We start from the raw sequence: 144,179 nt of genomic DNA, 5'->3' as shown, positions 1-144,179 counted from the left end.
AAAATTTTTGCATATTTTTAAAGTTCCCAAAATTCAGTGGTTCAGTGGCATTTTCGTCTCTGAGGACTGTAGTATAAATATATTAATATATTTATAACAGAACTATAGCATATTTGGAATTTAGTAATGCGTTTTTTAGGTGTCTCTATTTACATATATCAAATTAAAAAAAAATTAAAAAAATTGCTTAATTGGAAATTGAGAAAATACATTTTTTTGAGTATACCAATTTTGAACTGTGAAATTCAATTTTCTTCAACTTAATTTTTTTTTGTACTTTTTACCCGCAATACCATTGGTTTTTATTAGTATTTTAATGGTATTAATATCTTGAAAACATTAAAATTTTTATAGAGATGAAGCTTCGAAAGAAAAATGTAAGGGTCACTACAGGAACAAATAAGACGTAGATGTGATCTAGCAAAAAGTCGCTGTAGGAAAGATGGGCAAACTATGGAAGGACTCTCAAATTTCACAAACTCTAAAAATGCGGTTAATCAATTGCTTAATAATTTTAATACTGATATACGGTGAATCTGGGACCCTACGAAAAGCGGAAACAAGAAAGATAGACGCCACTGAAATGTTCTGTTTGAGAAGAATGTTACGAATTCCGTGGACCGACCACAGGACAAATATTTCAATTTTAAATAAGCTAAAAGTCAGCAAACGTCTATCCAACAAAGTTCATCTCCAACAATTAAAATACGTTGGACATGTTGTGAGAGCAGACACAGAAAACATGGAAAGATTTATTATCCAAGGAAAGGTAAAATGCCGAAGATCACGATGAAGATCTTTAATAAGATGGATCGATCAAATTACAAGCAGATGCAAAAGACCTATGCATGAGTTAAATGACAGACCAGAGACAGAGACCATGGCGGGGGATCGGACGATAGTGCTCAAGTGCTCTTGGCTGCGAAACTTAGGCCAATAATTTGACTTCAGGAAGGCCAGCACAATGATTCGATAAGTACAAGATAGAGATAAATTCCACTTGATAGTTGCCAAGCTTTGATGAGGGAAGGGCGCATGATGAAGAATTTAAAAAAATATTGTAGTACTCTGGCCACTTGTTAAGAGTTTTACGGTATTCGATAACGAAGGGACATGTTGTCAGTCGCTAAACCTATACTGAGACTTTTGCCTATTAAACACAAATAAAAAGGACTTACAGAGTTTTTTAATAAAACCGGTGGAATCACGATTTGTACGAAACAGAAAAAGAAATATGGACAATGATTAGAAGACCAAGAAAAAAAAAAGAACTAACTAATAAAAACGAATCACATTCAGAACGAAATATGGGAAGATTATTTTTAATTCCTGTTTGATAAAGATAACGATAATAATAACCACACCAGAGAACCTCAAGGTCAAGGTACAAAATAGAAGAGTAGAAAGGATGGATCATATAAGCCGACTCATAACAAATAGAGTAGCAACGACGCCAGGAGTCAGTTCCCCAATAGTAAGACAATCAGTGTAAAAAGGAAGACAATCAGTGAATCTAAAAAGATTTAGAGCCCCTGCATATGTCTGATGATACCTAATGAGGTTAAAATACGTATAAGCGGCTGGCTGCATTGAAATTAAATCTAAAACCGTCTTTCTGTTTTAGTTCTTTACTCGGTTTCGAGTACGAATAATTTTTGCCGTGATAAACGGCATGTGGAATGCTTATTATTGTTTTCCTTGTCAACTAATTTATCAATTTATCTGCTTCGCAAGTTGTAAAAAGCGCAGTGGTAGAAATTTGAATTTAGTTTCGCCAAGTAGGAAATCTTAGAATTTTTAATGTTGAAGGTATAAAAAGTTATAACCCGTTAAAGTCATCATCCTCTTAACCCTATAGTAGTTCCACCTATTTTTGAGACTGTGATTTGATAATTCTGGATATAAACTATTACTTAAAAAATGCGATTTGAGATAACAAATAACCAATGCTATATTATAAAAAAAACTGTATTTGATATAAAAGCAATATATTTTTAAATATTCATACAAAGATAAAGCCAACAAAAAGTGTAAGTGTAAGAACCAAGCTTGTAAATACAATCATTCCTTTTTTAAATTAAAAGTATGATCTTGTTAAGATAATAACACGATTTTCTTTAGAACAACTTATATAATTAAATATAAATTATAGTAATCACCATAAATTATTGTGAAAATTTCCAAGCATAAAAATGTATTACATCTTTTGAAACTAAAAAAATTTTTTAGTTCTAAAAGATTTTTCTCTGTCGCACCTGCTGCATCTTCCACGGGTTTATTGGTTAACTTTGTTTTACAATTTCCTACGCTTAACACTGTTTTATGGAACTCCAAAAAATAGGAAAGCCTAATATAATGCTTGTTTCGGTTTTATTAAGAATCTTGATAGTTTACACTTGAGCTGCATTATATAAATGAAATCTAAGGACAAGCCTCTTCTTCTTCTTCTTCTTCTTTTTATGTAGACATGACTGTTTGTTTTTCAATGTGCCTCCAGTAAGTTGTCGTTCCATTGTTTTCATGGTATTTCTACTGATCATCTTCCTTTTTGGGAAACCGTCACTTTCCGTCTTTACTACTCTATTTGTTGTCATTCGGCTTATATGATCGTTTTGTTCTACTCTTCCAATTCTTACCCAGTCCTTAATGTTCTCCATCTTGTATCTACGTCGTATATGTGTACTTATAGCTCTGTCCCATAGTGTTTTACTACCAATTTTTCTAAGTGTTTTCATCTCTGCTCTCCTCTCTGTGTCAGGTCGTGTTAATGCGTATGTAGTTATTGGTCTGATGACTGGTTTGTAAATTCTGCTTTTCGTTTTTTTCCTTATATTTTTATGTCTCCTTATTTTTTTATTCAGCTAACCTGCGACTCTGTTTGCTCTATTCACTTAATCTGTCACTTCTGTTTCGAGCTTTAAGTAGCTAGATAATATGATGCCTAGATATTTAAACTCCATTACTTCTTCTATTATCTGACATATCAACTTCAATTTACATCTTAGTAAATTTGCTGGTATGCATTTTGTCTTTGTTTGGGGAAATTAAAATGTTAAATTTTCTGGCAGTTATATTAAGTTGGTGCAGCATACGTTGTAAATCATCTTCACTTTAAAATAGTAGTATTGCGTGGTCTACGTAGCAGAATATCTTAAGTTATTTTTCTCTCATTTGGTATCCTTTTTTAGTTCTTACTTTTTTTATTATTTTATCCATAATCAGGTTATACAATAGAGGACTCAGGAAATCTCCCTGTCTTATTTTATTACAGCTTCAATAAGGTTGTTTTCGTCTTTTCATCTTAGAAAGAGAATATTCCTAAGACCATTAAAAGAGCTTCTGGCTATTTTACTATGAGTTTTTATTTCGTAGTTCTGATCACAAGTCTTTTTATTATTGCAGCCCAAATAGCATAATTTCTAGACTCTTTCCAACAATCGTTTTTGGTAATTTAAGCATTTATGTTGGTGCTCCTTCTAATGAATATTATTTTTGTCTTCTTACAATTTAGTTTTAGTAAAACGTTTCTAAAATATTATTTATTATTCTTTGAAGTCCTCGTGCACTATCTGATAGCAATACGGTATCGCGTGCATATTTAATTTTGTTTATTAGTTAACCAATTACTGCAATACTATCTTCTGATTCGTATAAGACTTCTCTAAAGATGTTTTCAGAGTATATGTTTAATAATGTTGGTGACAATATGCAACTCTTTCAAACTTCTTTTTCGACTGTGATAGTGCATTGTTGAATTACACTGTTGTGTTTTGTTGGAGATATAAGTTTAAGATTAGTATTAAATCGTTACCATCAAGGGCTGATATTTTTAGAATATCGATTAGTTTTCAATCTGGTACTTTGTCAAATGGCCTATCGAAATCAATGAAATATTCATACATATCGCAGTTAACATCCCTGGCTCTTTGTATTTAAACTTGTAAACTAAAAAGTGCTTCAATCGTTTCGAGTCCTGCTCTGAAACCAAATTGAACTTTACTTAGGTGTTCTCCTAATTGGATGTAGATCCGTAAGTAACTGATAGTGAGAAGTACTTTAAATACATGGCTCATTAAACTAATTAATCTATGGTCTTTATACTTCCCAGCGTTGGCTTTTCTAGGAAGTGGAATAAATATTGATACCAGTCAGTCTTTTAGTAAGTGACCAGTCTCATATTTGTTATTGAATAGATTCGTAAGAGCTTTGATTTAGTGTATCTCTAATAGCTTTAAAATTTTACCATGCACTTCATCATGTCATGGTAATTTTCCATCTTTAATTCTTTTAATGGCTATAGTTACTTCTTCGTTTGTTACGTCTGAGCCTATAGATTCTCTATTTAAGTCGGTCTTCTTGCTATATATTCTAATAATTTTTGCATGTACTCCTTCCATCTTCTTAATTTCTCTTAAATTGTAGTCAAAATATGGCCTTCGATGTTATTTTTTGTGTTATATACCTCTTCAATTTTTTTCTGAATATGGAAATCGTCTTGTTTGCATTGTAATGTTTCAATTTCCGTACATTTCTCCATCCGCCATATTTTTTTTGCTCTCTTTATTTCTAATGATGTATTTTTATGCAACTTTTTATATTTATTTTCATTTCTACATTTCTGCGTTCTTTCCTCATCCACAATATTTTATCTGTCATTGATTATTTCTTTTTCTTCTTTTAGTTTAATTTATTATATTGTTCTTATTTTAATTTATTAAAAAACACGATAATTTATATCAATTTATTAAACCACTGTACAATAATTTATTTGACTAATTACATAATTTATCTATCGGACGTTACAATTTAAACGCGGCGCGCGATCTTCAGATATTAACTGTTCTCTTCCCAACAAAATTTATCTTTTTATATAAAACTCCGTTAGTTTCGGAATCCCTTATAGCAGACATGAATTTACTCGAACATTGGGGAAGACCGGTTGTTGGTGGTGTTGACAAGAATAACGGGAACTCCATCGAATAGACTGGTATTTTGGCGAGGGCGGTCTTCGGCTAAAACTAGTTTTTCAACTGCTTAGAAACCTCGAGTCGTGGATGACTCATCATAATACGGGTCTAGAGGTTTCTGGTAAACAAACTAGAACAAAAACAGAATTAGTCATAATATATTTAGTTTTAAACGCCATAATTATCGTAACATTGCCCCCATCTTAAAAAATGGTTCCTCCTGGACTGGGACGCTATGCTGATATCGGCAACTGGACCCTCTTTTACAACTTCCAGTTTTATAAAAATGACAAGACGCGGTTTTCTCTCCGCACCAGTAACTATACGGATTGCAACAGACTAACACCTGGACTTCGGTGTCTCTAAAGATCTCCTCCACCATACTTCGGATGACCCTCCAATCTAATTGGCGGCACTCTAACTTTGGCATAGCTAACTTTTGCACGTCGGACTCTAGTACGTGCTCTCTCAATTGAAGTAAGGCTTCCCATACATCTCGGTAGGTAGGTTGGTCACGGGCAGTGTCTTTTGTTACCAGGTAGAAAAGGTAACGTGATGATTCTTGGAGTTTCAAGGCTTTTCCAGCCGGCATTGGGAAAGCCTTTGAGGCATTGAGCTGGCACTTGGCATTGAAGTTCTGCAACTCGACCGAACTTCCTTCGAAAGACGGATGCCAACCCTGGTGCCTCTTTGATACTGGCCGGGATGGCAAGGGCCAGCGAGTAGTCATCGGGGAGCGCGAGTAGATCTTGCTTTTCTTCAGTGGTAACACCATGTCTTGCTTTACCGGTACCTCCATAGGCACCCATGAATTCCTCAAACGTGAGGTCAGACACATCTTGGACTTGGTTTACTTCCACTTCTTCATCTACGTCGTGGTCACCTTCGAAAGACGCCAGCCGGTTATGGTGTACTATCATCGGCTTTCAGCGTTTCTGTAGCTAACTCCGGCCCGTAGCTCAATCTTGAAATCGTATTCTTGGAGTCGTTCGATCCATCTGGCTATCTGACCCTCTGGATTCTTAAACTGCATCAACCACCTAAGGGCGGCATGGTCGGTTCGGATTAGAAACTTTCTGCCATAGATGTATTGATAGAAGTGCTCTACTGATTTAACTACTGCTAGAAGTTCTCTTCTCGTGACGCAATAATTCCGCTCAGGTTTTGAAAGAACTTTACTAAAATATCCAAGGACTCGTTCCTGTCCTCCTTGGATCTGAGACAGCACTCCTCCAATTCCCACATTACTTGCATCTGTATCTAAGATGAACTCTCCTTCTGGCAGTGGATACCCTAAAATTGGTGCTGTTATTAAATGCTTTTTCAAGGTCTCAAAGGCATTTTGGCATTTTGTATCCCAGCGGTAATCACTTGTTTTTTTTTTTTGAGTCGCGTTATTGGCTTAGCGATATCTGCAAACTTCTTAATAAACCTTCGGTAGTAAGTACATAGTCCAAGAAAACTTCTAACTTGATGTTTGTCCGTTGGTACTGGCCATTCCTTAATGGAATCAATTTTTCCCTTATCCACGGCCACTCCTTCTTTACTGACTATATGACCCAGATAATTGACTTTACCTTGAAATAGCTGGCAATTCTTGGGGTTTAACATCAATTGGGCAGCTTTAAGTCGATTAAAAACGTTTTCTAAATTCTTCAAATGTTCTTCAAATGTCTCCCCCAAGACGATTATGTCATCTAGATAAACCAGGCATGTTTTCCAAGATAACCCTCTCAACACATTTTCCATAAGCCTATCAAATGTCGCAGGAGCATTACAGAGTCCAAATGGCATAACGTTGAATTGCCACAATCCAGATCCTGTGGTGAAGGCTGTCTTCTCTTTATCTACCGAGTCCATTTCTACCTGCCAGTATCCAGACTTCAAATCCAAAGTAGAAAACCATTTACTTCCAGCCAATGTGTCCAATGTATCATATCTTTCTTGGTAACGTTGTTCAGCAAACGGTAATCCACACAGAACCTCGTCGTTCTGTCTTTCTTCTTAACCAGGACCACCGGAGAGACCCATGGGCTCGTAGAAGGTTCTATAACCCCGTCTTTCTTCATTTCCTGAACAATCGTTTCGGCTTCCTCTCTTTTCACCTGTGGTAATCGTCGAGCTGTTTGACGAATTGGCTTAGCAATACCAGTATCAATTTTATGCTTAACAGCGGTAGTTCTTCCCGTCTTTCCTCCTTTCGGTACGAAAATATCACGATACTGCCGAACAAATTCCCTTAATTTCCTTTTCTCAATTTGATTCAGAGACTGTCCAGCAACTGCAACCATTTGGTCGAATTTGGCGTTGGAATTATCAGATGTTGTCGCCTGACGGATTATGGATGTCACAGGTACACAAGTTCCTACTTTTGTCTCTTTCTTGATGGTCACTGGGTAGTCGTTGACATTGATAAGTCTCACAGGAATTTCTTTAGCCGAAGTCACCAATTCCTTTCCAATTATGATTGCTCTGCCAACCTCGTCGTCATGGTTCCAAGGCTCCATCATAACAGGTGCTCCTTCGTCCACAATTCCCTGTAGCCGCGCTACTATGATCGTTTCACTTCTCGCATGCACGACTGTATCTTCTTTAACGGCCGCTTGCATAGTGTTGTCATCATGTGGATGAAGAAATACGTCCTCGTTACCAACTTTGATTACCTTATTCTTAAAATCCCATTGGAATCCATGCGTATTCATTACGTTCATTCCTAATATAACATCCTCTTCGATGTCAGCAACTATAACAGTATGGACGAACTTTTCTGCTCCAATTCCTAATTGTATCTGGATTTCTCCATGAATGGTAGCATTTTCACCCGTAGCGGTCCGAAGTCGCAACCTCGTTGGTAACAGTTTCTTTCGGCTGTTTATAACTGTCGGGCGTATAATGGTTCTGGTCGCTCCGGTATCCACCAACAACGTATGCTCTTTACCATTTATGTCTCCATCTACATATACACTATCTTCACGACATTTCAAAGAAGCTATTAGTATGAGAGGGTCTTTGGAAATGTTCTGGGTCGAAGCTGCCCCCTAAGGCTGACCCGTTCTAGTTTTCCTGATGGTGAGTTTCTTGATTTGCGTCGTACCTAGGATGCTTACAGGAACTTCGTACGTGTCCTATTTCGCCACAATTCCAGCATCTTATGGTCTTCGTTTTCTTGTATGTCATGCTTTTCATCATATTAACGAGCTGGTCAAGTTTATGTTCATCTCCTTCCTCTTTTACAGTCCTAACTTTACTGTACCCGCCAGAGGCCTGCCTAGCTGACTCGTATTCGAGGGCGGCGGATAAGACATCAACCATCGTCTTGTGACGAGCTAATCGTAGTGTTCTCTGCATTTCATGATCACGAAGACCATCAATAAACGTTTGAACGGCCAACTTTTCCATCATGTCTTCGGGAGCTGTTGGATAAGCATATCGTACTAATCTGGCAATATCTACCTCATATTCTTGAAGAGCCTCATCTTTCTTTTGTCTTCGATTTTTAAGCTGCGACTGATATACATGTTCCAAGTGTTCGTGGCCATATCGCATATCTAACCTCTTCTTAAGTTATTCGAAATCATCCGTCTCCTCTACGGCTATGGTCTGGAGCACATCTAAGGCATCTCCTCGAAGAGTGATAGTCAGGTTTACAGCCTTTTCTTTTTCAGACCATCCATTCGCTCTTGCAGCTGATTCGAACTGTTTCATGTAGTTGTTCCATGACGATTTTCCGTCGAAAGTTGGGACTTTGACATGCACAGAACTTCCACTTCCTTCAAATTTCGGCCGTGTTTCCAACTTACATTTCGTCTCGTCTTCTTTTGTCCCTACTCTAATTGGATTGTTCCCTCTCTCTGCTGTCCCTGTTTCCTCCAGCTTCTTTTCCATCTCTTTCCATATCTTTTCTTCGAAGGCCAACATATCGACAGCAACTTGGTTTTTTAACGAAGACACTCTAATCGTCAAGAGCAAACATCTCAGAAGTGACTTTAGAGATGTTAGCAGAAACTTTGCTTTCCAGAGAAGAAATCTCTTTAGAAACTTTGCTTTCTAAAGAAGCGATGTCGAAGGAAACTTTCGAAATGTCGCCAGAAACTTTGTTCTCTAATGATGCGATGTCACCAGAAACTTTGTTCTCTAATGATGCGATGTTACCAGAAACTTTGTTCTCTAATGATGCGATGTTACCAGAAATTTTGTTTTCCAATTTCGAAATCGATGAGATGACAGCATCATGTTTATCTTCAAATATATACGTTTCTGGATTAAACCCATCTTCCTCCAAAGCGTTCTTTAGTCTTTGGACTAACTCAGCCTTTTTTCCGGTAAAAGCTAATTCTCTATCCTCGAGATGTCTTCTTAAATTCGTCACTGTGAGCTTATAAATCGTCGTCATTTTCACAATTTGAAAATATTCACTTCGGAACAACACTTGTTATGATTATTGTAAGTCTGAATTACTTTTATTTCACTTCCGACAACATTTGCTACGATTTTATTAATTCTAATTTATTATATTGTTCTTCTTTTAATTTATTAAAAAACACGATAATTTATATCAATTTATTAAACCACTGTACAACAATTTATTTGACTAATTACATAATTTATCTATCGGACGTTACAATTTAAACACGGCGCGCGATCTTCAGATATTAACTGTTCTCTTCCCAATAAAATTTCTCTTTTTATATAAAACTCCGTTAGTTTCGGAATCCCTTATAGCAGACATGAATTTACTCGAACATTGAGGAAGACCGGTTGTTGGTGGTGTTGACAAGAATAACGGGAACTCCATCGAATAGACTGGTATTTTGGAGAAGGCGGTCTTCGGCTAAAACTAGTTTTTCAACTGCTTAGAAACCTCGAGTCGTGGATGACTCATCATAATACGGGTCTAGAGGTTTCTGGTAAACAAACTAGAACAAAAACAGAATTAGTCATAATATATTTAGTTTTAAACGCCATAATTATCGTAACAATACATTTTGTGTTTCCGCCCATAACTCGGAGTGTTGAGTACGGACAGTATGGCTCGTCTAGCATGCCATAGGACGGAGAACAGTTGTACTAGAGAAAAATAATAATTGTAGACGACTACTTATAAACCTCGAAGAAAGTTTAGTATTATGAACTTAATTTTTATAAAAAATATTTATTAAATCAGCAATAATAATTTTAAAACTGGCAACGACGCATATAAAGTCCCAGTATTTAATCTCATATTTTTATTATTGTACAAGAACTAATTTACAATTTGTAAATATTTATTATTAAACCTTGGAAAACACGCAAGAAAATATAACTACGCAGAAACGTGTTCTTTAGATTAAATAATATGCTTTTCTTTTTTTACGGCTCGTCTGAGTTTACAAGATAAGCGAAATTCCCCAGTTTTGTATAAATCGAGACACTAAACTAATATGGTTAAATTTTGAAGTGTCTAACTAACACTGAATGTTATGTACTATAATAATCAGTATATTTCAGTTTTATTACATACGAGTTGGATATTCTCTCAGGTATTAATAAAATTTCAATGAACAGAGTCGCTTAATACCGCTCTAGTAAATCAGTAAAGTGATATTAAGTATTTTTATTTAGCACAAGAACAGTGTGTACTACCACGTCTTCAATGTGTCTTCACATTTATGTACATCACACGATCAGGTGGTTCTAGAATTTTTCTAGGAGATCCCAAGACGTGCTAGAATACTTCTTCGCATATTGAGTCGTTCAGATTTTCTTTTAAATATACATATGGCTCATTAAAAATAATTTAAACGGTTCATATATTCAGTGATGAGTGTCTTACCACCCGGCAAAATAGCGGAAAGGATAGAAGACAGATTAAGTTGTGAGATAGTACGAGATAAGGCTAGTTATTAGACGTGTCTATTTGACTTCAGTCATAATTATACGGATGACCTCGAAAATATTTTATTTTAATAATTTCTGATGTTAGAATAAATGATTAAATATATTAAGATATATTATAGTAAAAAACATTAATAAGTAGCGATTTTAAATTATAAATCTTTAAGTTTATTTAATAATAAAAATAACTCAACTGAAATATTTGACTAAACTAAATAGGTATGTTCAGTCCGAAAACAATTGTTGTATGTCGAGTTGGCGTAATAGTTAGAGACGTTGTCTATTGATAAGAAGACTGGGGTTCAATTCACACCAAGGGTAAAATTTTTGTTTTACTCAATCAAAAATAATAGAAAATATGATACATATTAGGTAACAAGTTTTCGAAAAACTCATTATTTACAATTTATTCTTATTCCAATTTTATAAAATAGAAATACAAAATATTTCAAATTCAATTCCAGTTTTACAGTCTTCAGTTGTGAATGGAAAATAATCCATTGAAGACTGTTTAATGTCAAATCCATCACTAAATTCTCAGTGTTAATATCAATTCCTCTGTACAGGTAATGATTTTTAAAACAATTGAAGACATTGGAATGGATGCGCGCGAACAGCTACCTGCTTTATAGCTAACCAAATCATCAAGCCTTCAAGTTATCAAATAATAACACATCGAGAAGTGTTTTTTACGGTAAACAGAAACTTTTTATTGAAAAAACAATTCGTGAAAAGGATTTTAACGGTCGAGGAAAAAGTGCAAATTGTTGTCTGGCATGTGAATGGATTATCAGACAACATGATTAGACAACAATTTGTAAATATGTTTCCAAATAGGCCGGCTCCAGCACGATCAACAATTCAGTCTATTATACGTAATTTTTTTACTTATGGATCCGTGTTCGATCCAAGAGGAGTTCGCAGACGAAGGGAGGTAAATCCAGATTTGGAACTAAGGGACACTTTGATTTGTACAAATATTGAGCAAAATCCTACTCAATCAACACCTCGTCTCGAAGAACAATGTGGAATTCCAAGATTTAGAGTAGGTGAAATTTTGTAAAGACATCGATACCGTCCCTATAAACTTCATAAATCCAACGAACAATTCCCTGGGGATCAATATAGACGTTTAGAATTTTGTCAAACTGCAATGGAAATGTCACATCAAGATGAACATTTTTTAGACAACGTTTTGTTCACCGATGGATGTACGTTTTCATTGCATGGCCGTCACAATTCAATCAATGCTAGGTATTGATCTCGAGGAAATCCTCGTCAGATTTATGTTGCTCGTACCTAGCGTCTTCGAAAAGTAAATGTTTGGGGAGGCATAATAGGGAATTATGTCATTGGTCCATTTCTTATAGACGGTATGTTGACTGGTCGGAAATACTTGGAACTTCTGCAAAATGAAATTGTCCCAGTCCTTTGTAATTTACCAATACCTTTCGATTCCATATGGTTTCAACACGATGGTTGTCCTGCACATAATTCTCGCATCGTCAGTGAATATCTCAGTGCGACTTTTCCTAATCGATTGATTAGTGGCCACGGATATTTTTTTATTTTTGTAGAATTTTTACTTATTTAAACATTCTTTAAAAGTTTTTACTTTATTTTCGAAACTACGACGATACTGTTTTGTCAATAAGATTTTTTGTTTTAACTTTAGTTTTTGTTTAGTTTTGTATAGTGATTCAAAGCAAAACGATCTTTGCATAATTTCAAATTATTAAAAAAAAAAAAAGAAAACCACATGTGGGTTTTGAACTTTAATCGTCTGCGATGTCTGTATCGCAATGTCGAATTCTTACCACTAATCCACGAAGGATTTATAATTATTCCGTGACAAGAGTGTATGAAACTCTTCAAATCATAGTAGAAATTATTCTTGGTTAATAATTTAAAACTTTAGATTAAATAATCACTATTAATTAAATTATTTTATTCACATTTTTGCTTTATTGTGGTCAATCAGTTTTTACTCTATGCGAAATTAAAAAATGGAAATACGTCACACATTCGACGTTACTCATAATAATTATGACCGAGGTGATTTAGCTCGAATCTAACGTCTAAAGGTGTGAGACTATCGATAGTGGTAATGTAATGTAATGTAAATTATAGGTTTCTACCGATTATTTCTCACCTCTACGAGTTTCATCTCTTTTTATTTCACAAGGTAACTGTGCTTTCTATCTCTTACGTTAAAAAGCCGGGTGGTAAGACACTCATCACTGTATATATATACCCGGTATTTAGGCGTTCACACGCCCTTCCGGTAGGGATCTATGGAGGAGTATCACCTAGCCGCAAGCCCTTATCTCTTGCCGTACTGCTCCACCATACGCCGATTAGATACCAGCATATTCTAGACTAAGCCGCAGATTCATTTTAGAATTTTAAACTGCTGCGTTAGCCTTTTAGTTTTCTGTACACCGAGCCGGGGATCGAACTGACATCTCTCGCATTGAAGCGAAGGAGAAGCCAGCCGCCCAGTCCGCTTGGCTAATCCGATCGACGGTTCATAACTTTGCATAAATTCGTTTAACATTCGGTTTAATATTGTTGGTTATCACTTTAATTGCTCTATTTATAATCCAGTAAAATTATTTAAAAACTATTAAAATGTTTGAAAATTAAGATACTAGGTTGGTATACCATGTTTTATATGACAAATTTGATTAACTTATAAATCATGTAAACGATAGGTACAGTTGAGTCCATGGTTCTTTAGTGTCATTAATACATGGCTAAATTAAACAAATACTTTTTATATAACATCATTTTTTCTGCTAAGCATGAAACCAAAGACAAACCATCTACCCTTGGTATTAAGTAAACACACATGTTATTTTTATGAACGCTCTAGACTCAGTATACCGAAAAGAAATAGGTACAAAAAAAGACGCTTGAGGACGTTTTTACATTTTAAGTACAATTTGTGACGTTTCTTGTTTTGTTTATATTACACAAACAGTTGCTTTAACAACTAATTTTTTATTGGAGTTTGATATTTTATGGTGAGTGTATGTTATTTTCCATTAATTTATATGCAAAGTTAACCTCATTTATTTATACAATTAAGGAATGGTTTTGTTTAAGTTTCCACAAAAGTTGAAGAAATGACAAAAACAAAATATTTTATTTCATTTTATTAAATTATACCTGGAAAAACTCTTACCTCATCATAAGCACAAGAACTCATTTTAAATTTAATCGAGTACCTACTTCGAATTAGAAAAAAGGAATGGAGGACCGTTGTCATCTGTTTAAGAGGTACAAAAAGTATAACTTTCAAATGTGCACTATTATAAAGCTTTAATGATGATAAGATAATATAATGTATCTAATATTATTTATTTGCCAATTTTATTATATAACAAAATATTTATAATTAGGATCTTTTTATTTTTTTTTTCGATTTTAATTAAAAATATTCATTATATTTTAACTCTGTTTTACTCTGTAACTCTATAAAAGAAAAAAAATACTGTTTTATTTTTTCACAGTAAAAAGCAGACCTTGTTTAAAAACGAAAAATACTTATTTACCTAAGCGCAATAAAATGGAAATTCGAAATACAATATATAATATGTACCAGGATAGTAAGTAAACCAACTTTTTGTTGAGAAGTACGAGCAGGACATTTTATAATAATCTATTAACATAATTAACTTTTTAGAGAAACATGTAACCCGTGAAGCGTTGATCAATGACCTGCATTCTAAAGTAATTGTTGCTACAAGTAAAACATTCTTGAGTAGAGTATTAAAAGATTTGGGTTTTTAAAAATATGATCATCAAAGAGCTTTAATAAACTCATATCGCAGCACAACTAGCGTGTTTCTTACGTAAGTACGTGGAAAACAGAAATAGTACATATCCACGAGAAGTTGTATTCTTCGCTGAAACGTGTATTTCTTTTTAGGGGAAATGTAATAATGTCGTGGCAGGATGACAACAGCAGAAGTGTAAGTAAGCCAGATGGTTATAATGAAAAAATATTTATTTTGGTTCATGCTGGTTCAGCAAAAGGTCTTATTTCAGACGCCAGGTTACTATTTTGTTCCAAATCCTTGACTTGCAGATTATCACGGTGAAATGAATAGTACAATATTTACTAAATTGATAAGTACACAATTACTTCCTAATTTAAAACACGCATTCATCTTTAATTGTCATGGACAACGCACCCTATCATAGTAAAATCGTGAATGAACAACCTTCCTCTAAATGGTTGAAAGCAGACATTATAGATTGGTTGAATAAATACAATGTTAATTATTTTAACCATATTTTAGCATATTCTAAAGAAGCAAATATGTATATACATATATATATATATATATATATATATATATATATATATATATATATATATATATATATATATATATATATCTGTACCGTAGAGGTAAAGGGTAGTAACTCCATTTTTTTCTAATTTGGACTTAATACTTTGGCTAAGCTTAAAATGTTCCAATCTTATTTGTGGCAAAAGATGGTATGTGAAGTATTACTGGTGGCCTAGATATTCTTATAAGAAAAAGTAGTATATCCTTTGGAGAACGAGGTAAAGCATAGTAACTCCATCCGCTGTCGGATTTGTTTATCGAGCAGGCTATTTCGCGCGCGGTAAACAGCAGTATCTTCAGACAAGTGTTAGTCACCTTGATTGACAGAGCGTTTTACTTGATAGATAGTTGACAGTTACAAAAAATAAAAGCAAAAATGAATTCCAAAGACTCTAAAACTTTGGAAAATTTAAAAAACATGGTTGGATCGAGGATATGTGCGATTGTGGAAAAAGCAAAAGCTGAAAATTTGACCGTAGACGGTAAGTGAGGTTAAGTTTTAATTTTTATATAATCTTATAACACTAGGAAATTGTTAACATGTTCTAAAAATGTTGGTTTGTCACGTTTTATATAGTAGGTGTTTACTTGTTCTTGCTCTTTAGAGTCTTTATAGTTTGGGCATTTGAAAATATTGCTGTTGTAAGAGTTCTGACCGGTAGATATTATGTTGTTTTATTCACTGCCCAATTCTCAGATGCATAAGTACATTTATTGCTCCTTTTTTAAAGTAATTGAAATTCTTAATCTTCAACAAATATTTGTAAAATCTAATACTAATACAAAATTAATATAACCAGTAAGGGGAAAGAAACAAAAATGCACAATTTTGACGCCTTTCAAAATTTTCTATGTATTTTAAATGTTATCGTTTATTTCGAATCCTGAGAAAACTAATAAGTATTTTTAACAAATTTAAACGCAAAATGAAAGGGCCGAAAGTCCCTTAGAATGAATAAAAATTTGTTTTGAATGAGATATTTCAAATTCAAAATCACACTACATTTTCTCTTCGTTTTTCACCCCCGTAACTTAATAAAATAAACATTATAGAAGTTTTTAGGGACTGTCGTCCCTCGGTAATAAAGGTAATCTTCCATTCTGAGTTTAAATTTTTCAGAAATACTTATTAGTTTTCTCAGAATTCTAAAAAAAATGAATCCCATTTAAATATCATTGAAGTCGAAAGTTCGTACCCATCCCCTTAAGTAGTATTTTTGTAGTAACTGGTATTGTATTATCTTTCTAAGAAAACATCAACCTGCAAAATAGTGAACTTGCTGCTTTTTTTGAGAATCACACAACAATGCCTCTAATCCATTTTTTGCTTTATTCTGTGTATTGTTCTGAAGTTATTTTCTTGTGGTATCTTATGTAATTTATTATTTTAAATGGAAATAAAGCCACAATTTATTTTTAAATAAATTCATTTAAAAATAAATTGTGGCTTTATTCCCATTTAATATAATAAATTATTCTGTGTACTGTTAACAGTTCGACAGATAGAGAAGATTAAATAAAAATAAATTTTTTTATTTACAGAATCGACGAACGCCTCTGATATTGCTCAAGCTTCAACAAGCCGTGCTCAAAATTGCAATTTTATTTGTCTAATTTAACTGAAGAATGTGTTAGCGATGATGATAGCGTAAAAGACCCCGATTACACAGACGATGATGGAGAAAATATGGACAGCAATAACAATAGCTACAGTAGCAATTATTTGGTAGACAATAATGGTGAATTGGAAGCAGATGATGATGAAGATGTTCAACTTGACAAAAACTTGACTGAAAATGAAACGGAAACTAATAACCAAATCAAAAAGAAAAGACGTCATAAGAAACCAGAAACTTGGAAAGTAACAAAAAGAGTAGAGGCAACATTAGGAGGAAAGGAACACATCAATAAATCAGGTAAAATTGTAAAAGCTAAAGCAATGAAGCCCCCTTGCCCTCCTTGTCGACTAAAATGTTCAGAAAAAATAGCAGAAGCTGTAAGACAGCAAATTTTTGAGAATTATTGGTGTAACACAAAAAATTGGGAGTTAAAGCGTCAATTTGTGCGCTCGCATATCACTCCGAAGAGTGTAATACGTCGTAGACCTAAAAACCATTCTAAAAGGCCGAGAGAAGTCAGCATTTCTTATAATTTTGATATAAAGTTAGATGGAGGTGTAAAACAAATTGACGTATGTAAAAAATTTTTTTTAAACACTCTAAATATTTCAGAAACAGTTGTACGTAACGTTCTAAAAAACGACAATATGGGAGGCTTTGTGGCACAAGACCATAGGGGAAGGCATGAACCAATTAATAAAACACCAGAAGCGGTTTTGGATCGAGTACGAGAGCACATTAAGTCGTTTCCGTGCTACGAAAGTCATTATTCTCGATCCAAAACTGCCAAGAAATATCTAGGACCAGAATTGAGCCGTGAAAAAATGTACAAATTATATACCTTAAAGTGTGAAGAAGACCACATTCCAAATAATGAAATTGTTAAATTATGGCTGTATAAAAAAATTTTCAATAATGATTTTAATTTAGCATTTAAATCGGTTTCCGTGGATACTTGTGATAGTTGCGATCGGTTTATGCTACAATTAAAAAACTGTTCCGAGCAAGAAACAATAACATTACGGCGAAATTATGAACAACATCTTCAAGAAGCAGAAAGTCGATACAAAATGAAAGCAAACGATAAAAATGAAAGCAAAAAATCAGCTGGAAAAACTAAAATTATAATGTGTGATTTGCAGAAATGCTTGCCTACGCCCTGTTTGACAAATAACCAAAGTTTCTAGAAGCTGAAATTATGGACTATAAATTTCACGATATACGACGCCACAGAAAATAAATCGTATTGCCTTATCTGGGACGAATCCGAAGCTGGAAGGGGTGGCCATGAAATTGCCTCGGCATTAACTAAATGGGCTATGACAGTTCTATCACAAACTGATGTGGAAGAATTGGTTATTTGGTCAGATAATTGCCCTAGTCAAAACCTCTAAAACTCTAAACCTCAAAGACTCTAAAACTTTGGAAAATTTAAAAAACATGGTTGGATCGAGGATATGTGCGATTGTGGAAAAAGCAAAAGCTGAAAATTTGACCGTAGACGGTAAGTGAGGTTAAGTTTTAATTTTTATATAATCTTATAACACTAGGAAATTGTTAACATGTTCTAAAAATGTTGGTTTGTCACGTTTTATATAGTAGGTGTTTACTTGTTCTTGCTCTTTAGAGTCTTTATAGTTTGGGCATTTGAAAATATTGCTGTTGTAAGAGTTCTGACCGGTAGATATTATGTTGTTTTATTCACTGCCCAATTCTCAGATGCATAAGTACATTTATTGCTCCTTTTTTAAAGTAATTGAAATTCTTAATCTTCAACAAATATTTGTAAAATCTAATACTAATACAAAATTAATATAACCAGTAAGGGGAAAGGAACAAAAATGCACAATTTTGACGCCTTTCAAAATTTTCTATGTATTTTAAATGTTATCGTTTATTTCGAATCCTGAGAAAACTAATAAGTATTTTTAACAAATTTAAACGCAAAATGAAAGGGCCGAAAGTCCCTTAGAATGAATAAAAATTTGTTTTGAATGAGATATTTCAAATTCAAAATCACACTACATTTTCTCTTCGTTTTTCACCCCCGTAACTTATTAAAATAAACATTATAGAAGTTTTCAGGGACTGTCGTCCCTCGGTAATAAAGGTAATCTTCCATTCTGAGTTTAAATTTTTCAGAAATACTTATTAGTTTTCTCAGAATTCTAAAAAAAATGAATCCCATTTAAATATCATTGAAGTCGAAAGTTCGTACCCATCCCCTTAAGTAGTGTTTTTGTAGTAACTGGTATTGTATTATCTTTCTAAGAAAACATCAACCTGCAAAATAGTGAACTTGCTGCTTTTTTTGAGAATCACACAACAATGCCTCTAATCCATTTTTTGCTTTATTCTGTGTATTGTTCTGAAGTTATTTTCTTGTGGTATCTTATGTAATTTATTATTTTAAATGGAAATAAAGCCACAATTTATTTTTAAATAAATTCATTTAAAAATAAATTGTGGCTTTATTCCCATTTAATATAATAAATTATTCTGTGTACTGTTAACAGTTCGACAGATAGAGAAGATTAAATAAAAATAAATTTTTTTATTTACAGAATCGACGAACGCCTCTGATATTGCTCAAGCTTCAACAAGCCGTGCTCAAAATTGCAATTTTATTTGTCTAATTTAACTGAAGAATGTGTTAGCGATGATGATAGCGTAAAAGACCCCGATTACACAGACGATGATGGAGAAAATATGGACAGCAATAACAATAGCTACAGTAGCAATTATTTGGTAGACAATAATGGTGAATTGGAAGCAGATGATGATGAAGATGTTCAACTTGACAAAAACTTGACTGAAAATGAAACGGAAACTAATAACCAAATCAAAAAGAAAAGACGTCATAAGAAACCAGAAACTTGGAAAGTAACAAAAAGAGTAGAGGCAACATTAGGAGGAAAGGAACACATCAATAAATCAGGTAAAATTGTAAAAGCTAAAGCAATGAAGCCCCCTTGCCCTCCTTGTCGACTAAAATGTTCAGAAAAAATAGCAGAAGCTGTAAGACAGCAAATTTTTGAGAATTATTGGTGTAACACAAAAAATTGGGAGTTAAAGCGTCAATTTGTGCGCTCGCATATCACTCAGAAGAGTGTAATACGTCGTAGACCTAAAAACCATTCTAAAAGGCCGAGAGAAGTCAGCATTTCTTATAATTTTGATATAAAGTTAGATGGAGGTGTAAAAAAAATTGACGTATGTAAAAAATTTTTTTTAAACACTCTAAATATTTCAGAAACAGTTGTACGTAACGTTCTAAAAAACGACAATATGGGAGGCTTTGTGGCACAAGACCATAGGGGAAGGCATGAACCAATTAATAAAACACCAGAAGCGGTTTTGGATCGAGTACGAGAGCACATTAAGTCGTTTCCGTGCTACGAAAGTCATTATTCTCGATCCAAAACTGCCAAGAAATATCTAGGACCAGAATTGAGCCGTGAAAAAATGTACAAATTATATACCTTAAAGTGTGAAGAAGACCACATTCCAAATAATGAAATTGTTAAATTATGGCTGTATAAAAAAATTTTCAATAATGATTTTAATTTAGCATTTAAATCGGTTTCCGTGGATACTTGTGATAGTTGCGATCGGTTTATGCTACAATTAAAAAACTGTTCCGAGCAAGAAACAATAACATTACGGCGAAATTATGAACAACATCTTCAAGAAGCAGAAAGTCGATACAAAATGAAAGCAAACGATAAAAATGAAAGCAAAAAATCAGCTGGAAAAACTAAAATTATAATGTGTGATTTGCAGAAATGCTTGCCTACGCCCTGTTTGACAAATAACCAAAGTTTCTACAAGCTGAAATTATGGACTATAAATTTCACGATATACGACGCCACAGAAAATAAATCGTATTGCCTTATCTGGGACGAATCCGAAGCTGGAAGGGGTGGCCATGAAATTGCCTCGGCATTAACTAAATGGGCTATGACAGTTCTATCACAAACTGATGTGGAAGAATTGGTTATTTGGTCAGATAATTGCCCTAGTCAAAACCGCAATGTTATGGTAATGATGAGCTACTTTTGGCTTTTCAACATCTGCCCTAATTTAAAAGTAGTTAACCATAAATATTTACTGAGAGGACACACTCATTTAGAAGCTGACCAAGTGCACGCTATAATTGAAAGATCTGTAAAAAAACAGCCAACAATGCAGATCGTAACGCCTTGGGATTGGCAGCAATTAATCAGTTCCGTAGGTGCTCAGGTGATTAAAATGGACAAGGATGACTTCAAAAATTTTGAAGTACTTTACTCTCAATCTCAATCCCCATTCATCAGTAAAAAGAAAAATGCCGACAATAATAATTTCCTCATTTCAAACGTAGTCCAATTCCAAGTAAAAAAAGACACACCGACCATAATTTTTTATAAAGAGGCTTTTGAAGAAATTAGACCCAAAGAATTACACGTCGCTAGAAGAACAGCAACTGCGATCAATCTTCCAGAGCAGTTACCACTACGATATCAAAAACCAAAAGGGATCACACAAAAGAAAAAGGATCACTTACTAATCCTTTTACAATGGATCCCCAGTCAGTTTCAGGAGTTCTATAGAAATTTAGTTGTTACTACAAAAAAAGTTGATGATAGCGATGATGAATAAATGTTTTTTTATCATTTTTTGTGTTTTTGTTTGAATTTATGTAGGCACTTACTATTTTTTACAATGTTTTATCTGCCGGTACATGCCGAGGCAAAAGACCTTAAGTCCCAATATTATGTAATATATAAACAAATTTTTTATCACAGTAGGACAATATTGATTAACTAAAATATAACGTTACAATTATATAAATACATAATTTCATATGTCTTCAGATTAAGAATGGTTGCAATAATTATCTGGAACTCATCTTATTTTCCCATTATCTCAAAACTTCACTAAATGGATATACTACCCTTTACCTCTACGGTACAGATATATATATATATATATATATATATATATATATATATATATATATATATATATATTGACCTCTTCAAAATAATATCAGAAACGCATAGTGGATGATATTATAAGGCTCTTTACGCGATATGAACCCGGAATCCAATTGGACCGTTTTTTGATTCGTAAATAAATCGTAGTTCGAGGCAAAAAATAAGCAGCGCCACCATCGATTTGTGTATATTGAGTTGAAGCGATATTCATGTCGTTACAGCTTAGCGGTTCAATTGGCATCTACAGGATGTGATACGATTTTGGAAGCCAGTTAGTCACTTAGATTGTCTTAGATTCCAGGTTTATAAAGGTTCGAGTAACATCTGGTCGATTCGCGTTTGAGTTTAATTCTTAGAATGGATATTTTTTGTTTAGTTTTTGGATTTACAATATATTATTGGTTTTATCTTACTTTCTTGTTATCTGCAGTCTTTTATTCTTTTTGAAAGGTTTTATAACCTTATTTCTCAGCGCCATGTGTATAATTTTTTGAAGCACATTGCTAAAACGTTGTGTATTAAAAAGCATTTAATGTTAGGGGTTGTAAATGCATTAAAAATGTTGTGAATTTTGAAAATGTGGTTTGGCGCTGTGTTAATAAGATTCTTTCGTTAAGATGCTTAGTTTTTATCTATCTCTGGTTATGCTTTGTCTTTTTTTCTGTGAAAATATTAACTAATATTATAAATGTGAGTGTAAGGTGTTTGTCGGCTTGTTTTGTTTCGCATTCCCTGTTTAACTTTTTAACCGATCATATTGATTATTTTTGCAATTTTGACAGGGACACAAATAAGCACAGATGATACATTTTATTAAAAAAAGTTGTATTTTCAAGGGATACTTCTCGGCAGAAGACGCCATCACAATCGAATCGAGGATAAAAGCTAGTATTTTATATGTAAATGAGAATGCAATCCACTCTTAACTGATCAACATTTAATATGTCATCACAGGTGTTCCGTGTGCAATGCTGCTAGGTCACCTATGTGATCAGTTAAGAGTGGATTGCATTCTCATTTACATTTGAGATTCAGAGGACCTTGTCCCCTTAAGCAGAACGGACAACTTTCCAATGGAGAAGCCAAGCGTCACTGATGAGGTCTGGCGGACCGAAACTGCTGTTTGGCGTTTCACACTTGATGGGTTGTGTTGATCTGCGACCATTGGATCAATAGTATAATTCAATGCCAGTAGGTGTATTACCCCTCGGAGTAGTGGTTTTTGTTGATCCAAACATAATTGGTTGGGTTTCGGTGACCTAAACCGATCAGCAAAGGGCTCTTGTTGTTCCAAGTTGTACATGGGTGACCTGGCAGCATTGCACACGGAACACCGGTGATGACATATTAAATGTTGATCAGTTAAGAATGGATTGCATTCTCATTTACATTTGAGATGCAGAGGACCTTGTCCCCTTAAGCAGAACGGACAACTTTCCAATGAAGAAGCCAAGCGTCACTGATGAGGTCTGGCGGACCGCAACAACTGTTTGGCGTTTCACACTTGATGGGTTGTGTTGTGCTGCGACCATTGGATCAATAGTATAATTCAATGCCGGTAGGGGTATTAGCCCTCGGAGTAGTTGTTTCTGTTGATCTAAACATAATTAATTGGGTTTCGGCGGCCTAAACCGATCAGCAAATGGCTCTTGTTGTTCCAAGCTGTACATGGGTGACCTGGCAGCATTGCACACGGAACACCTGTGATGACATATTAAATGTTGATCAGTTAAGAGTGGATTGCATTCTCATTTACATTTGAGATTCAGAGGACCTTGTCCCCTTAAGCAGAACGGACAACTTTCCAATGGAGAAGCCAAGCGTCACTGATAAGGTCTGGCGGACCGAAACAGCTGTTTGGCGTTTCACACTTGATGGGTTGTGTTGTTCTGCGACCATTGGATCAATAGTATAATTCAATGCCGGTAGGGGTATTAGCCCACGGAGTAGTTGTTTCTGTTGATCCAATCATAATTGGTTGGGTTTCGGTGACCTAAACCGATCAGCAAATGGCTCTTGTTGTTCTTAATATATTTAAATGCTGGTGTTATTTTTTTTCTTTTGATCTGTCTGGCTATTTTAGTTAATATATTACCTGTATATGACGTGATCGAGCAATATATTGTATTGGGCTTTTTCTCTTGTGGTGGGAAGATTGATTTAAGGGCTTTCTTGAGTAGTTTTTGCTGTAACATTTTGTTTATTATGTGTTCGTTGTATCCAATATTTATTGATATAAGTTTAATGATATTCAATTCTACTTCGAAGTTATTATTTGACATTGGGATTTCTGTCAATCTGTGGAACATACTATAGTAGGCTGCTAATTTATGTTGTGCAGGATGGGATGAAGTACTGTGTATGGTTGTGTCAGTATGTATAGGTTTATGAAATACAGAGAACTCGTGTTTGTTTTCAATTCTTATAATTTTTAAGTCTAGAAAATTTATTGACTGGTTTTGTTTTATTTCTCTTGTAAATTTAATATTACTATGGATTGAATTAACGTATGATAAGATTTGGCCAAATTCATGAAACATAAAATAATGCAATGTCAAAACATGTAGCATGTTATTAATTATTCATACTTTATATGGAGCTGCAGAGATTACCTTTAGATATTTATTTAAAACATCATGATTCTCAATCTTCTAAAGAGTTTGAGAAAGTCCTAACAGAAACCGAGAAAATTTTAGTTCACTCTTTAAAACGCATAGTAATAAGAGGTAAGAGAGGTAGAGGCGTACCTGTTCTGTTTGACAAATTGACCAAAAGTGGAGTTGACACTTTAATTAAATATAGGAATAATTTTTTTACCTCTTACAACGAATACCTATTTGGCATACCGAATACTATTAACTGCATCAGTGGATATCATGTTCTCAGAAAGCATGCTTCTAAGGTGTTGAATGATGCAAACAAAATCACTACCCTCACGTCAACTCGCCTCAGAAAACACTTAGCAACAATAATACAAATTTTAAAAATGGAAAAGGGTGAACTAGAACAACTAGCAAAATTTATGGGGCATACCTCAAAAACTCATGATGAGTGGTATCGTCTCCCGTCAGACATATACCAAACCGCAAAAGTTTCCAAAATATTATTGCTCGCTCAAAACACTAATATTGACCAATATAAAAATCGAAATTTAAATGAGATTGAAGTCGATAACGAGATATTGGAAGACGCAGAAGAAGCTGATAGTGACGAAGAAAATACTAATCAACCTATTCTTCAACAAAATGAAGTAAACATCCCGTCACAAAATAGAATACAGGAGAAAGGTAAACGTATTTTAGTTCCATGGACAAAAGAGGAAAAAGAACTTACGCAAAAATTCTTTGCACGTCATATTAAGAAGAAAATTCCGCCAAAAAAAATGGAAGTTTTAAATTTGGTAGAAAAGTATCCAAATGTTTTTAAAAACAGGAAATGGGACACAATAAAAGTATTTGTACAAAATAAATATAAATCACAATAATTCATTCAAGTGATTACGAGTTTCAATAAAATATTCTATTACAATCCTATAGTTTTAATGTATCCTTCATTACTTTCTTATTGAATTAAACCTAATTTTATTAACGTTTTAAAACGTCGTCATATTAATATTTTCTCTTGGATTTTGTAAATCCAATGAAATGTTGTAGATAGAATTTGAGGTTGGACAAACATTCATTTTTTCTTAGCTGTTCTAGTTTTAAAATAAAGTTTCTAACTAGTCTATGTTTCTAATGGTAATAGTGGGTTTTGTACAATTGCTAACGTATAGACTTTACCTATTTTACGTTTTTATCGAGGCTATTTTTTTTTTAAATAAACCCGGTGTGGTCAATGTTGATTATTTCCATACGACATGTGAGTCCTAAAGTAACCGATAAATTCAATATTTTTGTAACTAAAAATATTTTGACAAAATCCTCGTACAGGTCGATTTTTGTTTTTTGTTGTGCATTTTTTCAATATAATCTTTTTATACAGGGCGTGTCGTGTAAGAGTGGCCAATACCAACTTTCTTATTTTAAATACAACACCCTGTATATTATTATATCTTTTGATTTCTAAGAATATTCTAGATAAAATTTATATTCAATCTTCTATTCCTATCTTTAACTGTTTTTGAGTAATCGAGGTTGGAAAAGTGACAATTGCTCACAAAATCTAAACAGTTCGATCTAGAGTAAAATGGTTTTTATATTAAGACAAAAGCTTTTTGTATTTACAAAAAGCTTTTGTCTTTATATTAATTCAGGGTATACAGCCAACTATTGGATTTGGTCCATTTTAATTAGTTTTTATATTACTATCTTAGTTTTTAATATGCTATCTAGTGGTATTAAATAAAAATAAAATACGAAAATTGTCGTGGTCGGCCCTAAATTTCAAAATTTGTCATTTTGAATATAATCCTATCATCTCTGGGTTTGATACCACTAGATAGCATATTAAAAAGTAAGATAATAATGTAAAAACCATTTTACTCTAGGTCGAACTGTTTAGATTTTGTGAGGAAAAATACACGAAATGTCACTTTTCCAACCTCGATTACTTAAAAACGGTTAAAGATAAGAATAGAAGATTAAATATAAATTTTACCTAATATTCTAAGAAATTCAAAAATATAATAATACACAGGGTGTTGTATCTAAAATAAGAAAGTTGGTATTGGCCACTGTTACACGACACGCCCTGTATAAAAAGATTCTATTGAAAAAAATGCACAACAAAAAATAAAAACCGACCTACATGAGGATTTCGTCAAAAGATTTTTAGTTACAAAAATATTGAATTTATCCGTTACCTTGGACCTCACTGTATATAAATCACAATGGATCATTTTATGTACCATTATAGGTATGTGCCATGTATAGCCTTGATAAAGACTTAAAATAAAGTAAAAACATTGGCAAATTTTAAACATTAACTAGGTTTTAATTGTCCCTAACCCACTATTGCCATTAGAAGCTATTAAGTGGACACTACTCCTAAAACTTTGTTTACGTTGTAAGCTATGTATCGCCATTTTAAAAAGAGAGACCAAGAAATTTTGTAAATTATATGTTTGCAACTGTGTTTCTTACAAAAACCTTTTGTATGTATATAACTTCTTTATTATTCACTTCTAATGAAGTTAAGAGATAAAATACTGATTCTGAATTTTGTTTAAAAGAAGTGTACCTTTAAACATTTGATTTTCAACTTCTTCAAAGTTACAGTAATTTCAACATCTTTTCAATTCTTGAGTACTTCAATTCCCAAGAGATTTCAGTAATTTTATTTTATTTTTTTCTACGTAGGGCAAACACAACCATGAGATATAATCGAGACTCCATATATTTCAAACTAGGTTGATTTTGATAAAATTGGTTTTTGTTAGGTACAGATAATAATTACCTATGTAGTGCCTTCATAACAGGTAATTCTTATTTTTATGTTACAGCCTTAAAATAAAACATACATTATGTCGAATAAATTTTGATATATTATTTATTAACAAACGGTTAAAGAAAAACAAATATGTGTTAAAATACGACTCTTTTTTAATTATTGCTTTTCATAGTATATGGACATAATATTTTATCTCTTTTTAATGTAAAAGAATCTGGTTCGTTTTGATTGTGCATCTATTATTATATAATACCACATCAAACCAGATTCAGTGACGTACGAGAAGTATGGGCAGAGGAAAGAAAAATACACACAGTTGTAAGAAGTCAGATACCAAAAAATAAAGGAGAAAGTTATGTGCACTTTGCGTTCGGCAATAATGTGCCTGTTGTCTTAAACATCTTCACTTGCAAAAATTTTCACAGTGAGTGTTATCAAATGGTCGTATACTCTTATAAGTACTTTTGTTTGCTTTCTAAGTATTTTTCATGGACTTTGAATTTGCTAAAATATTGGAAAGTGTCATCGAAAATGCAAATCGAAGAGAAATACGAACAAGAACGAGAAAATACAGCTCATATAGCCCATAATGCGACGTAACAGCCCAAGACATGAAGTTACAATCATTGTAACATTTAATTTTAACATTTAATCCTACTATACCAGAATTTCTTTAGTAATACCAAATAATTCATTACAACAGAGCTCTTTTACTCAGGGAATAATCAGACTAGAAGTTGTTAAAAGACGATAAAACATTTTTAAATTACTGAGCTTAAAAAATGTAAAATAAAAGTATTTAGCAAATTAAATCAAATTTGAAGCTGTCATAATTTTAAAAGAAAAATATTCAATCTCGAAAAAAGCAATAACTACCTGCCTACAATTTATGGATAAAGAGTAATATACTCTAACAAGTTAAATTTTTAAACATCCGTTTCGACAACAAAATATTACAATGACTGAACAGATGAATTGACTCAGGTAGAATTCCACCGAAACCTTTAGGTATTATTGTCGACTTGAGTCATAAACCAATGGATGCTAAAGGTCCAACGCCAATCGATGCCAAAGAAACCGCAACAGCGATTGATGCCAATTGGTACCGCAACAGAATTCGCTGTATATTGTGGCCCGTGAATATTCACGGATGCCAAATGGGAATACTTTTCGTCCAGAAGTCAATTGTTACTACAAAGAAATATATATATATATATATATATATATATATATATATATATATATATATATATATATATATATATATATATATATATATATATATATATATATATATATATATATATATATATATACGAAAATTACTGAGTTCTCGGGAAGAACCGCGTTGAGAATTTAAAACTCGACGTTTCGGCACCCATTTTGGAGCCATTATCAAGAGGGATACGGTTCGGTTCGAGTTCGGGGTCTCAATCTGCCTACTCCCCTCACTCGAGACGTACCAGTACCGTGTTCTATATTGCAAGAAACTGTCTCTCGGCACTGAGGTCTCAATCTGCCTACTCCCCAGTGTCGAGTGACAACCGGTCTTACCCTGTGTGGCTGCTTTTATACTCGCTGTATGCGCGGGAACGGTATGCGCTGACGTGGTCTGAACTGATGTGGCCTGAGCGGTGTGGGCGGGAGGTCGCTGAAGAAGGGGTCGCCATGTTGCCGGCAATCGTTTCGCGTCATCGCGCGTGTTCAAGCTGTGAGGCCGTTTTTCGATTTCGATCAGCCCTAGCCCAACATCATATTCAGACAGGCCACAAAATAGATTTCGAAAAAGCAAAAACCATCGCTCCCATCCGCTCATTAAAAGCGAGAATCATTCGTGAAGCTATCGAAATCGAAAAACGGCCTCACAGCTTGAACACGCGCGATGACGCGAAACGATTGCCGGCAACATGGCGACCCCTTCTTCAGCGACCTCCCGCCCACACCGCTCAGGCCACGTCAGTTCAGACCACGTCAGCGCATACCGTTCCCGCGCATACAGCGAGTATAAAAGCAGCCACACAGGGTAAGACCGGTTGTCACTCGACACTGGGGAGTAGGCAGATTGAGACCTCAGTGCCGAGAGACAGTTCTTGCAATATAGAACACGGTACTGGTACGTCTCGAGTGAGGGGAGTAGGCAGATTGAGACCCCGAACTCGAACCGAACCGTATCCCTCTTGATAATGGCTCCAAAATGGGTGCCGAAACGTCGAGTTTTAAATTCTCAACGCGGTTCTTCCCGAGAACTCAGTAATTTTCGTATATATATATATATATATATATATATATATATATATATATATATATATATATATATATATATATATATATATATATATATATATATATATATATATATATATATATATATATATATATATATATATATATATATATATATATATATATATACATCTAGCGGTTAATGTAAGCTCCGTTCTAAAACGGTATTATACTAACTCCAGTAGAATATACACCGTGTATATTATTATCTAAGTAGCGCTTTATGTAGACTCCGACCAACATGTAGGATTAAGTGGACTCCACAACAGGATATACCATTTTTGGGATCCGTATTTACCATTACGCGTACACTTCTAATCTCCTGAGATGTTGCCAATAATTGTATTAGTAGTAGATTTTCAAATTTTACAGCTGGTACATTTTGGAACTTGAAATTTATTTAAATATCCAATAATTTAGTCATGGAGGAATTTCAGGATTATTTGGCTAATGTAGTTAAATATAAATCGTTAACCGACACATAACTTTATTTTACTTTTTACTTTTAATAAACAAGGCGGTAATTTATATTACTTGTTTTATATATTTATAAACATAAGAAAGTGTCTATTATAAACATGGAAAAGTTAAGTTTCCATTTTTATTAATTAGTGTTTTTTATTAAAAGGCATTGTCACTAAAACATTTAGTTCATAAATGTACGTACATCGGATAGAGTAATCGTGTAACAGTTTATGAAAGTAGAAGCCCCTTCGGTAGGATTATAATGTTTGTTACCCTATTAGTTAAAGAAAACTCAAACAACAGAGAGATCTTTGTAATTTTTGGATTACTGCAGTTTATGACATGCAATGCTTGTTTTATAGCGTAGTTGAATTTAAACTACAATAATTTATAAATCAATCTTTAATAACATACTTTTTTACTGTCTGATTTCATTAGATATGCCGATTTTTAATTAAAATATTTAATGCATTAAAGTCGCGTAGAAATTTTCACTAAACATTTAATTTTAAAGCTAATATTATAATAGTCCAAAAAAAGTATAAAAGTCTAGGGAATTCAATATCCCACTATGGATTTGTTTTATAGATTATCGTAAAGCGTTCGAGAGAGTCAAATGGATACACTTATGACTAATACTAAAAAAATTAGGTGTACAACAACACCTAATTTTGCTTATAACTGAACTGTACGAACACACTACTGGACCATTTGAACTAACATTAAAAGAAGATTGAAAATCAAAACGAAATATAAGTATCTGGGAAAAATTTCTCAAACGATATTAATATTAAAAGGGACTTTAAAGAGCATCTGACAAAGCATGCTAAACCTTAAGGCGACTAAACCACACAAAATGGTTATTTGACAAAAATTATAGCTCGTTCAAGAAAGAATTGTAAATATATAACATTAATGTAGATTAAGAAGAAACGCTGAAGAAAAAAACAGTAGCGGTTAGCCTAAATAAAGAAAGGCAAAAAGAAGATGTAATTTGATGTTTTGAAAAAATCTGATCCGAAAACTGTATGAAAAACATTTCATAGCATAGACATCGAGCGCGGCGGTTCCTCTGCCGTCTGGCGACCTATATCGGAAACTTTTACTACCATTTGACTATTTGTGTACGATTTTGTGTATGGTTAAGTGGCACACCACAAAAAGTGTTTTTATTTTCTCTTTTGTTCAACAATTAAAATGTATTGCTATACTTCTAGATGTTTCAATACAATAAAGGATAATAAACATAAAGCACAGGGTAAAAAATTTTATTATTTTCTATGCGCTAGTTATTATAAACACATAAGCTATACTACAATTAAAAACTATGATCACTATGAAAAAAATACGGTAGACTATGACTACATTTGTGCTTTAGCACTAAAGTAAGACCAAGATAAAAATCTAAATTCCTACATAATTATATTAACGAGAAGTTAATAAAACTTTTGTTCGTTACCAGTAAGAGAAAGCGCATTTCAGAAAATATTATGAAAAATGTTGTTGATATTACAATATCAGATAATAGGAATACAAAAATAAAAAAGAACTTACCTTTTCAAAACAACAATCAATCACTTCATTTTATCACGAAAAATTTAAAAATTGCAATGTAATTGAACCCATTTTGCTAGCTATAGTTACATTGATACTTATGTGGCAATTAGCTGTAAATTCATTAGTCTTTCCCGTCATATCATATTTTCCTAATATTTTTTGTAGGCAAGCGGTTTAGTTTATGTAATATAATATCCCCAATTCGTCTCATAATATTTAGTTTTCAAAACAGCTATTACGCTAATTTGTTCACATTTTTTAAAGCTCTGCAGTACATTTGAAAATAAGTCGACAGTAAGATACTTTACTTGTAGATTACTCCTTGTTAAATTAATTAGTTTATTAGGTAAGCCTAGTTCTGCCATGGTATTTCATAGTTTTATTCTTATGATTATATCAGTGTTTGTTTAAAATCTATAAATAATTAGTTTAATGTTTTTTTTGTATTCCCAACATTTCTCATTAACTGCCTAATAGTGAATAATTGATCAACGATTTATTAGTTTTTCTAATTTCACACTAATAGTCTCCTATTTGATAGTTCACCTATTCACTCAATCGTTCCAGGTGTATTAGAAAAAATACTGTATATCCTAATACTTAATAGATATATAGCTTATATATAGCTTATATCGCTATAGTTTGTGCAGTACATTTTATTATCCCTTTTGTGTATGGTATGCTTTTCAGCAAGTTGGTACTTGCTCTTACTTCTAAATTGACAGATCAGCTATTTAACTGCCTGTACTGAACTTTCTTCTTCATTTTGCAACTATATATAAAAATTAATAAAACTCTGACATACCGTTAATTAAAATATATGGATACCCTATACTATTCAAGCAACGGAATCTTTTTCTATCTAATTAGCCTTTTTCGGTCCATCTTTGGACATAGGCCTCCCCAATCCTTTTCCATTCTTCTCTGTCTATCGGTATAGTCATCCACCTAGAGCCCACGTGCTTCTTGATATCATCTGCCCATCTCATTTGGGACCTTCCTCTGCTTCGTTTGTATTCCCACGGTCTCCAACTTATAAATAAGAATTTTGTTCCATCGGTCTTCTTTTTGTCTTATATTGTGCCCGGAAAATCTCCATTTCAATTTTGCAACTTCTTGTCTAACATCCCTCACTTTTGTTTTCTCTCTTATCCACTCGTTTCTCTTTGTTTCCATTAGTCTTATGTGCAACATTTGTCTTTCCATTGCTCTTTGGGTTTTTATAAATATGTCCATGTTTGCTTTTGTAAATGTCCACGTTTGGGAACAATACGCTATTTCTTTTCCTGATGTAATCATCGTTGCTGTAAGTAAGTTGTCTATTTCATCTATATCTTTGTCATCAGTCATCACTGTCTAATTTTTAAGTAAGTTGTTCTTTTAATAGGTCTTTGTATATCTCTTTATATTGTCCTAGTTTGTTTCTATCTACTAGATCCCAGTTTTTAATTATTTTTCTTTTCATTTCATAGTTACCGTCAACACTAATTTTTGTGAATCCATTAGGGCTGATCCATGTCCACTTTCGTTGGGGCTTCTTTTTGTAAAAGGAGTTCATTGCATCTAGATGCTTTTCTTCTAGGTAGTTCATCAAAGTAGCACCTCTATCATTTCTCTGACCATACCCGAAATCTCCTATTTTAGTTTCTTCCTTGTTTAGTTTTCTACCCAGTTTGGCATTGAAATCTCCAATTACTAGTATAAGACGATTTTTATGTTCTTCCATAGCCTTTGATATATCTTCATAAAATTGTTCGATATCTTCGTCATTATAAGCTGTCGTGGGGGCATATACCTGGATAATTTTAATTGATGTTCTTCTTATTTTAAGTATGACATAGGCTACACGATCTGATATTCCTTTGATAATTTGGACATGCTTACTTATAGCTTTATTTATTATAAATCCTACTCCAAATTTACTATTCTTTTCATTTCCTTTATAATACAGTAGATTACCGGATTTTAGCTGTATTCGGTTTTCTTCTTTTCGTCGAGTTTCTGATAGGCCTATGATATCTCATTTTATGTTTGTTAATTCTTCTTCCAGTTCATGTACTTTTTCATCCGTAGACATTGATCTAATATTCTATGTCTCTATTGACAGGTTGACGGATTTTTTTGATTTTTGTTATGTTCGTCTTAGTGGGTTTTTGTTTTTGTCTATCAAAAGCGAATTATTGAGACTCCCAGATACCGCGAGGCAGACCTTTGAGATGTGGGATAATATTATGGGTTATTTCTGGTTTCGTCATAATTTACACTGAAATTACTAACAAGAGAGTGCTCTTACTTCCACATGTTCAAATTGATATATAGTACCAACAGATGCTAGTTATATACCATCAGTACTAATAAAATGGAAACTATCAAATTAATGTCAATTTCATTGAATAATCAAAACAATCGAAAATATATACCAAAACAACACAATAAAAGTAAAAGTAGAGGAAGAACTAACCGACCCTATTGAAGCTGGCAATGGGATAAGACAGGGAGATTCCCTGAGTCCTCTATGGTTCAACCGGATTATGGATGAAATAATAAAAAAGTAAGAAATAAAAGAGGATACCAAATGGGAGAAAAACAAATTAAAATAATCTGCTATGCAGACGACGCAATACTATTCTTTCAAAGTGAAGATGATTTGCTATGTATGCTACACCAATTTCATATAACCGCCAGAAAATTTAACATGTTAATTTTCTCAAAAGAGACAAAATGCATGGTTACAACAGCAAGTTTACTAAGATGTTAATTGGAGCTGGAAGGTCAGATAATAGAACAAGTGATGGAGTTTAAATATCTAGGTATCACATTATCTAGCTACGGAAAGCTCGAAACTGAAGTGGAAGATTCACTGAATAGAGCAAACAGAGCCGCAGGCTGCCTAAATGAAACAATATGAAGAAATAAAAATATCGGGAAAGAAACCAAAGGCAGAATTTACAAAATAGTTATCAGATCAATAATGACATACGCAGCAGAAACAAGACCTGACACAGAGAGGACAAAAAGGATGTTAGAAACAACAGAGATAAAAACAGCTAGAAAAATTGATGGTAAGACACTATGGGACAGAGCTAGAAGTACAGATATACGATGTAGATGCAAGGTGGAGAACATCAAGAACTGGTTAAGAAATAGAAGAGTAGAATGGAACGATCATATAAGCCGAATAACAACAAATAGAGTAGTAGACACGGCAAGAGACGGTTACCCAATAGGAAGACGATCAGTAGGAAGACCACGAAAACCATGGAACGGCAACTTACTGGAGGCACATTGAAAAACAGTCATGTACTAACATCGAGTAGAGTAATCGTTTAACAGTTTAAGAAAGTAGAAGCCCTTCGGTAGGATTAAAATAAACCAAATGAAATTTAAAAAAAAAACTCTGTAAATAGGAGATTTTTGTAATTTTTCAATTACTGCAATTTATGACGTGCAATATTTTTTCATAAAGTAGTTAAATTTAAACTATAATAATTTATGGGAAGCGTTTAAAGAGGTAATCGCCAACCTTCATTAATATACGGCACAATAAGAAGATGAAGCTTACTGTATTTTTACGTATTATATTCACAAAAAGAATATCTAAAGTAAAATTTAACACGTTTCAATGAAGTTGTAGTGAAATTTGACTTTTTATTACGATACCGGATCCTGTAAAATTTTAAATACTTAAATCTCCCGTAAATTATTAAAGTTATTTTTAGATTAAAATAACAAACTTCTCAGGTTTACAATTATGTGATAATGTGTAGGTGTCGATATTGCACGGTCATGTGTCATACGGTTTCATCTTTCATATAAACATCGATAGTTTTTAGCTTTGGGTGTATTTGAGTCCACCGTTCTGTAACCGGTCTACCTTGAAAAGTGTTATTTTACATAAAATTAGCACGTTGGCTCTAATAATGACCTATTAATATACATTGTTAAAAATTGTATACATTTATCAATTTAAAACGTTCTTTGTCGTCTTTTGATCTTCATCTCCATTCGTTCCTAATTAAGCACATGTTGTCCACAAGATACCTCTCTCATTTTTAAATCATTACTCTTTTTGCCTTTTGCCATGGTTTTCTTCATTTTGTTTATTCATATCGTTTTCACTCATAACAAATATTGGGTAGTTTATTGTTACATTAAACTTTCTCCTTATATGTCCGTATCATATACGTTGTCTAGTTATTATAGCGTATATAATGTCGTATGTAATTCCATCTTGTTTAACAATAAAACACCAAAACTTCCACAAAATTAATTCTATCTTATCAGTATAGCTGTTTCGGAGAGTGCCTTTCTCAAGTCTCAAGTTTCTCGAATCCATCAATCATCCATTGTATTTCTTATACGTTCATTTAAATCCTCTCCAATCAAAGACTTTGAAGCAGCTTTGCTCCACAGTCCATTTTTGTTGCTTCTTGTCACTGTTTCTTCTTTCTCCTTATAATTATCAATACGTAGCGCTACTACACTGGGTGGGCCTTCGCTGACTACAACTTATCTCCAAGTTGATCGATTTTTCACGAATCTTTTGGGGATTTCTCACGATTTTTGAGATATGATTGGATGTTTTCTCTCCATTATATATGAATAAGAATGCCACTTGAGCATGTCACCCAAGTGGCATTCTTCTGTGCTAACTTCTTTCCACACCAGTTCTACAAGTTTGACATCTTGGCGTCTATGCATGTGTCCGATATACCTTAAGGGATTTATTTTCCTGAACAATATCGTTATGAGAGCTTTCTTTATTCAGTATGTTTTCTTATTCTATACGGATTTGAAGCGATATGATAATGAGTTCTGAAGCTATTTTCTTGTGACATTTTAAAGTAATTACTATTTAAATGGGAATAAGCCACAATTAAAAGTTAAAGTTAGTTTATTGAAGTTTCAATTTCCACTTAGGAAATCGTTCTCAAAATACAAACATTAGTGAGAACGATTTCCGAAGTGGAAATTGAAACGTCAATAAACTAACTTTAACCTTTAATTGTGGCTTATTCTCATTTAAATAGTAATTATGATAATGGGGTTAAAAACATTTTCTTATTCTTTTCCTTTCAAATATTCGGAATGCTTCCTTATTTGTTTTAGTCATTTTCCATGACTCACATCCATGTATTAAAATAGGTATGAAGTTTGAATTATGCTCTGTATTTCTTTAGTGGCATTATTATTAACCGTGAATAGTGATCTAAGATATTTAAAGTGTTCCATACTTTCGAAATTGTAGTTGTTGACTATAATGTTTAATCTAAATTTATTGAATTGGTCTCTTCTGTTGATTCGCTTGTATTTGGTTTTCATTTCGTTGATTTTAAGTGAAACATTTTTCGTGCACCTTGTTAAAGATGTTTGCGGACCGGAGAGAGTTTCTTATGAGATCTTTATCATTAGCAGATGCCAGGAGTGCTTTGTACCTTGGCTCGTTAATGGATTACACCTTAAATAGGCGTTATTTTTATTTTAGTAAGCTGTTCATTGATTTTTTGACTATTTGAATCAAGAATCTGTCTTTTATTCGCCTATTCAATAAAACAGAGTTTCTTGGTGCATATTTTCATCTTTGGTTTTTTGTTTCCCGTATCATTATTACAAGGATTTTGCTGGATATTGACATGGCGAACCCGGTGGTATGTACATGATGTTTCCATAACCAACGATCGAAAATTTGTCTTATTGTTAAGTCATGATGATTTTACTAGGAAATATAGTGTTGTTTAATAATAATAAAGTTCAAGCAACAATTCCTATATGCATTAACTTGTTAATGATATTTCTGCTCCCCGATACCTGGTACAGTCCTGAAAGCAATAAAACTGCTACACTCATGCTTCCTATTATCCAACAATTAGCCAGTCCAGGACTATACGCCTTATTATGGTACTGATATTGCTGTCCCTCATAAGTGAACAGAATATGCAAGGAAGGTTTTGGCAATTTATTAATTTTGTGTGTTAGAATAATATTTCTTCGAGAAAGTGAAGAATATCTATTTGCTATCTGGATTTAATCCATAAATTAAATATTAGAATGCTATAAAATAATGCTATAAGCAGCAAAAAACGGTCTAATAGTCACTAATGAGAAAATCAAATAAATGTTCTTTAACATACAAAAGAGGGGATGTAGAGTGGGGCATAACGTAACGCCATACAATAAAGCCATATCATTTTGAAGGATTGCAGCGTTTTAGATATCGTGGATAACGTTGTCACATAAGAAATAAAAAAGAATATTCAGGTAGCTAATTGATGTATATATAACCCTTATAATACTTTTAAATCTAGAAGTCTAATACGAATCTCTAAAATCAGGATATATAAAACAGTGATTAAACCAGTGCTAATGTGTGGATATGTGACAAGAACGTATTAATTAGATCAGGAATCAGGATTGCTAGAAAAGCCATCAGAGGTATTTTCCGACTTACAAAGGTCCGAGTACTAACCAATACCGAACGGAACTAATGCCAAGGTCAAACACATATACATATAAAGATAGCAATGTCGTACAAGAAACTCAATCTTAACTCCAAAGTTGAGCCTGCTATATCCAAAGGCTCTCTCAATAACTGCATTGCCAAGTTAAATTGGGAGCATGCCACCAGAGAAAAAATGTCCTTACTATGTCTACGAATGAAGGGTGGAGGTAACATATGATCAGATTTAGGAATAATATGACTACCTACAATCAATACTTATCTGTTGGGGACTATTAAATCAATTACTTGTAATCAAATGAACTAGGTTTAAAAAAATATACCAGGAAAGGCCCTTCAGAAATATTGACATAAATGTTTAAAACGTCATTTACGTGGCTAAGTTTACAATAGGAATGAGTAGACAAAAAGAAGGAAAGGCAATAGAATCTTGCTGCGTTTTGACTATGCGATGACGATGATCTTTATATAACATATAGGGAGAAAGAGAGAAGAATATATATGTTTAATCTAGAACTCGCTGGTTTTCTCCCTTTCGAATTCAATATGTATATGTATTACCATAGATAATAAAAGCAAGAGGACTATAATTATGAAACTTTATCTGAAAAGTAAAATCAAATATACAAAAAGATTATATAAATCCCTAATATTTACACAGACTGCTTTACAAAAGGTAAACGAATGAGCATAAAAACACAGCTGTTTTAGAAACATAATATTATTAGACGAATTGTGGATTGATTTCACGCAAACTAAACCGGTTTAGTTAAAATACTACAAAATATGTAAATCAGAAGACTATGCTAAAATATGATACGGCAAGAAAAAAGGCAATGACTTTTACAGCTGATTGTCGTATAAATATAAATGTATAGTAAATATGACGATTTGGCCACAGCATATGGATATTGTCTCGTAATGTTATATGGACGGCGTTATGCATCACTTGACCAAGCGCCAAAAATTGATTTTGAGATATTTGACTTCAAAGTTTTCACTCTATTAAAATTCACTATATGTTACTTGTCGTAATTTTTTGTTTTCGAAGACTGTTTTTTTTGTTTCTTATAAGCGCGAAATAGTAACTTTGCCAATATTAAAGAAAAACAAAAAAAAAAAAAAAAAAGTCTTTTGGTCGACTTACGATTTTCGCCACATTGTGTAATTGTGTTATACATCAATAGACCAAGCTACATAAAGGTCGTTTGGTCTAGTGATGAGTAACTCAAATATCACTTTTAGTGAATGATTGGTATGTCACAAGCTATTATTTCTTTTTGGGTATGACAACAAAAGTCATTGTTTTGAATATTTTGTATTACTTAAGAAATTAATCAAAAATATAAAATCTTCTAATATCGTCTTCTATTGTATTGTTTCTGAAAAGGGAGCAATACAAAGGTTTTGCATCATTTGGTATTAGGTGCGTTAAAGATCTTAAGTCGTTAAGCTTAGGCACAGAAAGTGGCTTGCCTGTGAGTCAAAGAGGAATCAAGTGGTTACTTAGGGATTGCATTGCAACAGGCCGTCCTTTTTGAAATTCCTTGTAAAGATTTACTTCAACTTCACTAGTGTTAAAATCAGTTTTCATAAAAATAATCAGTGGTATATCCTTTCCTATTTAAATTTCTCTTGTTTTAAACCAGACTTACTGTTTTCTATGTCTGACTTCGGTTTGTAATCGTAGTTTCCAACTTTTTTGTTTCAACGAATTCTTCTTTTTTCATTCTGTGAACTACTAGTGGGTTCTTTTTACGGAATTTTCTCATCACGTTTAGGTAATCATCAACGGTATATAAACGTTGTTGAAATTTTATGGCATTTTCAAAATCTCCAAAATCACTACCATTGGGTAAAAGATATGACTAGGAAAGAAATAGCGTAATTTAATTTTTTCAATGGTAGCATGAGTTTCCAAAATCGTTTTCAGAATCAAAACTATTTTGATGTTGCAGTTTTGGCCGCTACAAGAGTCCGACCACAAAATTACATGTTTTGCGGAAGTAACATTTTCTTCAATGTGTTTCTTAAGACAACTGCCTACGTCCTGGGCTCCCCAACCAGCTTCACCTTCTAATCAAATATAACAATGACCTTTGTTATCCTTGGCGCTATGGATACCAAGGTTGTAAATACATAATTGACGCTTATAATATACGATATTTATTGGAATTCTCGGAAGGGGAAGAGTTTTTCTTTAAATCAAAACAAAAGGTTTTCACTTCTGGTTGATCGTTGCTCATCTTCATGTCTAGCTTTCTTTGCATTTTCATCTTCATGTCTAGATTGTGCATTTTCAGCTTCTTCTAAGTACACTTGTTTTTTCTTTTTTTAACTTACTTAATTGTTCGTTATCTGTGCAATTTTTAATTTCTAATTCGAAACAATCACATCTACTACAAGTAACTTTTTTCAACTTTTTTCTTTGAAGATTAAATCGTGTTAAAAACATTTTTTTGTAAAACGAAAATTTAATAAATGTAGAGCATATAGTAAAATCTGAATATCTTTGAATAACTGTATCGAGCCGGAACATTATTGATGAGCAAAAGGGAGACACATCGCTGAGAAAGTGACAAAGCAATTGGCAAAAGCAAAGGGTACCTTGTACTAAAGTACCCGTACTCTAAAGCATAAGCAGGTCTTTTCGTAGTCTTTTAGTAAGTGATAGATTCGACCGTTACTTAATGGAAATTAATTTTATCTAACAATAAAACAGGTATGCGTTTACACGTCATATTGTGTAACTGAATAAGTTGAGGAAGGGATAACTGTTTGTCTCAAGTTGGTCATTCAGAATTATGTCTGTATTTTTTAATTTGTTAATTTCCATAGATTCTAATATTCATAGAATCTAAAGGTAGCTTAAGGCCTTTATTATAAATATACTTTTTTAGTAATGAAAATATATAAATAAAACCTGGAATACGCATGTAAAGGAATGTAACCTTTGATCTTTGGGATAAACCCATCTCCTGGACAATGGTGCCGATATATGTAGTTAAAATTTTCTACACTTATTTTAACCTGTTTATTTCCTTATTATCAATATATATGAGTTGTGACCGATATTACAAACCCATTTACTTTTCACGAAGGGACTATATACTAACTACAGTTATTACTATAATAATCTGACTCGAAATATCGTCTTAAAGTAACAGTAACAGAAAAGTGAAAGATTAGTCATTTTTTATGAAGTTTAAAGTAGAAGCGTTCACCAAAATTGAAGTACTAATAAGACCACCGTAATCTGGTGCGGTTAACACAAATGTGACGTATTTCTAGTGCAGGAAGCACATAGATGGCCAATCCTATGGTATTTGTTATTAAGCTGATCGCTGAAAATTACATATTAAATGCAGGCAAAGAAGCAAAGAAAAACTTAAAATAAGAGGAAACAAAACCAGTCAGCTGAGGGAACCTTTCTACGATGTTGAGCTTGGATCCGCTATCCTTGTATATAATGAACAATATTACGGCTCCTGGCTGAGAATCTGAGCACAAAACTAACTATAAAATTTAAACCAAAATTACAACAATGGTTAATATCCAAAGTCTGTAGACAAGCAAAGCAAAGACAAAGTTGTTGCCTTGCTTAAACCTGGCAAAAACTCCAACGACCACAAAAGCTATCGGCCAATATATCTATTTATTTTGTCAGCTATAAAAAATACTTCTGCACATGATCCTTAATATAAATCGATAATAGAAGAAAAACTCAAATTAAAAGACAAAAGTGGCTATATATAACAGGGTAGATCATATACGTCACAAATACTAAATCTTGCCCAACAGAGCGAAGAGAAGTACGAAAAATATCAGGTATGAGGAGTGGTATTTGTCAATCTAAATGTCGCTTACGACACCTTAAATTATAGGGTATTTCTCCAAAAGCTGTGTAATATCCCCTTAGGTAATAAGCTCACTTGTATTATCCGCGTATGCCTACACAAAAGAAGATTTTTCGTATCACTCAATGGTAAGGATAGCAGATGGAGAACGTAGAAGAACGGTCCCCTTTGGGGTACTGTAATGGCACCTACTCTGTATAACATTTACACAGCCCATACCAGTAAATGCTAGGACTTTTATTATGTAGACGATACATCTATCGTTGCCCAGCCAAAAACTTTTGTTGGTGAAGTGGAGAAAAATCTAAATCATACCTTAAACACAACAAAAATAGATTATGAATCAATTTTAAGCCAAACCCCGGAAAAAGTCAGGTGTGATCCTTCAGCGTCCCTAACAGAGACACTTTCACAAATCTAGACATATACCTGAACCAATAGTGTCATGAAATCCTTAGACTCTGGACTTGCTATAAATACCTTGAAGATAGTTTCTATCACACTTTGTCATTCACAGAACTTTGTTTAAAACCAAATGGCAAACTAGGACCAGAAAAATAATATTCTCTGCAAACTTGTCAGCTAAAAATGGGAAGCACATTCTTCCACCCTTAAAACGTAGACGCTTGAACTCTATGCTTCTGCTGCCGAATATACCTTGATAGTATAAGAGAGACCAATACATACCTAACAAGTAGATTTAGTTATAAATTAGTCAGCCAAATTTAGCAAATATTAAGACATATCCATATATAAGATCTACAATATCGTAGCTATCAATCCACCTAATATCCGAAGATAAGTAGCTAGAGAGCAAAAGAAACAAAGTCCAGATTCGTAACATTCACTCCATGAATACCAGCCCATTTTATGACTAGAATCGAGGAAAAACTGGCTAGATCAACATATCTGCAAGAATTACAAACAAAAATAAGCTGCTCGTCGACATCTGAACCCTCGCAAGGAACTTTCTTATGGTAGTTATCTTCCTTAAATCTGACAAGAGGACTCTTTCCTGCAAATACCGGTTAACTTGTGTGAATGTAGGGTGGTACAATACTCATCACACTTTCTTATTTACCTTTACCATTTAAATCGCTCTTTTCTGAAGGGACAAGGTTTATTTATGTGAACTGAACATATAAAGTACAGTTAGTAAGCTATTACTTATAAAGATCATTGCAAATTTCACTAACTCCACTTATATTGATTACATATTACCCCTAAACAGGAGATAAAACATTCAGAAATATGTAATAATGGTGAAGTGGTATAATTCATGTTAGATAAATTAATCATGCTTCCTGTTTTGTGCACTACTACCCATTTTAACAAAAAAATATCTATTTTATCACTTAAATATTTATTTTAAGATAACCTTCTATCCAGAATTATATGTAGTACACAGATAAAACCAGAAATAAAATAATAAAAAACTGTGTATAAGATATCATAAAACAATGGATGAAATAAAAGAAGTTCTTATTAACCGGATTCTTAAATAAAACGTATAAAGACATACTCACGTTAACAAAATACATTAGGAAATTTTCGCATATTAAAAAACACATCCAACTTGGTAATGAAATCCTTTTGTATCTATAAAGCTATTTTTAGAAAAGCACGTACCTACCAAAAACAGGTATTTGGAAGTACACATATCTGTTACATACTGTAATGCGTATGAATGATAACAAAAGTAAGGAGTCCGTATGAACCGTTTAGAATATACGTTGGAAATAAACGGCCCAATCCCATAGTTGCCAAACTATCAGAGCTTACTTAAACCGATATACTTATGGTTCCAATATACAGGGAAAAAGATCTGAACAACCCCTGGACGAATTCTGGAAGTTCCACAAGTGCTCCTGATGATGAGTTGAATAACTCGAAACACGTGTAGAGCAATGGTGGAGTTCCGATTGAAATGAAATGCAATCTTTTACTTTCATTTAAACGTCTTTCTCTACGTAAACAGCGAAACAGATAGTAATTTTCAAAGGTGAATCGTAGATGCATGTTGAAGTAAAAGGACTTCTAGCGTCGTTAAAAGTCTCTAGTAAGAGGCTTTGAATTTGCGGTTCACCAATTTACTATCAGAGAGGTCTCTGGACTTCTTGTTACTTCGTATATATATATATATATATATATATATATATATATATATATATATATATATATATATATATATATATATATCAATATGTATATATACATATATTTATATACATATATATATATATATATATATATATATATATATATATATATATATATATATATATATATATATATATATATATATATATATATATATATATATATCTACGGCATAAAGTGGACTCCGCCCATGTTAAAATTCAGGTTCAATTGAGCTCCGTGGTCAAGTGGATACCGATATACGGAGCTCACTTGACCATTCCATAATATTGGTTCTGTCGATTCATCAACATGTATAGTTTAATAATTTATAAAAATTTTTTGGAGCCCGTAAATACCCCTGTATCATAAATGTATATCGTTTAGTTCACGTGTATATATTATAGGGGTCGTACAGATTTTCTTCAATGTATATTTGAACCATACGTTTATCGGTTTAAGTAAGCTCTGAGAGTTTGGCAACTGTGTGATTTTACCGTATATTTTCAACATATACCCTGAACGGTTCATATGGGCTCCTTATTTTTATCTACTGTTCGTAGACAGTGCAATCTAATACGCATTACACTGAGTAACAGAGGATATCTTATTACCTGGTATAACTACGTACTAAAAGGTAACTGGTTCTTTAAAAACAGGTATATAGATACAAAAGAATTTGGGCTTATTATTTAATGGAATATTCGCTTGCATAGGAAATTTTATTTTTCTGCATTTTTAAAAATGTTCTTTTATTTAATATAATTTTATTAGTTCAATGCCGAACTCGATGTTTTTTTTTAATTATAGAAATTTCCTAATATATTTTGTTTACGTGAGTATGTCTATGTACGTTTTATGTAAGCATCCGATTAATAAAAAGTAATTTTATTTTATCCAATCTTCTGCGATATCTTGTATAAAGTTTTTTTATTATTTTAGTTCTGGTCTTATTTGTGTACTACATATGATATCTCGATAAAAGGTTATCTCAAAATAAATATGGTTAAGAGCTACAATAGATATTTTTGTGTTAAAATTGGTAGTAGTGTGCACAAAAAGAAAGAATAGTTAATTTGTCTAAAGTGGTATATTCGGCAGCAGATGCATATAGTGCAAGCGTCTATGTTTTAAGGGCGGAAGGATGTGTACCTCATTTTTAGCTAACAAGCTTGCGAACAATATTATTTCTGATCCTCAATTTACCTTTTAGTTTTAAACAATAATCTGTGACTGACCCCGTGCGATACAAACTATTTTCAAGGAATTTATAGGGAGTCTACGTTCAACAATTTCATGACATTATTGGATGTTCAGTTTTGTGAAACCGTCTATGTTAGGGAAATTGAAGGAGCACACACGAGCTTTTCAGGGGTTTTGGCTGAAAATTGATTCATAGTTTATTTTTATTGTGCAATAATAGGTGTATCGTCTATATAATAAAAGTCCTAGTATCTACCAGTATGGATCGTTCGTTTGTGTAAATGTTATACAGTGTAGGTGTCTTTATGCTACCCCAAGCGAGACCGTTCTTCATCTGCTATTCTTACCATTGAGAGATACAAAAAATATTCTCTTGTGTAGGCATACGCAGACAATATAAGTGAGTTTGTTATCTAAGGGGATACCATATAGTTTTTGAAAAAATATTCTGTAAGTTAAGGTGTCGTAAGCGGCATTTAGATTAAAAAATACCACCACTGATACCCGATATTTTTCGTACCCATCTTTGATTTAGTATTTGTGATGTACATCACTTTGAATAGCCGACAAAATAAAGATATTGGCCGATAGTTTTTGTGGTCGTTGGAGTTTTTGCCAGGTTTAAGCAAGGTAACAACTTTGGCTTGTCTCTAGACTTTGGGTATCTCCTAATTTGAATACAGTTGTTTATCATCTGGATAAGCCATTGTAGTGTTTTTGGTCCAGATTTCGTAATCAGCTTTGTGCTCAGATCCTCAATGTCGGTATTTGTATTATTTTTCATTAAATATGTAGATGGTAGATCCAAGCTCAAAGCTTTTTCCGATAGAAATAGTATGTCTATATCTATAATGTGGTTTTCAGCGATCAGCTATATACCAAATATCCTAGGTTAGGCCCTATATGTGCTTCCTATACTAGAAATTAGTTAAATTCGTGTTTAGCTCATATGTCTGATAAGTTTAAGTAAAGTAAAGTTCCTTGATTTTTAGATATACCCTTAACAGGTATAGACATATGTTATTAGAATAGTTGGTCCTAAAAAGGACCAATTTGACAAAATCATATTAAAGGGGTAACTGAAGAATTAGCCGATTAATTAATTAATCATTACCCGGGGTATGCCCGATTGCGGTGGTCTTATTAGTACTTCAATCTTCCTAAATGCTCGTTTTTTAAAAACCATAAGTAATGCGTAATCTTTTACTTTTTATTAAAAATTTAAATTTTACATGCCGTGTATTACTTTTTGAAGATATGTCAAATCAGATGTGTATAGTAATAATTTTAGGTTCTAAAGAGCCTCTTTCTGGAAAATAAATAAGTTTGTGATATCTGTCACAACTCATATATAGATAATAAAAAAATAAACAGTTAAAATAAGTGTAAACAATCTTAACTACATACATCGTCGCCACTGTTCAGGTGATGGGTTTATCACAGATATCAAAGGTTACATTTTAATTCAATGTTCTATTTACGTATCTTCAATATTAAAAAAGTAGAAAAAGACATGTTTATGCTTTTATTTTTTTTAATCTATTCTATTTTCTTTCTAGAGTTCCGTCTTTTTTGAATGACCTGTGTTCTTTTTTCAATTGGGCACTTGTCCAAAGCTATGACAAATACTCCTCTGCTATTTTACATTAATATGACATTAATTATTTTCTCTAAACACTCTGTCCTCTGCTATTCTACATTAATATGACTGATTTATTTTATCTTTCTTGCAACTATTTTAATGTTTATCCTGTGTATCTTCTTCTTCTTCTACTTTTGCTTTTTATATAGGCATAACTCTGTCTGTTTTTCAATGTGCCTCCAGTAAGTTGCCTTTCCATCGTTTTCGTGGTCGTCCTACTGATCGTCTTCCTATGGGTTAACCGTCTCTTGCCGTCTTTATTGTTTTATTTGTTGTCATTCGGCATATATGATCGTTTCATTCTACTCTTCTATTTCTCAACCAGTTCTTGATGTTCTTCACCTTGCATCTACGTCGTATATCTGTACTTCTAGCTCTATCCCATAGTGTCTTACCATCAATTTTTCCAAGTGTTTTCATCTCTGCTGTGTCATATGCTTTTTGTCCTCTCTGTGTCAGATCTTCTTTCTGCCGCGTATGTCATTATTCGTCTGATGACTGTTTTGTAAATTCTGCCTTTCGTTTCTTTTCCGATATTTTTATTTCCTCATAATGTTTCATTTAGGCAGCCTGTGTCTCTGTTTGCTCTATTCATTGGGTCTTCCACTTGAGTTTCGAGCTTTCCGTAGCTAGATAATGTGATGCCTAGATATTTAAGCTATAACACTTGTTCTATTATAATGACCTTCCAGCTCCAATTAACATCTTAGTAAATTTGCTGTTGTAACCATGCATTTTGTCTCTTTTGGGGAAATTAACATGTTAAATTTTCTGGCGGTTATATGAAATTGGTGCAGCATACGTTGTAAATCATTTTCACTTTGAAAGAGTAGTATTGCGTCGTCTGTACAGCAGATTATTTTAAGTTCTTATTTTTTATTATTTCATCCATAATCAGGTTGAATAATAGAGGACTCAGGTAATATCCCTGTTTTATTCCATTGTCACCTTCAATAGGGTCGGTTAGTTCTTCTTCTACTTTTACTTTTATTGTGTTGTTTTGGTATATATTTTCGATCGTTTTGATTTTTTCTAGAGGTATCTCTCTTGCGTACAATAAGGGGATAACGTTTTTTTAATTTGTGTATCTTCTGTATATCATTATTTCTTTTGTGTATTAAAAATTAAATTTTGGTTATTATTTCTTAATATTCTCTTAAAGTGTTTATTAATTGTCTGGTTATATGTGTATCAAGATATGTGTGTCATAATAGATTGTAATGCATATTTCATTTAATGTAATTAAAGTGCTTTTTGCGTTTGCCAATTACTTTCTCACTTCCTAAGCGATAGGTCTTTTTTTCCTCATCAATAACCTTATCCTCGCTCGATACAGCTATTTTAACCCTCTATAGCCCCGTGTGTACTCAAGGCAACAAGAGAGTTTTTGATGCAGAAAACTTTTTTAAAACAATTTCCGACTCTAGTATGCCCTCTGTTAATTTCAGGCATTATTTGGTTATACATTTTAATACACTTTGTGAACCTATGATGAAACCTATATGGAAATGTTTAACAATATGTCAAATGGACATGACTGCCTTATTAGTTTGTATTTTCGATCGTGATTTATTGTTATAAATTGTGTACAATTTATATAAAAATACATACAGAGGCATTATATCAGCATTTAGATATTGATTACCGTTGACATTTGTTTATTTTATTGTGTTGTTTCAGTACTGTGATAAAAAACAGGTATGTTGCTTTGAATCCACGCTGGACCATATTATTTTAAATTATTTCTTTAAGATGGATACAAAAACATTCTACGGGAAAAGCAGTAAATATCCGAGGAATACAAAGACTCTGACTTTGATAGTGATAATAAGAAAGTGATAATGAATTTTCCAGGTACTCAGATATCAATCGATCCAGGATCAAATAAAATGGAAAATGAAGACGATTTGTACGAAGCAAATTTAGACCAGGATACCAATTTAGATTTAGACCAAGATGAAGATGAGGGCGATACCGATAAAACAGAAAAACACACTGAACAAAATGTGCTCAAAAGGTCAAAAATGATCGTAAAAAACATTCAGTGGAAGAGTGGTTCCCGAACAGTATTTCCAATTCCAGAATGGAAAGGTAATTTACCAACATGCAAATTATTAAAACCGGAATACCCTCTACATTATTTTAAAAAGATGATATCTAAAAATATGCTGGAAAACATAATAGAACAAAGTAATTTGTATGCACTGCAAAAGAATATAAATAAACCATTAAATATGACACTAGCAGAATTAAACCAATTTATTGGATCTGTTCTACTGATGTCAATATATGGCATGCCAAGGACAAGATCATTTTGGCAGAAGGAAGCACGTGTTGCTCAAATAGTCGATACTATATCTAGGAATCGCTGGGAAGAAATAAAAACTAAAATGCATTTCAATAATAACGAAAATATGGTCAACAATAATGATAAGTTATACAAAATTAGACCGTTCATCAACGGTTTATTTTAAAATTTTCAAAGTATTCCAATGAGTGAAAAATTGTGTATTGATGAACAAATGATACCATTCAAAGAGGCACATTCTTTAAAACAATATATGAAGAACAAACCCAAAAAATGGGGATACAAGGCATTTGTTTTGTGTGATAGCAATGGTATTGTTTATAACTGGGAATTATATACAGGAACTGTTAAACATCCTCTTCATTTATCTAATGTAGACACCAGCGGTAATGTAGTAATAAGAATGTGTGAGATAGTCAAACCAAACAAATACTATAAAGTATATTTTGACAACTGGTTCAATAGCATTTAGTTGCAGATTGAAATGGAAAAACGTGGACTGCAATGTTTGGGAACTGTTCTTCCAAACAGATTGCCTTATTGCCATTTTTCTGATGACAAGAATATGAAGAAACAGGGCAGAGGTACTGTAGAAGAAAAGCACGCTACAGTAGATGGCATAAGACAAACAGCGTTAAAGTGGTACGATAATAAACCGGTTCATTTGCTTAGTACATTTGTTGGTTCTGAGCCTACTTCGTTAGTCAAGAGGTGGGATAAGAAACAAAAATCAAGAATTATTGTATGCTGTCCAAATTCAGTGCAATTTTATAATAAATTTATTGGAGGTGTCGATCTTATAGATTCACTAATTGCTCTTTACCGAACAGACATAAGATCTAAAAAGTGGTATCTAAAAATATTTTTTCACCTTCTGGATTTAGCTGTTGTTAACAGCTGGTTGTTGAATCGTCGTGATTGCGATTACTTTGAAATTAAAAAGAAAAACCAGTTGCCTTTGTTACAGTTTAAGTCCCACTTATGTAGCGTACTGTTAGCAAGCAATTACCAAATCAAAAACAAAGGACGTCCCAGGCTCAACGAAATTGTAACAAGACAGAGGAGAGGATCTACTGCTATTGTACTACCAAAGGAAGTTAGGCTTGACCAAAGGCCAGTAATTTCTGAAAAAAAGGAAAGATGCAAAAAACCAGGATGCTGTAATACTTCTAAAGTAATGTGCGATAAATGTAAAGTTGCTTTATGTTTTACAACTACAAATATTTGTTTTTTTGAATGGCATAATAAATAACTATATAACTTGTTTCGTTAGTTTTTGCTAAACACTCCCAAAACTCTTCCCAAACGAAATTTAAAAAATCTAAAAAAATTACTAGTTGTTGTAAATTGATATTTGAGCACATATACAAATTAAAACATTTTATAAACAAACAAGTTTACAAAAAAGTCGGGCAATAGAGGGCTAAGATATTTATATTTCACTATATGCTCTATGAGTTGGTTTTCAATTCAAATTTGCACCTATGACGAAATTTATAATATCTAAGATCTGGTGTTTTCATATGAAACTGGAATAAAACACTTGTTAGATAATATTTATTTGTTTTGAGCACACTTTTTTTAGAACCTAGTATATAAAAAAATAAATATTTGTCTGTCAACAAATTTCTATATAAAAGTACGAGGCACTATTATTCTCATGCTGTGAGCTTTGCTGCTCTGTTACTTTTATAACGCTTAAGCTATTTTTAATTTATTGTAAATATTTTTGAGGTGTGTTTCCTTAAATGATCATTTTTAAGGTTAGTACGTTTGATTAAATGAAATTTACATTAATTTGATAGTTTCCATTTTATTAGTGCTGATGGTATATGACTAGCATCTGTTGGTACTATATATCAATTTCAACATGTGGAGGTGAGAGCACTCTCTTGTTAGTAATTTCAGTGTAAATTTTGACGAAACCAGAAATAACCCATAATATTCTTTCCGTGTGATCTTAGTATTTCCGTTGATTAAATAGTATAGGGTATCCAATATTTCAATCATCGGTATGTCAGAGTGATTTTTATGAATTTTTATATATATTTGCAAAATGAAAAAGAAAGTTCAGTACAGGCAGTTAAACAGCTGATCTGTCAATTTAGAAGTAAGAGCAAGTACCAACTTGCTGAAAAGTATACCCATACACAAAAGGAATAATAAAATGTACAGCACAAACTATAGCGCTATAAGCTATATATAAGCTATATCTCTATTAATAATTAGGATATACAGTATTTTTTCTAATACACCTGGAACGATTGAGTAAATAGGTGAACTATAAAGTAGGTAAATATTAGTGTGGAATTAGAAAAACTTAATAAATCGTTGATCAATTATTCACTATTACGCAGTTAATTAGAAATGTTATTTATAGTTAAACTAGTTATTTATAGATTTTAAACAAACACTGATATAATCATAAGAATAAAACTATGAAATACCATTACAGAAAAGAAAACTGTCGACTTATTTTCAAATGTACATTGATTTCAAACAGGAAGATTCCATTCCAAACTCTATTTAAAAAGTAAAATCAATAAACAGATAATTATATACATAAAGATTATACAAATCCCAAATATTGGAAAACCTAAATATGCGTGGTCAAAATATTACAAATCAAAGTGCTTTAAAAAGTGAATGAACTCGCCTAACAGCTGTTTTGAAAACAATATATTATTAAAAACGAATTGGGGATATTATATTACACAAACTAAACCGCTTGTCTACAAAAAAATCAAGAAAATATGACACGAAAGGAAAGACTAATGACTTTACAGCTAATTGCCACATAAATATCAATGTAAAGTAAAAATACTTATCTAGATAAACGTATAATGTTTCAACGAAAAATGTTACAAATAAAGGTTAAAACATGCTTTTCAATTCGCGGTAAAAGATTTAATAAAGTTCAGCACACAGTATAAATTTGTAACAAAATTCATATACCAGTAAACGGTACTCGATACAGCAGCAAAGTAATTTTGGCAACAAATATGTAGGTTGTACTTTACCCCATTGGAATCATAGTACCCGCTATGGAAAATGGTGTCTTCTTTGACATCCAGCAACCACAAATGTGAAATTAGGAAAGATTAATGTGAAATTAGGAAAATTCAATGAACCGTTGATCAAATATTCACTATTATATACTTAATGAAAAATGTTGGGAATAAAAAAAACATTAAGCTAGTTATTTATAGATTTTCAACAAACATATGATATAATTATAAGATTGTAACTAAAATGCTATGGAAGAACTAGGCATACATAAGAAAAGTAACTGCCAACTTACTTTCAAATGTCCAGTGACCTCAAACAGGAAGATGCCCTGTCTCCAATCGTGTTTACCATCGTTTTGGAGAGCATCTCCCGGAAAGCAAATACAGAAAATCTCACAGTTTAATAATTAAGGTCCTCATATTATACGGACCTTCGACGATGAGTTTAATAATATAGTAGCGAAAAAAATTATTGGTAAGCAAAAAACATTAATACATTAAATAGAAAAAAGCGCAAAAAAGGGTCCTCCAAATCAACGATAATAAAAAAATATATGGCTATCACTTTGAAATGTTTCTTCTTCTTCTTCTTCATGTGCCTTGTCCGTTCCGAACGTTGGCAATCAACATGGCTATTCTGACTTTGTTTGCGGCAGATCTGAATAGTTCAGCAGATGACAATCCGAACCATTGCCGCAAGTTTTGGAGCCACGAATGTCTTCTTTTCCCTGGACCCCTTCTGTTGTCTATTTTCCCTTGGACGATCAGTTGTAGTACTCTATATTTATTGTGTCTCATAACGTGACCCAAGTATTCCAACTTTCTTTTCTTTATACTTATTCCTACCTCTCTCTCTTTACCTATCCGGCGTAGTACCTCTTCGTTGGTCACGTGCTCAGTCCAGGATATACGTAATATACGTCGGTAAGCCCACATTTCGAAGGCCTCTACTTTTTTCATCAATGTTGCGGTCATTGTCCACGCCTCCATTCCATATAACAAAACCGGGAATACATAACATTTCAGAAGTCGAATTTTGAGAGGTAGGGTGAGGCTTTTAGAGGTGAAAATTTGCTTCATGCTAGTGAACGATGCTCTTGCCTTTTCTACCCTTATACGTATTTCCTTCGCTTGATCCCAATTTGAGTTTTGCTAGAATCACAGTGTCATCAGCATACCTTATGTTATTAATTATTTGTCCGTTTATCTTTATGCCTTCTGTGCTTTCCTCCAGCGCTGTCTTAAATACTTCTTCTGAGTATATATTAAAGAGAATAGGAGACAAGATACAGCCCTGTCGTACCCCTTTCTTGATCTCAATTTTATTGGTAAATGTAGATCCTACTTTCACTTTAGCTGTTTGGCCCCAATAGAGACTCGCTATTGTTCGAATGTCTCTGTAGTCGACTCCGATCTTATGGAGAATTTCAATTATCTTTTCGTGCTTTACGTTATCGAATGCTTTTGCGTAGTCTATAAAGCATATGTACACGTCTTTGTTCATATCTCTGCAGCGCTGGATAAGTACCTGTAGACTAAAAAGTGCTTCTCTTGTCCCAAGAGAATTCCGAAACCCAAACTGCGAATCTCCAATGTTATCCTCGAATTTTTTGCTTATTCTGTTGTAAATAACCTTGGTGTATGCCTTCGAAATGTGGTTACTTAGACTTATCATCCGATGTTGATCACAAGACTTTGCTTTTGGTTTTTTCGGTATGGCAACAAAAGTTGACTCTAGCCAGTCTTCAGGAAACTCCCCGCTGTTATAAATATTGTTAAAGAGTCTGACGAGTGAGTCTAGAAATTGACTGTTTGTTTCGCACAGCATTTTCAATACTTCCCCGTATACGTTATCGTTGCCTGGTCTTTTGACTGATTGACGATTGAAATGTTTCATCGGTCTAAATATTTGGAATTTAAAAGCACTTTTAACAAAAACACTACAAAAGAGAATAACAACAGAATACAAGCTGGCAATTGCTACGTTTTAAGCAAAAAAATTAAATCCAAAAATACATCCCGCAGTAAGAAAAATAAGAATCTACGTATGTAAGTAAAACACAAACAATGAAAAAATAAAATAAGAGCCGATTGAGCGTCGTAGAAAGAAATATATAATTCTGTTATGAATAAGATCACAAATCAAGACAAAGTGCAAAACAATAACTTTAGCGTTGAGATTTAATTTCTTGTACGACGGTGCAATTTTTATATATCTGTTTGACCTTAGCATTAGTTCCCGGTCGTAAAACACTTCTGAGGGCTTTTCTGGCAATCCTGATCTCAGTAATACCTGAGTTTTACTTACATTATTTTATATATCCTGATTTTAGTAGTTCGCATTACACTTCTGGATTTAAAAGTGTTATGAGGTGATACATATATCAGTTTGCTACCTGAATTTTCTCTTTTATCTCTTATGTGACAACGTTATCTGCGATATCTAAAACGCCCCAATTTTTCAAAATTTTATGGGTCTATTGTTACGTTATATGCTCTATTCTACATTATCTCTTTTGTCTCTTAATAAATATTTATTTGGTTTTATCGTTACTATTATACCGTTTTTTTTTGCTGGTAATAGCATTATTCTATAGTATTCTAATATTTAATCTATGGATTAAATTCGGATAGTGGATAGTGATATTCTTTAGTGAGAGAAATTATAGTGTAACACACAAAAACCGTATTAAATTGCCAAAAACTTCCTTGCATATTCTATTTATTTATGAGGGGCAGCAGCAATATCAGTACCTACCATAATAATGCATATAGTCCTGGACTGGCTAATCGTTGGATAATAGGAAACATGGATGTAGCAGTTTTAATGGTTTGGTGACTGCTTACTGAAATCGGGGAGCAGAGATATCAGTACCAAGTTAATGACTATAGGAGTTGCGGATACATTTTCTGATAATTTAGTTCCTCCCTTTTTTTTTAAATATACTATAGAAGTCTCAAGTACAGGTCTCATGTAATTGTGGAAGATGCATAAGGTATTTAGACATCGTTTTTTGTAAATTGAATGTTTTAGATTTTCAGATGTATAAACTTGACGTGAATTAATTTGGACTCATTTAGTTTAGGCTCTAATAGGTATACTATTTGTAGACTTTAGCAAAGGCCTAAGCAATGTCAAAAAAGACTAGCACAATTTTTTTTTTTCTAAAACGTATTTCTCAACAAGTTTCTCACTTAGTTATATCGATAATTCTGTATATTCAATTAATCATGGGATACTTTTTATCTCTGAATAAAAATTATCGGTTTGGAATCAGCTCCTTTTTTTTATTATTGGTTTCATTAACTTACATAAATAAATACAACCTGATTTAAAGTAAAGCTGAAGGTGGTTTTTAAATGCACACTTTAATACTCTGTTTTTGTTTGCCTTATTTTTAGACCTTTTGCTCAAGCGCCCATCTCCATTGTCTCAATCATTAATTCAATTATCTCTCCTTATCTCTTACTAACACCACATCGTTAGCATACATCAGACACCAAGGGATATCTCCTTGACATGTTTTCGTTAATTTTTCCAACACTAATTAGAAGAGATAAGAGATTAGCACTGACCCCTGATGCAATACTATTCTCAAATGAAATTTATCAGTCTTACCCTCACTTGTTCTAACATTAGTTTTCCATTACTTGCCTTATGATAAAAATTGCATCCGTTGTTGATTTGCCTTGCATGAATTTAAACTGAATATTTCTGTTTCTTCCTGTATCCTACTATCAATTATTCTCTCCCACAGTTTCATGGTGTGACAGAGTAGTTTTAGGGCTCTATAGTTTGTACAGAGTTTACCATCTACTTTGTTTTTGTATACAGGTACTAAAATGCTACTTTTCCATTCATCCGGTATTCGCCTTACTTTCAAAATTCTATTAAATAGTCCTGTTAGCCAACTTGTTCCTGATTTTCCTAATGCTGATCATATATATCCAGGGATGCCATCAGGACCTATGCCTTTTCTTTTTTCATCTTATGTAGCTCTTGAATTACTTCCGCGGTCGTCATTTTCGGCACCATTGCTATTACTGTCTCTGTTGCCTCTATAGATGCTTTCTCAAACTCTTCGTTTAATTGGTCGTTAAAGAACTCCTTCCAGCGATTTTTTACATCCTTTCCTTGCATAAATAGTTTAATGTATTTATCTCGTATACATTTAATCTGATTAAAATCTTTGGTTTTCTTTGCTCCACTTTTAGCAATTTTGTATATGTTTTTTTCTTAGTACTCAGTTCATTGTACAGCTTTTCATGCGCTGCTACCATAGATTGTGATACCGCTACTTTTGCTTCCTCTTTATCTATTTGATACTTTTGATAATCTTAGTCTGATATTTTTTCTTGTCCCTCCTTATATAATCTTCTCTTGTATTTTATATTGTCTTACACATTGTCTGACTATCTATATTTACCAATTTTTAAGTCAATTTCCTGAGATGTTTTCAAGTATTTTAGTTACACCCTCTTTAATAATTTTTGACACATTTCACCAAATTTCATTATGACCTTTTTCCATATTCCAACACATTCTTTTTTTATTTCTGTTCTAAATTGAACTACTTTGTCGCTTGTTAACGTCAATTAATTGTTTTTGTGACTCTCCTCGATATTTTGGTTTTATTTCTTATTTTACTTGTATATCTAGTACCAGCACTTTATGCTGTTGGCTTAGAGTTTCACTAATTATTACTTTAGAGCCTTTACATAAGGGATTGGCTTACGATCCATATTTGGAATTGATTTTGTCTGCTTTTGAATTGGATAAGTTGGCTTTCTCTTTTCTAAAAGCATGTACTAACAGTGTACTAGGTATGGCCACTGTTAGTACATGCTACTGCTAATTCCAGCATATCTGCCATATTATTTGCTGCTAATAGGATTCTTCTATAGCATTCTAATATTTCATCTATAGATTAAATCCGTATAGCAAATAGATATTTTTCACTTTCTCGGAGAAATAATATTCTAACATACAAAAATCCTATTAAATTGCCACAACCTTCCTTGCATATTTTATTCACTTATAAGGGACAGCAGCAATATCAGTACCATAATAAGGCGTATACTCCTGGACTGGCTAATCGTTGAATAATAGGAAGCATGAGTGTAGCAGTTTTAATGTTTTCGGGACTGCTACCTGGTATCGGGGAGCAGTGATATCAGTACCAAGTTGTTGCATATATGAATTGTTGCTTGAACTTTATTATTACTAAACAGCACTATATAAATAGCACTATATTCTATAACACAAGAAACACTGTGTTATAAAACAGCCGAATAATATACAGATTTCCAATTCAAATATTCAAAAAATTAAAGAACAGCTTACTAAAATAGAAATCGCCTATTTAAAATGCAATCCATTAATGACCTAAGGTACCAAGCACTTCTAGCATATGGTAATGATATTGATCTCATAAGAAACTCTCTCCCGTCTGCGACATCTTCAACAAAGTGAAGAGAACACGAAAAATGTTTTACTTAAAACCAACAAAATGAAAAATAAATACAAGCGAATCAACAAAATAGAGCAATTCAATCTAGATCGTGGATAAAACAAGTGATGTTTTTATCTAAGGGGACGTCATAGAATTTTTGGAGAAATGTTCTCTAATTTAATATGTCGTAAGCGGCATTTAGATTGACAAATACTACCCCTAATACCTGATATCTTTCGTACCCGTTATTGATTTTTGCAACAACGGGTACGTTATTACATACTTTATAAGTATTACGAATAAAAATAAATAAGCAAGAAGAATGTAAGTGTACTATATTTAAACCAAGTGACAGAAAAAAGAATATTATACATACATGTACTTCTAAATTAAAAATTATATGCCTGACAACGCTAGATACAAAAAACAATGATTTAACATTGAAAATAATAATAGCTAGCACAAGCGACAAAGTATTTAAAACGATAGGGCCTAACATATTATATGTAATTGTAATAGATATGTTTGCTAAAATTAAGTTACCATAAGACACCGAAATATTATATCTGGGTAATAACTCACTACTGATTGTTAGTATCTACCATAAGTGTATCCATGTGATTATGTGTATCTAAAGTATAGTAGTATATTGAATTCCCTACATTAAAAAATCGAAATATTTAAATTAGACAGTAAAAAATTATAATTTTAAGATTGATTTATAAATTATTATAATTTAAATTTTACTGCTTGATGAAACAAATATTGTAAGTCACACACTGTAGCAATCGAAACATCGGAACATACATTTATAATATAATAAATGTTTCAGTGCCAATGCATTAAAAAAAATACTAGTACATAAAAATGGACACGTGCCTTTTCAAAGTTTATAATAGACACTAATTTCAGTTTATCTATAATTAAAGCAAGTAATATAAATTACCACCATAAAATATTTAACTACATTAACCAAGTACGTATTTGTGAAATTTCTCGATGACTAAATTGATTGATATTTAAATAAATTTGAAGTTCCAAAGTGTACCTGCTGTAAAATTTAAAAACCTACGACTAATCAAATTATTGGCAACATCGGAGGGGTTTAGTTGTGTACGCAAAGAAATGTATACGGATCCCAAAAGTGTTTTAACCTATTACGGAGTCCACTTAATCCGACGTGTTGGTCGGAGTCCACATAAAGCGCTACCCAGATAATAATATACACGGTGTATATTCGCCTGGAGTTAGTATAATACCGTTTTTGTACGGAGCCCTCATTAACCGCTATATCTATATATATATATATATATATATATATATATATATATATATATATATATATATATATATCGTCTTCAGTACGGTGCAGTATATATATATATATATATATATATATATATATATATATATATATATATATATATATATATATATATATATATATATATATATATTATTCTGATATTTAAAGTCTTGGTGCGCCAAGCAATAATTAGCTAATTAATTTTTTTGATTAATTAAAATTATTTAAAAGATATGATTATGACTCTATCACAATTTTTAATTCTTTTATCTCAGGGTTAAATTCGTGCTTCAATATCTATGCTATTACATGTGAAAGGTAAGGTCCAGAGAATACCGGAATAATAAAAAAACACATATGATCTAACACTATATATTGAAATAAAAATAATGAAGTAATTCACACTCAAAAGTTTTCAATAAACAAACCTCATATAAGGATTCTCAAAATTTTGTTCTCCGTACGTGAACAATCAAAATTTATGGTACAAACAATATTAATTGAAATCTCAAAATCCCAAACTATTCTAACTCTCCTAATCAAAATATTTATATCCTTTCTAAATTACGTGTAAAAATTGTGTTATCAATAAAAGAAAAAAACTGCAGAAAACAAAAATATCTCTCTCTGATGATGAGTGGTCCAAATCCTTGTTCCTTGTAGACTGTATTATCTCCTCTCAACCGCTCCCTATGTAATCAGCAATCTTACACAGATTGTTGCAAGTATCTCGTCCTTAATGATCTCCTTCAAAAGCACAAATCATTCAAATTATGATAGCCTTTCTCCTCTCGATAAACTGAATCTCTCGTTGGCCCGAGTGAAAAATGACTCTTGGAATATCTTCTCTTTACGATAAACTGAATCTCTCGTTGGCCTGAACAGTGACTCTTGGAATATAAGTAGAGAAATATGACTTACAATATTTTGCTGCTTCAGCTTCTGTCAGATACACTAACTCCACAAAAACTCACTAACATTCAACACTACTGCTTGCTACATTTCAGGAACCGCCAGAGAACAATCACTGTTCCTCTTACAGACTTGGAAACCAACTGATCATCTTTTCTCTCTTCTCAATCTCGCTAAACTTTTTCCTACATACTTCTCCCACCTTTTTCAATCTCCGCCAATCAAAACTCGTCACAATTCCCCCATTTTTTCATTTCGATAACAAACAAATTTTTACCTATAATTATAAAATTTCCTAAAACTTATTTACAAATAATATTTTCTATAATTCTTAAAAACTAACAAAAACCTCTTTCTAAAATCTCTTCTATTTGTCTCTAATCACTGCATTAATGTATTTTGGAAAACCCCGTTCAATTGTCTTTTTGTTTTCACTTAAAATTATGCGGGTCACTCAAGTATAACAAAGAAATAATTTATGCAAAGCTTACATTGTGTTTAGTACAGGTAATTCAAGAAATTAATAACTCTCCTTCTTCGAAATGTTTGTTGGATATTATCCTACTTATCTGAATTATTTTAATGTTATTGAATTTTGAAGTATTTTTAAACAAACCAATATTTTTCTCGATTTTACATATCATAACAATATATATATATATATATATATATATATATATATATATATATATATATATATATATATATATATATATATATATATATATATATATATATATATTGATATGATTGGTGTTTATAGAAAATAATTTATAAGTTACACTACTAGATATATTAGATATAAAAAGTATTTGGTTATTTTAATAAGTTATATACTAGAGAATTTTATAAAAATATATTTATGTGAGGGCATTTTTAAGAAATTAGCATATAAAAAGTATTTTTTTAGTAATTATGATGTTGTAGATATATTTAAGTGAGCCATGTGATTAGGCAACCAGATATACATACTCTCCAAGTGACATTTTAAATAATTAGGAATATAAAGTGGGGTAATAATAATAATGTTAGTTTAAAATGTTTAATTTATATATATTTAATGATTTAAGTGTATATTATGATCTGAAAAGCCTAAATGTCAACAAAATTATCAATAGAAAATTAACGAATTCTCCAGAATGCAGAATTTGACCTTTGTTTATGTTGGAACATTCTGGAATAATGATTATGTCTGTGGATCGAACATATACTTTTTTCGAGAACATCCATATAGAAGAAATAGAACTAAATCGAACATTGATTTCTTACCAGATGGTTCTGGAAGATTGAAAAGATATAAATACCCGTGATTTGGATTCAAGCAGCAGTCAGTCAGAAAGTTTAGTAAGAAAGTCCATTCAGTTATGAGTTTTTTAGTATGAAAATTAGTTAGAGGCAGTCAATCAGTTACAATTCTTCAATATAGTGAGTTAAATCAATATTAAGAAACAGAATAAAGAAAATAATATTGAAGATTAAAAATTATGTTATGTATAAATGATAATTGGATAATGGAAGAAGTATTAATTGAATATTAAAATTAAATAATATATTTGGTGATTGAATATTGGTATATAGAAAAGAAGAATAAATATAAATGCTGTTTGCTGGTTTGCTTGGTGGTTTATAAATGCTGTGAAGAAAAATATCTTAAATTGGTGGAAGCTGATAATTGGAAAAAGTAATTTCATAAAAACAAGGATAACCGAAGCTGAGAAGAAGACATTTGAGTGGTGATTATAATCTATATAGTGGAAAACTGTTCATTTAGGCATTCAGTGACAGAAAGGTACAAAAATTTTGTTAATATAATTTAGTTAGTGTCATAACAATTTCAATTTTGAAGATAGTTTGTTTAAATTTTACATTGTCTATAGAATTTAATTAGTTTCATAAGAATTTCAATTTAAAGATAGTTTATTTTAAATTTACATTAGCTAGTTTAGATATATATGTGTGTTTCATAGTAGATCAAATAAAGATAATTTAAAAAAGTACTTACAAACTAATTCTTTGAGAACCGCAATAAAAACCCTATATATTATATTATTAAAAATACTCATTGCTCATCATTTAAACAAACAATACATCATAGCAATTTGGCGCCCAACGTGGGGCTCTCTATTTAAAAGAATTAGTTTGGGAAGATAAGTGCTCTCATATAATTAAATTAATTTTCATTAAAAAAAAAATTATAGATTTTATTTTTAATTATATTTGAACAAGTAAAGTCTCAAAATGTCTCAAGAAAAGAAAGGTACAAGAAGCAAAAAGAATAAAGAAGATGTGGAAGTAGAAACACAACCTATACAAGAGAGAGAGATGGGATCAGAGAAGAGAACTAGCATTCCAAGAGATTAAAAACATTTTTCTGTCAAATTTGAAAATATACTATCCTGACTACACACAGCCATTCATATTAAGAACAGATGCATCAATAGAGAGATTATCAGGGGTATTATTACAAATACATGATGGGGTCGAATACCCAATACAATTCATTTCAAGAATTACAAAGCCACATGAAAAGGGTTACTCAGTTTCAGAATTAGAACTAGCAAGTATAATACACTGTGTCACAAAATTAAGATTTTATTTGTTAGGTAATGAATTTACAATAGAAACAGATCACCAAGCTTTAACATCTATATTAAATAACAAATATAGAAACAGTAGAATACATCGGTGGAGTCTAATATTGAGTGAATACTCATTTGAAATCAAATACATTTCTGGAAAATCCAATATAGTGGCAGATGCTTTATCAAGGTTAGAAAATACATCACAAAAAGGGCAGCGAACAATAAAAATTGGATTAAATCAATTAGTAGAAAGTACTGGATTATATTCTAAAAAAGAAATTATAAGAGATCAAATCAATTTGAGTGAAAAACAAAAAGTCCTTAAGAAAGATGGAGTTTATTATAAAATAATAAATGTCATAGAAGTATATGTAATAACTAGAACTTTAGCAAAGAAAATATTGAAAAATTTACATAACAATTACATGCATATTGGTTCAAGAAAGCTATGGATGCTATTTAGGGACAATTATTTTGCAAAGAATGACATAAGTATAGCAAAAGAAATTACTACCCAATGCCCAATATGTCAACTAAACAAAGAAAATAATTTAAAAAACCAGAACACATATAAATCTAATGTTGTATATGAAAAACTAAATACAGTTTCCATGGATTTTATTTCAAATTTAGTTCTCAGTCCAACAGGAAAAAAGCATATACTAGTGATAGTTGATTTATATACAAAATTTATTAAACTATATCCCTGCTCCAGAACAAATGTTAAAACATTAAAATTATATATTAATCAATTTTTCGAAGAAATAGGATCATTTAGAAATTGCATAATAGATAATGCTACATATTTTAACAACCAAAAATTTCGGGCATTTTGTGAGAAAAAGGGAATCAACATTCATTTTACAAGTATCAGACATCCTCAGGCAAATCCTGCAGAAAGATATATTAAAGAAGGTATAAAATATTTAAGAATAGTGTGCCAAGATCAACATGAAACGTGGCAGCAACATATACCACAAATAGAATATTTTTTAAATAATACACATAATTTAAATACAGAGGAAGTACCAGAATATTTAATGTTTGGCCATATCGGAAACAGAAAATGGATTAGTGAATATAATCAGGATATGTTAGAACAAGTAATGCAGAAAGTGAATAACCGAATTAGGAGGAAAGCTGAAAAATATATCAGAAGACAAAATCGAAAAATAAAAAAAACCAATGACATTTCAAAAGGGAGATAAAGTGTTAATTCGTTCACTTAGAAAAAGTAATGTTAAAGAAAACCGTTGTAAGAAATTACAACCAATGTTTGAAGGTCCATACAGAATTGAAAATCAGAATGGACTAAATAGTTATGTGTTAATAGATGCAGAGAACAGACTAAGAGGCATGTTCCATATCAACGACATCTTTAAGTATTATGAAGAGAATGAATAATGTTTTCTATACTTTTAACATTAATAATAACAACTGTTACTGATATATCCATTTTATTCAATAGACTTGATTTGTTAAATAAATGGTAGATTTCATTATTGTGAATCAATTTGACATCATACTTGTAGTCTTGTACATATGGAAATTATTTTGTACCCTAAAAATCATAATTTGGGGTTAGATATAAAATTGATTTTATAAATGTCTTTCTAATATAATAAAGTATAAAACTTACCAATTCATATGGATGAAAGCCTGTTGAATTGAAGGAATTCCTAGATTTTGTCTATAAATAAACTTAAAACAATATGGACACTTAGATTATCTTTATTCATTGTAATTGTAAAATATAAACACAAAAACTTCCATTTGACATGACAGTTTGACATAGACAGCGAACAGGGATGTATCTAATAGAACACATTTTAAATAAAAAAAAAATTGAATTATTAATTTACTAAGGTATGTAGATAGAAAATTAATATTTAAAAAAATAATAAGTAAATTATTTATTTTAAATATTATTTTGGGGTATTGATATGATTGGTGTTTATAGAAAATAATTTATAAGTTACACTACTAGATATATTAGATATAAAAAGTATTTGGTTATTTTAATAAGTTATATACTGGAGAATTTTATAAAAATATATTTATGTGAGGGCATTTTTAAGAAATTAGCATATAAAAAGTATTTTTTTAGTAATTATGATGTTGTAGATATATTTAAGTGAGCCATGTGATTAGGCAACCAGATATACATACTCTCCAAGTGACATTTTAAATAATTAGGAATATAAAGTGGGGTTATAATAATAATGTTAGTTTAAAATGTTTAATTTATATATACTTAATGATTTAAGTGTATATTCTGATCTGAAAAGCCTAAATATCAACAAAATTATCAATAGAAAATTAACGAATTCTCCAGAATGCAGAATTTGACCTTTGTTTATGTTGGAACATTCTGGAATAATGATTATGTCTGTGGATCGAACATATACTTTTTTCGAGAACATCCATATAGAAGAAATAGAACTAAATCGAACATTGATTTCTTACCACATGGTTCTGGAAGATTGAAAAGATATAAATACCCGTGATTTGGATTCAAGCAGCAGTCAGTCAGAAAGTTTAGTAAGAAAGTCCATTCAGTTATGAGTTTTTTAGTATGAAAATTAGTTAGAGGCAGTCAATCAGTTACAATTGTTCAATATAGTGAGCTAAATCAATATTAAGAAACAGAATAAAGAAAATAATATTGAAGATTAAAAATTATGTTATGTATAAATGATAATTGGATAATGGAAGAAGTATTAATTGAATATTAAAATTAAATAATATATTTGGTGATTGAATATTGGTATATAGAAAAGAAGAATAAATATAAATGCTGTTTGCTGGTTTGCTTGGTGGTTTATAAATGCTGTGAAGAAAAATATCTTAAATTGGTGGAAGCTGATAATTGGAAAAAGTAATTTCATAAAAACAAGGATAACCGAAGTACGAAGACATTCAGTGGTGATTAGAATCTATATAGTGGAAAACTGTTCATTTAGGCATTCAGTGACAGAAAGGTACAAAAATTTTGTTAATATAATTTAGTTAGTGTCATAACAATTTCAATTTTGAAGATAGTTTGTTTAAATTTTACATTGTCTATAGAATTTAATTAGTTTCATAAGAATTTCAATTTAAAGATAGTTTATTTTAAATTTACATTAGCTAGTTTAGATATATATGTGTGTTTCATAGTAGATCAAATAAAGATAATTTAAAAAAGTACTTACAAACTAATTCTTTGAGAACCGCAATAAAAACCCTATATATTATATTATTAAAAATACTCATTGCTCATCATTTAAACAAACAATACATCATAGCAATATATATATATATATATATATATATATATATATATATATATATATATATATATATATATATATATATATATATATATATATATATATTTATATAACCAAAAAAAACAGTTTATTAGAACCGCAGTCAGAAGATTGGCCGGGATAGTAAAGAAACACTCTTTTGACTTTTGTCTAGCTTTCGGAATTGTTTTATTCCTTTTTCAAGACGCTGTAATATTAGTACAAAGAATATGTAAATATTTTACAAAATATCACAATTCATCAGTGCAACTTACTAGTCGTTGAGATTATTTATCATAAGTTTTGATCCTCAACATTAATAACACAAACATAAAATATGTTATAATATATATATATATATATATATATATATATATATATATATATATATTATTATGATTGTTTATTTTGACTTTAATCTTAGTTTATTGAGCCAATAAAAAAGAATTATAACTTATTTGTTATCAAAAGTAAAATAATCCTTATATTACCTGTGTTCGATGGATTCAAAAGATTTTCTAGTTGTCTTTTATCGGGAAAGAGAAGAAAGGATAAGAATACAAATATATTATATTACAAAGATTTACGTTTCTTTATTTTATATGAACGAATAAAACAATTATTAAATTCTGTCGTTATCTTATCAATCAGCATACAAGAAAATAAATCAAATTTTTATGATAATAAGATTATAAAGCTACATACATTTATATTACGTGAAAAACCAATTTTACTTAAAATTTTCTTTACTTGAAACAAAAAAAAACAACAAAACTTTAAACTTTTGATTAGCCTAACAAAACCTCAGTTCTTAAATTTGAATGCTAATGACCATGATGTCGAAACGATCCTTCACAGATATAAAATTCAATTGTACAAACACTTACAGCTTATTTTCTTCTTGAGTTGTATGTTGGAAAATACCCAGAAAAGTCCAGTCTCCTCAACGATGTGATCTCTCCTCTTTGGCACCTCGGCTCTTTCTTAACGTCTCTGCAAACCTCCTGCAGACTACACAAAAAACACCTGATTCACTTCTCCAACTCAGCTATTTATTTATGACACCCGGACTTCCTTTTGTCAACTTGATGCCGTAAGAATACTTTCACATATACTTTATAAAATGCCCACGGTAGATACAAGGACCTCTTTTAATCTACTTGTTATCTCCTTCTTCAAACTATTCACTTCTTTTCGTTAAGCCGGTATCCAAACTCACGAACCACACCCTATCTTGAGACAAACGACTGTTTCCTTTCGATGACCAAAATATGACTAACTTCTCCTGTCTCATGATCGACTCACAAATTCCCATTTAAAAACGACCGTCCAATCAAAAGCTCAAATTGTGTTTACCATGATTTTGGAAAAGCCTAATTTCGGTTTCAGAGAAAAACTAAATAGCTTATTTTAAAATTGGTTTTTTCAATACATCATTTATACCTATTTCAAAAGATTAGAATATGGTCATTTAATACTCGACTATACAGACAATGAAAAGATTAACTTACAGGTAAAATGTCTTCTAATTCTAAACAAAGGTTTTTTTTGATAATTTTGTTTGAAACGGAAAAAGGTCGTTTGCCAAACAAATTTCTATTCTTATCTACATTAAATCTTATCTTAAATTACTATATACATTTTTGTTTATAATGATATCCTAAAATTTTATTCCGATGGATATTTTTATTTATTTTTCTTTGGTTGGGACAGAAAAAGTATGACAAATCCCCGCCTTTGCATATGATAAAAATTACTGAATTATGCAGGGATTTTTCTCTATGCAAAAACAATACCAGTATTTTATTCATAATATTTGTAAACATCGTTGATATTATAAATTCCCCTAATCTTGTCTAATTCTATGTGCTTCAACTCATAACTATTTATCCCATTCTCATTGTTTACTATGTACCCTCAAAAACAGGCATTAACTTTCCGGATACGTTGCTAGGTATGTTGGACACGCGCAATGCTCTCACCATAACCTTCTCACCTTTTTTGAAAGTAACTGGTCTTCTTTTTCTATTTTGGTCTTGCCTCTGGATATATTTTTCGTTTGCTCTCCGCAATCTCCTCTGCACATTTTCCATTATCTGTGTGTATTCCTTTTGTTCTCTATCTTCCCATGGCCTTAGTGGCATTATACCCTTCATTATATATTCTGGGGTCTCTTTCGTTACAGTGCTCGGGATGGTATTTAGATACGTTTCTACTTCGGCGACTTTCCTATCCCATCGTCGATGTTGACCCCCTGTTGTAATCCGTAGAAACTTCGTCACTTCCTGTATAAAACGTTCCGAAGGATTACTCTGTGGATGTCTGATGCTAACAAAATTTGTCTCTATTCCCCATTCTCGAAGTTGTCCCTTGAAACTATCATTTCTAAAATATGTTGCATTGTCTAGAAGAATCCTTCTTGGTGTTCCTACGGTGGCTATAAAATTGTCGATTTTTCTCATTATTTCTTCCCCTTTCGTGGTACTGCAACTGTATAATTTTACATATTTGGAAAACACATCTACCATGACTAAAACATGTTTATTCCTCTTCGTCGTCATAATTAGATCGCTTAACATATCTATTGCTACAATATCTAATTTGTTCCGGGATATAATATTTTTTGTAACGTTTTCATTTTTGAAATTTCTAATTTTATATTTTTGACAGATCTGGCACTTTTGTGTGATTTCTTTTGTGATGCGGTAATCTTGTCGGCAAATAAATTTTCAATCAATCTGCTTTCTTTCTCTATCCGTTTAAATTTTAACTAGAGATACTTTCTACGCCTTACACGTTGGGGGCCATTTATTAATATTGTTTATTTTGACTTTAATCTTAGTTTATTGAGCCAATAAAAAAGAATTATAACTTATTTGTTATCAAAAGTAAAATAATCCTTATATTACCTGTGTTTGATGGATTCAAAAGATTTTCTAGTTGTCTTTTATCGGGGGGGGAGAAGAAAGGATAAGAATACAAATATATTATATTAGAAAGATTTACGTTTCTTTATTTTATATGAACGAATAAAACAATTATTAAATTCTGTCGTTATCTTATCAATCAGCATACAAGAAAATAAATCAAATTTTTATGATAATAAGATTATAAAGCTACATACATTTATATTACGTGAAAAACCAATTTTACTTAAAATTTTCTTTACTTGAAACAAAAAAAAAAACAACAAAACTTTAAACTTTTGATTACCCTAACAAAACCTCAGTTCTTAAATTTGAATGCTAATGACCATGATGTCGAAACGATCCTTCACAGATATAAAATTCAATTGTACAAACACTTACAGCTTATTTTCTTCTTTAGTTGTATGTTGGAAAATACCCAGAAAAGTCCAGTCTCCTCAACGATGTGATCTCTCCTCTTTGGCACCTCGGCTCTTTCTTAACGTCTCTGCAAACCTCCTGCAGACTACACAAACAACACCTGATTCACTTCTCCAACTCAGGTATTTATTTATGACACCCGGACTTCCCTTTGTCAACTTGATGCCGTAAGAATACTTTCACATATACTTTATAAAATGCCCACGGTAGATACAAGGACCTCTTTTAATCTACTTGTTATCTCCTTCTTCAAACTATTTACTTCTTTTCGTTAAGCCGGTATCCAAACTCACGAACCACACCCTATCTTGAGACAAACGACTGTTTCCTTTCGATGACCAAAATATGACTAACTTCTCCTGTCTCATGATCGACTCACAAATTCCCATTTAAAAACGACCGTCCAATCAAAAGCTCAAATTGTGTTTACCATGATTTTGGAAAAGCCTAATTTCGGTTTCAGAGAAAAACTAAATAGCTTACTTTAAAATTGGTTTTTTCAATACATCATTTATACCTATTTCAAAAGATTAGAATATGGTCATTTAATACTCGACTATACAGACAATGAAAAGATTAACTTACAGGTAAAATGTCTTCTAATTTTAAACAAAGGTTTTTTTGATAATTTTGTTGAAACGGAAAAAGGTCGTTTGCCAAACAAATTTCTATTCTTATCTACATTAAATCTTATCTTAAATTACTATATACATTTTTGTTTATAATGATATCTTAAAATTTTATTCCGATGGATATTTTTATTTATTTTTCTTTGGTTGGGACAGAAAAAGTATGACAATATATATATATATATATATATATATATATATATATATATATATATATGTAAGTTATACACAAAAACAAAGGATTCCTTCACAATACAGGAGTCCTCGAATGTTGTTTATTCTATGCCGTGTACCAATTGTAAAAACGTATATATCGGAGAATCATCTCGTAATTTCCACAGTATAGTGATCTTACATCGTAGTTAATAAAAACCAATAAAATAAATACATGTGCACTTACAGAACATGCATTAACTTTGAAACATGCGTTTAATTTCGAAGATTCCTGTATTTTGGCAAAAGACAAAAACCATTTAAAACGTGTTTTCTTGGAAATGTCTTTCATAAAATCTAGTACGTCTTGCATAAATAAAAAGTCTGACATAGATAAACTGAGTAACATTTATGGTTATTTACTGGAAAAACATCAAAAATAAAATAAATATTTACTTATACATATATACTTCAAAATACACCTGTGTGCATAACAGGTTGCCTACCATTAAGACAGGTTTAAAAGTTAAAATTATGGGACTCTTGGTTTTTTAAAAAGAAATACAATATTAAGAACACCTAATTACATTTTAACCTTATTGTTTTTTTTCCTTCTTTTCTCTTCGTATCAGAGTTAAAACACACCATCAAAAGATGTCATACAATTAACAAAATTTTTCGTATCCTTACCAAAACTTTAGAATGTATTTTATCCATTATTTTATGTTTGTGTTATTAATGTTGAGGGTCAAAGCTTATTATAAAGAATCTCAACGACTAGTAAGTTGCATTGATGAATTGTGATATTTTGTAAATATTTACATATTCTTTTTATCTATATTACAGCGTCTTGAAAAAGGAATAAAACAATTCCGAAAGCTAAACAAAAGTCAAAAGATTGTTTCTTTATCATCCCGGCCAACCTTCTGACTGCAGCCCTAATAAACTGGTTGTTTGTTTATATCGGCGGTCACTAATATTCAGTATTTCTTGTGTATATATATATATATATATATATATATATATATATATATATATACATACATAAACAGGAAATAAAAAATTATTAATACAACTTAGTTAAGATTAAGATTTATTTATAACTCAATATACAATAAAAACTGGTTACTAGTCTGATCCTCATAAATAAAACTTAAGCGCTGAATATCGATATTTACAATAAAAAATTTATTCGTATTTCTGCTCACATGGGTATTCGTTCGCTCGAAGATAGTCTTCACTATATTTTTTTACTTTTGGATACTGGGTACATTCTTTATCAAGAATATCAGTCAGACAGTGTGTAGCAGGTAAAAATCGTCTAAAATATAAAAATTAATTAATTAATATTTTATTTATGTATTACACAATTTGTTATGATTAATAAATAGGAAGTTCAATTAAATTTTTATAGTTTTACTGCAGTTGTTTTGTAATTGTATATTATTAAAAAGGGAAAAAGTTGACGTCAAGTTCATCATAAAATTTACGAAGAGGATACTAGAAAGTATAGTCTTTTATAGAAAAATGAAAGACCGACCAAAGATTCCAAAGATTATTATACCAGAGAAATCTCTAATTACTTCTAGAGGGATAGTTTTTATGACATAGGTTTACGTTGATACTTCCAAAGACAAAATTACAAAAAATACGGAGTACTCTAACTTTCGCCGCAAAAGATAATGGCGATAAAATATATAAAGTAACATTTATTTTCCCTTTTAGTAACTAATTCTAATAAATCACCCATTTTAATCTTTAATAAATAATAATTATTAAGGTAAACAAATGTATTTAAGTACATAAAAGTAAATAAAAATACTGTTTATCATAAACTAAACTAAAATACTTTTACATCTGATTTGATATTGATATTTAATTTACCTACACTAAAAATTAAGACAAACAAAACTTAACAAAACATTGGTCATTTAATAAAATTCTGTGTTAAACGAAAAACTATAAAAATTTGGGAATTCTAGGTACCTATGTTCTTAAAAAAAACAAGAGAAACTAAACTGGCTATTAGAAAAGTGAAAATCGTTAAAAATTTTCTATGTAAATTGAAAAGTATAAAAGTGAACAAGAAATAAATATAATAGGTAATTTGAGAATTCCAAATATGGCCTTAACAAAACAAGAGAAAGTAGTTAATATAATAAATGGAAATTTTGAAGTACTAGGAAGAACCAAATTTGGAAAGTAGTAAAGTAGCTGTTAGTGACAATTTTTAACGATTTACAATACATATAGGTGGATGGTGATTTAATTTTATAATCAAGTTAATCTTCCTAAACCTGAATTTTAATAATAACATAACTATTTCATTTTTAATATATTCTTGAATTAAAACAGTTTTAGCTTATAATACACAACAAATTATTTTAGATAGAGATTTTATCTCGTTAGCTGTAGATAATAAAATTGGTAGGTACTTGACATGACATTTTAATTTACCTCAGTTTTTCAATAAGACACTAATTTAGACGTCGGATTAACCCACATGTGTCACATGTGTCACATGTGTCAGAAAAAACAGAGGTTATAGTGATTACTTTTAAAAGTACGAAGTTCTAACAAATCAAAAAAGGTCAAAAAAAAGAATAACGATAGCAAAGTACAATTTAAATATTGCTGCTAAGCCAACAAAATATTATAGAGGATTCTTTCTGTAAAATAAAGAAATATTAAACAATTTCCAATTGCAAGATTGACAACGTAAAATATTTAGTTGGAATTTAAATATAAGATAAAATGTCTCTTTTTTTTTAGATGGTTTCGATTTTTTAAAATGCTGTGGATCTCCATTATAGTAAATTTCAACGAATAAAAATGTTTTAATCTGATCTAAATAGTTTCACAATGTCTGATATTGGAAAGTTGAGACCTTGATGGTCAAAAAGTATTTTTGACATCTCTTTAAACAAAGTTTTAGAAATTCCACTTTTGCAAGAAAGTTGATCAAAATGGTTAACATATATATATATATATATATATCATTTCCAATTGGTAAATAAACGAAACGAACTGATAAATTGGTGTCTTTAGATTGCCAAAACAACTATTTTTAGTACTATATGCATAGTCTAGTGAATATATTAATGTTATTCCTAATTCCAGCTTCTTGAAAAACTTTATTGCAAAGAGTGCAATCATGCATTTGTAAAGCTTTTTTGATCAAATATCCACATACAAAAGTAAATGTATTTTCTGTACCTATATTTTTGTACCAGTAGTTTGAATCAGGAATGGATATAGCGGTATTTATATTTTTTGTAACATTTATAGGTTCGAAAATATTGTATTTGATATGTTTTAAGCCTGATAATATTATCCCTAAGTCATCTGCACAATGCATATGTTCCAGGTGTAAAAAATGAAGACAAAATAATTTTCTAAATGCTCTGTCACATTGAATTGGAGTAGGGTTTACAGCGTTTCCTCCTTGTTGTCTTAAATTTCCGAAAAACATTTCTAAACTATCATGGTTTATTCGTCTCACTTTTAAGTAAACAAATATTGCCCTTTCTAGTCGCTGCCAAAGAAGTTTTAGAACTTTTATTGTCACCATCCAACCGGTATGAAATTAAAATTTTAATGTTACATCGATATTGTCTTTACATATTTTCAAGTTATCCAAAAATGTCCACATCTCATCGAGAAAATTGAGCTGCTAGTCTAAACCTTAAAAAGCATGTTTAAATTTATTTGGGTGACAAATATTGGTGGAATCAAATATATCGAATAATCTATCAAACTTATTTATTACTTCAATAGTACCTGTAGCATCAAGGGGTAGTGCTCTTAAGGTCATGTAAGTCTGCATACCGCTTGCAACTGTTCCACTTAAAGCTTGAGTAGCTAACTTTACTTTCATTTTTTTAAAGTTTGTTTCTCGAATATGCACGTCGGTAAGTTTAGGTGCACATCTACAAGACTGTTTTTCACCTTCCCTATAAAAATGCTCCACACACATCCAAGAAGTTTTTTTATTATCAAAATTAAACGAACTGTTAATCAAGTTATTTCTAGTTGCATTTTGTAAATGTAGAGGATCAAAAAAATAACGGATGGCTTATGACCATCCAACTCAAATTCAGGATTTTCGACAGTGACGTTTAATTTTCTGGAAATCTTTATAAAGTTTTACCCTAAATCAGTTAGAAGGCCTTGAACATATAACCCAGATTCTGATAATTTGCTAATACATTCAGTAAGAACTTCGGTTAAGTCTTTGGCGTCAAAGGTTGTCTTCTTCTTAAGGTGCCGTGCATTTCTGCGTAGGCGTCCACCGTACATCGTCTTGTCAGGTGAGATGTTAAATAGTCAGGATTAAATAATTCTGTTTTTAGCAGCATTGCGAAGCATTTCATAGCTGTGGATTCCTGTCCATTGTCTAATATTGCGCAGCCATGACAATTTTTACGTCCGAGAGCTCTCCTACCCTCTATCTTCCCTTCGATTATCAGTTGCTGAAAAGTATATCTTTTTCCTCGTAATATGTGTCCCAAGTATGCAGTCTTCGTACTTTTTACATAACTAAAAAGTTCCCTATCCTGTAAGCCCGCTCTTCTGAGTACTTCCTCATTTCTGACCCTGTCCGTCATGATATTCTAAGCATTCGACGAAGGCACCACATTTCAAACACTTCAAGTTTGTTAATAGACTTGGCCTTTAACGTCCATGCTTCTATTCCGTACAAGAGAACAGGCCACACGTAACACTTAAGCATCTTGTATCGGAGGTTGAAGTCCAATTTGCAATCAGTCAGAAACTTACGAAGCCTCAAAAAAGCATTTCTGGCTTGTTTAACTCTGCTCTTTATTTCATTCTCGGGGTCCCAACCCTCGTTCAGCAAACAACTCAAGTATTTAAATTGCCTGACCTGTTCGATTTCTTCTCCAGAGACATATATCTTTGGGTTTGGGTAATTATTTCTACTTATAATCATTGTTTTTGTCTTCTTGATATTTATTTTCAAACCCCGAGCTTCACTTGCAAGAGTTAGATCATTTAGAAGGCATTGAAGATCTTCGATGTTATCTGCCACTATGGCTGTATCATCGACATACCTGATGTTATTAATAAATATGCCGTTAACTTTAATACCCTTATTAGAGTCTGCCACTGCTTCTGCGAAGGCTTTTTCTACGTATAAATTGAACAGCATTGGAGACAGTATACAACCTTGCCTTACTCCTTCAAAGGTTGTATTTAAAAAAAAATAAGCAATTGACTGTTTCCAATTCTAAAAAAGTCCTCTTGACAGAATAACCGCAACATTTTTTGCAACTAAAGAAGTTTTTCTTTCCCTATATCTTAAAATCTAACAATTTCTTCACGACCAAAATGAAAATGAAGATTTGACTTAAGCGCAGCTTCATAAATACATACATATATACACAATTTTTATCCAATTCTGACATAGTCTTAACTTTTAACTGAATAGCATTAAATACAGAGGTCTGAGATAATCCAGGTTTACAAACAATTTTTCTAGTCATTTCTTCCAAACAACGTTTAGTTGGTAAATAAAGAATGTTTTTCAAAAAGTGGTAAGTTTTGGGTCCAAAACAGTATAATGTGAGAGCTAATTGTTTGTATTCCTGAGAATATTTTCTGGCCTTCGGAACTTTTGTTGCGCTTCTGAAATAGAGTTTTTACAATTTCGGCCAATGATTTGTTGAGAAATTTGCCACATAATTTTTTAAACTGTTCTAATTCTTGTTTTGTGCCGTTTTGTTTTTTATATATTTTTCTATCTAAAAGTTTACTTTTTAAAAACCTACTTTTACGTTTCAGCTTAGAATCGGGTGACAAGTTACACATAAAAAATATTGGTGTTTTTAGTGCTATTGAAGGTGATAACTGGGAAACATCTTTTACATTTGATGTAGAAATGTCTCCATAGTTAACCCATAAAGGAGTTAAAGTAAAAATGAGCCACTCATGATTCCCATAAAAAAAGAACCGGTTATTCGAATAGCCGTAAAAACAAATACGATAAATTAACTCGCCCTAAAATAAGACAAGTGGTGCACGGTTTGTTTATGGACAACATTCCTCCAACCCTTGACGTAGTACTAGAAACAAATAATTAAATGGAACAATTTTTCTTAGAGTACATTGAGAAGAATATTCCACGACAGTAGTTTTATATATGGTAAGCAGGGTAGAAATTCAACAGAAGAACAAGAAATAGTCGCTTAGAGGCACCACTTTCTCAGGCAAATAAGGAAACCAAGGAGCCAATATCATTTATATGGACGAATCGTGGGTTAACATTTAAATTACCAATGGACAGGTATGGCAAAATACAACAATAAAAAATAGACGACAGGCTTTCGTAAATGGACTAACAACAGGTTTAAAAACTCAGAGGGTAAAAAGACCAATCTTTTTTTTAGTTCATGCATTTACAAGATTGATTTTTCTTGCTAAGAAAGTTACTAAAAATTGCTATGACGTGATGAACGGAGATTTATTTGAGAAATTGTTTGAAGATATGGTATTACCGAATCTCCCAAAAAATAAAAATTATGTGATTGTAATGGACAACGCATCTTACGATTCCCTGAAACAAAATTTTTCCAAACAATATTGGGTGGTTCTTCACAAACAACATTTTTGGTCAAATTAAGGAATAGCTTGATGTAAAGGATATTTATTTTGACGAAGATTACTTAAAAAAAAACAACTTCTGTAAACTGCTCATGGATTTAAAAATATTTATGACAAATACAAAAATTGATTGTATTACTAAAAATACAGGAATCATAGTGACGAACAATATCGTGTATACAGGGTGTTTCAAAAAGGTATGTCATAAATTAAATCACGCATTCCGGGGACAAAAATAAATTGATTAAATCCAATTTACCTTAGTACAAAAGTGTACACAAAAAAAAGTTACAGCCGTTTGAAGTTACAAAATAAAAATTGTTTTTTTTGCATTATCTCCTAAACTACTTGACATTTTGTAATAAAAATAAACACGTTACTTTCTTGTTCTGAAAGCATTTTTCATACAAAACAAAATCTAAGCGCGCAGAAAAGTTTTAAGGGGGGTGTGCAGCCCTAAATCCCCCTAAACTTTTGAGTACCCCCCTAAGTTCAAATCAAATTAATTTTGTGGCATCATTAGTTTAACATAATATTTTTAAAACTTTTTTGTATCCTATCACTTTTTCGAAAAACTAGTTTTTTGCTAGTTGGCCATAAAATTACAATTAGTTTCTACGGATACAATAATTACAAACAGTTCCATAAATAATAGTCAATAATTTGACGCTTTAATCATTTATAGTGTGAATAAGATTAATATTAAAAATTTTGATATTACAATGGTCTACACATTTCACATTATTAAAAAACAGAAAAAGGTGTATTTTGCATATTTTAGTGTGAAAATTGGTGACCAAGGAAAAGGTTGGGCTTCACACAATGAATGTTATATTTGTGTTAATGATTTAAAAAAATGATCGAAGAAAGAAAAAAATCTTTCAGATTTGCAGTGCCTATGGTATGGAGAGAGCAAAAAAATCATTTAAATGATTTTTTTGGTACTTTCGATATTTCTGGAGATTCACAAATAAGAAAGTGATGATTGTTTATCCTAATCTCTTGTCTGCTATCCGTTCGGTATAGCTTGGACCTGAACTTTCCCTCACTGAGCCTCCTCTACATATTGATGACATTTTAAATACTAATAAATCAGAATCTGATGAAAGTGGTCCAGGAAGTGATGATAAATTTCAGTGTCCTTCAGAAAATTTACAACCACAGTTGTTTACACAAGCTGAGTTAGATGACTTAGTTAGAGATTTGGGTTTAACAAAGAAAAAATCAAAATTGCTTGAATCAAGATTAAAAGAAAAGAATTTGTTGTCGCCTAGTACATATTATATCTACAAGTACAGGTACAGAAATGAACAGTTTGCTCAGTTTTTAAGCAGGAACGGGATTTGTTTACTGTCATGATATTAATGGTCTAATAAATGAGTTTGTTATTACATATAATAAGGATGATTGCGGGCTTTTCGTAGACTTATTAAAAAAATCTTTAATATTTAAAATCTGTAATCCTAGCGAGAAGAACATTTTGTACAAAACTTTAATAGATCCAAAAAATATCCTCCTTCCGCCTCTACACATCAAGTTAGGCTTAATGAAACAGTTTGTCAAGGCCCTGCCTAAAGATGGAGACTATTTCAAGTATGTGAGTGGAAAGTTTCCCCATCTATTAAAAGCCAAATTCAAAGAAGGTTTTATGTTGGACCAGATATTCGTAAAATGATGTTGAAACCAAGATGACTACTAAGGAAAACGAAGCTTGAATTGCATTTAAAAAAATTGTAACCAAGTTTTTAGGTAATGTGCAAGACCCTAACTACGAGCTTATATCAGCTAATTTATTAGAGAAATTTAAAGATTTGGGATGTCTAATAACCCTCAAAATCCACTTTTTGCATAACCATCTTTACTTTTTCCCTGAAAATCTGGGTAATGTCAGTCAAGAACAAAGCAAATGATTCTACCAGAATATCAAGGTGATGGAGAAACGATACCAGGGATATTGAAACACCAACATGATGGGTGATTACTATTCGCCACTTCACCGAAAACAACAAAGTGCCTCGAATAAGAGAATAAGTTACTTGTGAAGTTTAACAGAAAAAAGAGAAAGAAAATTCAAAAGCTTTGACTTCTGAAATGATTGTACAGACCTATACTATTACAAGATTAGAATTAGATAAAAGGTTTTATTCTAATAATGTATCATTTTGATGTATTTCGGTATTTTGTCTTTTTCAAATTATTATAATGAAGAATAAACCAGCGTCATATTTTGGAAAAATTGTGGATGATACGTAGAAACTTATTTCAGATTATTTTTTTAGCGCCAAAAAAATACATAGGATCCACATAAATTTGTAAGAAAAGTTTTATAAATCTTTTTTTTGGTGGCCTCTGTTTTATATATCTTACTAATATATCTTAACGCAATATTTTATTACTTACGAACAGTGTGTTTCAAGAGAATCAGGAATTATTACAGTATCGTTAGTTCTTTTAGAAGTAGTTACTATACACTTAAGGTATCCAAAGGATACATCAAATTGTTCAAATATCTTCATACATGGCACCAGGTCGTCTAAAAATAAACAATTAGGTTAAAACGATTTAAATACAAATATACCAGGGCGGATCTGTGAAAATACCACTAAATTTGGATGTAAGAGGTGGCATTCGGATGTTTGCAGAAAAAGTTGTATGATAGCTTCAGTAGCTCCCTCTCAAATAGTTCGGGAACGTTAATAAAAAAATTCAAATATTTAAAAATTACTAAACATTTTTTTTTTAACTTTTCATGCTTGTAACCTTAAATTCGTTTTGGAGCAAAGTCGCAACAAAATAAAATAGTGGCAATTTAATTTTCTTTAAGATATGGCTAATTGAAAAAAATTAAATTTATTCTCATTGCTTCCAAACAGCTATAAATTCAAAAAAAGAGGGGAAAACAAGACTTTTGTTTTTTTTTAACAATTTATATTGCACTTGGGACTTTCATAATTCGTCTGGAACGTCTACGTAATATAGTTAAACAACAAACCAAATTTCGTTTTTTAATTAATAGATTTCAACAAATAATTTTGCTGTCAAATTTAAAAAAGAAATTGAAATTTTTTAAAGCCTTGCACAACAAAAACTAGACTATATAAAAGTTAGTAAATTGTTTTTATACCGGCATTTGCGACGAAGTTATAAAAGATAAGATGATAATCTTTAAACCATTACCATTTCGGAGGTCTTTCTCGATAGAATCTTTTCAAGATATTGATAACAATATTCCAATAATAAAAACCATCGGTATTGCAAAATACCAAAAAGTTAGGTAAAATTTAATTTCAAAGTTCAAAACCGGTTTACGTTAAAGAAATGTAGTTTCTTGTCCTGCAATAAAGCGATTTTCTTCATTATTTTTTCAATCCGATGTAACTTAAATAGAGACACATAAAGAATGCAATACCAAAAATGGTTTAGTTTTGTTATAAATAAATTAATTTATTTATACTAACTATATAAAAATCATACGAACGAGCTGAACTTTTGTAAGAATGTTAATTTTGTAATCTAAAAAAAATTGCAAAAAAGTTTACTACTTTTACCCCCGGCTTTCCTCTAAAACGACCCCCTCGTAGGAGAACAAAACGGAAAAAATCAATTTACTAAAAACTTGTATGACGTAGAAAAAAATACAAATAAAAATGGAACTGAGATATATATATATATATATATATATATATATATATATATATATATATATATATATATATATATATATATCATAAATATGTATATTATTTATAATTATTTATAAATTAATAATTTATAATAAGTTTCTATAAATGTGTTAAATAAATAAACGTTGCGCGATTTTTGGCTTTTATTTAGAATTCTCGTAAGAAATTAAAAATTTCACTTTCATTAACCTGTCAGTCTGTAATTTCTATTGCTAAAGTCTAATTTTCGAAATCTATGAAATAAAACTAACGTTTTGATTTTTGGAAACAAATATGTTTGTTTGTTTATTTAATACATTGATAGAAACCTACCTCAATTGCGGCAAAATGCAAAAATTACATAAAAATGTTTCTGATTTCTGATCAAAACATATCGAAGTTCTACCGTCGCATTGATACAAATTTTCTTTAAAATTGATTTGGTGCGCGTAGCTGATACTCGCACGTTGCTTCAAGGGTTTTTTCTGATTTCTTCTTCTTGATGTGCTACGAATGTTGGCGATCATCATGGCAATCTTTACCTTATCTGCAGCAGCGCGGAAAAGCTGCACAGATGTTGTATTGAACCAGATTCTGAGGTTCTTTAACCAAGATAATCTTCTTCTTTCTGTACCTCGTTTTCCAAATATTTTTCCTTGCAGGATGGCTTAAAGGAGAGCATATCTGGATTCATTTCGCATAATATGTCCGAAGAACTGTAACTTTCGAGATTTGATGGTGGTAAGTACCTCTCGGTTCTTATCCATTCTGCAGAGGACCTCCTCATTTATGACTCGGTCAGTCCACGGGATCTTAAGCATTCTCCGATATAGCCAAATCTCAAATGCTTTCAGTTTTCTGCACATATCTTCGTTCAAAGTCCACGATTCAACATCATAAAAAAGGACAGAGAAGACGTAGCATCGCAGCATTCTTACTTTGGTATCAAGAGAGAGGTTTTGACTCTTGAAGAAGGCCCCCATCCGATTGAAAGTGGATCTAGCTTTTCCGATGCGTGCTCTTATCTCCTGGTTGTTGGTCCATTCTTCATTTATTATGGTGCCGAGGTAGTTGTAGTTCGTCGTTATTTCTGCAGGGGATTGGTTGACGTAGAGTTGACTTTCTGTTATTCTTTTCTTGCTAATTATCATAAGCTTTGTCTTCTTAACGTTTATATTAAGTCCATTGTTGACTGTATTGTATGTGATTTTGTTCATAAGAACTTGTAGGTCTTCTTAGTTGTCCGCAAATACTATGGTGTCATCTGCATGTCTGATGTTGTTTTTTCTGATAGAACGGATTATTTTACAAAAAAGTTCTGAAAAACAATTTTGTTTAAAATTATGTAATGTACATTTTTTTCCGTTTTTCTCTCCTATGAGGGGGGTGGTTTTAGAGGGAAGCAGGAAGTAAAAGTGGTAAACTTTAGTAGTAAAGTTCAGCTTGTATTTATGATTGGTTTTTAGAGTTTAAGTGGCATTTTCGTCTCTGACCAGTCGCGTATAAATAAATAAGTTTATTTATGACAAAACTAAAGCATCTTTGTAATTCGGCGATGCGTTCTTTAGGTGTCTTTATTTAAGTTAAACCGGATTCAAAAAAAAAAATAAATAAAAAAATCGATTTATCGTTTTGATATTTTGATATCGACAAATTGGATGCAATTTAATTGTTTTAGTATTTTACTCGTGCAATACCGATGGTTTTTATTATTATAATATATGTTATACATATCTGGAAGACATAAATATTTGATTGAGAGTGATCCCCGAAAGAAAACGGTAATGGTTTAAAGATTATCAACCACTGCTAGTAATTTAATTATTTTCTTTTTAAAAAGCTTTCTTAATATTGTCCTGAAGCTATTTTCTTGTGGCATTTTAAAAAGCTTTCCACCAAGTCTTTTCGGACGCCTTTTTTAAGTTTAATTGGAGATAATAGTGACCGAGATAGTCTATATGTTTATAAGCCAAAAAATTCTTTATCATTTTAAAACATTCTTCAGACCGCTTAAATTTTCCAATTTTAATTCTTAAAGTGCGTTAGGTAAAGTGTTTTTTTATTATTTAATATTATTTAAGCAAAAAAATTGGCAAACTTTTATATGGCCTAGTTTTTGTTATTTTAACAGAGAACAAGATTTTAACAAATTTCAATTAAAAAAAAAAATTGCAACAATTATTATGCCAAATCTACTAAATAGATTTTATAGAAATTTGGTGTGCTATTTTATTAGTTTATAAAAATTTTCAAGGCGAATAATTATTAAGTTCCGTAATGTATTCAATGTTCCTAAGGAACATTAAATAACAAATGGCTTTTTTACTCGTTTTTTTTTGTATTTATTGCTAATTTGGAGCAAGGGTAATAAATTAAAACATTTTTAAAATGAACTGTTTTAAAATTATTAGAAAGGAAATTTTAAAATATTGATGCTTTAAGTAATTTTTAAATGTGTTATATTTATTATAATGTTCCAGATCTATTTGGTTAATTACAATAATTGACCATAAAGTGAATTATTGTTACTGAAGTTAATACTTAACTTTTTCTGTAAAAACAGAAATGCTACCTCTCACATATATCTGAAAACAGGACTGCCCTGGTCTAAAATTAAATAAATACGTAGCCAATTTTATATTATTTCAAAATCTTCAGCGTCTACGTATTAACGACATAAAACAACGTAATATCAAATCTTTCATAGTTTTAGCTTAAAACGACTTAGACCAGTCTAGTTAAAAAAACAAGTCGAAAAATTTTCCCAGATATCTGAAGCTTTTAAGACATAGGTGGGGGTTACTAGATGACGAATAGATGAAGAAGTACTCGTATTTTTACCTTGCGTTTTGTTAAACAATAATTTATGGTAAAAAAATTACATTATCCCAGCTTCCATTGCAGCTAGAAGCCTCTTTTTTTTAATCTGGGGTAGCTCGTCGAAATATGGATAACTACATAGGTTTCACTAGCCGGGAAATCTCGAAAAATCCCGGAAAATGAACATATATTTTTTTTCATTTTATATCAATGATGTAATGTTACTTTACTTATATATTTTATAATATATATATATATATATATATATATATATATATCAAATTTCAGGTAATTTTTTACACATTATATTATTTTATTCCCTATAATAATTATAATTATTTTGTATTTTTATAATTAACAATATTGATTTTTATTCTATTTTTCGTACAAATAATATGGTATACAATATTAATCTAATCTGCGTTACTGCTTTGATAAAATAAGTCGATTTTTTCACCACTTGTCTTATAAAATATATAAGTATTATTACATCCTTGGTACAAAATGAAAAAAAATATATGTTGATTTTCCGGAATTTTCCTAAATTTCCGGGGGGAGGGAGGTGAAAATTATGTCATCAATATTAATACTATGACAGATACTATTCCAGCCAAATTTAAAAAAAAAGTAAGTTTTTATCGTGGATTTCAGATGGACCCAATTTTTCCGAGGTTTCCCATATATCCCGGCCAGTGAAAACTATGTATTTATTCGTATTTCGATGAGCTACCCCAGATTAAAAAAAAAGAGGCTTTTTGCTGCAATGGAAGCCGGTATAATGTAAATTTTTCCTACGTGTTTTAATTTGAAGTTCCGATCTCAAAAAAAAGCCGAGCTGAAACAGTTATCCACTTTCCTATGTCGATCTTTCGAAAGTACCTTCGTTTCGAAGGGCTGTAAGTTTCGAAAAATTTAATGAATTTTATAGCTACAAGTTTCAATATAAAGATAATATTTTCGTTCAAAATTTTTGCAAATTTTACTTCTTAATGTTTATAAACAATAGAGATATGATTTTTTAAAAAATAGTCCCCAACTTCATTCCTATTGGTCATAGAACGTTTTTTTTTAATGTGAGTTTTTTTACCACCTATCCAATGGTTGTACGTACAAGTCTGTAGCTTGAAAAATATAAAAGTTATTACAATTGTTTATAAGTAAAAAACATATCCCATTTTCAAACGTTTATTTTGTAAATAATTTCGATGAAAATTTCGAAAAAACTTCTGAGATAGTTTAAGTCTTAAAGAATCCTATGAATTTTGCTAAGTGTGTCTAGCATCATTAATAGAGCAAGTTTAATAGTTTAAATATTTAGCCTCAGGGATAAATAAATTAAATAACTTTTAAACTATTTGACCGATCGGAGGGAAATTTCGCACAAATTTAATAAACGGTAATTCCTCGATGTTCAAATGTATTAATAAAATTTTATTTTGTTAATCAAAAAATTAATAAAATTTATAAATTAGTGCAAAAAAACTGCTTTTTGCAAATATCTCCTTAAATTATTTATTAATTTTAATTTAAAAAACGGGAAAATAAAGATGTTCTTGATATAAAAAAATTATATTAATATTGTTTATGCAAAATGTAAGGGAAAAAACTTATAAACAAAAAATCAAATTGTGACCATAAATTAGGTATTGTTTAAAAAAACGCAAGGTAAAATTACGAGTACTTTTTCATCTATTCGTCATCTAGTAATCCCCACCTATGTCTTAAAAGCTTCAAATATCTGCGAAAAATTTTGCCGTGAAATCGATGATTTTTGCATAAGAAGACTGGGCTAACTATAGATTGAGTGTTTAAGCGCATTAATATTGTTATTGTACGTGTGTATTTATTTGGATACTGGTTATTGGTTCCTAGGGAGTTTTAATTTCGTATAAGGTGTTCTTTATATTCAGGAATAGATCAAACTCTTTACTTATTTATATTACATGGCTCAGTATATTGGCCTTGGCTCACGTCTTTCTATCTTCATATTCATCTTTTTTTTTAATATCTAGAAAAACATTTAAAAAAAATTTATTTGAATTGTTTTTGCATAAATGATGAACTAAAATGATTTAAAACGACTTAAAATACTTACTGGTTATTATTTCTTGATCATCATAAAACATCTCAACATTTTTAATTGCCAGATTTAACAAAAAATCAGGAAAATAGCCCTGCTTTTTAGTCAAACAGCCTTTGACTTTCTTAATAGATTCTTGACTACATTCTTTAATATTGTTTATAAAGTCTTCTTTATTGTCTACGTAAATTTTTCTTTTAGAAAAACATGCTTCAAGATCATTAAATGATTGCTAAAAAAATTAGTTGATTTAGGATACCAAATAATTTAATATTAAAACTTAATACTAAGACGTAGAAAACTAATTCTAAAAGAAAAAGTTTGTCGAAGTTTGGTTTATTGATTAAAGACACCAAAGATTAATAGTCTTGCCGTGGTTTTATACAAACATTTAAATAACCGGCGCACAATATACAATAACAATGTTGTTATGATGCAGCAGTGAATTCACTCTCTTCCACAGTTCCAATATTCGTCTTCGCATAGTCACAAAAAATTTTTTAGCGCTTGAAAGTGTTGAAAGATTATTGACTTAGATAAATTCCACTAATAAACTAACTCCGCTGCCTGTGCAAAGCAACCATCAAAGCAAAAGCAGTTGGAGTCAGTCCACAAGGAGGGTAACCTTGGTAGATGTTCTTCTCGAACATGTGTCCACAAAAGACGTTTACTGTCTAAGATACGCTGACGATATACCACCGATGTTGGGATAATTGGAGGGAGATTTAATTTACCAAAGAAATAAGATACCTAGTGATATTTTGATGATAGACTTACACGGAATACACACATACATACTGAAAATCACACAGAAAGCTACTATGTCCTTGGGCAGATGTAAAAGAATGTGAGGTAAGAATTAGGAGCTTAACCCCAAAATGACGCTAAGTTTATATGTTGGGTTAAGTTAAATACGAGCGTGTGCTTTCCACCACCCTTCCACTCGACCAAAAACGTCTACTATGGCTCATATCTAGGTTAAAATTGTCCCTTTAGCCCATCCTTTTAAGAACGTCTATTAGGAGCTTAAGTGACATTTTAAAAAAATCATAGGGTTTGAGTTGGTAATGATAAAATGTATTGAGCCTTATCCTATGCAGCCCTGAGCATTTGCACAAAACGTGTTTCGCCATTTCATCATCAGCCTGACAGAAACCGCAATTCTCATTTTTTGCTAGTCTGATTTTGTTTATTTGCTTCTTGAGATCATATCATGCTTCTAATCATATCTAGTAGATCTTCTTCGAAGTTTTATGTATACAAGTCTGCGACTAATTAAGATCCACTTGTTCGTACCAGTGATAAAGTCTTGTCCGTTTCACCCAGTCCTATAATGTTCTTTCGGTTGTGCCGTTTATGATGCAAACGAAAGGTTTTGTAACTATGAATGTTTCTTTTTCACCTTTCTTGGCAAGTACGTCCGCTTTTTTCTACCCTTCGATACTAGTATGTCCAGGCACCCAGACTTATTATGCCTTTTTGCTTTTTCCTAACATATTCAGATTCTAAAGACAGTTTCAAACTGTCTTAGGGAGGTGCAGCCTCCCTTATATAATCGTTCATTATTTCTGTTCACGATTGCCTAATATTCGCTTTTCTGTGCCATGTTGTACTGTCTTGTTTTCTTATATCATAGTCATATCTTAAATTTGGACGTGTCTTAATCTCTTGACACCTTTTGGACCTTCTTCTTCTTATGCCCTGCTTTATTATGGTGCATTGGCTTGTAAATTGGTTACACTGATTTTGTAGATTTCAGCTTAAATCTTGTTTAACAGAACTCCGCATCCATTTTTCGAGCTGCCTCTTGGGTACCCCGGTGTAATTCTAGTGGACCTGAGTTTTCCTATTATTATTTACTTTAGTAGTCTTGCAGCCGTATGTCTTGATCGGTAGTATACACTCATCAAATGTTTTTTTCTTCAGGTAGAGTGGCATCTTTGATTGAAATATAACGGCATTTCTACCTAAGATGCCCGTAGCTGGTTTAATTTTTTTGTTAATTTCTGGAAGTTAAAATTTATGTATGATTTGCCCCTCGTCTACTCACTCAAGTGCAGTGTTGTTTATTATTACATCTTTGACATCCATTAGTTCGTTGTGCATGGTTCTTGTCAATTTCATTTTTAGGCCAACTTCATTACTAGCTTCATTCGTCGCTTATAAGTTGTTGTAGTTCTGCATGATGCTGATCGCTGAGCAAATCGTGGATGCTGAGATATTCTTTATCAATAAATAGGATTTGTTTAGTTCATTTTGCTCAATATATTTTCTAGAGTTGCAGTAAAGAGCTTTAGTGAGATTGCATCTCCTTGTCGGACGTTTCTGGTAGTGGGAAATTCTGGAGTATTTTCATAAATTTTTACCATAGATTTCGCTTGTCTGTAAGTATTTGCAGTCGATGAAGGTTATTGCTAGCGGTATTTTATATCCTTTAGCTCTACTCATTAGTCTTGAGGCATATAGATATGATCCAAGGTACTGAATCTATTTCTGAAACCAGCTTACTATCTTGGATGTGCAGCATTTAATGCATTTGTTAATCTATTGTTGATGATCTTTGTAAATATCTTGTATATAATTGGTAGTAGACTACAGATTTGTAGTTTTTGATGTCATCTTTGCTACCTTTCTTACAAATGGTAATTAAGCTGTATTCCAGTGGTCTGGTATGCATCTTGACCCTAGGCAGTTCGTTAATATGCTTCACAAGGAAACTAAATTCCTGTAGTTGGCTATATACCATTTATGACAAAAATTTTATTTAAACAATTCCTTTATAAAAGGTATAGTAATAAAAACCCTATCGGGCGACATCACGGAACGTTTTCGAAATTAATATTTCATTCTAGTGCTATCTAAAGGTACATGTTTGAATTCTATGATGTTTAAGTTACAACAGAAATTGATTACATGGCAACGTAAGACTCCATTGGAGGTTGCTAGTCCTTAGACCCTTGAACCCTTGTACTCTTTATAATGATATTGAAATTCTCAGTGAAATCTCAATGAAATTTATCATTTACTTATTTAACACAACAAGTAACTGCCAGGTTTTTCTTTGTTCTGGGAATTTTGCTTTGTGACTGAATGACCTATTTTGTCATTCCATTTCTTTTGCTTTATATTTGTTAGGGTTTAAACAATAGCTGAGATCATTCTATCTTTAGCAGCAAAGTTGGTTTTTTATCTCAACTTTCAATTTGGGATAGTCACATTTAACTATTTAAAAAAGTTTTTACATCTGAGAAAAGTCTTTATGAGTTCCTAAATTGACGAACTGTTGCACATTTTATGTAGGTGTGTCACATTCTTTAACTGTAAACACTGTAGTGATTTCGCAAAATTACTAGTTTGGTTACATCAATTTTTTATAAAACACCATATAATTTTAAAAAAATTATTATTTTCATGGCGGTCATGACGGATTGGGTGCTGCCAATTCTCTGAACTATCTCTCGGGATTGCGCTGACATTTTATTTGTTGTTTGACATTTTTTTTTCAAAATTATTATTAGCATTTATTTTTCAAAATATATAATAGTTATTTTTAAAAATATTAAAGTTATTATGTTCGTATACATAAATGTGTCGGGATAATTATACACCACCAGTTTTAAATTTTCTTATGGCGGCTGGCAATTAACATTATAGCTTTGCCTTAAATTTTCAAATTTTAAGGATGTGCAGTTTAGTGCTCAAAACTGGGTAGAAGTGTATATCATCGATATTGTTGTAATTAATGTTGTTTTTTTTTAATCTCGTTTTTTATCTGGTCTTTATCTGCTGCTTTTCTGTTCTTCAGGTTTTCAAGTATTTTCCGAACTTCTAGCGTCGTTTTTTCTTCCTCTGCATATAGCTTTTTAGGTAGTTAATCCACGTATATTTTTCTATGTGTTTTTGTTCTATTAATTTCTTTACCTCCGTTGTTTGATTCTTATGAAGCGCAATATTTCCTTTTGCAGACCGTAAAAATCATGTTTCGTTTTTTTTCCAAAAGCGTTCCCAGTGATCATTTTTTATTTTTCTTACAAGTGAATGTGTTTCGTTTCTAATTGTCTTGTAATTATGGTGTGCCTCTTTTGTTTTGGTTGGTATGTATTTCAGGTAAGCTTTTTGCTTTTCTTTATATTTTTCCTTCACTTTTCTACAAAACCATGGAGTTCTTCGCATGGAGCGGGAACGATTAATTTTTATTTATATTACTTTCACCAAGAACTTCCTTAGCCGACGCTGAGATATGAGACTTAATTGTTGCCCAGCTTTCTTCGACTTCATCACTTTCGTATCTATACGTATATACGTATCTCGTTTATGCTGCAGCGGTCCGTCAGAAGGTCTCCGTTTTCATTTCGGATATTAAAATAGATTTTAAAACGAAAATAGAAGTAAATTGATTTTAGAAGTTTAAACGAACATGTAAGAACAATATAGAGTTATTACTAAAATTAATGTTGAGTTAGCGATATTTAATTTAGAGGATACAAGTTTGGAAGTTCTTTTGCTCAGTGTATGTTTGGTAAAAACACGATTATTCTAAAAAAAAATGAGAGACCAACATGTGAATACATATTAATCATGAATTTATTACGCCAATGACAATGTTGTCGCTAATATGTAACAAAAGTTGTTAAAAAAGATACACACTAAATTGTATTTTATCTCACCTTTAAGTCATCTTCAATATCAGCAAATCCATTTTCAACACAATTGGTTATGATAAGGGTTTTTAATTGTTGAGCGGCTGCAGTAGTAATCTGCCCGAGAGTACTTCTTACTATTCTTTTTAAAACTAGAACAATTATATTGTCATTATTTTAGCTTAGTAATTTCCATAGTAATGGGCATTTTTCAAGTACCACATAACATTTTCAATATTAAATACCTCATTGAGAATAGATTAAAAAACTTTAAAATAAATTACAGTATTTATTACTTACATAACAGACATATATTTTCAATAGACACCTTTATGCTGTATACAACAATTTATCAGGCAGAATTAACTCAGATAAAGATAGTAATAACATTTATTTACATACAAAATTTACATATATAAAAAATATAATTACAATTGAGGTACCATAATATGTGTTGTTTTAACAATGTAGTTAAGTAATATTCTCAGCGCAAACAAACCATAGAACCCAATAAAACAGTTAAGTTGTGCATGGGTCATATTAGTTTTCATATTGCTGATTGTGAATATAACAATAATAGGTTTTAAAAGTAAATTTACATGCATATATAATATGAATATTTAATAAAAGAACAGAAAAGGAAAGGTGAGTTTATCAATTGCTAAGTGCTTACGTTTATTTTTTTGAATTATGGGTTTATATTTTTTTCTATCAAAAAGAGTATTAACTATTTTTCTATTCTTTAGTTTTCAGTATCTCTTAAGTATCTTTTTTATCAAGTTACTTAAATGAAGTTATGGTAGTTAAATTTATGGTAGTTAGGTATGTTTTGTATATTTCAGGATGTAGTTTGTATATCCTTCTTTGAAGGTATTCAATTTCTCCAATTACTCTCTTTATGTTTCTTCTAATAGAAGAGTGTGCTCTGCTGATCGTATTATAATATATGGGTTCTATTTTAACTTTATTATTAAAACACTTGTCAAGAGGTGTATTAACACAGCAATCTAATCAGAAAGGGTAATGAGCAGTTCTATTTCATTCTACTGAAAACTTATTTAAAAGATAGTTACACTTAATAAAATTTTTAAAGGGTCTCTCTTACTTACAGCACAGAATACACCACCAAACAAGAAGCGAACGCTTTGTCGGTACCTTTGATGTTCGTAGGACAGAAATCTCGGAGGGAGAATGACAATTGCACTAGTTAGTACACTAAGAAAAGTAATGAAGACGTCGTTCAAAACAGTAGTAAAATTGTAGTTACACTGAGAAACAAAGTAATTATTAAACGTGGCACCCACGAACAATACAATAAAATCCTCTTTTTCGTGCAGTCGTCACAATGAGTTTATTACACAAATATGTATAATTGTATTATTTCTTTTTACTATTAAACTACACACAAAACAACACTTTTCAATATGTAAACCAAATTCAGTTTTTATAGGTTGACAGATAAACTATTTAGAACATGGTAATTTATGTAATTATTTACATAAGCACTCATGTATTATATTAAGCCGCACTACTTTCTGTTTTTAAGTTTCTCTGCAGTCTTCGTTCTTACTCTGTGTTTACTATTTTACATGTATTTTAATGGGAAAATTTTCGCTAGAACAAGTAATTTTGGCTCCATCCTATAAGGATTTAATGATTCCCTTTTTAATATTAATATTGTGATTTGATTTGTAATTTAGATATCTATTGGTGTGTGTTGCATTTCTATACACCTGAGGCTCATATCCAGTCTCGTTCTTAAAGAATAAAACATCCAGGAAAGATAGGGTATTATTATATTCCTTTTTCATGGTAAATGTTATCATCTCTTTTTTATTATGTTATTCCAATTTCTGTGTTATCTAAAGGGCCTCGATATTCACATATTGATGTAATTTTTGCTCATGATTGTTAGCATGTTTGGTTATTATTTTTTTATCAGTTTTCATTGTCAAGTCTCGTTGAATGCAACTGTTTTTAACGTACCAAGAGGTATCGATGCTGCACTGTAATACCTCCTTCTGAAAGCATTGTATCTTTCTGTATGCTGTCTGTGCTAGCGCATCTTTAGAGGTGAGTACCGTATAGGCATACCGATCTGAGTATTTCTGTGTAGATCAAAGTGTATTATCTATGGAGATCTTTGAGTTTCTTCCACGCAACCAGTACAATTTTTTATATTTCAGTTTCAGTTTTTTTTATTTTTACTTTATATGCACCTTTCAACACAGTCTTGCATCAAGACGCATAACCATGTATCCATATCTTATTAGTTAAATTCACATGCTCCGATATATTTCTATTCTATTTTAATCCACATCTTAACTCACATCTAAAAAGATCACTAAAAAGACTTGTTTTCTTCTTGTGCCTTTTTAATGATGTTATTAGTTCTATGTTCTTATCGTTAAATAGCGTTCTCTAAAACCAAACTGATGTGTTGTGGTTAATTTTTTTTCTTTGACGGTGATCTTTAGTCTTTTTGTTATAATTTTGCAAGCACGTGTAATAACGAAATGTCCTATAGATAGGATAAGAATTCAGTCTGCGGTTTTATTGGACTTTTAATCATTATGACTTTCTTTATTTTGGGAACATACTTTAATCGAAATGATGCATTAAATATGTATGCTTAGTTATGGTCAAAAGTACTATTTAAATTTTTCAACCAAGACGTGCGTCGTCTCCGTGGTCTTCTGTTTCCTTTTAATTTCCCTTGTATAACTAATCGCATAATTTCATATTTTTTATTTGTTATTATGTGAACAAAGTAGCTCTTTTTTCTTTCCTTTATAGTGTTGAATATTTATTTTTATTTTTTTATATTTCTTAATGTTTCCGTGTTTATTACGTGTTGTGTCTATGATGTTTTCCATAATTTTTGATACCACCACATCTTTAAAACTAGCAAGTTTTTTTCAGTGGCGTTCATAATTATACAGGCTTCAAGTATATCTTGATACTCTAGTTCTAATTTCTATTCTCAGTTTTCTGATGCATAATACTGATTTCATCGTATGTAATGCATCGTTTTACTTCTTTCCTTTAACGTAGGTTGTTTTGTCTACAATCTTGTATGAGTGTATCTACATAGTGTTTCGTTATGCCTTCATCGATATCTTTCAGTGCATCTTGTTGGTTTGATATAAATAGCATAAATAAAATTGGTCCTAATTGTAACTATAAGTGACTTACTGTGTCAAAAGCCTTTACCCAGCCTATGCATAGATAAGCTGTTAGTGTTTTGTTATCCACTAAACTATATGTTTATTTATATATGGTAATTAGGTATTTTTTTAAGTTTGTTGGAAATTAATTTTAATTTTTTCAGATATTCCACTGACTTTTTTTTAAAAGCTTTTTCTGAAATCTTGCAAAGTGAACAATTAGTGAGATTGGTCTGTAGTGTTTAATAACTTAGGATCACCTTTTCTTGTATAATAATAACCACAAATTGTTTAAACTGTTCAACTCATTTTTCTATAGCAAAGCTTTATATACTGAATGGGTAATAGGAATAGTTAAAATAGAACTTTAAGTTATCTAATATTCCTGATGCTTTGGATTTTAATGAATCTTTAATAATTTTGTTATTTTCATTAACATCTGATAAAAAGAAGCAGGTCAATGTACTACATTTCTATTGAAGTTGAAATAAAAGTATTATCATTTTTTGCGCATATAGGTATTTTTCAATCTTCGGAAAAGTACTCATTATACTTTTAAGTTCATATCATATCATTAATGTTCATAATTGATTTATTATTTTCATAACTACTTTTTTATGTTTTTGGTATTATTATTTACACTATTATAGTTATTAATTACTTTCCATAGGTTTTTGGCACATCTCTTATTTTTAATAATTTGTTGGTTGAAGTAATCTTTTTTTGCAACTTTATTAAATACAAGTGATTTTGCCGGGATATTAAAAAATAAAAACGGCTCACTTGGGGAGTGCCGACAGAAGCGAATACTTATAGCGCGTTGTTACTATGTGGGTTAATAAAATTTTTCTTCTGCTTATTACTGAGTTTTTAATATTTTTTATAATAACACCAAACATTTAAGTTCTTTAAAATTTAAAAATTTTGTTTAATTATTTTAGGAATTTTTACTACTTCTTACCCCATACCCAGTCCCTGTGTCATTCACTTATCCACGATCCAGCTCTCCAGAAAAACCTTGAGTAGCTATTTAAAAACGTTTCGTTTTATTTTGCTTACCCTAACTCAAGCCCCATAATTAACCCCATTTAACAGTTCCCTCTGATAAGGTCGAAGAATTTAAGGAATTTCCAAGTTAAATGGTCGTATTCAGGTAATATTTTTTTAACCCGATCTTACTGTTGTCATTAGACAACAATAGAGTATTTACAAGGGGTTATTTATTTTTAGTCCACAACATAGTACTTTTATTGCTAATGAGAAACATTAGTAAAAAACAAACATGGTAAAAATTGAAATAAATCAAAAACAAATGTAGCATTTGAAGAGAAAAGCAGAATATTAAAGGGTTTATTAGGTATAAACGAGCAAAAAAAAACTTATTCATACATAATACTTACATAAATCAAAATGTGTAATATAGAAAACAACATTATTAGGCGTAATTAAGTAAACAAACATATATATTTCTAGATAAAACAAAAAATATACTACAGCTACCTACTAAATTTGAAGACAGGTAACGCAAACTTTTCTACTACGACAAATGCTACACAATTTTCTTTTGAGAAGCTTATCATCTGGAACATTGTCGCCGATATTCTCGACAGGCACTTCGGGATTTATTTCCAAAAAATCTCTATCTGCTTTCTAAGATCTCGGGAAAGATTTGTTTCAAGTATTTTCCTTAGATGAGGCTGAATTATTTCAAAGGCCATATCGTTTACAAATTTAAAACGTGGAAGTAATTTATCATCTTTGTAACAAAGATAAAGGATGTAACTGTTGACTGAACTTATATTTATAAGTGTATAAAATACGGCTAGGGGCCACGCCTTGTCCGGCGGTTTGCAGTATAATTGGCACACTTCATGCCTAAAACATCAACTCCTGATTTTGTACTGTTATAGTATCGAATTATTTCTGATTTTCCCAATTCATTGTCTTTGCTGTGATGCATAGAGGATAATAAAAGAACAGCTCTATTTTTTTTTCGGTGCATATGATATCAAGGTTATGTCATTGGAGAAACCATAGAGTCTTGTACCAATTTCTCTACTTATATTAGCCTGGAAGTCCAAAGGAACTTTTCGCTTATTTTTCTTTACTGCCCCCACATACGTGAGGTGGCGTTTTTGCAACTCTGTGACTAACTCTCTTGAGAAAAATAGTTGTCAGCAGTAATATTTCGGTTAGAGCCCTCTATTGGTTTGGGTAGTCGAGTGACACATTGAGCAGGCTTGGAAAGCTTCAGTTCTTCTTCTGAAAGTCCAACACCATCCGAATCTTTCCCTGAGTATATATATCCATTATAGAACTACGAGCTCTTAGCATCTGTCATCCACATTACTTTTATGCCGTATTTCGCAGCTTTACTGGGCATGTAAATTCTAAAACCACAGTGACCTCTAAATGAAAGTAGCATCTCATCCACAATTACACAATCTGGCAACGTGTATAGCCTCTGGCACTTAGTCACAAAATATTAAAAATATTTGAAATAGCCGCTGTTTTATCAGTTTTCTTCCGCTCTTCGCGATCCATGCTATTGTCAAATCTAAGACACGACAAAAGTATTTCAAATCTTTTCAAAGACATCGTCATTCTGAATATTGGCCGACCCAAAACATCTTTAGAAAACAGTTGAAGCATATCTTCATGAGAAGATTTTATAATTGAAGATAGCATAAAAAGGCCCAGCAATGCCTTCAACTCAACTATATTTGTGCTTCTGTAGTTTGATGTTTTAGTCGAATTAGATAACTTTTCTCTAATTATAATAATTTTTTGGTTTGGCCATGTTACAATTTGTTCTAACATTTCATCAGTAATCAACAACTTGCAAATATCTGATTTAGAAGGGCTATTTCCCAGAGTCCTGCTTACCGCTGTTAGGCCTCGTAATTCTCTGACAATGTTATGTGTTCGTGTCCTTGTATTTCTCGGAGGCTCCGTTCTCTGCCACTGAAAACCATTTTTTCCTTTGAATATGTTCACATCCCCTTCTACTTGTAAAAATCGGTTCTGGATTGTAAATCATTCAACGGTTCATCTAATTCCAAAAGTTCGTGATCTGAATTTGATTTTTCGCTGCTAGAGGGTTCACTTTGCCGAATTACATAGTCGGGATCTTCATCCGAATCATCTATAACATCTATCAGGTCCTCGTCACTCCCTTGCTCTGATAAATATAAAACTTGATCGTCGGCAAGTAGTAATCTTTGTATATTCTTTTTAAAATCTGAGTCAGTCAGATTTACTTTTTTATTACGGCCAGTTCCGCTAGGTCCTGCTCTATCCATTATTACTACATAATTAAAAATTTTTAGAGTAATTATGTTTATTATACAAAAAATATGAAATACCTTATTGTTTATCAGTACACAATCCGTAACAAGTGGCCTCCTAGACCTATCATAAAAACACTGCAATTCGAAACACCTGGCTTACTAGACCTACACGTTTTGAAAACTACTGTTACTACGACGTAAACACTAAAGCGATCGCTACGATACTGCAGAACTATGCTTGTTCTACACTATTAAGAAGGTATTTAAAAGGACAGTGCATGCTGCCTACGCTGTTGCCGCCACTAGCAGACTATCCTTTCGCTGTGGTCCGTTAGACCAATGTTTCGGGTTAAGGGTTAAGGAGGTTTTTATGATCTTATAACTAGACTAAGGTTAGTATTATTAGTTTGTCGAAAAGCTTTGGTACGTTAACATATTATATACCTAGCGAGTTTTGATTGGTTTTAAAAATGTCGAAAATAGTACAAACTGCGACGTAGATTAAGGGTATCTCCGAATTAGAATTTAGAGGAGAAAAAGTTTTTTTGCAAAGCCTATTTAAAAATAATTGTTTGTGAGAAAAAGTTTCAAGTGAATCAGCATTTAAAAACAGCTTTGCATATCGGGAAGTTTGCCAAAATGAAATATGCGCCTCGTCAACAGAATGTTAAAAATGCATTTCAAAATGTGGGTGCAAAATCTAAGTCAAATAAGGAAGTTTTTCAAGAAGACTTGTATAAAACTATGATGGCAGCTAACATACCACTAAGAAAACTTCAGCATCCCCAACTTAAAAGTTTTTTACAAAGGCATTGCAACCAAACCATTGCTGATAAGTCAACCATAATAAAGAAAAATATTTATTCGGTCTAAGAGACAGTTCTTCAGGAAATAAAATCTTCAATTGGCGAGAAAACCTTCTACATCGTTGTGGATGAAAGTACCGATTATTGTGGCAGATATACTTCACATCTAATGATTGGAGCACTTCAAAAAATTAATTCTACAAACGCAAAACCCACTTAATAGCTTCGAAGCAGTTGTACAAAACCAATAATGTGGGTATCCAGAGTCATACAGGAGTCTCTATCAAGCTTCTTTCTTTCAAACCCAGTGCCAGAAGAAAAGTTGTTGGTGCTTCTATCTGAAGCCGCACCCTATATGGTAAAAGAAGGACCGAACCTTAAAGTATGTTACCCCAGTTTATTGCATGTTACATGTCTTCTAAAAAAAAAATAACAGTTGTCAACAGATCCATAAGTATGCAAAAAATGGAAAATCAAACTAAACGAGTCTAAATCAATTTATGTTAATTTTACAAACAAAAAAATCCAAAACAAAATCTACTGCAAAATACTTGGGTATCACACTTAATTCAAAGCTTTGCTGGAAACCCATATAAAAAAGAAAAGGGAGGAAATAGGTATCCGTTACAAGAAAATGTATTGGCTGATGGGAAGAAATTCAGTTTTGTCCACACATAATAAAGGACTGATATACAAGCAAATACTGATACCAGTATGGATGTATGGTTGCCAACTCTGGGGCTGTGCTAATAAAAGTAATATCCAGATCATCCAGAGATTCCAGAATAAAGTACTAAGGAACATCGTTGATGCTCCTTGGTACATCAGAAATGTCAACCTTCACAAGAACCTTAAGATAAAAGATGTAAATAAAATTATCACGAAGATGGCAGGTAGTCACGAATAACGGCTCCATAAACACGTAAACATCGAGGCCATCCAGCTCCTCGATAATACTGGGTTAGAAAGAAGACTCAAACGAACAAAACCATTTGAGTTAGTGTAAAGTGTAATTAGTGTAAAAGTGTAATTAGTGCATCAAACAAGCAGGGCTATTAGCATATATGGATTGTAATACATAATTAGACCTTATCAAAAGAATATTAACCATAGCAATAAATAATTAGAAATAGCACTAAATCTATGCAAAGTAAAATATTAGATTTTAGATAACAGCTTGCAGTCTTTGAGTAGGGCCAAAATATTTAGTGTAATAATATAATAATATCGTATGGCATTTTGGCCAGGGAGATCCTTTTGGGCAGATTCTGGCGCCATTTGCATCTTTAATGCTGTTTGAAGTAGCAAGTGTCGATGACACACTAGCTCAGGGGGACCCACGGCTTAACGTGCCCTCCGAAGAACGGTGAACGGCATTGATCATTTAAGAAATAAAAATGTCATTGTTGGTGCCGAGATTGTGTGTAACTGTCTTTTCCAAGAGCATTATTTAATGTTGATGGTATGTTATTCATTTTGCGTTGCACATAATACTTATGATACAGCAATAAACAATGTTTTACCATTAACACACTTTTACACATATCAGACATAGGTTTATCAGTAGGTTTTAGTAGGTAGTCGTATATTAACCAATTATCAAGACCAATCCGAAGGCGAGTAAAGGTTACTGGTTCTCTTCTATTGTTTAATTTTGTGATTTTATGATGGTTAATATCAACTTTGTACAGTTTAGTTGTATAGTTATTTTATGTATCCTATCATATTGTATTAATTTGGCTATGATTTTAGGTCGGTGTAAGGATATTTCATATTCTCGTCTGCGTTTGGGTTAGTAGGTGCCATTTTTGAAACTTTGTCTATAACCTCGTTACCTTCGATTCCAGTATATGAAGGTACCCAGATAAAACTACCTTCACCATTTATATTTTATGCATGTTTCAGCTCTGTTTTAACGAGATGGAGTAGTGGATGATTACAGTAGAGTCGTTTAATGCCATTGTTGAGCTAAGAGAATCTGTAATAATGGTATTTCTCTTTTTATTTTTGTTAAGTATCAGAACTAGTGCTTTTAGAATGGCAAACAGTTTAACAGAGAACCTTGTTGTATATAAAAGTAAATTGGAAGCTTCTGTGTAATCTGATGAATTGATTGCTGCCCCAGTCTTATTTTCGTTTTTGGAAGGATTAAATTTTTGATTAATTTTACTTGTTGGCTTTATTGACTTGTTTTTGAATAGAATAGTTTCATACTGAATCGTAGGCTAAAATAATTTCTAAATTGTTCGAAGGCTGTTGTTTATTATTTTCTGTAGCATTTTATTATATAAACGTCTTCGTTTACATACTTATATCTTTGTATCAATATATGAATTGCGAATATTGTCTCCCTAATTTTCAATCTACCACAGAAACCACACTGTTCATTAGATGATTTAGCTTTTGATTATATGTTATGTTATGGACGATTCTAAGAAACATCTGAAATCCGTGACTCATTAAACTTATTAGTTAGTCGAGATATATAGCAACAAGGCGATAATTTTATTATCTATAAAGTAATATAAATTTATAGATGTACAATCCATAAAAATATTAATATAAATAGATGATTTCAGAAACAAACCTATTAGGTTCCTTAAATGCATATTGTTGTATCTCTTTATATAGTAAACATTAATATAGTATGCACTTATGGTATTCAATATTTGTATCCTATTGGAGATTACTCGTTAAGTATACGTTAAATTTATTCCTCTAATAATTAATAAGCCAAAAAAGTATAAATTGATCTATTATTTACAGCAACATACTGAATGTAAACAGTTAGATACGTCTAATATGCAGTTTCATATATATATATATATATATATATATATATATATATATATATATATATATATATATATATATATATATATATTGTTATGATGTATTGTTTGTTTGAATGATGAGCAATGAGTATTTTAATAATATAGGGTTTTTATCGCGGTTCTCAAAGAATTAGTTTGTAAGTACTTTTTTAAATTATCTTTATTATAACTATTTTGAAACACATATATATATCTAACCTAGCCAATGTAAATTTAAAATACACTATCTTTTAATTGATATTCTTATAAAACTAATTAAATTCTATAGACAATGTAAAATTTAAACAAACTATCTTCAAAATTGAAACTGTTATGACACTAACTAAATTATATTAACAAAATTTTGTACCTTTCTTTCACTGAATGCCTAAATGAAATGTTTTCCACTATATAGATTCTAATCACCACTGAATGTCTTCGTACTTCGGTTATCCTTGTTTTTGTGAAATTACTTTTTCCAATTATTAGCTTCTACCAATTTAAGATATATTTTTCTTCACCAGCATTTATAAACCACCAAGCAAACCAGCAAAACAGCATTTATATTTATTCTTCTTTTCAATATTCCAATATCCAATTATTATATGTTGATTTATACTAATCTCCAATCATAATATAATTTTAATTTCTTCCAATATACTTTTTTTAATCTTCAACAATTATTTGTGTATAATTATAAATGTGCATTAAAATATATGCATAATTTTTAATCTTCATTTAACTCACTATATTAAACAATTGGACTATTTGTAACTGATTCACTGACTCCAACTAACTTTCATATTTCTTACTAAACTTTTCTGACTGACTTCTTGAAAATTCTAAACAATTTACTTCACTAACTAAATGTATCTACTAACTTTCATAAAACTGGCCATCTTGAATCCAAATCACGGGTATTTATATCTTTTTGGATGCTCTAGAATCATCTGGTAAGAAATCATGTTCTATTTAGTTCTATTTCTTCTATATGGATGTTCTCGAAAAAAATATCTGTTCCATCCACCGACATAATCATTATTCCAGAATGTTCCAACATAAACACAGGTCAAATTCTGCATTCTGGAGAATTTGTTCATTTTTTATTTATAATTTTGTTTACATTTAGGCTTTTCAGATCAGAATAAATATTTAAATTAGTAACTAACACTCTAATTTAATAAAATACACATTTCAAACAATATATTATTATAACCCCACTTTATATTCCCAATTATTTCCTAAAATGTCACTTGGAGAGTAAGTATATCTGTCTATCATTCACATGTATAGTTGGTTGCCTATGCACATGGCTCACTTAAATAAATTTACAACATTAAACTACAACTTTTTACAATTATTATATGCTAATTTCTTAAAAATGCCCCCACATAAATAATTTTTATTAAATTCTCTAGTATATAACTTATTTAAAATAATCAAATACTTTTTTATATCTAATATTATGTAGTATATAACTTATAAATTATTTTCTATAAACCCCAATCGTATCAATACCCCAAAATAATATTTAAAATAAATAATTTACTTATTATTTTTTTAAATATTAATTTTCTCATACCTTAGTAATTATAATAAATGAAATAATTTAATTTCCTATTTTAATTATTCTATCAAATACATCCCTGTTCGCTGTCTATGTCAAAACAGAGAACAACGGAGCACAGTTCGGCTATTCTATGGTCAAACTGTCATGTCAAATGGATCAATGGATGCTATATCAGAGAATAAAATATAACCTCAATTAAAAATATAATCTATATTGTGTTCTGTTTATTTATAGACAAAATCTAGGAATTATTTCCATTCAACAGGCTTTCATCCATATGAATTGGTAAGTTTTACACTTTATTAGGTATATTAGAAAGACATTTATAAATTCAATTTTGTATCTAACCCCAAATTATGATTTTTAGGGTACAAAATATTTTCCATATGTACAAAATTCAACAAGTATGATGTCAAATTGATTCACAACAAAAAAATCTACCATCTATCTATGAAATGGATCTATCAGTAAGTTATTAGTGTTTTTATATTTGTGTTAAAGGTATAGAAAACATTATTCATTCTCTTCATGATATTGATAAATGTCGTTGATATGAAACATGCCTCTTAGTCTGTTCTCTGCATCTATTAACACATAACTATTTAGTCCATTCTGATTTTCAATTCTGTATGGACCTTCAAACATTGGTTGTAATTTCTTACAACGGTTTTCTTTAACATTACTTTTTCTAAGTGAACGAATTAACACTAGGTCTCCTTTTTGAAATGTGATTGGTTTTTTTATATTTCGATTTTGTCTTCTGATATATTTTTCAGCTTTCCTCCTAATTCGGTTATTCACTTTCTGCATTACTTGTTCTAACATATCCTGATTATATTCACTAATCCACTTTCTGTTTCCTACATGGCCAAACATTAAATATTCTGGTACTTCCTCTGTATTCAAATTATGTGTATTATTTAAAAAATATTCTACTTGTGGTATATGTTGCTGCCAAGTTTCATGTTGATTTTGGCACAGTATCCTTAAATATTTTATAACTTCTTTAATATATCTTTCTGCAGGATTTGCCTGAGGATGTCTGATACTTGTAAAATGAATGTTGATTCCCTTTTTCTCACAAAATGTCCGAAATTTTTGGTTGTTAAAATATGTAGCATTATCTATTATGCAATTTCTAAATGGTCCTATTTCTTCGAAAAATTTAATTAATATATAATTTTAATGTTTTAACATTTGTTCTGGAGCAAGGATATAGTTTAATAAATTTTGTATATAAATCAACTATCACTAGTATATGCTTTTTTCCTGTTGGACTGAGAACTAAATTTAAAATAAAATCCATGGAAACTGTATTTAGTTTTTCATATACAACATTAGATTTATATGTGTTCTGGTTTTTTAAATTCTTTTCTTTGTTTAGTTGACATATTGGGCATTGAGTAGTAATTTCTTTTGCTATACTTATGTCATTCTTTGCAAAATAATTGTCCCTAAATAGCATCCATAGCTTTCTTGAACCAATATGCATATAATTGTTATGTAAATTTTTCAATATTTTCTTTGCTAAAGTTCTAGTTATTACATATACTTCTATGCCATTTATTATTTTATAATATACCCCATCTTTCCTAAGGACTTTTTGTTTTTCACTCAAATTGATCTGATCTCTTATAATTTCTTCTTTAGAATATAATCCTGTACTTTCTACTAATTGATATAATCCAATTTTTATTGTTCGCTGCCCTTTTTGTGATGTATTTTCTAACCTTGATAAAGCATCTGCCACTATATTGGATTTTCCAGAAATGTATTTGATTTCAAAGGAGTATTCACTCAATATTAGACTCCACCGATGTATTCTACTGTTTCCATATTTGTTATTTAATATAGACGTTAAAGCTTGGTGATCTGTTTCTATTGTAAATTCATTACCCAACAAATAAAATCTTAATTTTGTGACACAGTGTATTATACTTGCTAGTTCTAATTCTGAAACTGAGTAACCCTTTTCATGTGGCTTTGTAATTCTTGAAATGAATTGTATTGGGTATTCGACCCCATCATGTATTTGTAATAATACCCCTGATAATCTCTCTATGGATGCATCTGTTCTTAATATGAATGGCTTTGTGTAGTCTGGATAGTATATTTTTAAATTTGACAGAAAAATGTTTTTAATCTCTTGGAATGCTAGTTCTCTTCTCTGATCCCATCTCCATTTTACACCTTTTTTCAGTAGTTCAAGTAATGGAATTTCTTTTATACTTAGATCTGGTATCATCCTTTTATAATAATTAATTATTTCAATGAATCCTCTTAAAGTTCTTAAATTGTGTGGTGTTTTATATTCCTGAATGACTTGGGTCCGTTCTGGATCCATTTCGATTCCCTTAGTGTTAAGTTTATAACCTAGATATATTACTTCTTTTTGAAAAAATGTACATTTTTCTTGATTTATTTTTAGTCCAACTTTGTCTAATTTGTTTATTATAATTTTTAGGTGTTTCTCATGATCTTCAGCCGTTTTAGAAAAAATTAATATATCATCAATGTAGTGAATTACAAAATGTTCATATTGATCCAAAATATCATGAAGACATCTACATAGAGCACTGCAAGATGATTGAAGTCTAAATGGTACTACTTTGAATTGATATACTACTCCATCTATCTGAAATCCTGTATACTGTCTACTTTTTCTTTCTAGAGGTATTAACCAAAAACTATGCTGTAAATCGATATTAGTGAAAAATGACATTCCTGTAATTCTTCCTAGTATTCCATCTATACTCATTGGTGCTTCAAATTGCTTTTCAGTAATCTTGTTAATATTCCTTGCATCCAAACATAACCTGATTTCACCTGATCTTTTACGCACTACTACTATAGGATTTATAAAACGTGTGTCTGCCTTCTCAATGATTCCATCTTCTAACATATTATTAATTGTTTTGTTTACTTCTTCTCTGTATTTATATGGTATTGGGTATGATTTTGTTTTAAAATCTTTTTCTTCTTTAACTTTTATAATATGGATATAATTTTGTGCAATTCTATTTTCTTTATTGACAAGTCCCTTGTGTTGCTGCAATATGGAAATGACTATTGATTTATATTCTTCAGGGCAATTTAAATCTTTTATTATATCTTCTTCTTTACAAATAAAATTATTCTTCATTATGTACTCATTATTCCTTGCTTCCAATTTTACGCACTCCGCCTCGTAGGCATCCATCTGCTTAAAATTTCCATTCCTTAAATATTCACTACAATAATTATTCTTTACATTCTTTTGGGACATTTCCCTATCATCAAAATACATTTCTTCTTCATAAACATCATTATTTTCTTTTAATAATATCCTATCAACTCTTATTCCTTCTTCCACCTCATCTTTCTGCATAAATTTAATTATTTGCCCTTCCAAAGTTACCATTTTTTCTTCAAAATCTATCTTTACTTTCTTCTTTTCCAATTCATCATTTCCCATTAATATATCAACACATAAATCCTTGACAATAAATCCTTGCATATTAATTTCTTTATTAAGAATATTAATTTTAAAATTGGCTAGTTTATCAATTTCACCCAACTTCTTATTATTTGCACCAACAATTTTAATTTTTGGAATCTTTATTATATCTGATAGTTTTAATGTATTAAAAATAAAATTCTCCGAGACTAAAGTACTTTCTGAACCAGTATCTATCATAATTTTAATCATTTTATTTTTGGCCAAAGCATTTATATAAATTAAATTAATAGATTCAATAATTTTCTCTTCATCTAAAGAAATAAATTCAGAAGGTTTTTCATAATAGCAATGGCCTAACTTGTAATTCAGAAAGTTTACTGCACAAAATTTTGATTATTAGAATTGTCAGATTGTATCTGACCACTTGGATCGGATGTCCTATGTCTTTCCCTACTATGACTTCTACTCACATTTTCTTGCCTTGTACTACTTCGTTCCCTGTCTTCGCAGCTTCTATTCCTTCGAACACAATTTACCTGTCTGTTACAGTTAGGTCGCTCTGTATTTCTTCTATTGTTAAAATCTTGTCTATTATTATTAGTACTGTTATTAAAATGTTGTCTATTATAACTAGTATTGTTATTAAAATTCTGTCTATTTTGATTACTTTTATTATTATTAAAATTTTGTAAACTATCACCATATCTAGTATTATTGTTATATGATTGTCTATATTGTTGATTATCATTTCTATTATATTGAAAGTTATTATTGTTTTTTCTGTTGTTATTATTACTTGTCATATTGCCTCTTTGTATTCTTTGAATAAAATTAATAAAACTATCTATTGTTTGAATATTTTGTACAGTTACTGTTTGCACCACATCAGCATCAAAATGTCTAGATACATTTAAGACTGTTTGATCCTCTCTAAGTGGTGGTTCTAAATATTTTGCAACTGTTATCAGTTTCAATGCATAATCTACCATATTTGATTTTAAATTTTGATTATACTTTCCAAAATATAGAATTTCTCTAAACTTGGCTTGCTCTAGTTCACCCCAATAATAATTTAAAAATTTATTTTCAAATGTTTGAAAATGATCTAAATCATTCTCAATCCTAGCAAACCAAGTTGCTGCATTGTCATTTAATGTCATTCTAATATAATCTTTAATATCATTAATATTATTCACAAATCTTAATTTATGTTTTAAACTATTTATGTATACTCTAGGATGCAAATTTTTTATATTACCAGAGAATTTAATCCCAGTCTCATTTGTTAAATTTAAGTAAGGTCTCCCTATGTCTCTCATTTGTGAAATATCATCTATTCTCTGTTCCACATTTCTTATTTGATTACAATTTATTTGGATATTTTGTTGTATATCGTCTAATTTTTCTTCTGTGTTTCTCCTGTCTTCATTAATTTTTACTTCTAAGTTACATTTCTGCAACTCTATTTTCTGTTCTATATCTATCTTATTATCTTGAATAATCCTCTTTACTTCTGTCCTCTCATAGTCTATCCTTTTCTTGTAGTCATTCCGTATACTTTTTATTTCATTTGCTACTTTTTTCTCTGCAGCTTCAAGTTTTTTATCCATTTGTTTTACAATTTTATTATTATTATCTTCTATTTTCTTTTCTTATTTTCTATAATTCTCTTTCAATTTCTGTTCCATTTTTTTCATGTCTTCTTTGACTTCTTTTGAATTCTCTTCCAATTTTTTTATGTCTTCTTTGATTTCTTTTGAATTCCCTTCCATTTTCTGTTCCATTTTTTTCATGTCTTCTTTGATTTCTTTTGAATTCTCTTCCATTGTCTTGTTCATCTGCATCATTAATGACATCAAAGCTGCCATATTGACATTTTCCTCTCTTTCTGGATTCATTTCTGCAGTATCTTGTGGAACTTGAACTAAACTCTCCTCTTGTATAGGTTGTGTTTCTACTTCCACATCTTCTTCATTCTTTTTGCTTCTTGTACCTTTCTTTCCTTGAGACATTTTGAGACTTTACTTGTTCAAATATAATTAAAATTAAAATCTATACTTTTTTTTTCTACTGATAATTAATTTAATTATATGAGAGCACTTATCTTCCCAAACTAATTCTTTTAAATAGAGAGCCACCGCGTTGGGCGTCAAATTGTTATGATGTATTGTTTGTTTGAATGATGAGCAATGAGTATTTTAATAATATAGGGTTTTTATCGCGGTTCTCAAAGAATTAGTTTGTAAGTACTTTTTTAAATTATCTTTATTATAACTATTTTGAAACACATATATATATATATCTAACCTAGCCAATGTAAATTTAAAATACACTATCTTTTAATTGATATTCTTATAAAACTAATTAAATTCTATAGACAATGTAAAATTTAAACAAACTATCTTCAAAATTGAAACTGTTATGACACTAACTAAATTATATTAACAAAATTTTGTACCTTTTTTTCACTGAATGCCTAAATGAAATGTTTTCCACTATATAGATTCTAATCACCACTGAATGTCTTCGTACTTCGGTTATCCTTGTTTTTGTGAAATTACTTTTTCCAATTATCAGCTTCTACCAATTTAAGATATATTTTTCTTCACCAGCATTTATAAACCACCAAGCAAACCAGCAAAACAGCATTTATATTTATTCTTCTTTTCAATATTCCAATATCCAATTATTATATGTTGATTTATACTAATCTCCAATCATAATATAATTTTAATTTCTTCCAATATACTTTTTTTAATCTTCAATAATTATTTGTGTATTTATAAATGTGCATTAAAATATATGCATAATTTTTAATCTTCATTTAACTCACTATATTAAACAATTGGACTATTTGTAACTGATTCACTGACTCCAACTAACTTTCATATTTCTTACTAAACTTTTCTGACTGACTTCTTGAAAATTCTGAACAATTTACTTCACTAACTAAATGTATCTACTAACTTTCATAAAACTGGCCATCTTGAATCCAAATCACGGGTATTTATATCTTTTTGGATGCTCTAGAATCATCTGGTAAGAAATCATGTTCTATTTAGTTCTATTTCTTCTATATGGATGTTCTCGAAAAAAATATCTGTTCCATCCACCGACATAATCATTATTCCAGAATGTTCCAACATAAACACAGGTCAAAATCTGCATTCTGGAGAATTTGTTCATTTTTAATTGATAATTTTGTTTACATTTAGGCTTTTCAGATCAGAATAAATATTTAAATTAGTAACTAACACTCTAATTTAATAAAATACACATTTCAAACAATATATTATTATAACCCCACTTTATATTCCCAATTATTTCCTAAAATGTCACTTGGAGAGTAAGTATATCTGTCTATCATTCACATGTATAGTTGGTTGCCTATGCACATGGCTCACTTAAATATATTTACAACATTAAACTACAACTTTTTACAATTATTATATGCTAATTTCTTAAAAATGCCCTCACATAAATAATTTTTATTAAATTCTCTAGTATATAACTTATTTAAAATAATCAAATACTTTTTTATATCTAATATTATGTAGTATATAACTTATAAATTATTTTCTATAAACCCCAATCGTATCAATATATATATATATATATATATATATATATATATATATATATATATATATATATATATATATATATATATATATATATACCTATATATTTCTAAAGTATTCAACTAGTGAATTCAGAGGTTTAATCGGTCATTCAGGTTGGCAAATAAAAAAAGAAGTCAACTACTTCATAAGTTTATCGAAGACGTTTCGCTTTATATTTCTAAAGCTTCATCAGTTCTCTAAAATATAAAAAATGACATAGAGTTTATAAGAAATACAGATGTTTATAGTTCATAACTTACAACTCAATATGTAGTATATTATCGATGTTATCATATATCTACTGTACACTTTACTCATTATTTAAAACTAACTTAACCAAAAAAGAAAAAACAAAAAAAAAACAAAAAACACACAAACTTTGCAGAAAATAATGTTCATATTCGTAGATATGAATATTTAAAAAAATTTAACCGAACATTTGGCTTCATTTAGATGGTTCTCCACTGAAGACCTTTTTTCAGTGGAGAACCATCTAAATGAAGCCAAATGTTCGTTTAAAATTTTTTAAATATTCATATTTACGAATATGAACATTATTTTCTGCAAAGTTTGTGTGTTTTTTTTTGTTTTTTCTTTTTTGGTTAAGTTAGTTTTAAATAATGAGTAAAGTGTACAGTAGATATATGATAACATCGATAATATACTACATATTGAGTTGTAAGTTATGAACTATAAACATCTGTATTTCTTATAAACTCTATGTCATTTGTTATATTTTAGAGAACTGATGAAGCTTTAGAAATATAAACCGAAACGTCTTCGATAAACTTATGAAGTAGTTGACTTCTTTTTTTATTTGCCAACCTGAATGACCGATTAAACCTCTGAATTCACTAGTTGAATACTTTAGAAATATAAATTGACGGTCGTAGTCTTTACAATATATATATATATATATATATATATATATATATATATATATATATATATATATATATATATATAGATATATATATATACCTATATATATATATATATATATATATATATATATATATATATATATATATATATATATATATATATATATATATATATGCATAGTTATTTAATAGTAAGTAGCTAGATATGTTTTACATGCAGTTTGTTATAAAAGTCAAAAATAACCGTTTAGTTAAAAAAAAGTGTGACTTGGCAAATATGAGATCATTGTAATTAGAGAGCAACGCAGATCTATGCATATTAAAAGAAATCTGTATTAAACTGTTTAGAAAAAGGTAATCCTAAAGTCGTACCAAAAATGTTAATGATAACAAATTAAGAAATGTGGCAAGACCAGAATATCATAGAAAAAGTATTATAAAAGCTCATGTACCTTTTATGCTATTAAGAAACAGAATATGAAAATGAACACAAAATAAAGTAAAACTAAATGTACAAAAATGCATAACAGTTACATTATGTACATAAGATAAATAGAGGCAGGTCAATAAATCAATACAAAATAAAATAAATAAAATGTGTGATTGACGGATTCAACTAATAATAAGGATACAACGAACCGATATCAACATGTCCGCCCACTAACTCGGGCGGAAAATAGGAACTTACCTCCCACTTCTGTTAGACTGCGTGGATTTAGCTGAAAATTTGGATTTCAGCTTATGTCCAGTCATCCGAGATTTGACCTCTACAAATCATACGAACAGGCTGAATTTTGATGAGAATGTCAATTTTGGTAAAAGATACAAAAAAGTTTATAACTTCTACCCCCCCCCCCTCGGCTTCCCACTGAAAGTCACTATTATCACGGGAGGGGGGAACTCGATTTAGCAAGAATCTGTTACAAAAGATAGATGAAATAATTGTAAACAAAATAATGTAGAATTATTTGTAGAATGAATTTAATTTAACTGCCAGTTACGCGCCCGAAATAAATAAAATTTGTATTAACTCGACGGTAAAAATTCTATATCTTTGATCAGATTGTTCTGTCTACAAAAATCAAAGTATGTTTTAAAGATGAGGAGTACAGCATTCGTATGCAATTTTTGTCTTTTGCCGACAATGAAGTTGGTTTTTATAAAGGCTTTAAATAAATAACCGTGAAGCGATTTTGGCCATTTTTATGAAATCAATAAAATTTATGACTTTAATTGACCGGCCGAAGTGAAAGTTCCATTGCAATGGCCTAATCTTCAAAACTTATAACATTGAATTTCGATTTTAAGTTTTGGCAAAAAATATCAGGCATTAAAGTACAAACAATTAAACGTCCCAGAAAAGGCCTCCACGTAGGCAATATTGGGTAGTATATGTAGCTGCAGCAAGTTTTAACCCTGAAACACTACCCTTAATTTACACTCCCGTAGACACTAACCATTCGTAATATTTACGAATTTTCTTCAATTCCAAAAAAGTAAAACAAAAAGTTAAGATGACAGTTTAATAAATTTTTTAAATAAACAAAGGAACATTTTTATGCCTAAAATATGAAAAAAAAATTCAAAATTTATTTATGTACGTCACAGGTAACGCAACAACGAGCACGGTGTTCTGCGCAAAATGCTCGTTTGCAGTGATTGAAATAAAGAGACGTCATTATTCTTTTTTTGAAGGGACAGAAGTAGCATGTAGTACCTTTGTTAGAAGGTTGATTGACGTTAGTAACTTCCAAAGGAATTTGAATTATCTTGCTAATGAGAAGCTTCACCGAGCGTTGCAAAGTAGGCATCGCAAACTAGAACGTTTTTGTTGATAACACTAGAGCAGTTTTGTTCTTTTTGGATTTATACGACAATAACGTCTTTTCTCGGTCAAAGCAAAATCTTGAATTTCCGATTTCTCTATTTTTATGAATAATCATTTCAGGGGGTATCTCTCGTTAATTTTGCCGCAAAGTACCAGTCATTCTAAGGTTGTAAGGAGGCTTCAAAAGAGTATCTGCAAGGTTAACTGAAGTGAACCAATTGTCCATTGTGACGTTTCGGTAACTTCCGTAAATAGTTTTAGTGAACTTTTTAACATAGTATTCTCCTAGAGGTTCCCCATTTGTTTGCGTATGTTTGCCGAGATACGGCTCCGCGTTTATCGTGTACTTGGTACCCACGTCGTAATTCGTCACAATTTTAATTCCGTACTTGGCTGTCTTATTCTTGATGTACATCCTGAAAGAACACCGGCCCCTAAAAGCTTATAACTGCTCGTCAATGGTTACATAGCTACCTGGGCGATAGGACTCTTTACAATTAAAAATAAATTCATACCATATTTCCCAGATGGGGGCAAACCTATCTAAATTTTTTCGTTCAGTTTTTGTGATTTTATTATCGAACCTAAGATTATGTAGAATAAAATCAAATTTTTCGCAGCTCATTGTTGCTCTATAAACGGAGCCAGACATTTTGGAATCAAACATCTCTCTACTATGAAGATGATATCCTTTTTGTACTCCAGAAAATATAAGGAGTCCAACAAGAGCATTTAATTCATCTCTTGTTACGAGAGAATTAGTATGTTTAGCAGCTTTTACAACAGAATTTTTTTCGTACATAGAATAATTCTGCAAACACTGAAATGCATCTAATGGTGTATAAGTACCTCTTGCCTGATCAGATGCTCCTTGAATAATATGCAAAATATTCCTTTTTGTAGTAGGTTTCCAAAGATTAGATACAGTACACCAGCGATGAAAATTTTTGCCTTTGAGACTTGTAGTCAAATTGAAAGTATGTGGTTCAGATTCGTCTACAATGTCTTCGGTTTCTTGCTCTTCCACTTGTTGAAAATTCACTTTTTCGTTACCTTTTTTGTTTTGATAAGGCTGAGTTATAATTTGCTGAAATGAATATTCTTGTTGAATGTCGGTTTCCACCGAAGAAATCTTATATTGAACTCTACATGAAGTACTAGGCATAGAAACAGAAGTATAGTGTTTATTACAGTTCCTTTTTTGTTGTTTTAGGACTGCTATGCTCAAAATCGCTGCTTTCGTCACCAGAAAATACTGGCTCGTACTCCGATTCAGACGGACTGAAACAATTTTGCACTCTATCTTCACTCTCTAAATTAGTAGAAGTATCGTTATTTGATTGTAGGATTTCATCATCAAATTCACCCATCAATATTTTTTTGGCTTCCAATTCGAAGGGTCTTTAATCGTCAAATTTTCTAGCCATTTTTTAATTAAATTGTCTGTGAATGAGAAAATAAAAATAATAATACCAAGATAAAAAAACTTTAATACTAACCTTTCGTAAAAAATACGAACCAACTGAGATTTTGCGGATAACGACTGCACAAAGAAATGTAACTACGCCGTGAATGTACTCAGCAGACTGATTACCGAAGCTACTCCAATAACCATGCTTCTAGAATTTGTGCAATGTTGCCAATTCTTAAACAAACAATAAGCTTTCGTAAATTTTACGAATGGTTAGTGTTCTAGGGTTAAAGACTAGAATCTAACAATGGAAATTTTTTTTTGTCGGTAGTACACTTTGATTAAAATATATCAAATTTTATTGTCGACTTTATACAATTTTCTTTTAAATTGATTTTTCGTGCGTAACATTCAAAATGACCGGTCGCTTTAAGCTTTGTTTTTGAGAGACGGACGGCTCATTATACGTGCTTATAGTGCTTTTAAACATTTTCATTTTATTTCAGCTATATTTTTTAATTTAAACATTTTTTAATAGGCGTACAGATTTTTGGAAAATCGGTTTTTCCCGGCCTACTAGAGTGACGTTTTAGAAGGAAACCGGGGGGTTAAAGTGGTAAACTTTTTTGCACCTTTTTTGGGGTTCCAGAATTGACATTCTCAGCAATAGTTTGCTTGTTCGTATGAATTTAGAGGTTCAGCAGCATTTTCGTCTTTGACGACTGGAATACCATACTTTGCAAAAGTTATATATGAACGAAGGACGCTTTTTGTTTTTAAGGGGTTAAAACTACCCGTAAGTGAAAAAAATAGGAAAATACGTATTAAGGCGTTTTATACATTAATATCTGATTAAATTAAGTAAAATAAACATATTCAATGATAACACAGGTCTGCGACATAAAAATTGTTTAAAATTGAATAAGTGATTTTTATAGTATTTTCAACGCTAATTTTGGGAAAAATAGTGAAAACATTCCATCACGTACAGTTATTCCACAAACTGCTTGTCTATTTTTAGCTTTTTTTCGATATTTTTATACATAGTTCCGTACTATAGTGAGTTTGAATTTTTGTTTTTTGGATCTTTATGAACTGTTTATTAAGCCCATAGTACTTTTAATAAGTATAAAAAATACTTTAAGGTATTTTCAGTTACTTAGCTGTTTTTTTACTATACAAGTTGTATGTAAAATAAAGAGTTGATTAGGAGAAACCAGCATTATTTTCATGTCTGTACTTGTCCATTGCCTCCCCTCCCTCGCTATCCACTTACTGACTCACTGAGCATCTTTTATGTCAGTGCCTGTCTGCCACAGTGCCCACCCCCCTCTCCATCACCAAGCAGTGAGCTTCTGCTACCTGTTCTTCAGTTCACAGTATCTCTTCACTCTGTGCTGTTCACGTACTTTGGTTACTAGTGATTTGTAGTAGTGATTGTGAGAGTAGTATTAAATGATATCTCGTGACACACGGATAGTTGGCAATAAAGTGTGAATCAAATAACTTTCAGTGATTTTTAATCGAACTACAAAGAACATAAATTCAAGGCATCAGCCTAAACATATTGTTTTCTTGTGGTGTGAAGTTGTTTTATGAAAAATGGCTACCAAAGGATGTATCAACTCACCAGATTGCTTCTGTTACATTTGTGGAAACTATACAGTTAAAAAGCAACAAAGAAACATTTCCGATTTTGTTGAAAAGGTATATTTTGCCTATTTTGGTATAAAGTTGGGTGATCAAGACAAATCTTGGGCCCCACACAAAGTTTGTTCAGTGTGTGTTGAAGAACTGAGACAATGGTTTTAAGGTAAAAAGCAGTCATTTCGTTTTGGAATACCAATGGTTTGGAGGGAGCCCAAAAACCATAGTCATGACTGCTATTTTTTTCTTGCAATGTTCAAGGTTTCGATTTGAAAAACAAAAAGGATATTTCTTACTCTAACATCGAATCAGCCATTCGCCCTGTTCCTCATGGACCTGAAGTACCAATACCCTCTCCTCCAGTTTCTTTGGATGGTATTTTAGATGACCACGAGCCATTGGCTCAGCTAGGTGAAAGTGAAGAAGACAGTGATGGCTACGATCCTGGCACAATCGATCCCGTTCCATTCTCACAATCTGAACTGAATGATTTAGTTAGAGACATAGGTCTTCCTAAAGACTCGGCAGAACTTTTAAGGTCTAGATTAAAAGATAAAAATATGTTGGCTCCGGGTACGTCCTTTTCTTGGTATCGTTCCAGGGAAAAGAAGTTTGTATCTTTTTTCTCTCAAGAAGGTGACTTGGTGTTTTGCAGTGATGTTCCTGGACTTATGGCACGTTTCAAAATAGAATATGCTCCTGATGAGTGGAGACTTTTTATAGATTCTTCAAAAAGAAGCCTTAAAGCAGTGCTTCTACACAATGGCAATAAGTATGCTTCTATGCCAGTTGGACATTCTGTTCACTTGAAAGAATGTTATGAAAACCTCGAACTGGTTTTAAACAAACTCTGCTATTCAGACCATAAATGGACACTATGTGGTGATTTGAAAGTGATCTCAATGCTGCTTGGTCAACAAAGTGGTTATACAAAGTTCCCTTGCTTTCTCTGTGAATGGGACAGTAGAGACAGAAAGCAACACTATATTAAAAAAGTTTGGCCCTTGAGAAAAACCTTACAGGTGGGAGTTAAAAATGTTGAGAGGAAAAGCCTTATGGATCCCAAAAACCACCACTCCACATTAAGTTGGGGTTAATGGAACAATTTGTAAAGGCGTTGCCAAAAGAAAGGGAGTGTTTCAAGTATCTTTGTGGACAGTTTCCTGGTTTATCCGAGGCAAAACTAAAGGAAGGAGTCTTTGTCGGGCCAGACATTAGAAAACTGATGAGGGATCCCAATTTTATGGACAAAATGGAAACAAACGAAAAAGCAGCATGGACATCTTTTAAACTAGTTGTTACCGGTTTCCTAGGAAACAAAAAAGATCCTAACTACAAGACAATCGTCGCAGACATGCTCGACAACTTTAAGAAGCTGGGATGTAACAAGAGCATTAAAGTTCATTTCCTCCATTCACATCTAGACTACTTCCCTGCCAACCTTGGTGATGTAAGTGAAGAGCAGTGTGAAAGATTCCACCAAGATATCAAGGAAATGGAAAGAAGGTATCAAGGAAGATGGAACGTCAACATGATAGCGGACTACTGCTGGATGCTAAAACGAGATGACGCTCAACGAGTACACAGCCGGAAAAGCAATAAAAGAAGCTTCGACGGAAAGCAAAAGCGTTGCTATAAGGACTTATGAGCTTAAAGAGAAATGTAAGTGTACTAGATATGTAGTTTATAACATGTATTATACATGAAATAAAATCCTTTAACTTAAGAAAAAATTTGAAAAATTGCTAAAATTTTGTTATTATACCAAAAAGTAATTCCTTTCTTGTGAGAAAACCTTAAGTGATAGAAAAAAATGGATTGCATTTTTGAAATCAGCACTGAAAAATACATAAAAATCAGTTATGAAATTCCAAACAATTTTAAAAAATATTTTTTTTGTAAACCTGTGTAATTTGTACTTTAATACAGATTTTTTACCCTTAAAAACTTATCATTTTTAGAAACGAAAATGTCGTTGTTGCCGAAATATTTATCTACAAAACTACATATTATGCGTACTTTAAATATACTCCAACATACGTATATTTTTCACGCTCCCAAATTATCTCTTAAAAATATCATTGGTTTTCTTCAATAAGTCCGTTAATTTTCAAGCTTTGATGTATTTCAAGTATATCAGCCTAGTTTCATTAAAGAGCCAAACTACTCTTCAATTTTAAAAAAACTAAGGTTTAAAACACTCAAAACAGGGGGTTCACACCAATATATACATTTCTCCATTGTTTTTTACGATACAAAAGTTTATAAAAACGAGAATAATTATTGATAAAACAACTACATTTTTATAATATATCATTTTTTACTTATATATTATAGTTATTTTAAGATATTTAAAAAAAATAACAATTTTTAAAAATTAAAAAAAAATTAGATACAATTTAGCCCATTTAACGAAAACGCACCATTTTTTTTGTAGAATTTTTTATTGGCAACACGTTAATTTTTTGAAATATTTTTATTTTTTTTATCAACCAGAAGGTATAAGTGTAACTAAATTTAATTTTCTTTAGTTTCCAAACTCATTTTTTCTTTACAAAAATAGTTTCTAAATATCCGACATTTTCAGTATTTCCACACAACTTTATTTTTAATCTAGTAATTTTATTGCAAAACACTTTTGTGGTCAAATAAATTGAAACTTGATATTTTTAACCTATTTGTACATCAATTGATATAAAAATAAATAAAAAGATTTTTTGAGTCATCAAATTTTGTGTTTGAAAATAATTGTTCGATAACGAACCATTGGCGGAAGTCGACTTAGAAACTTGTTTGGTCAGGAATTTCAAAGTGACTCACACGCAGTTATTATTATATTTTGTATTAGAAAGACGGCTATTCTGGTATTCAGTTTTGTTATAATCTAGGGTTGTGAGGTTGTTTAGTGTCGTAGACAATATTTCGAATTGGAAAAATAACCCTAAAAGTGCTCTAACTTTGTTGGAATTAGAAGCCGAATTGGAGAATCTCAGGGATAATGATGATGGGATCGCAGAAATAGCTATAATACCTCCGGACTGTGACGAATTAACAGATGAAGAAATGATAGATAATGATGTTGTAACAAACAGGTAAACTATTTACTATTTTTAGTTTGATATCAACTATTACGTGACGTTGTTGATGACAATGAGATTCGAGAGATTGCTGGTACATTTAAGATTTCTGCTAAAGATACCGTTCTTCGGGAACCTTCTACAAGTAAATCCGAAGTTGCCGGCTTTGTAGAGATTCCTACTAGAGAGTCATTTGTTAGTTAAACCAAGAACTAGCAAATCAAATAAAAAACGTAAAGTATTTAGTGTGATAACTCCAAAATGGTCTATAATAACTCATCCGACATTTTCATCAGCAGCACAGTCACATGAAATTGAAAAAGGGATAGAACTTGAGAACCGTGTCGCTGGAAAACCCCTTACGAATGTTTCCAGCTCTTCTTCGATGATGAGGTTTACAACCTTATCATTAATTTTACTATAAAATGTGCCCACGATAATAACTGTCACGATTTTCATTTGACAAATGCATCGCTGAAAAAGTTTTTGGAAACACTCATTCTTACAGGATATCACACCTTGCCACAAATGAATATGTACTGAAGAAAGGACCAGGATAAGAATGTGACATTTATTAGGAACTGTGTGAGTAGAAATCAATTTCGGCGTATCAAAAAGTATATTCACGTAAGTGATAATACGGTGTTGGATAAAAATGGTAAATTTGCAAAACTTTGCCCCTTTTTCGACGTAATGAATCAAAAATTCTAGCAATTTGGTATTTTCACATATAATTTATCTATAGACGAATAAATGGTACCATATTTTGGAAGGCACCATGCAAAAATGTTTCTAAGGGGAAAATCTGTGCCTTTTGGGTATAAGTAATGGTGCCTCTGTTGATCTGATGGATACCTATTCCAGTTTATCGCCTACGGTGGTGCTAGCACAACAAAATCAGATTTAGGCTTGGGTGCTGATGTAGTATTAAAATTACTAAGTGTTGTAGAAACTCCTTCTAACCACAGGATATTTTTGACAACTGTTTTTCGTCTTATAGGCTGTTCACAATATTAAAAGGAAAGGGAATTTATGCAACGGGCACAGTGAAAGAAAACAGGATTGAAAAGTGTCCACTGGACACAAAAATTATTTCTAAAAAAGATAGAGAGTAGTTCGACTTCGTTTTTGTCAAAGAAGCTGAGGTGTCTGTAGTTAGATGTAATGATAACTCAGTCATAGCAGTAATCTCTAATAACTCTCCGGTCCATCCCATAGGCTTTGCAAAGAGGTACGATCTCAAGCAGCGCAAAAAAGTAAATATCCCCATGCCGAATTTTATCCAAGAATACAATATATATATATATATATATATATATATATATATATATATATATATATATATATTAGAAGTGATTATTTCGACCAAAAAATAATTTATAAATACGTTCAAATTATCGGGTATAGTGGTCTATAATAAAAATCTTTCTTTTTTCTAAATTACTCAATATTTCGCTATTTATTTAAAAGCTTCCTCAGGAGTAAACTAAAAACAATTTGAACATTACAAAAAATGGCGTACAAATAAATTTTAAAACACTTACAGAATTTAAAAGATTTCGCAAATAAAAACTGACATTGAAGTATTTGAAATATTGAATGTCAAGATTAAATTGTCTTAAGCACGTTCGTTACAGCTATACGATGAAAAATTAAAATTATTTCAAATGTAAAAATAAAAATACCAATAAAAGAAAAGTTAGAAGAATAATATTTATTTGATGAATTATTAAGGTTAGTTGTTATTAAGATGAATGTTGGCTATTTTTAATATTTATAAATTTTGTTCAATATGTTACAATATATTGTTACTTAACTGTCCAGTGTCCGTTTTATAATTTAAAGTGTTTTTATTTTTATTAATGTAATACATTTCAAGAAATAATCTACTTTTGTAGTTATCAGTCTGAGCCAAAATGTGAGCTTTGTTATAGTCTAGCATATGACCAGTGTTTTCATAGTGTTCAACCACTGCGCAAGTATTTTTTCTCAAGCGGCAATCACTTTTATGTTGTGTGATGCGTTGTTTTAGCCATTGTGATGTTTGACCAATATAGCTATTTTGACATCCTAAACACGGTATTTCATAAACGACATTACTTTTATATAAGGTTGGTACTGGGTCTTTGATTTTTGAAAATAGTTGTTTGCTGTTCATGGTATTATATTTAGCTATACTAATATTAGGAACATTTTGAATATGGATATGACAGAATGAGTTAGACCATTAATAAAGGGAAGTTTTTTATATTTGATTGATTTGTTATTAGAATCATGGACGGGATTGTCATAGAAATTAGTGCTGTAAATCAGTTTTTTTAAAATTTGTTTAGGATATCCGTTGTTACGAAAAATTTTGTATATTATGTTCAGATTTTTTTGTAAAAAGTTGTCATCAACAATGGACATTATCCTGTTTTTCATACCTAGTACAGTATTATATGTTTGACGGGTGGTATGGTTTGAATAGTAATTTATATATCTGCCTGATGCTGTCGGTTTTTGGTACCAATCCAATGTCAAAATATTGTCATTTGTTCTTATTACTCTTGTGTCTAAAAATGGTATACTAAAATCTGTCTCAGTTTCAATTGTAAACTGAAGTTTATTAAATGAATTAAAAATGTTTAGTGTGGTATTGATGTGATAAGATGGAACTGCACATATGATGTCATCGACATATTTATATATAAACGGTAATTCAAAAGGTAATTGCGTAATCACATTATCTAAGAGATGATCAGTTACAATAGTTGCAAGGATGGGACTAATCGGGGAACCCATCGGTGTTCCAAAAATTTGAGAATAAAATTTACCATTGAAACTAAAGTAAGTGTTGTTAAAAATGAACCTAAGAATTTGTAGAAAATTGTCTTTTGATAATGTCGTGTAGTCTTTTATAAGATTCCAATTTGATTCTATAATGTCCGTGACCATATTTAGTGGAATGTTTGTAAATAGCTACACCACATCTAACGAAATTAAAACGTAATCATTTGGTAACTGCATTCCCCTAACAGCATTGACAAAGGTAAATGTGTCCTTAGAATTATAATTATTGTGATATTCAAAGGCATCAGTTAATGTATCAGCAAGGAATTTAGAAATGTTGTAGGTAGTAGATTTTACAGAACTTACAATAGGCCTGAGAGGAATGTCAAATTTATGAATTTTAGGCAAACAATAAAGTTTAGGGAAACATGAGTCATAAATTATCAACTTTTTTGCAACTTGTTCAGTAAGTTGATCTTGGTTTTTGAAGGTTTTTATTAGGTCATTATAGTTTTTTTGTATCACTGACGTAGGATCTTTGTCCAAACCCTTATAAGTCGATTTGTCGTTTAACAACGTTAAGGTTTTGTCGATATACTCCTGTTTGTTCATAGCTACCGTACATCCACCTTTGTCAGATTGTAAAATGTATATGTCTGAATGTAACTTTAAATATTGTTTTACATACTTAAACATTTTATTCATTGTTGTGGGGGGTTTAGATTTTGAATTCTGTAAGTAATTAGTTACTACATTTGTTACTTGTGCCCTAAGAATATCTTTAGATTCAACTGTTATCTCATCGATGATATTTTCTACATCAGCTAAAAAAATATCTAACTTAAAATCTGGGGGTGTACACTCAACACTAAATTTTGGACCAAGAGAGAGAAAATCAGACACTTCTTTTGGAAAGTCAACGCTGGACAAGTTTTTGAACCATTTGTCATTGTTTAAAAATAATTGGTTGGAAAATAAGTTATTGGTTAGCTGTTCAAATTTTTTTATGTTATTAAGTTTCACTTTGTTAAAAACATTTGAAAAGCTCTTATTTAACCTTAGTTCATATTCAATTAATATGTTAGTAGAAACAAACTGCTGCAACTCACACTTAATCTTATTAATATCATTCTTCGCATTTGAAACATTATTGCAAGTTATTTTTATTTCTAAATTTAATGTTTTTTTATGGATCTCATTAATGAATTTATCTACTTTAATATTTAAAACTTTGTCATTACCTACGTATAATAAGCTGCGTAGATTACATGTACTGTTCCGAACGTGCTTAGGCATAACATTAGATGTTCTACAACGTAATAAAAAATTCTTCTGTTGTTCAATTTTGCCATCATTATGTTTATCTTCGCCCATTGCTTCATTAAAATTGTAATTATTGTTCCATATATTTCGCTAATCTCTTGATAAAAACCCATCATAAAATATTAGAAGTGATTATTTCGACCAAAAAATAATTTATAAATACGTACTAATAATCTACTAATAATCTACTACCTACAACATTTCTAAATTCCTTGCTGATACATTAACTGATGCCTTTGAATATCACAATAATTATAATTCTAAGGACACATTTACCTTTGTCAATGCTGTTAGGGGAATGCAGTTACCAAATGATTACGTTTTAATTTGGTGTAGCTTAATAAGAGTAGTATAACTAGAGGTAAGTGTAACTTAATAAGATGTGGTGTAGCTATTTACAAACATTCCACTAAATATGGTCACGGACATTATAGAATCAAATTGGAACCTTATAAAAGACTACACGACATTATCAAAAGACAATTTTCTACAAATTCTTAGGTTCATTTTTAACAACACTTACTTTAGTTTCAATGGTAAATTTTATTCTCAAATTTTTGGAACACCGATGGGTTCCCCGATTAGTCCAATCCTTGCAACTATTGTAACTGATCATCTCTTAGATAATGTGATTACGCAATTACCTTTTGAATTACCGTTTATATATAAATATGTCGATGACATCATATGTGCAGTTCCATCTTATCACATCAATACCACACTAAACATTTTTAATTCATTTAATAAACATCTTCAGTTTACAATTGAAACTGAGACAGATTTTAGTATACCATTTTTAGACACAAGAGTAATAAGAACAAATGACAATATTTTGACATTGGATTGGTACCAAAAACCGACAGCATCAGGCAGATATATAAATTACTATTCAAACCATACCACCCGTCAAAAATATAATACCGTACTAGGTATGAAAAACAGGATAATGTCCATTGTTGATGACAACTTTTTACAAAAAAATCTGAACATAATATACAAAATTTTTCGTAACAACGGATATCCTAAACAAATTTAAAAAAAACTGATTTACAGCACTAATTTCTATGACGGTCCCGTCCATGATTCTAATAACAAATCAATCAAATATACAAAACTTCCCTTTATTAATGGTCTAACTCATTCTGTCATATCCATATTCAAAAATGTTTCTAATATTAGTATAGCTAAATATAATACTATGAACAGCAAACAACTATTTTCAAAAATCAAAGACCCAGTACCAACCTTATATAAAAGTAATGTCGTTTATGAAATACCGTGTTTAGGATGTCAAAATAGCTATATTGGTTAAACATCACAATGGCTAAAACAACGCATCACACAACATAAAAGTGATTGCCGCTTGAGAAAAAATACTTGCGCAGTGGTTGAACACTATGAAAACACTGGTCATATGCTAGACTATAACAAAACTCACATTTTGGCACAGACTGATAACTACAAAAGTAGATTATTTCTTGAAATGTATTACATTAATAAAAATAAAAACACTTTAAATTATAAAACGGACACTGGACAGTTAAGTAACATATATTGTAACATATTGAACAAAATTTATAAATATTAAAAATAGCCAACATTCATCTTAAATAACATCTAACCTTAATAATTCATCAAATAAATATTATTCTTCTAACTTTTCTTTTATTGTTATTTTTATTTTTACATTTGAAATAATTTTAATTTTTCATCGTATAGCTGTAACGAACGTGCTTAAGACAATTTAATCTTAACATTCAATATTTCAAATACTTCAATGTCAGTTTTTATTTGCGAAATCTTTTAAATTCTGTAAGTGTTTTAAAATTTATTTGTACGCCATTTTTTGTAATGTTCAAATTGTTTTTAGTTTACTCCTGAGGAAGCTTTTAAATAAATAGCGAAATATTGAGTAATTTAGAAAAAAGAAAGATTTTTATTATAGACCACTATACCCGATAATTTGAACGTATTTATATATATATATATATATATATATATATATATATATATATATATATATATATATATATATATATATATATATATATATATATATATATATATATATGGGCGGCGTTGACTTACATGACAACGGCATTGCGAATTACAGGATTGTTGTACGAGGAAAGAAATGTTGGTGGAACTTTTTAAAAACGTAATTGATAGTTCCATTGTAAATGCCTGGAAACTTTTCAGATTGGCAAACAAAAGCTCCATTTTCAAATCGATTTTCGATCATATATTGTTGTTTGTTTAATGAAATCGGAAGATAAGCAAGAAGAATCAGAACATATTAACAATGAAGAAGACGAAAAGTCAACTGTACAGTTGACAATAAACATGGGCAGACCGTCGAAAAATAGCTTACCAGATGAAATCCGAAAAGATAAGATAGGTCATTCAGTTATAAAGCATGCAGAAAATGCAAGAATAAGATGCAGGCAGTGTTCTAATCATACTGTTTTTGTTTGGTAAAAATGTCAGGTCCATTTACACTCTAAATATTTTGAAACTTTTCACAAAAAATATAATTGTATATTTTTTAATTTTTATATCTCAGTTCCACCAAAGGTTCGAAAACGAACAATTTTTTTGTTGTGACGTCTGTCAGTATCAAAGTGTAAAACAATTTGTTTACGAATGTTTAAGTTTATTTTACCCTAGTTAATAAAAAAATATGACATATTATTGCAGTATTTTTTTGCTTGGCGGTTGATGGGTTAACATATTTTTTTTAAAAATAATGCATTTTAAACCAGTCAAACTACTGGATCCAATAAAGAACACTAAAATAAAGTGCAATGTTAAAAGGAAAACGATTTATTTTAAATCTGCTGGATAGTAGGTTAATTATACGGCCCCCTTTTATTTAAAATATTTAAAGTGTCCATTTTTTAAGAGTTGTAATTTACTCAGTTTACATACTAATAATTTTTGTAGTGCTCACTTGAAAGGTTCACTCATGGACTATGAAAACTTTTATATTATTGTCCCGAAATATCAACATTTTTCTTAAAATTTAACGGTAAACACATTGATCCAAATATTGGCAAAAGAATGTATCCTTTCACCAACCATATCTCACTTTGTATTGAATCTAAAATATCTTGTAAAAAATGAATCTTATTCTTTTTTATAAGTTTTATTTTTGTTTTGCATATTTTTTCAATTAAAGGCCTATATTTTTGTTACTCATGAACTAAAAATCGTGACTTTTTTCAATGAAAATTTGCTGTTTTGAACTATAAATAACTCAAACAGTATTGACTTTTTGAAAAAATTCAATTATAATACAAATGTTCTTTAGAAATTTATCATCTATTTATTCCTTTGATTATTGTGAGCGGATACCCCTGAGGCGGATGCTCAATCGGCGTTCTATAACTTTTGCTGTTTAAGCACGTTTCTATCAACTTACATCTTTCGAATAAAATTTTGAGTAAATCGGTTCAGTCCGACAAAATTGGTAGGTGAATAGCTCGAGTGACTAGAGCAATGCCCTAAGTCATATTGAATTAAAATGTTTGAACCAATTAGTCTGAAATATAAATTAACTGTTTTATGAGAGTGTACTGTGTAAAATAATAGGTACAATTAGCAGCTTTAAAGAATTTGAAATTTTAGCAATCATATACCTGTTTAGTAGTACTTCCTTCAAACTGTAAAAATACAAATAGGGCATTAAATATGAACAGGAAATTTATGTTTTCCAGATCGTAATTCGCTGCTGTCTATTTTATATATGTAATTTATTTTTGAAAATCCAGACGCGAGTCTCAATTTCATGAATACCCTTTTCTGCTAAATATACTTTAAAAATTCTTAGCAGTTACATAATTAACTGTCTACCAAAAATAACAAAATATCTTACCAGGCCGTTTCTCGTTCTCTGCTGAACTTACGCCTAAAACAAAAGAAACAATGTATATTCTGTATATATTTATTTATAATAAAATATTTGGATGGGTTGGAGTCAATAAAAGGGGCTATTAGGTAACTATGTTTTATCTCGAGCTTTCAATTGTGTTTACAACCATTTTCAAGAGCTGCTAAAAAATACAAAATATCTTACAAAGTGAAACTAGGAAAAAAAATTATATTAACTCACCAAATAAAATTAGTTTGGTTAATAAATTTATGCTGCTAAACATATTTCAAAAAACTATCCTAAAAATTAGCCTATCTAATAAATGTTTCTCTTAAATTTTGTAATATAATTTTAAAAAACTTTTTAACTAAAAAACAATTGAATTTATAAATAAGTTAGAATAGCGGCCAATTACAAATAAGCGTAAATGTAATGAATGCCAACTAAAAATTTTCATTTTTGACAATTATATTGCCAAAAAATAAAATTTTGTTAAAAATTTTTTTTTTATTTAGTAATAAAAAAGAAGATTTATTCATCATTGATAGATGCTTGAAAAATTTGAAAAAATGTAATAAGTATATGGAAAATTGAATTAAAATATGATATTTTACTGGTTTCATAAATAAACTATGAGAAATAATATAAATATAAATTTTGCTTAGATTTTGAATTTCTGATCTTTTGTTTAAGTTATTTTCACTTCTGCTAATACAAACCATTTCTAAAAAAGTCCTTTTGAATTTATTACTTTCACTACACAAAATTTTAATATTATCAAAATCCATAATATTGTCTTTGTCGATTACATGCTCTACTAAAACGCAAGATGGTTTTATAATTCTACAATCACTTTTGTTAGAAATAATGGCGATTTGACAGATTTCTTCCGATCTTACCAACATACACAGCTTCACACTGAGTACAACGAATGCTGTATACTACATTTGTTTTATCTAATTTGTCTATAGAATATTTAGTTTTAAAATATAAAGATGAAATAGTTTTGATGTTCTTTATTGCTATGGTTATATTTTTAATAATCTTTAGTGTTTGTATTAATTTATTTGTTAATGATGGTATAAAAGGTAGTGAATGATAATAGATGTTCTGACTGTTCGATAAAATGTTCTGAGATTTAGTAAAAAATGGTGTTAAGTTATCTTCTCCTCCTCAGTCCTAATCCCTTTTTAATTTCTAATATTAACAATATTAGAAAAAAGCATCCTATGTAGCATATCTGAAGGATAAGAGTTTTCAGTTAAATTTTTTTTACCAATTGAAGATCTTCATGTATATAATCTGGATGAGAAAGCCTTAAAACACGTTATTTTAACCCTGTTATAAGGTTCATTTTCATCTTGTTTGGATGATATGAGTAATAGCTTATAAATCTATTACTACACATGGGTTTTCTGAACCATCTGGTTTTCAACACATTGTCTGTAGTTCTTACAATTCTCATGTCAAGGAATGGTAGATATTTATCTACCTCTTCCTCAACTGTAAACTGTATATGTTGATTGTGATTGTTGAAAATGTTAACTGTTTCATGAATTTTGTGTTTAGGAAGTGCCAAAAAGTACATCATCTACATATCTTTTAATAAAAGGAATGAAAAAGGGCAATTTTTGATACAGTCACTGATAGCATCATCCATGACATAGCTACTTAGAATGGGTGAAAGACTAGATCCCATAGGACTACCAAAAATTTGTTTATAAAAGACACCATTAAATATAAAAATATTAGAATTAAATACAAAATTGATAAGTGTTTTGAAATGTAGTAAGTCAATATTGGTATGTTGCGAAATCTCATTCCAATGTTTTTCAACACTACTTATGATTAGATCTAAAAGTAAATTGGTAAAAAGAGACGTTACATCAAAACGCTGGGTTTAAAATTTTTTTTGCAGACTCTGGATTGTAAAATTATTATGCAAAAACTATTAAACCGATCCTAACAAAATTTAAAAAGCATTTTAGCCATATTATAAAGATTTGTAGGCAGAATATGAAGGATGTATGTTTTATTTATTGTATCGAAAAAACTTCAAACAAAAAACTTCATTTCTTGCACTTACTTTCCCAATTATTACTATTTTTTTAAACTTAAAAATAAATTTTTTTATTTCTAGCTAGCTAAATATGTAAAAATTAAAAAATTAAACTTTTAATTGTCATAAAGTTTTTTGTACAAGCAATATCTCTCCGGTTATAGGCGAAAATATGTGGGCAAAAAGCAAAAAATCTCGATTTTCAGATTTTGTTAAATAAAAAATTAATCACAAATCTTGCGACTAGCGCATATCGTGATTCCTAATAAATAGTACATAATTAAGTGATGCCAGTAAAAAAATAAACTTCTATGGAAAATTTTCTATTTTTTAAGTTGAGATCAATTTGCATTTTAGAAATCAATTGTCAAAAAGACCAATAATAAATGTAATAAATAAAATATAAAATTGTATAATAGAATAGCTTTAAAACTTTTTATGGTCATATTCCACCTCTAATAATAGTGACCAAAAATGCGCTTATTATTAATTGAAAGAATAACCAAACCAAAAATAATGCTTAATTATGGGATAATAATTATCATTGCTTGAAACAAAATATTTTAAAAGGTTTCTACATACCTAGAATTACAATTAAACACGTAAATATTAAAAACTTCATTCTGAATGCTAAACGATTCTTAGAATATTAATGAGAAAAATTGTTATGTTTTGCTTACTTATAATATTTAGTTACCGTGATGCGCCTGACGATTACAATGTTGCCAAAGGACTTCTAATTTGCGGTTTATACATTGCCCGTCTATATTTTTTTATTTTGATGAAATTGGAATTAAGCTCATAAGCGATATATTTTAGTTTAGAGCCTTATAACGGTGGCTCTATATATGTTTTTGTACCCATACCTAACAAAATCTGATAGGAAAATCAAAGTTCATGAAGCCAATAAGTCTGATATCTGATATAAGTCTACCTATGATAGGGAGTATTCGATGAAATCTGTACGAAATATTCACAAGGACGAATAAAATATACCCGGTAAAATACATGGAAAAATAAATATTGAGACTGTTGTGGAGACTTAGCTGCAGACCCTGTAGCGGAGGTCATAAAATAATCAACTATGTGTCAACATTAAGTCCACAAACACAAGATACAAGCGGGTACAAGGTTACATCAAGAGTGAATGGAAGTTGTACAATAAGTCAAATGGCTGCACTACGACAGGGTTACAACAAAAGACACACATGAAAAAAAAGCAATATTTAAATTTGTTATACATTTTTTGTTTTTTTTTTTGTTACATTATATTTTTGTCTATATAAATTAAACATTAGTATACATTTGTTATACATTGTTATCACATTATTAAGCAAAGGTGATTAATTACAATAATTATATACAGTTATATTACAACAATTATTGTTGTCACTTAAATTGCATTATTTTCTTTCGGTTCGAAAATTTGTACCTAAAATTCATAGAGTTAAAAGAAATGTCATCATCATTTTCCATGGTTTTTATTCCTAGTTTCTACTCGCTATGCGAATTTCCCTTATTACATTTCTGCATGGGTTTCTATTTTGGGCCATACAATATAAATCCATGTTATATACATGCCTGCCTAAATGCCTTCCACTTCTTTGTTTATTTTGTTGACTATTGATATTATTTTCTTCGTTAGCTCAACTGGATTTCTGTGAAATATTTTATTTAATAAACTGTAAAAGTCCTAAAAAAATAAGTAAGACATAACTAATAGTTTACATAACAAAGATTAAAATTTAATATTAATATTTTGCTTTAAATTCAGTTCAATATCCAAGCCTTAGAAGTACAGTACGTGACTGATACTTCAAAGATCGAATTAAAGCAGTTCTAAACTGGTAAGAATTTATTTACTGTTAATTGACAACAACGTGAGATAGAGCATAAAAACTGTAAAAACTACTAAGAAGAACCTTGTGTATGTATGTGTGTGGGCTTGAAGATTATTTGCTTCAGGCCCAATGTACATGCGCCATGTTACCTTTATGGAAATATTGTATTTTTAATGCGGAAGCTCTAAAGGATGGCATCTTGGTTACATGGCTTGTAGTGATATAAAACCATGTTTCTGTTCTTTTCGTTTTTACAAAGATAAATAATTATGTTTTTTTTGTTTAATTTAGTTCTGTATTTCTTTTTATTTTTTTTTTAATATTTCTATTTTTTAAATCTTTTAGATAAGTCCTTTGTTTTCTATTAAAATCTTGGATGTACACTCAAAGCTTGTTCAGAACATTTATAGTTATAATCTTAAACTAATAAAAACAATATACTTGTAACCAGCGAACTACCCCCATAGTTACCCATAGGTAACAATATAAATACTTCTGAAAGTTGCAAGCCAATGTATTACAATAAAACTCCCAACTTTCTTTGGGAGCCAATTGTTAGCTCGGTCCTTCAGGTGTGAGAACGTCTTATCTTTAAATAAAATCTGAAAAATGAATGAGGCTAGGACAAATAAATCAAAATAATAATTAACTAGCGGACCAACTCGACATCGAGTTTTGATGTATGTTTTGCTGATATTTAAGAGGGGCGGAGTCTAACGATCCATCGTTTCCGTCGCCTGGTGTAATGTTACATTAGGAAACGGAAACAATATGATTATTAGACTTCGATCCTCTTAAATAAAAAACGGAAGTAAATCCGGAAGTAACTTTTTTTTTGCATATTTTAGATTGTAAAATGCCACGTTTAAGAAAAAGAAGTCGGTTTGAGAACTCTAACTAACTAACTAACTTAATTTATATTTAAATATTATTTAAATTTAAAAAATACAGAACACAGTATGATGCTCCGCGCTAGTCTACACTACCGCCTACTGTTCCACTTTTTTGCGAATACGCCACAATTTTACTTTATAATAAGTTTATTTTTTATTTATTTATTTAAAATAAACATAATTTAACGTAAAATTGTGGCTTATTCCCAACAAAATTAATAAAATATTTCTAACTAATAAATTAAAAACAAAGTAATGCTTACCTCATTATTTAATTCTGCAAGTATTTAACTCAAAACGTAGTCTAAATCTCTAAATATCAATCACAACACCTCACCCACGCTGCACTTGTTGGAAACAGAATACTTTCTAACTAAACATAAAAATAAAAAAATACCAACTCATCAGATAGTGTAAAACAGACCCCACAAATTAAAATCGGAGACAAGAGGATCCCGAATTTTGAGTGGTCATTATCGTTATTCCTTATTGTATTGAACTAACTTTGATTGACTTTAATTTTTAAACTTAAATGAATTAATAAATATTTTGTACTTGAAATTCGAAGTTGGTTTTTTTGTTCGCAATTTGGTTAGTTTAGTTTAGGTTAGGTTAGGTTAGGTTAGGCTGGGATATCTTACCGGAAGTAAATAATTCCGGTTTTATAATTCTGAATTCAATCAGTAAGTATAAGAAAAAAGTAGACGCTGGCATATTTTAAAAATACATTGAAAATTAGAACTTTAAATTTTGAACAATGAAACCTGTAAAATACCTATACTTTACTATAGGAAAAATTCATTTTATGGCCGCCATTTTTTAACCCGTTTGAATTTTTTAAATTTTAAACCTTATGGGGAATCTACTCAACAATCTGTTTAATTATTCGAAAAAATTATTTTCCTATCTATCACCGTTTAGGAGGAGTATTGCACATAAGAAAAGGGCTTAGCCTTTTAGTATATAAGATGATATTTATTGTGCATAAAAATATAAATGAATTTTAGGATTAATTTAAAAACAAAGCAAATCTTGCCTAATGCTTGACCGAAAGATTTTTAAAATCATACTTAAATATAATGATACATAAAAATGTTTCATGTACTGTTGGCTTTGTGCAGTTGGATCACCTGTTAAACGTAGCTGCTAGCTTTAGATGGTGACTTAAATGTGACTAAATGTATATATGTACTTTTAGGTAACCGTTGAGTTTTGCATTATAGTTTTTATTGCATGTTCAGAAAGATTCACCTATATGGTTATGGTATATCTCACCAAAAAGGGGACAAAAAAATTAAAAAGGCCAAAAAACTGAAATAATAAATCTAAAGTTATTATTTACTAAATTAGTAAAACTATAATAAAGATACTACACTGCATATGGTTTAAAAATATACACTTGGGTTGGAGGTTGTGTCAAAAAAGTCAAATATGAAATTATAAAAAGATATCTAAATAAACGATCAACTATAAATATAAAATGCACTTACCCTATGAAAATATTTAATATTATTAATGATAGTTGAAGTGTAAATTTAGCTTAAATAATGGAAATACATGTTTATTGTCTAGAATTTAATGGGTCTAAATATAAGGAATTAGAATATTAAGGAAAAATAATGTGACAGAACACACATACGTATGATATTTCTACCCTCTGTTTTCTTTCTACGTATTCCAGTGCTAAATTAAACAATTTTGGTGCCAGCTTATCACTCTGTTTTAATGTTTATGTTATTTGAAATGGATCTGTCATCTTATTTTGTATCTGTATTTCAAATTCACTTAATATTTTGTATAATTATGCCCTGTTTTATGAGTAATATGTCTGTTTAAAGTTGACGAAGATATAGACATGTACGTCATGTTCTAAGGCTTTGATTAAGACTTGCTTTACCGTAAATAGTTGGTCGATAGTTGATCTTCCCTGCCTAAATACTGCCTAATATTCTCTGATAATTTTATCTACGAGGGTTGTAGTCTATGGTTAAGTATACTAGTAAATATTTTATATTCACAACATAGTTAGTAGATTCCTCTATAGTTTTGACAGAGGACCTTGTCATCCTTTTTATGGATTGAGCAGATGATACTCTTATTCCAAACGTTTGGCATTTTCTCTTATCTCCATATTCTGTATACGAACTTATATATCCTTTTCATTATTTGCATTTCTCCCCACTTGAACAGTTCTGCGAGTATTTTATCACATTTAGAGGCCTTGTTATTTTTCTGCAGTTTAATTGCCCTTTAAATCTCTCTTATCGTTGGCGGTTTTGTTATTTCAGTCGCTGAGTTTGCTGCAATGACCTCTAATCCAAGCTAGTGATAAGAAGAATCTTATGCTCAAGGATTTTAACTAAACTGAACTAGCCGTTCACTAGAATCAGTCTTTATACTTTTAAAACTGGCAACATTTTATGTGAATTTCCAATATTTAAATTGAAACTTGTTTCTCAAGCTAGGAAAAAATTACTTTTCCAAATTCTTTGTTTACTAGCCAATGGGAAAACACATAAGTATATATAAATATATTAAATTATAATATACTGTAAACTAATTCATATATTTCAATTTTAATGTTTAAATACGACTATCTAAAGTAAATTAAATTTAACCACTTTATAAAATGACCGATTGAATAGGTTTAAGGTTGTGTTAACTGATGCTAATAGAACCAATTTTTTTGTTTTTAGACCAATTTTAAACATGGCGATTGATACCATAACAAATGGTTCAAAATCTTTTTTAAATTGTTCAAAATTTAAAAACAGACATTCATAGTGGTTTCGTATTATTATTTATTTTTAATTTCACGTGAAAAAAATATAATATAGTTAATACAATAAAATTCAAATTATTACTAAACTAAGTACTATTTAAGACTGATGATGATCTTATAATTTGTATTTTACATGGCTCAAGTTAATCCATATAAATAAACTATTGATAACTTGCTGTTGATTCCAGTTCAGACGTAAAGATAGTTTAAACACTCCTGACCATGGAGCTGCGCGAAGGCGGAGTCAAATTCACGTAAAGGCAGAAAGGTTTTATTGTAAGTGGAATTATACAGTGCATGGTACAATGCGTTTCGCATGGAAGTTGGGACTAAACCAAATTCCGTCTACTGCGCCGTGGTCAAGAGTGCTTGCACTATCTTTAACATCAAGCATTAACACACCTTCTTTCTCAGCAGCTCCTAGATTTCTATCAGGTGAAAAGTCACATAGTAGATACGGCATATAGAGGTAGGTTGAAAAACTACCTAACATACTTGATACAGGCCGTAACAGTGTGAAGAAAACAATTATGCGTAGGGCACCCAGTCTGATTGACAGATATTTTCGAAACCTGGAGTGTAAGAAACTACAAAACAGTAATTAGACCAGTGGTCACATATGGATGTGAAACGTGGACCCTCTCAACCACTGATGAAAATCAACTGAATCAATTAAAATGAACCACGAGCTGGATGAACTAATGCAGAGCGCAGATATTGTCAGATTTGTAAAGTCACAAAGACTAAACTGGCTTGGTCACCTAGAAAGAATGCCAGATAATCGAGCTGTAAAAGTAGTCCAGAGATGGAAGCCCCAAGGAAACAGAACAAGAGGAAGGCTCCGTAAAAGATGGATAGACGACGTAGAGAGGGATCTTAAAACCATGAACATCAGGCAGTGGCGAAGGAAAGTATCCGACAGGGCAGAATGGAAGAACATTGTTAAGCAGGCCAAGACTCACAAAGGGTTGTAGCGCCATTAAAAGAAGAAGAAGAAGAAGAAGGAGTGTAAGAAAATTATAGAAGTAGAAAGTCTGCTACCTTTTGCTGCTGAACAGGGTTCCCCCTTAGCTTAATATCCCTATACAGACCTCTTCTAAAAATCTTTTATCCTACTGAAAATACCTTGCATGAGGTATTAAAATTCTATACACAGAGTCCAAGCCACACCCTAGAGTATAGCCCAGCGGCTATATTACACATATATCCCTCATTCCTCTTACCGAACTCTTTGACGCTAGTCAGACGCTAGTTCACTTAAAATGCTTTGCAATCGTCGGGCGCAAATCATAATGCATTAAATTTTTATTGATCCTATATTCTGCTCTTGGGTAGATGGATTAGCTAGCATAAATAATTTACGTAAACTTTATATAATCAAATTTAAAGAATAAATATTTATATATATATATATATATATATATATATATATATATATATATATATATATATATATGTATATATATATATATATATATATATATATATATATATATATATATATATATATATATTGTGACGATTGGGGTTTATAGAAAATAATTTATAAGTTATATACTACATAATATTAGATATAAAAAAGTATTTGATTATTTTAAGAAGTTATATACTAGAGAATTTAATAAAAATATATTTATGTGAGGGCATTTTTAATAAATTAGCATATAATAATTGTAAAAAGTTGTATTTTAGTAATTGTAATGTGGTAGATATATGTAAGTGAGCCATGTGACTAGGCAACCAACTATACAATGAGTGATAGACAGATATTTATACTCTGAAGTGACGTTTAAGAATATTTACGAATATAAAGTGGGGTTATATTAATATATTGTTTGAAATGTGTATTTTATTAAATTAGAATGTTAAGTTACTAATTTAATTATATATTCTGATCTGAAAAGCCTAAATGTAAACAAAATTATTAATAGAAAAGAATGGAATTCTCTGGATCTCCGGAGATGGCCATGTTTGCGAAATGGTTTGTTCCAGAAAATTCAGACAAGTATTTGATAGAACAAATTGGAACATGATCTATTACCAGATGGTTCTGGAATATCCAAAAGATATAAATACCCGTGATTTGGATTCAAGAAAGAGTTTTTAGAAGTTTTTAGTCAGAAGTCAGGCCAGTTTATTATGAAAGTTAGTACCTAGACACATTTAGTTAGTGAATAGTGAAGTAAATTGTTCAGAATTTTCAAGAAGTCAGTCAGAAAAGTTTAGTAAGAAATATAAAGTTAGTTGGAGTCAGTGAATCAGGTACAAATAGTCAAATTGTTTAATATAGTGAGTTAAATGAAGATTAAAAATTATGCATATAATTTAATGCACATTTATAATTATACACAAATAATTATTGAAGATTAAAAAAAATATATTGGAAGAAATTAAATTATATTATGGTTGGAGATTAGTATAAATCAACTTATAATAATTGGATATTGGTATATTGAAAAGAATAAATATAAATGCTGTTTGCTGGTGGTGTATAAATGCTGGTGAAGAAAACTATATCTTAAATTGGTAGAAGCTGATAATTGGAAAAAGAAATTTCACAAAAACAAGGATAACCGAAGTACGAAGACATTCAGTGGTGATTAGAAAATATATAGTGGAAAACAGTTCATTTAGGCATTCAGTGAAAGAAAGGTACAACATTTTGTTAATATAATTTAGTTAGTGTTATAACAATTTCAATTTTGAAGATAGTTTGTTTAAATTTTACATTGTCTATAGAATTTAATTAGTTTTATAAGAATATCAATTTAAAGATAGTTTATTTTAAATTTACATTGGCTAGGGTAGATATATATGTGTGTTTCATAATAGTTATAATAAAGATAATTTAAAAAAGTACTTACAAGCTAATTCTTTGAGAACCGCGATAAAAACCCTATATATTATATTATTAAAAATACTCATTGCTCATCATTCAAACAAAAAACACATCATAACAATATATATATATATATATATATATATATATATATATATATATATATATATATATATATATGTATATGTATATATATATATATATATATATATATATATATATATATATATATATATATGTATATATATATATATATATATGTATATATGTATATATATATATATATATATATATATATATATATATATATATCTACGGCATAAAGTGGACTCCGCCCATGTTAAAATTCAGGTTCAATTGAGCTCCGTGGTCAAGTGGATACCGATATACGGAGCTCACTTGACCAATCCATAATATTGGTTCTGTCGATTCATCAACATGTAGAGTTTAATAATTTATAAAAATTTTTTGGAGCCCGTAAATACCCCTGTATCATAAATGTATATCGTTTAGTTCACGTGTATATATTATAGGGGTCGTACAGATCTTCTTCAATGTATATTTGAACCATACGTTTATCGGTTTAAGTAAGCTCTGAGAGTTTGGCAACTGTGCGATTATACCGTATATTTTCAGCATATACCCTGAACGGTTCATATGGGCTCCTTATTTTTATCTACTGTTCGTAGACAGTGTAATCTAATACGCATTACACTGAGTAACAGAGGATATCTTATTACCTGGTATAACTACGTACTAAAAGGTAACTGGTTCTTTAAAAACAGGTATATAGATACAAAAGGATTTGGGCTTATTATTTAATGGAATATTCGCTTGCATAGGAAATTTTATTTTTTCTGCATTTTTAAAAATGTTGTTCTTTTATTTAATATAAGTTTATTACTTCAATGCCGAACTCGATGTTTTTTTTTTTAATTACAGAAATTTCGTAATATATTTTGTTTACGTGAGTATGTCTTTGTACGTCTTATGTAAGCATCCGATTAATAAAAACTAATTTTATTTCATCCAATCTTCTGCGATATCTTTTATAAAGCTTTTTTATTATTTTAGTTCTGGTCTTATTTGTGTACTACATATGATATCTCGATAAACGGTTATCTCAAAATAAATATGGTTAAGAGCTACAATAGATATTTTTGTGTTAAAATTGGTAGTAGTGTGCACAAAAACAAAGAATGGTTAATTTGTCTAACAAGGTATATTCGGCGGCAGATGCATATAGTGCAAGCGTCTATGTTTTAAGGGTGGAAGGATGTGCACCTCATTTTTAGCTGACAAGCTTGCGAACAATATTATTTCTGGTCCTCAATTTACCTTTTAGTTTTAAACAATAATCTGTGACTGACCCCGTGCGATACAAACTATTTTCAAGGAATTTATAGGGAGTCTACGTTCAACAATCATGACATTATTGGATGTTCAGTTTTGTGAAAGCGTCTATGTTAGGGAAATTGAAGGAGCACACACGAGCTTTTCAGGGGTTTTGGCTGAAAATTGATTCATAGTTTATTTTTATTGTGCAATAATAGGTGTATCGTCTATATAATAGAAGTCCTAGTATCTACCGGTATGGATCGTTCGTTTGTGTAAATGTTATACAGTGTAGGTGCCTTTATGCTACCCCAAGCGAGACCGTTCTTCATCTGCTATTCTTACCATTGAGTGATATAAAAAATATTCTCTTGTGTAGGCATAAGCAGACAATATAAGTGAGTTTGTTATCCAAGGGGATATCATATAGTTTTTGAAAAAATATTCTGTAAGTTAAGGTGTCGTAAGCGGCATTTAGATTGAAAAATACCACCACTGATACCCGATATTTTTCGTACTCATCTTTGATTTAGTATTTGTGATGTACATTACTTTGAATAGCTGACAAACTAAAAATTTCGGCTGATAGTTTTTGTGGTCGTTGGAGTTTTTGCCAGGTTTAAGCAAGGTAACAACTTTGGCTTGTCTCTAGACTTTGGGTATCTCCTAATTTGAATACAGTTGTTCATCATCTGGATAAGCCATTGTAGTGTTTTTGGTCCAGATTTCGTAATAAGCTTTGTGCTCAGATCCTCAATGTCGGTATTTGTATTATTTTTCATTAAATATGTAGATGGTGGATCCAAGCTAAAAATCATTAAAAGGTTCTCTTAGCTGACTGGTTTTGTTCTTTCTTACTTTGAGTTATTCTTTGCTTTTTTTCCGATAGAAATAGTATGTCTATATCTATAATGTGGTTTTCAGCGATCAGCTATATACCAAATACCCTAGGTTAGATAAAGTAAAGTTTCTTGATTTTTAGATATACCCTTAACAGTTATAGACATATGTTATTAGAATAGTTGGTCCTAAAAAGGACCAATTTGACAAAATCATATTAAAGGGGTGACTGAAGAATTAGCCGATTAATTAATTAATCATTACCCGGGGTATGCCCGATTGCGGTGGTCTTATTAGTACTTCAATCTTCCTAAAGACTCGTTTTTTAAACCCCATAAGTAATGCGTAATCTTTTACTTTTTATTAAAAATTTAAATTTTACATGCCGTGTATTACTTTTTGAAGATATGTCGAATCAGATTTGTATAGTAATAATTTTAGGTTCTAAAGAACCTCTTTGTGGAAAATAAATAAGTTTGTGATATCTGTCACAACTCATATATAGATAATAAAAAAATAAACAGGTAAAATAAGTGTAAACAATATTAACTACATACATCGGCGCCACTGTTCAGGTGATAAGTTTATCACAGATATCAAAGGTTACATTTTAATTCAATGTTCTATTTACGTATCTTCAATATTAAAAAAGTAGAAAAAGACATGTTTATGCTTTTATTTTTTTAAATCTATGCTATTTTCTTTCTAGAGTTCCGTCTTTTTTGAACGACCTGTGTTCTTTTTTCAATTGGGTACTTGTCCAAAGCTATGACAAATACTCTGTCCTCTGCTATTCTACATTAATATGACTGATTTATTTTATCTTTCTTGCAACTATTTTAATGGTTATTTTGTGTATCTTCTTCTTCTTCTACTTTTTCTTTTCATATAGACATAACTGTCTGTTTTTCAATGTGCCTCCAGTAAGTTGCCTTTCCATCATTTTTGTGGTCGTCCTACTGATCGTGTTCCTATGGGTTAACCGTCTCTTGCCGTCTTTATTGTTTTATTTGTTGTCATTCGGCTTATATGATCGTTTCATTCTACTCTTCTATTTCTTAACCAGTTTTTGATGTTCTTCACCTTGCATCGACGTCGTATATCTGTACTTCTAGCTCTGTTCCATAGTGTTTTACCATCAATTTTTCTAAGTGTTTTCATCTCTGCTGTTTCATATCCTTTTTGTCCTCTCTGTGTCAGATCTTGTTTCTGCCGCGTATGTCATTATTGGTCTGATGACTGTTTTGTAAATTATGCCTTTCGTTTCTGTTTCGATATTTTTATTTCTTCATAATGTTTCATTTATGCAGCCTGTGGCTCTGTTTGCTCTATTCACTGGGTCTTACGTTGTAAATCATTTTCACTTTAAAAGAGTAGTATTGCGTCGTCTGCACAGCAGATTATTTTAATTTGTTTTTCTTCCATTTGGTATCCTTTTTTAGTTCTTATTTTTTATTATTTCATCCATAATCAGGTTGAATAATAGAGGACTCAGGTAATATTCCTGTCTTATTCCATTGTCACCTTCAATAGGGTCGGTTAGTTCTTCTTCTACTTTTACTTTTATTGTGTTGTTTTGGTATATATTTTCGATCGTTTTGATTTTTCCTAGAGGTATCTCTCTTGCGTACAATAAGGGGATAACGTTTTTTTAATTTGTGTATCTTCTGTATATCATTATTTCTTTTGTGTATTAAAACTTAAATTTTGGTTATTCTTTCTTAAGATTCTCTTAACGTGTTTATTAATTGTCTTGTTTTATGTGTATCAAGATATGTGTGTCATGATAGATTGTAATGCATATTTCATTTAATGTAATTAAAGTGCTCTTTGCGTTTGCCTATTACTTTCTCACTTCCTTAGCGATAGGTCTTTTTTTCCTCATCAATAACCTTATCCTCGCTCGATACAGCTATTTTAACCCTCTATAGCCCCGTGTGTACTCAAGGTAACAAAGGAGTTTTTGATGCAGAAAACTTTTTTAAAACAATTTTCGACTCTAGTATGCCCTCTGTTAATTTCAGGCAATATTTGGTTATACATTTTAATACACTCTATGAACCTATGACGAAACCTATATGGAAATGTTTAACAGTATGTCAAATGGACATGACTGCCTTATTAGTTTGTATTTTCGATCGTGATTTATTGTTATAAATTGTGTACAATTTATATAAAAATACATACAGAGGCATTATATCAGCATTTAGATATTGATTACCGTTGACATTTGTTTATTTTATTGTGTTGTTTCAGTACTGTGATAAAAAACAGGTATGTTGCTTTGAATCCACACTTTACCATATTATTTTAAATTATTTCTTTAAGATGGATACAAAAACGTTCTACGGGAAAAGCAGTAAATATCCGAGGAATCCAAAGACTCTGACTTTGATAGTGATAATAAGAAAGTAATAATAAATTTTCCAGGTACCCAGATATTAATCGATCCAGAATCAAATAAAATGGAAAATGAAGACGATTTGTACGAAGCAAATTTAGACCAGGATACCAATTTAGATTTAGACTAAGATGAAGATGAGGGCGATACCGATAAAACTGAAAAACACACTGAACAAAATGTGCTCAAAAGGTCAAAAATGATCGTAAAAAACATTCAGTGGAAGAGTGGTTCTCGAACAGTATTTCCAATTCCAGAATGGAAAGGTAATTTACCAACATGCAAATTATTAGAACCGGAATCCCCTCTACATTATTTTAAAAAGATGATATCTACCAATATGCTGGAAAACATAGTAGAACAAAGTAATTTGTATGCACTGCAAAAGAATATAAATAAACCATTGAATATGACACTAGCAGAATTAAACCAATTTATTGGATCTGTTCTACTGATGTCAATATATGGCTTGCCAAGGACAAGATCATTTTGGCAGAAGGAAACACGTATTGCTCAAATAGTCGATACTATATCTAGGAATCGCTAGGAAGAAATAAAAACTAAAACGCATTTCAATAATAACGTAAATATGGTCAACAATAATGATAAGTTATACAAAATTAGACCATTCATCAACGGTCTATTTTAAAATTTTCAAAGTATTCCAATGAGTGAAAAATTGTGTATTGATGAACAAATGATACCATTCAAAGAGGCACATTCTTTAAAACAATATATGAAAAACAAACCCAAAAAATGGGGATACAAGGCATTTGTTTTGTGTGATAGCAATGGTATTGTTTATAACTGGGAATTATATACAGGAACTGTTAAAGATCCCCTTCATTTACCTAATGTAGACACCAGCGGTAATGTAGTAATAAGATTGTGTGAGATAATCAAACCAAACAAATACTATAAAGTATATTTTGACAACTGGTTCAATGGCATTCAGTTGCAGATTGAAATGGAAAAACGTGGACTGCAATGTTTGGGAACTGTTCTGCACGCTACAGTAGATGGCATAAGACAAACAGCGTTAAAGTGGTACGATAATAAACCGGTTCATTTGCTTAGTACATTTGTTGGTTCTAAGCCTACTTCGTTAGTCAAGAGGTGGGATAAGAAACAAAAATCAAGAATTATTGTATGCTGTCCAAATTCAGTACAATTTTATAATAAATTTATTGGAGGTGTCGATCTTATGGATTCACTAATTGCTCTTTACCGAACAGACATAAGATCTAAAAAGTGGTATCTAAAAATATTTTTTCACCTTCTGGATTTAGCTGTTGTTAACAGCTAGTTGTTGCATCGTCGTGATTGCGATTACTTTGAAATTAAAAAGAAAAACCAGTTACCTTTGTTACAGTTTAAGTCCCACTTATGTAGCGTACTGTTAGCAAGCAATGATCAGATCAAAAACAAAGGACGTCCCAGGCTCAGTGAAATTGAGAACGAAATTGTAAAAAAACAGAGGAGAGGATCTACTGCTATTGTACTACCAAAGAAAGTTAGGCTTGACCAAACCTTCCACTGGCCAGTAATTTCTGAAAAAAAGGAAAGATGCAAAAAACCAGGATGCTGTAATACTTCTAAAGTAATGTGCGATAAATGTAAAGTTGCTTTATGTTTTACAACTAACTACAAATATTTGTTTTTTTGAATGACATAATAAATAAGTATATAACTTAATTCGTTAGTTTTTGCTAAACACTCCCAAAACTCTCCCCAAACGAAATTTAAAAAATCTAAAAAAATTACTAGTTGTTGTTAATGGATATTTGAGCACATATACAAATTAAAACATTTTATAAACAAACAAGTTTACAAAAAAGTCGGGCAATAGAGGGCTAAGATATTTATATTTCACTATATGCTCTATCATTTGGTTTTCATTTATAATTTGCACCTATGACGAAATTTATATATCTAAGATCTGGTGCTTTCATATGAAACTGGAATAAAACACTTGTTAGATAATATTTATTCGTTTTGAGTACACTTTTCTTAGAACCTAGTATATAAAAAAATAAATATTTGTCTGTCAACAAATTTCTTTATAAAAGTACGAGGCACTATTCTCATGCTGTGAGCTTTGCTGCTCTGTTACTTTTATAACGCTTAAGCTATTTTTAATTTATTGTCAATATTTTTGAGGTGTGTTATCTTAAATGATCATTTTTAAGGTTAGTACGTTTGATTAAATGAAATTGACATTAATTTGATAGTTTCCATTTTATTAGTGCTGATGGTATATGACTAGCATCTGTTGGTACTATATATCAATTTCAACATGTGGAAGTGAGAGCACTCTCTTGTTAGTAATTTCAGCGTAAATTTTGACGAAACCAGAAATAACCCATATTATTCTCCCCGTGTGATCTTAGTATTCCCGTTGATTAAATAGTATAGGGTATCCAATATCAATATCTAATGTTGATTTTTAAATGCACACTTTAGATACTCTGTTTTTGTTTACCTTATTTTTAGACCTTTTTGCTCAAGCGCCCATCTCCATTGTCTCAATCATTAATTCAATTATCTCTCCTTATCTCTTACTAACACCACATCGTTAGCATACATAAGGCACCAAGGGATATCTCCTTAACATGTTTTCGTTAATGTTTCCAACACTAATTAGAAGAGATAAGGGATTAGCACTGACCCCTGATGCAATACTATTCTCAAATGAAATTTATCAGTCTTACCCTCACTTGTTCTAACATTAGTTTTCCATTACTTGCCTTATGATAAAAATTGCATCCGTTGTTGATATGCCTTGCATGAATTTAAACTGATTTCCTAATATTTCTGTTTCTTCCTCTATCCTACTATCAATTATTCTCTCCCACAGTTTCATGGTGTGACAGAGTAGTTTTAGGGCTCTATAGTTTGTACAGAGTTTAACATCTACTTTGTTTTTGTATACAGGTACTAAAATGCTACTTCTCCATTCATCCGGTATTCGCCTTACTTTCAAAATTCTATTAAATAGTCCTGTTAGCCAACTTGTTCCTGATTTTCCTAATGCTGATCATATATATCCAGGGATGCCATCAGGACCTATGCCTTTTCTTTTTTCATCTTATGTAGCTCTTGAATTACTTCCGCGGTCGTCATTTTCGGCACCATTGCTATTACTGTCTCTGTTGCCTCTATAGATGCTTTCTCAAACTCTTAGTTTAATTGGTCGTTAAAGAACTCCTTGTAGCTATTTTTTAGATCCTTTCCTTGCATAAATAGTTTAATGTATTTATCTCGTATACATTTAATCTGATTAAAATCTTTGGTTTTCTTTACTCCACTTTTAACAATTTTGTATGTTTTTTTCTTAGTACTCAGTTCATTGTACAGCTTTTCATTCGCTGCTACCTTAGATTGTGCTACCGCACATTTGCTTCCTCTTTATCTATTTGATACTTTTGATAATCTTATTCTGATATTTTTTCTTGTCCCTCCTTATATAATCTTCTCTTGTCTTTTATATTGTCTTAAACATCGTCTGACTATCTATATTTACCAATTTTTAAGTCAATTTTCTGAGATTTTTTCAAGTATTTTAGTTATACCCTCTTTAATAATTTTTGACACATTTCTCCAAATTTCATTATGACCTTTTCCATATTCCAACACATTCTTTTTTTATTTCTGTTCTAAATTGAACTACTTTGTCGCTTGTTAACGTCAATTAATTGTTTTTGTGACTCTCCTCGATATTTTGGTTTTATTTCATATTTTACTTGTATATCTAGTTATATTTCACTTACAGTTACACTAATTATTACTTTAGAGTCTTTACATAAGGGATTGGCTTACGATCCATATTTGGAATTGATTTTGTCTGCTTTTAAATTGGATAAGTTGGCTTTCTCTTTTCTAAAAGCATGTACTAACAGTGGACTAGGTATGGCCACTGTTAGTACATGCTACTGCTAATTCCAGCATATTATCTGCCATATTATTTGCTGCTAATAGCATTGTAATATTTCATCTATAGATTAAATCCGTATAACAAATAGATATTTTTCACTTTCTCGGAGTAATAATATTCTAACATACA

General features: G+C 30.9%; 1 protein-coding gene across 1 annotated transcript; it reads right to left on the bottom strand.

Annotated features, from left to right (window-relative positions):
* Window positions 1-70,862: 70,862 nt before the first annotated feature.
* LOC140434769 (uncharacterized) lies at window positions 70,863-127,871 on the bottom strand. The gene is made up of 6 exons (XM_072523271.1): window positions 127,768-127,871; window positions 125,130-125,162; window positions 89,633-89,757; window positions 84,981-85,197; window positions 78,804-78,936; window positions 70,863-71,103 (listed from the first exon to the last, which is right to left on the bottom strand). The coding sequence occupies exons 1-6, from the start codon at window positions 127,805-127,807 to the stop codon at window positions 70,971-70,973; spliced, it is 681 nt and encodes a 226-aa protein (XP_072379372.1). The 5' UTR covers window positions 127,808-127,871; the 3' UTR covers window positions 70,863-70,970.
* Window positions 127,872-144,179: the final 16,308 nt, after the last annotated feature.

Source organism: Diabrotica undecimpunctata, chromosome 2 (genome assembly GCF_040954645.1).
Source record: "Diabrotica undecimpunctata isolate CICGRU chromosome 2, icDiaUnde3, whole genome shotgun sequence".
NCBI classification, from domain to species: Eukaryota; Metazoa; Arthropoda; class Insecta; order Coleoptera; family Chrysomelidae; genus Diabrotica; species Diabrotica undecimpunctata.
This window is presented reverse-complemented; position numbering and strand designations above follow the sequence as displayed.

Bases quoted from the DNA above. Each gene is read 5' to 3' on its own strand.
- LOC140434769 (XM_072523271.1), bottom strand. From the start codon at position 127,807: ATGAAGTTTTTAATATTTACGTGTTTAATTGTAATTCTAG. The intron at 125,163-127,767 runs GTATGTAGAAAC...CTTTTGTTTTAG, and splicing joins GTGTTTAATTGTAATTCTAG to GCGTAAGTTCAGCAGAGAAC. The intron at 78,937-84,980 runs GTAAGTATTTTA...GTTTATTTTTAG, and splicing joins TGATCAAGAAATAATAACCA to ACGACCTGGTGCCATGTATG.